This window comes from Magnolia sinica, chromosome 3 (genome assembly GCF_029962835.1).
Source record: "Magnolia sinica isolate HGM2019 chromosome 3, MsV1, whole genome shotgun sequence".
NCBI lineage: Eukaryota > Viridiplantae > Streptophyta > Magnoliopsida > Magnoliales > Magnoliaceae > Magnolia > Magnolia sinica.
In genome coordinates this window covers 80,480,854-80,625,032 of record NC_080575.1, presented here as the reverse complement: position 1 = coordinate 80,625,032, position 144,179 = coordinate 80,480,854, and the positions used below count along the sequence as shown (strand labels likewise).

Here is a 144,179-nt window from a genome sequence, read left to right as displayed (position 1 = left end):
CAGTTAAACCAAATCTAAACTTTTTATTGAATTAGTTCTCACATAAAGCACTAATGTGATGATTGTAGGGAATTCAACCATCCACCATGCCTAGGAGACAATGGTGGATCATGAATTTTACAGATCTCATAATTATGAAATAAGATAAGAAGATATCAAAAATCTTTTCAAGCATAAACTATAATTGAAGTCACAATAAACTATGGAAAACTGAAAATATTCCTTCATTCAAACCATAAATCAATAGTAGTTCAATATAAACATAAATCAAAGTAAGATAATCATCTAAACAAACTACAAGCTTCATCTCTTAGATCTATCTTAGAGATTAGCTAACCAAAGACATGATTGAAACTAAAACTCTTAAAGAAAACATAAAAACTAACTAGAAGAAAAATATTAGTGAAGAAAGAAGGACTCCTTGAAGTTCTTCAACACTTTGCTCACCTCTTCTAACCTTAATTCGTGCTTAAAAACAATTAAGAAACCCATATTTATAGTATTTGCTTGGACTGACTTTGAAATCGCCTCAAATTTGCACAAAAGGTTACGCTTTAGTTGGACCGAAGTTGGGTTCAGTCGGACCGAATTATGGCTGAAAATTGCACTTTTTCACTAGACAATTCTGCACGATTTCAATCGGACCGAATTAAGGCTAAAAATTTTGCTTCTCGCTGGACTGTTTTGTGCGATTTCAGTCGAACAAAAATTGCATTTTGGTCGGACCGAAGGTCTATTTCAGGACTTTTTTATTTTAAACTCAGAAATCCAGAATATGTTTTTTCAGGCCAATTTTCATGATTCTTTTTTTCACTTCAAATCTTTGATTCTCTTCATTCCTTACTTGATTTTCTTGGATCTTTGACATGTGAATTCTTCATTAATGACCTTCAAATCTCCAAATCTTCATTTAGTAATCTTTTGAGCATAAATTTTTCTTTTGGCATTAATTTCACTTTAAGCTCTCGAAATCACCTCGCACATGAAAATATGCATAATTAGATTTATTAAGCACTATCATGTTTATAAAACCAAGGCATAAATAAGGAAAAATATGCAATATTTCACACTCAACAACAACCATATCAATTTTAATCATAAGGCGGTATTTAGCAATTTATACCTTAACCTGGTAAATTAATTATAAAAGCTTACCAAAGTAATCTAGATGACCATTAGGCAACTTGTCACTGTTACATACATGCCCTAAAACCAAGAATTTTACTCATTCAAGCATTTCATCAGGCATGTTGACCACCAAAAGCAATAACATCAAGATTTGCAATAACAAAGTAAGGCTAATAATGATAGTATGAAACTCCCAATTACAACATAGATTCAATAATTGAGACCCTCAATAGTTGATAAAAGGAAACCTAGAAGAAATGGCCCATACCTGAGTAGGGTTTCACGTGAATTAATCACTCTTAGGGTTAGGATTTTTGGGGAAAAACTCCGATTCTTAATCCAAATCGAAGGAGAACTCAATAATAGCATGTATCTATCACTAGATTGCTTGAATCGAATGGTAAGGCATACAACCTACCTTCGATTCACAATAAGCTTTGATCAAACGAGGATATGGATAGAAACTAGGGTTTGCTGTAGAAATCGTACCCCTTGAGAAAATGGACACACAAATCCAAGCTCTCAACCTCACTTTCTCCATTTCCTTCTTTCTCTTCTTTCGCTCTTTCTTTATTTCTCTCTTTTTTCCCAAATTTATAGGGCAAATTTGTATGGGGAGAGGGGGCTCCCTAAATCTTGGTTTATATAGTGTCAGATGTAGTGCAAATGATCCTAGAGACAAGCTATTTACTATTATAACCCTATGGAAAGTTGATTCTAGCTTTTTAGGCCTACATAGAGGTGTACATGTCAATTTTTGTCGTAGGATAGCTGGCCTAGTAATGGTCTACACAAGGCTTCGATCACCCTGCAAATCGGACACACTTATTAATGGTTATAACAAGAAATAAGTTCAATGGTCACTGATCGTCGATCGGGGTTATGGTTATCCAGATATGTGTAAGATATTAATTCAGGTTAGTGTCTTTAATTTGGTCATGATCTAGCGGTCCGGAAGCCACAATTTCAGCAAAGATCGGATGTGGACATTTAACTTAAGTTCTTGATAAATGCTAAGGGTATTCACACATTTCATGCGCTCATCCTACGAGCCCAAGTTGAGTAATTCGATATGTGATCTCGGCTCGATATCCCATAATGGCCATCAGGCACACTAAGACAAACGTCTTTCTATAGTTTTGGATTTAGTGACCCACTAACGAGTGGTTTAGAGCATGTTTAGATAATCAGAGCATTTATGGAATGAATTGGGTAACGAAATTTCTTATGCACAATAATTAGGATTTATATTAGCCATGTTCATAATCCAACATATTTGTAATTAGCAGAAATGATGATTCAATCTTAGTCATCCTAAATTGTTGATTTTTTACTAAAAGAGTGACTAGATCAATTTAGTTTAAGTGTGTGAGATAATCAAGATCTAATCCATTAGTTATCTTGGTTTTAGATGAATCTTCATTAAACTATGGTGATGTTAATTACTTAGCAGTGGGTCATCCAGATCTGGGCCCTAGATGAATACATCATAAGGTTAGGCCTAGGATTTTGGTGATCGAGTAGAGTCTTTAACTTCCTACAGTTAATTAATTGAATTTGTGTGGTTATTTACTTATAACAACCATGCATAGGCTAAGATCAAGTGTTAAGGATCACTAAGTGATAAAATAAAATAAATATAGAGAGAAAATTTTCCCAAGGAATTTTCAAATTCATGTTAGCAAAAATTCAAGATGTTACAATCCAACCCCCTTAAAATTTGTCACTGAAATTTTCTAAGGTTTCTGTTATGTAAGTTGGTTAGGTTATTACAATCTATGGTGCTTGAGTTTCCCTGGAGTTTGTCGTAATAGGTTGTTGTGCAAGTAGGTGTATATATTAAACTTAAACAATTTGAGTTATTATGAAGATCTTCCCCCCTTAAAACAATTCACCCTCGAGATCCAAGAACACATGGCAAAGAAATCATTAACATCATAATAAATGTCAAATAACAAGATTTATTTAAAGGGCACATCGGTCCTCAAATGAGTTTATCTCAATTCTAGACTTAAGATTATTTCTTTACTCTACTCGATTCTAATAACTTTCAACCTTTAATGGATAGGTTCGCTTGCATGAATTAAGGCAAGGATTTTCATTTCTAGGATTTACTTTATACTTCATTCTAAGGATTGGTTCATAGCTCTAGGCTCCACCAAAGGTTAACGATTTGTTTCAACTACAATCAAAAGTCATAAATATTCTTCGAAAGTAAAAAATATTCTTCAAAAGTTAATGATAGTTCCCCACTATCTAGAGTAAATATTTCTATTTTTAGTGTTCAGGCTAACACAGAAAGACAGTTGTGGTAGGTCTAAACTCGATACATCAATCTTCTGCCTGATCAAGGCAGTGAGTTTGTTGGTATCCTTTCCTAGTCCCGGTGAATCCAAATCTTTTACTTGATCAGAGCATTTAGTTCACTGGCAATCGGTTAGGATTCAAAATTTGGATCAAACCGCGACTACTTCGCTTAATTCCAGTTCTATAAGTCCGTGGTCCCGATCATTAAAAACATTTAGGAAATATCATGCATTAGGAAGTTCAAGTTTCAAATTTCCAAAGTTGTCCCTTAGGTCAAGTTCAAAGAGCATTTTTGTTTAATCCTCATTTCAACTTGATGGGTAATGGATTTTCCATAATACCCAAGTTTCTATTTATGAGATCAACCGACTATCCTAGAAAGATATACCAAGGCCTAAATCTTATCTCTATATTCTCCATTTTTCGTAATTCCAAGGATTTTCACCTAAGTTCAACCCTTGAATTCCCAATCCTAACAACGAGTCGAGAAGGCCGATTTCCTTCATTTCAAATCCGCACTTGGTCATGAGTGGGATGACCAATGGGATTAAAGCGACAGATGATATCGTGGAGAGCACGACTTAGCTATAGGAACGGTAACCATAACTGACCTTTAGTGGGAATGTGAAGGGAGGATCTTTCTTAGCTTGTACTGTGATAGATCTGACATTACAATCTACCTTTCCTTTCATCAGTGATAGTCAATCCATGCCGATAAAAACATCGTAGTGATGTATATTTTCTACTATAAAATGAATGTGTATTTCTTCACCACCCAAAATAATGGGGCATTCAGGGCAAAACTTCTTGGACTCAAAACTTGTTCCTGCGACTGATACGATTGATCTATCAAGCATAGGTATCATGTGTAACTTCAATCGATTCACAACACCACTGGAAATGAATGAAGTCATAGCTCTAGTATCAACCAACAAACATACTGGCATACCATTAATGTATGTTGTACCTTCAAACGCTTCCAAAATGGGGTTGGTTGCATCTGGCTCATATACTATCACCGCGCGCACTCTAGCTTGTTGTACTCTGTTCACTACAGGGGCAGCCGACCTTTAGGCGGGACAATTTGGGTGTACAAGATGGTGGCCAGCTAGTTGCAAAGGGCGCACAACTTGCAATGAAGGGGTTGCGATGGCACGCTGAGGCAAACAGTTAGCTTGTTGAGGGGGCGTGATGCCGTTATTCCTCATCTTTTCGTAACAAAATTGAATACGGTGGCTTGGCCTTCCACAGTAAGCACAAGCCCAATCTGAAGTCACTAGACTTGGCCCTTGAGTGGGATGCGGTGGCGGAGCACGAATCGGCTATGGGTCTAATCATGACCTCTTATTGGTGAGTTGTGGTGATGGAAAATCAGGCTTGAGTCTAGGGCCCATCTGCAAGCAAGCCTAAGAGATATGTTTTCCATCCTGTTTCAAACACAATGACATATCCACCAGATCGGCATATGTGTGGATACTCGAGCAGTACATCTTGGTGCGAACTCCCGAATGGAGACCCTCCAAGAAGCATTACATCTTCATCATTTCATCTACCACAATCTTTGGAGCCTATTGCGACAATTTCGTAAAGCGGTTTTAATATTCCACTACCAACATCCCCCCCTGCTGGAGGTAGAGAAACTGGCTCTCCTTTTCATCCCTGTACATGAGGGGGGAATATTTCTTGAAGAAACGAGCCTCAAACTCATCCCATATCCAAAAAAAACGGTCGGGATGGTCTGAAGGATGTTATCCCACCATAATTCTACTTCTTTCTCAAGCATGTAGATCACAAGTTCTACATGTTCGGCCTCGAAATAGTAAAGAGGCCAAATCATCTTTAAGACCCGATTCATCCAATACTTGGCATCCTCCAATCGGTGAGAACTAGAAAAGTGGGTGGTGAAAGCTTTGGAAACGTTCAAATAAGCCATCCTTTGAGGCTTGTGTAGGTTACACCACTAGATGCACTAGTGGGGTTGTGTTCATATTCTAGGAAATCATGCCCATAAGCATGGTTAGGGTCTGTTGTTGTTATTGCACCGTTGCTTGGTACTATTGCCATTGTTGTTGCATCAGTAGTAACATGTACCCCCATCATGTCTTAGTGTGGCTTATGAAGCAGGTGGGTCAGATGAGGGTACGTGGTTTTGTCCAACAGCTAGCGGTGGGTCGGGCATAGCCACAGGATTCTCATTTGCATCCGGTTGCGAGTCCGATGTAGCCAAGTGACTTATTCCCAAAATAGGTTGTTGCTATTCAGGGACAATTGCGAAACCCAAACCAGTGTTATGGCCAACTTGGCCCTTAGAAGAAGCGAGTCCATCCTCAACTAGCCCACCATGTAGGAGTCTAATGAGAGGGTGTTTGCCTTTAGGAGTCATGTCTTGTATTTGGTTATAGGGCAATCATCAAAACTAGTATTAAAAGATACACATTTTTATATCGCATACTACACACTGATACTCAAGCCGAAATAAAAAAAGGAGATGATTTCATTCCTTAGCATATTTCCTAGATTACAAAGCTCCAAAATAATGAAACGGGACCCTACTCAATAGTCTTATCACAATTAAACTAGAATTTTCCTAAAATGGTAAAACTTACTAAAATTAGTAAGTCATAATCTAATTACACAGGATGATTCTTAGCATGATAAGAAGCAATTCCTAAGAAGACACAATATACAAAAATTCTAAAACGAAAAATATATGCCCAATTTAAAACTTACCAAAAGTAGTAAATTTTTTGAAAAATTGGAATTTTGAATAGGAAGGGATCATTTTCTCATGTAACGGAGCAATGTAACACATTTGTGGGTGTTGGTTTACGCGAAATGAAATTTCAGTCAAAATTTATAGGTCGTGCATCCCGTAACTCATCCCGAATAAAAAGTTATGGTTCATACTTCGAACAACTAATTTTTTTTATCCGGAGTGAATTTCTTCGATCCATATGTGACTAAGGTCCACTTTATATTTGAAAGAGATGTTAGAAACATGAAGAAATGCAAAGAGATGGCCCTAAGGATAGGTGTAAATGAGCGGAAGGGCATTAAAGGTCCTTCAAAAACACCCTACGCACAAAGCCCATTGGATTGGGCTTGGTTGACCGACCATTTATTCGGTCAACTGAAACCCCTGTCCTTATTTTAGAAACTAGCACAGAGTCTATAAGGCCCGTATCCTAGCCCGTACTGTTCCATAGGCTTCCGTGGTCTTCCTGATCGAATTCTAGTGACCTGCGACACATAGACTTCATTTGCGCGTAACCTTGAGTCGCCTCCTGTATTCCAGAGTCTGCTCGACCCGAGACTTATACCATCGCGACTGCACTGTCACTGCGGTTCCGATGCCTCATCTTGCATACCGATCTGATACCCTGGCTAGGAGATGTGGGCCCACGTTTAGTTTGAGGAAAACACCGCACGTTTGCAATCCCTAAAGAATCTCTACAACATATCCCATCAATCAATCAATCAATCACCTCATGTCAAGTACAAAAGCAATCCCAAAGTCAACTCTCTCCCTCTCTCTCTTACACACCCATACATGTTAAGTACACTTATCAACTCATATCCATCACTCACGTCCATCACCTCTCCCTCACAACCACCATTTCTCTCTCTTTCTTAACACATTTTTCTAAGCAACAAAGTGGTGGATGTCCAAGCAATTTTAAGAGAGAAAAGTGTGTTGTATGGCCCACTTTCTATCCCAAAATCCATCATCCTAGCCCTTCATTTCTCATCATCTTTCATCAAAGAGGGACACAAGGAGATTGGCATTTTATCGGACCAAGAAGATTAAACGGTAGGTGCTTTATTGGCTAGAGTTTCATGTTTTGATGATGGGCCAAGTGAGGCCTATTGATTGATGATATGGATCTCACTTTGGACCCTATATGTGGCCGATGGCCCACTATGATTCACATGATCATTCCATGATAGGACCATTCTTCATGGACCCCACTATGATGTTTACTTTCTAGTTTAATAAGCGTCATCTAGACCTTCCATTTTGGTGGAGAAGTAATCTCCACTGTTGATTTTTGATTTGGTAGGCCCACATGTATTGGGACCCACTTGATGTACAATTGAAAGCATGGAATGGAGGGCCCATAGTGTCGGGGTCCCTCCATCACACGTGTCTATTTCTCTCTCTCCCTCTCTCTTTTATTTTTGTGTGATGATGTGGTTGTGTGGCCGCCCGGATGGACCCCACCTTGATTTATGTCTTATCCACATCATCTGGCCATTTGGTGGCCCACTTGGGTAGGGCCCACCCCTCCTTAGCACGTTAGTAGGTGGGACCCACCTTATATATATGTGTATGCAAACTGTCCACCGTCCAGGGACGTTAGACGTGGCTGGGCGGTGAAGATGAACTAACAGCGTGGTGCACTGACGTGCAAACCACCAAAATGTTAGCTTGATTCAACGGGTTTTGGTTGGGCCGCTCATACAAGCCCCACCTCGATGTGAATGTAATCCATGCTGTCCATCCTATTTTCCAACTCATTTTAAGCGTTGAGCCGAAAAATGAAGTCAATCCGATTATTTGGCGGGCCATAGCATAGAAAATAGTAGTTTTTACCGTTAAAAATCACTTTGATGTTTCTGTACACCAAAATACATCGAATATTGGGCTCATTCAGGCTATCTTAAGCCATAGAACCCAACAGCTGGGTCGGATTCTCCTGATGCGGACCCCACATAAGAAAAACCGTGGAAAAATATTTTTATAATAATAATAATAATAATATACATGCAGCAGGGCTGCTGCTGCTGACGTCCAGGGGACGCTGCAGCAGCGTCCTCTGCTGCATGTTGGTGAGAGGCAGGGACCATTGGGTCCCAGCCATGGGCCCCACCATGATGTGTGTCGTACATCAACACCGTGCATTTGGTGGGCCCCTTTAGGACAGTGGGCCACCCCAATAATTAGCCATATGTGGGACTCAGGTGGCCCACGTCACAAGGAAATAGTGGAGAATTGAACTTCTACCATTGAAACCCTTCTTGGGTTAGAGAAGTTTTGGATCATTATGAAATTTGTTTTCCTCTTCAGCCGAGTCTGCATGACTTTACCAACAGATTGGGTGGAAAATAAACATTATGGTGGGCCCCACGTGGGACTGCACCTTAAAGTATATGTTTGGTCCACAACGTCCAGATGGCTGGATGGTGGGCCGTACCATGATATATGCGTTTATTCCACCATCCAGGTAGCTAGACGGTGGGCCTTGCTGTGATGTATATGTTTTATCCAACTGTCCTTCCATCTGGTGGGCCACACCATGTGGTATGTGATTTATCTATGTCGTCCATCCCTATGGGACCCACCATGATGCATGTGTTGCATCTAAACCGTCCAATCCTTTGGCAAGCTGATCTTAAGGCTTGAGGCTAAAAAAAGACAGATCTAAGATCAAGTGGACCACATTGTAGAAAACAGTGGGTTTAAACATCCACCATTAAAACCCTTAGGCTATAGGGTTTGGACCAATATGATATTTGTTTTTCCTCTAAATTCAGGTCTTCGTAACCTTATGAATAGACTAGATGGGAAATAAATCCTATGATGGGGCCCACTGAAATTTAACCGTGGAAATCATTATCACTACGGTTATATATGGTATGGTCCAGTTGATCTTTTGATATGATTCATTTTACACACACACACACACACACACACACACACACACATATATATTGATTTCTAAAAAAATAGATGAATTGTGTTCGGCCCATTCGACTTGGCCCATTTGATTCGGCCCACTGATTCGGCCCATTGGATTAGGCCGATGCGATATACGAGGCCCATTGTTGAGGCCCACCTTGATGTAATGTATGAGGCTCGTCTCTGTTGAGGCCCACCTTGACATATATGAGGCCCATGTGATGTGACCCATTTGTTATATTTAAGCCCATGGGTTAAGGCCCAGTGGGCTGTACATAAGGTCCATTGCAATGTATGATTCCACCATAGTTTTTGTGATGATGTTTATGGCGAGCTATGCCTTGGGAGCAATGATGGTTTGACGTCCACATTGTAAGAATAATGTTGGTTAAATATCTGTATTATGACTCTCCCTAGGGCCCATTGATAGGCCCATACTTGTTGTGTGTAGGCCATCTAGGCCCATCTTCGTTATGAGGATAGTTCATCACCATATAACATGCTTAGTATAGCTCCATGATTCATGCCCATACGCATCATATGTATGCTTGATATGAGTAGAGACAGATCATAGCATATGACATTGGGCAGACCATTCACGGAACTCCTTATAAGATAGAGTGCCCCACATTATCGCACAGTACGCACAGGATTGCTGCATGACTGGACGTTGTGACTCATGCATCTCGCATATGTGTGACATGATCATTGTACGCCCTAACGACAACAGGGTCGTAGCCTCCACAGGCATATCGTGAATGACCAGATGGGACACCAAAAATGATTGGTTGAGCATCTGGGCACGTTGGATGTCCGTGGGTGAATGTTCCTAAACCTCCGAGGCCAGGAGACACCCCAATGTCTAGACTAAGTGGATACATAAGTGCCCGAGTGTCGAATACCAGTAGGTCGCGTCTCCCATTGTGTCGTAGTCGGTTGGGAGGGGGTGCGGCCTTATCCGCTTGAGTGAGGGGGCTGTAAGCTAGGCTGAGTTTGACCAACTCACAAATGGGTCTGCTATTAACGAGTCATGTAGGTATTGGTAGACTACTGATCAGGCGGATGGTGTGGTCTATTCCGCTCACCGGGCTGTGCGGCTAGGGAGGCGGCAATCAGTGTGGAGTGTACTAGACCCCAGTGATGATCCCAGAGAGGAACCGTACTGATATGTGGACTTATTGAGCAAGAATTACATACTCATTCATTCATTCATTCACTATCCACTCGGGCTGGTGGTACATAACTATTTATTACGTGTACCTTCGCATGGCCCTGATTTCGGTTGGGCGCGCGACTAACCTGAGATCAGGAGTTTACCACATTGAGTCTGACTATCCAAATTTAGGTATGGGACTGGTTTAGATAGAAGTCCCCTGTGATGGATCTCGTAGCCTATGATACTACGTACCGTCATCCCGACCTCACACTCCAGCTTGGTCATTTCATTCGCATCGCAAATTACATCCGCAAGCATATGACATTTTGGGTTGTTATGTTTTTTATACTTATATGGCCTAGACAGACTTGGCAGGATCTGCATATTGCATTGTATCTGCAGTATATGATATTTGGCTCATTATGATCTGCATTGTGTACTCTGATATTATATGACTCATGGACATACTAGTATATTTCTGCTTACTCTGATATCATATGATTCATGATCTTGTCAGTATTTTCGCTTATTCCGATGATGTATGATTTATGGGCTTTATTGTATACTTGACACTTACCTTACACAAACTTTCACCACCCTTTAAGCTTTCTATAAGCTTGTGCACGATAGATGCATGCAGGTGGCATTAGGTTGCAGCAGTATTGAGCATGGAGTGTGCAGCGGTCTTCTGGAGCTCTGATTTTGATATATGTATTTCCCTTTCAGCACTGTATTCAAATGTTTATATTAGTAGATATGTGATGATGATGTTGTCTTTGTGATTTGGGTAAACTTGTGGTTATGCTTATTACGAAACAAATGTACATTAGAAAATTCTCCTTGTAGGATCCCAGGATCGGAATCTGGAATATGAGTGCCGAGATTCGAGAATGGGGCATTACGGAGGCTGTCGATGCCGGATTAGGCGATCGAAAATTTTGTTAGCCCGTTTTCCGAGTTTGGGGCGTGACAGAGTCTCTCGGTTGACCAAACATTTCTTAGGTTGAACGAGACTTGGTGGAAAAGCATACTGAAGGGGGACTTTTAACATTCCTCAATCAACCGGTGTTTTTCTCAGTCGACCGAACACCTCTGAACACATAACCATGGGAAACTCCATAGCTTTATTTTTCTCGGTTAGCCGAAGATTTTCTTGGCTGATTGAAACTCTTTGGACTAAGTTTCATGGGGCATTTCAATGCTCATCGGTCAATTGAAAATCCTCTCAGTTGACTGAAACTCTCTGAATTAAAGTTTCATTGGGCACTTTAATGCTCCTCTGTTGACCAAAAATTTTCTTGGTCGACTGAAACTCTCTGGACTAAATTCCTTAAGGACTTGTATTTTTTGGATTTTCAACTTGAAAATCCCTCACTTGGCACTTGGCATCCTTGTTTCACTCATTATTAGCTAAACCTATCATACACAACATTCCACACTCGACACCATGGACCAAGGTTGACCTAATGTTCAACATTTCTATGTTTAAGTTTGCAATCATCAAACAAAAGGGAAAGTTTGATCCTCGGGTTCATTGTCGCTATGTTATTAAGCCTAATTACGTCAGCGTGTAGCTTATGATGAGTCCCTAACCCACTAGGTCAGGTTATTTCTCAACTCATACTCTGATACTAACTTATAATGCCTCAAATTTCAAGGGTTGAACACGAACTCAATCCATCGATATTCCAAGTGTCACTTTTTCTTTGCAGAAGCATGATTTCTCTGTACGATTACTTTAGTATCCAAGAATTCATAAGGGCTAAGCTAAACACTATATATCATTTGAAGTTAAAGTGTAAACAAATGGAACTCCCTAAAATGTGCATCCATACAACCAACATAACACAAAGTCCACTCAACTAGGGACTCAATATACATGTCCAAAAGAATAATAAAATGAAATGTTCTAGTCCAAAATCATCCAAACGTCTCGGCGATGAAATACTCCTGTCAACTGTTATACGTCTGACGCCAGAAAATATGAGAACTCCATGGGTCCGCGTACTCAACAACCAAGGTGTCTGCCTCTAAGGTACATACATCTACAATAAAGTTTAGTTGGTGTTTTGAAATATCATCCCAGGTGGGAGTGAGTAATCAACTCAGTGATTCCATTTTTCTAAATTACACGTGTTATCAATACAATCAAGCGTAGGTAATGATAGCATAATAAAACATCGCAAGCAATTTCTTAGTCTAGTTAATTTATGCATTAATGTTATGTAATGCAAATACATTACCCAGGTATAAAATAATGGTCATTCAGATAGCACATTGGCCTTTAACAGTCAACTAGGTGCCCTAATAAATAGTGCCCTAGCCTTTAACAGTCAGTCGGGTACCTAATAAACACTACCCTGGCCTTTAACAGTCAGCTAGGTGCCCTGATAAATAGTGCCCTAGCCTTTAACAGTCAATCAGGTACCTAATAAACATTACCCTAGCCTTTAACAGTCAGCTAGGTGCATAGTAAACACCCATTCAAGAATGAGGGTGTACTGGCCTTTAACAGTTAGTTAGGCCCTTATGAATGAGGATGCACTAGCCTTTAACACTCAGCTAAACACCCTATGAAGGAGGATACAATGGCCTTTAACAGTCAATTAGGCACCCCATGAAAGAGGATGCATTGGCATTTGATAATCAACTAGGCACCCTATATGCCTATGTATGTTTGTATACTTACCCTAGCCTTTGTTAATCCATTTTCATTAAACAATATCGGTGAGGCTATAATACCGCCATCATATAACTAGTCCCTACCCTGATTACACAGCTCGTTGCAGCCTAAGGTAGCTTCTTAGTGTCCCTTGGTCTAATTTAGGGTTTGTCACCCAATAGTTTAAATTACACGATTAAACAACAGTAAGGGCTTGTCAACCAACATAAATTAAGGTGAAAATGACTCATAACCCAACTCTCATAATAACATGGTAGGTCATTATTGAAATCACCAACAACTAAATATCCTAATGTAATATGGCACGCCACCTCCATTAGTACTCAAAGGACATTACAGGGAGGCTCATCACCCCAGCATAGGCCGATAACTCGGACACGGAGTCCCATACCACCATGCCCGGCTAATTAGTCTTTGTAGGATCATAACGCACTCACATTTATTAATGGACTTATTTCTTTAATAACAGTGGTATTCCAATTTTTTTTGATTATTATACAATCACCAAGCATAAAAATGATCGGGTCTAAATTAGACTAATATGATCGACTACGGTGAACCCTGGGCAAATCCAACATTGGGTGCAAGCATCCCTCCTAGTTTCAACTACTGTTGGTCATCCATGTTCAACCCTGGACAATCGAACAAGCTTGGGGTGGTTGACCCAATGCGGGCCACCATCTAACTTAGACATTTTACAGAACTGACTTCACAACCATAACAATTCTAATCGTAAGGCGGCATTTAGCAACTTATACAATAACAAGGCAAGTCAATCATAAAAACTTACAAATAAAAGTAATCTAGATGATCATTAAGCAACTTGTCAATGCTATGTACAAGCCCAAAAATCAGGAATTTTATTCATTCAAGCATTTCACCAAGCATGTTGACCACCAAAAGCAAGTAACATCAAGATTTGCAATAATGAAGTAAGTTTAGTAATGATAACACACGAAATCATAATTACAACATAAATTCACTAATTAAGACCCTCAAAAGTTGATAAAAGGAAACATTGAAGGAATTATCCGCACCTTAGTAGGGCTTCACGTGACTTAATCGCACTTAAGGTTAGAGTTTTTTAGGAAAAACTCTGATTCCTAATACAAATTGAAGGAAAACTCTATAAGAACATGGATTATTGCTATATCGCTTGAATCGAAGAGTAGAGAGTAGAACTTACCTCTGATTCGCAATAGGTTTTGATCGAATGATGATATAGGTAGATCTTAGGGTTTGTTGTAAAGGTAGTACCACTTGAGAATAAGGACACACAAATCCAAGTTCCCAACCTCAATTTCTCCCTTTTCTTCTTTCTCTTCTTTCTCTCTTTCTCCCCAAATTTCTAGGAAAAATTCATATGGGGAAAGGGGACCCCAAAATCTTGGTTTATATAGTGCCAAAAGTGGTGCAAATGGCCCTAAAGACAAGCTATATAGTATTATAACTCTTATAAAACTTGATTCTGAAAGTGCCCTAGTTTGTCAAATTACGTGAGTGTTGAGTCAGTCTTCAAGTGAGCCCCAAGATGAAGATTACAAGATTAAGACCTCAACCAGGAAGAAGCCTGAGTGCTCCAAACAGGTAAATGAAGCCTCACTTCCCTAACCAAACCCTTGAGGTAAATTACCCCATTTAACTTAGTCTTACTTCCAATTCATTGTAAATCATCTTTCGTAAGCTTAAGTGTTGAAAACTTAGAATGTTAGAGGAGTAAAACATGAACTATACAGGAAAAATTGATTGCATCGATTTGTAATAGAAGACATTTTTTTATTCTATCGAACATGGTTCGATTACATCGAAGAATAGGCCCATTCTGTCCAGCAACAAAATGACCATATGCTGAGAAAAATCGATTATATCAAATGGTGTTCGATGATATCGAAATTCAGATTTTGATAGAATCGAACCATATTTGATGGAATTGACTTAAGGCACTCTCTTTACACAGAAAACATTCCCTAATGTTCATCGATATAATCGAGTCACCTTCGATCACATCAAGTAAGTTCTCGATAGAATCAAAGGCTGCTCGACTACATAAAAAATCAGGAACATTTTGTCCAGCAAACCATCCAAGAATATATATCTCTTCAATTATATCGAATACCATTCGATGTCATCGAACTTCAAAATTCAATAGTATCGAATGATGATCGATAGCATCGAATATTAAGATAAAATCTTCCAGCAACCAAATGTAATTTTCTGAAAAGAATTCAATGAGATCGAACTACCTCTTGATTATATTAAAGTGCATGTCGATAGAATTGAAGGGTCCTCAATAAAATCAAAGCAGAATCTGTTTTACACAAAAATGAATATATGTGTAGAAAATCGATGTAATCGAAGTAGGCTCGATAACATCGAATTTCAAGTTTTGATGGAATCGGAGACTACTCGATAGCATTGATAATGACAGATTTCTGCACGTTTTTTTCCATTGGGATTCTTCCTTTATAAATACCATAGATTGTTTCTTAGAAAAATGAGCTAAAATTTAAAAGAGTTTGAGAGAGTTTCTTCAAAGAATTAACACCCTCTTCCTCATTCCCTCTTTCCCATTAGAGTTCATCATTCAATTATTGGCATAAGCATTTACTCACATCTTCATTGCTTGGATTGAATTATGAACTCTATCATTCAATGAGTTTTCAATTGCCCTCATCATAGGAAAATCCTTGTGTTGGAACCCTTGAATGCATAGCTCATGGGAATCTTCTCTATACATTTAAATTATATCATTTAAATAGAGAAGAACAACAAAACTCTAAACCTCACAACTTCGGAGCGTTGATCGAAGCATCAGAAACGGTTGTGGTTTAAGAGAGCTGAAAAATCTTCGTCAACATGGAAGATCTTCAGATTGTGCGAGAAAGGGGCTCACTCACTTATCTATAAGTATAAAGAGTCCATTGAGTCTAAAGCACTTTCCTTGTGTAGGATTGAGATTCAGAGTTTGAGTGACAAACTCACCAAAACCTAGTTGTAAGCCTCCGCGGGAGAATACGTGGTCCTTGTATCGGACGTGTTGTCCTTGTATAGGATGTGTTGTCCTTGTGAAGGGCGTGTTGCCTTATGTAGGCTTCTAGTTTATGTCCTTGTGTATGACTCGTCACCTTGTGTAAGCACCTAAGGCAACCTTGTGTAGGTCCCTTAGTTAACCTTGTATAGGTTGTGAAGGTTCATGGTTAACCTGATTTAAAACCATTGGATAGTGAAATTCGGTACACTCTAGGAGAGTGCGTCTGCTAAGAGTAGAGTGGGCAAGTAGCCGAACCACTATATATGATTGTGTTTGGAATTGCTTTGTGTGCATTAATCTAGTTACACTTATGTCTATCAAATGATTATTATGATGCATGATTTAGTAAATGTATATGTATTGATAGGAATCACATCCCACACACTATCACATACTCTATCCTTATAGGCTTGTTCTTTACATGTAAATTTTGTGTAAGCCTATGTGTTTTGGACTCTCTATTGCCTGAAAGCCATAGAGTTACTTTGCCTTACTCATCTTGATTAAAGTTAGGCATTGGTTGTTCTTATAGGTAAAGAATTTTTGAAAAGTCCTATTCACCCCCCCTTTAGGACATTTGGACATACTTCCATACTTCAGAAATAGCTATTCTATCATAATTTCAGATTCTAGCTGTTTATTTCAGATTCTAGCTGTTAAGACCTACATGGAAGTGTACAGGTCAATCTTTGTCATAGGATAGCTGGCCCTAATGATGATCTATGCAAGGCTTCGATTGCTCGTAAATCGAATACACCAATTAATGGTTATGACAAGAGATCAGTTTAATGGTCAACGATCATTGATAAGGGTTCTGGCTATACAGATACATATATGATATTAATTTAGGTTGGTGTCCCTAATTTGATTATGAACTAACAGTCCGAAAGCCACAAATTTGGCAAAGATCGGATAGGGACATTTAAGTTCCTAATAGATCCTAAAGGTATTCGCACATTTCATGCACTCACCTTGCGAGTTATGTGATTCAAGATGCGATCTCGGCTCGATGTCTCTCGATGGTCATAAGCCTGGTAAGATGAACATCTTTCTATAGTTTCAAGTTTAGTGGCCCACTAACAAGTAGTTTAAAACTTGTTTGGATAATTAGGGCATTTCTGGAATGAATTGGGTAGTGAGATTTCCTGTGCTCGATCATTAAAATTTGGATTAGCTAAGTTCATAGTGGGGCCTATTTGCATTTAGCAGAAATAGTGATTCGGTTTTAATCATCCTAAATCGTTGATTTTTTTACTAAAAGAATGATTAGTCAATTTAGTTTAGGTGTGTGGGATAATCAAGATCTAATCCATTCTATTATTTGTCTTGGTTTTAGGTGGATTTCATTAAACTCTTTTATGCTGATTAATCAGTTGTGGGTTGTCCAGGTCTGGGCCCTAGATGAATAGATTATAAGGTTAGGCCTGGGATTTTGGTGATTGGGTGTAGTCTTTAGCTTCCTACGGTTAACTAATCAAATTTATCTAGTTCTTTATTGATAACAATTACATATATGCTAGGATCGAATGTTAAGGATCACTAAGTGATAAAATAAAATAATTCTAGCAAAAAAAATTTCGAGGATTTTTTAAATCTAGGTTTGTGAAAATCCCAGACATTATAAAAACACGTCCATCATAATGGGCCACACAAAGCTTGGGCCATGTTGTGCCTACGAGGATATCCCTGGTGGTAGGTAGCCTAACCCAAGGGTCTGTGGATTGTGTAGTATAGAACACACCGCCCAAGTGAGTCATATTTATACATGGTAAAACTCTGTAGGCTCCACCATGATATTTGTGTTTTATCCATACCGTCCACTCATTTTGCTAGATCATTTAAGGGTACGAGGCAAAAAAATTAGACAAGAATGAAGCTCATGTGGACCACAACACACAAAATAGTGGGGATAATGACACCCACCCTTGAAACCTTCTTAGAGCCCACCATGATGTTTATTTGTCATCCAACCTGTTCATAAGGTCACATAAACATGGATAAAAGGAAGACATAAATATCAGCTTGATCCAAAACTTCCATGGCCCCTAAGAAAATTTTAATAGTATGTGTTCAATCCTCACTATTTTCCGTAGTGTGGTCCGCGCGTTACGACTTCCGAGAGAATCTCTACAACATGTCACATCAAATCAAGTCAAGTACACCACCCTTTAAGCTTTATATAAGCTTATGCACGATTGATGCGTGCAGGTGACGCTAGGACGTAGCCTTAACTTCACGCAGTAGGAGCGTGTAGTCGAGCTTCAGGAGTTTCCGTTATCATTATCTTGTATTTCCCTTTATACACATTGTACTCAAAGTTTTTGATCATAGTGGATTTTGTGATGGTGTTTTTGTGGTTATTATTTATGGGTTATGCTTATAGTTATGCTTATACTAAATCAAAATCATGTTTAAAATCCTCCTTATAGTATCTCAGGATCGGACCTGGTGTATGGGTGCCGAGAGCCAAGAATGGGGTACTATGGAGGCTGTCAGCGCCGGATTCGACAATCAAAAATTTTGTGAGCCCGATTTCCAAGTTTGGGGCATGACAACATGTCATTGCATGAGAAGTATAGAGCATGCATAAGATCTACAAGTATATTTTGAGCACATATTATGAAAATAATAGTTGGCGCTGATTGAATAATACACGTCGTCCGAAGATGGAGCATGGTCGAGTAGTGAAAGACGGAATGTGATCGAGAAAAACAGTACTAAAGTAATTACCAGGACGTGTCAAAAAGAGTCTGGAAGGCCAGAGTGGTGCTGAAGTGGTTGTTGTAACAAATTGAACGTGGGAAGAAGTATCTACATGGTTATCTCAGAGAAATCTGTGAATAACAAAGAAATTCAACGAAGCAAAGGTTCTCTTACCAACCTAATTAAGCAAATCAAATCCATTAATTATCCTTTATATTCCTTAGCATAAGCTGTCTTTTATTTACTTTCCTTAACATAACTAGTAGCTTAATCTTACTTTAGGAGTAGTAGTAATCTATTAGTTGTAATCCTAGCAGTAATCCAAGTCTATGCACATACGTTGGACAATTTCTATTGTAATACAAGCAATTCTTCTTGTAAAAAAGTGCTTTACAATTACTCCATGTGGTTGACTGTAAGTATTTTCTTTTTGTTCACTTTTGTATTTGAAAGTCCTTTCGTACGGAAGGCAAGGTGCAACCCATTTTTGGAGGACGAACACTACCCTTTGATTATCGCTTGATTATCTTAAACAATATCTTAAGAGTGGCTGAATAGGCAACCGATCTTCTCATATCTCAGTCATATATAGTTAAACCTGACATATCTGACTATCTTGGTGCTTGGGGTCAAAGTTGTTCAATTGGAATCGAGCCTACACAGTCGATTCTGACATGCCCACACTTATCACATGTGACTTAATTTTGAAACCGAGAGGCAATAACTACTATAAATATTGTTGATTGAACGCACCATTAAACGCTTCCTAAGGCCCACTATAATGTTTATGATTAGGTCACCGAAGCCTAAACAAGGGAAACACAAATATCAACTTGATTAAAAAAATCTTTTGATAGCCCCTAAGAAGTTTTTAATGATAAACTTTCAATCATCACTATTTCCTGTAATGTGGTCCACCTAAAATTTAGATGTGCCTCATTTTTGGGCTTCTACATGTTGTCCCCTTGAATCCATAATTCTGTAACATGTAGTATTTGTGGGCTTGCCAAACTGATTGTGCAGCTTAATTCCAACCGAACAACTTTGACCCCAAACACCAAGATAAGTGGATATGTTAAAACTGACAATATATGACCAAGATATGAGAAGATCAGTCTCCTATTCAGCCACTTGCAAGATATTGTTTAAAATGATCAGGCGATTACCAGGGGATAGGCTTCATCCTATAAGAATGGGACGCACCTTACCTTTTATACAAAAGGACTTTAAAAATACAAACACAAACAAAAAGGAAACACTTATAGTCGATCGCAGGGAGTAATTGCAAAAGCACCTTTCTGATAGATAAACTTGTACTTCAGTGAAGATCGTCCAACGTATGAGTGTAAACTTGAATTATAGCTAAGGAATACAGCTACTAAATTACTACTACTCGTAATGTAAGATTAGGCTACTGGTTACTCTAAGAAACATAAAGGAATGATTATGTTAAGGAACATAAAGGATAATTGAAAGATAGATTTGATTTATTTGTTTGATTGGGTTGGTATGAGACATTTTGATTCATTGAAATCCTTTGTTATTAATAAATCTCCTTGCGGTAGTCATTTATAGGCTTCTTCCCCATGTTCAGTCGATAGCAATAGCATCGGCACCACTCTAGCCTTCCAAAATCTTCTTAGACACCTGTCCCGATAACCGCCTCAGCACTGCTTTTCTCTCAACCATGTTCTACATTCGAGCTTCTCGGTCATGCTTCGTGTATTGATGTCATGTAGCACTTTGATTGGCGCTAGTTGTAATGCAACAACACGCACTCAAAACATCCTTAAAGATCTTAGATGTGCTTTATACTTCTTGTGTAATGACGCATGTTCCTTCCTAATTGACTATTCTAGGAACAATAAAAAATAGGGTACAACATTACCCCTGTGTCTCTTCGCCTTTGGGTAAAAAGGTGAAAGCGACGGTGGTCCATTGTTCAATGCAATAAATGTGATTGACCTTTCTTCAACGTCTTAACTCCCTATTGAATCTGTTCAACCGAGACAAAAATCAAGCAACGGTTTTGCTCCTTTTTCATGGTCGTCATTATGACACATTGCACACAATCAAATCGTATGAGGAGTCATGATTATCCTCTCATTAATGCACATGTTCCTAACCGATATATATATATATATATATATGTGTGTGTGTGTGTGTGTGTGTGTGTGTGTGTGTGTGTGTGTGTGCATTTTCGAATCAGTTTGAAATTTTTCATTTTCCACAACTCTTACTCTTCACGTCACTTCTTCTTCCCAAACTCTCTAAGCTTACCTATGTCATTGGCATGGCTACTTCTTCGTCTTCCGGTCCTACAACCTTTCATCAGGAAGACTTCATAAGAGAGCGAGATGCGTTTTCTTCTGGGATCATGAATGACATCATCTTCACCACCCCTATTGACATAAATAAAGCATATATTACACTCAGACTAGCCTTTCATCCTGAGGTTATCCACGAGTAGATTCAGCTAGTTGAACAACTATTTCCAAGCTACCCAGGTGAAAAACTTCTTATCCAAGATCCTGGCCGAGACCCATAGAAGGATGGTCAGAATGGTGTGACTGTGTATTCGACATGTTGGCATCTATGAATGCATCGGTCTCTCCCTGCATGAATATATAACAAACACTTCCTTTATTCCTGCAGCTTTAACCTTCTAAAGTCAATTGACCGACACCTTCCACTTCAGATGTGGTCCTATGAGCCCAACGATCATGGATATCTGCGCTTTCACTCATCTTCTCCCTTTCGGCGATCCAACTATCCCAGCTTCGCCTAGGATGATGAGCACTACTTCGTCCTTCCAGACAGGAATGACAAAGTTTATTCCAACTTTATGCAAATTCAGCATAAAACTCATGCTACTGTTAACAATCAGGAACACACAACATTTCTATTAATGTAGATTTGCTGTTATTTATTCTGCATGAATGTTATATAGACCATAAAAGAATATGTTCATTTGGCTGAGGTACTATCTTAAGGACGACAACTAGCTCTCACTCCATTTATGCTCAGCCATCTATATATATCACGGCATGTATGAAGCAACCACTAAAGGTTTTTACCACAACGGAGGGCCTATATGGCTTCTTCAGATATGTCTTAAATATGTTCGTTCTACTTTTCTAAATCACATCCCTTCCTCTGATTCTTATACTTTCTTTGGCCAGCACAACATCTTTTATCCTAAGTCTAACCATTTGTTTGTAGACTATATGAACTTCTTCACTCTTGACCTAAATAAACCTAATCGTTCATTTATCCTTTTATCAATAAAGAGTTCGGTTCGGCTTGGTTCACAAAAGAGTATGAGACAACCAATGTGGATATGGCCGAGCTCAGAGACAAAACTTGGGAGAGTTATCTCATTTCTAGATATCTTCCCCATGGTAGCACCTCGGAGACAGGTGTCAATGCTAAAGTTGGGGTTGAGCAATACTGTCCCAATCTTCTCGCTCGCCAATTCGGCCTAGCTCAATGCATGACGTACCCATTTACCCACAGAACTTGCAATCAACCTCCACACCATCACTTGCTCATGGATTCGATAAGCACTTTCCAAATTCTCCAAAAAAATTTTAAGATAATAGCTCTATATTCCAACCTCCCGTCTTCCTCATCTATCCTCGCCGGATACTCAATTTCTATAAATGGTGGAAGGATTACTATGAGAGGTTGGTCGTTGAACCCAAGGAACTCATCATCGCCCGACTCTTCCCTTCTATAATAAGGATAGAAAAACCTGTGGTCGAGAAGAAGAAACCATCGACCGAGGGCAATAAGAAGACCACAACATCGAAACCAACCGTCTCTCTAAGTCAGAGAACAACATGGTCACGAAGAATGACATCAGCCACCTCGACCATACCCCCTTCCACAACAATAAGGATGGTTGATCTCGTGTCTCCCCAACCAAAGCGTCAAAAGGTTACAGTTGTAGGCCATGTCAAGACGGTATTACCAGCTCAACCAGGCTTAGCATCTACAGCTCCGCTCATTCTTAGGAGAATTTCATATATAAGACCTCTTCTAGGTCCTATTCTTGTTATTTCTACAGTTCCTGCCACATCAGTCATGCCAATAAGCTCTTCTGCAACAACAAAGATTGACTAAACTACAAAGAAACTTTTAAGTATTTCTCCTGCAGTAAAAGTTGTTTACGCCTTCAAAATATATTATAAATTCAAGTATTGGCTATGAATAATCCTTCCAAAAACTCTTGGAAAATGAAACAAACTCGTAAAAGACATGAAAAAGCTCAATTTAAATGAGCTTTTAATAAATGGATGAAAGATGATGAAAGGCTGAATGATCACAACCTTCCTCTCGATCGCTATCTCAAACCTTACAAACCTATTCCACCCCCTTTCCCTACTCTTACTCATCTTCTTGCGATAGCTATCAACGATCCTATTAAAATTCAATCAATGATCAACCGATACTCCGCTCTTAATGTTCGCTTTGATTTAGATGGATATTTTCTTTTTCTTTTCTGTCTATTTGCTTTACATTCTCCGCTTCTCCTAACATCTTTTATCTATACAATGATAAGAGAACTCTTAGTGGTTGAGAAACAAATTGTTCATGTAGTATCACAACATCAACAACCCGAAATAGTCACCGTTGTTGCTGTAGCCGAGTCTATCATTCCAACAGAATAACTCAATGTCTCTGATTCCGAGGCAATTATGAGTGATATCCTTGGACCTGATGATCAAGCTTCAAGGGACATAAAAATAGCTTAGTCGATGGAGCCTTTCCATGTTTCCATCCATTCTGGGGTTCCATCAATTGTTCTCGATCAAGAAAATGACGAGCCCATTGCAGTAATACCACAAAGTTCATGGAAAAGTGCATCTTCTCATTCTACTCCTACATTAGTTGGTCACTCTGTGCCATCCATTGATCAGCCTGCTTTAGTCAAAATCGTTGGGCATCTAGTAATTGTAGATGAGGAAGAAGAAGAGACCTCTTGGCCATCTACTCTATTAGACACAACTCCTAGCCGAGCAACAACGACTAAAGTTGTTATGATCAATGACACTGATACTTCATTACCTCCTCCAGCAATTGAAATGTCAACTAAATCCCCTCCAGCTCCTGAGACAACTTTTCTTGTTAATGAAGTGTTCTCCTCACTCAGCCAAGCTCTTAATAGTAAAATCATTGTGGTTGAGTCTCCACTGCCTTCCTCAGAACTTCAGCAATTGAAATGTCACGACACCAAGGTGGGTATTGTTTATACATGGTAAAACCTTGTAGGCCCCACCATGATATGTGTGTTTTATCCATATTATCCATTCATTTTTCTAAATCATTTTAAGGTATGAGGCCAAAATGAGGTAGATCCAAATCTCAAGTGGATCACACCACATGAAATAGTGGGAATAATGATGCCCACAAATGAAACTTCATTGAGCCCACCATGATGTTTATTTGCCATCTAACCTGTTCATAAAGTCACTTTCAATGGTAGGCATTCAATCCTCACTATTTCCTAGTGTGTGGTCCACTTAAATTTTAAATTTCCCTCATCTTTAAGCTCATGCCTTAAAATGATCCGACAAAATGGATGGACAACATAGATAAAACACATACATCATGGTTGGGTGCACAAGGTTTTGCCACATATACACAGTACCATCGCTGGTGGTATGTTATACCCCACACAATTCGAGTTGGACCCATTAGGGTTTGAATTGCATAGTACTCAAGCACATGATAGAGCGCACCATGATGTATGTGTCTTATATATCCACGTGGTCTATCCATTTTGCTGATCATTTTAAGGCAGATCCAAATCAGACATGAGCCACGCTACTAAAAATAATTGTTGATGCAGAAATCTGGTTAGCCCCTTTCTGGACCTATTTACCTGCACAAGGAATGAACAAGGAAGACCCTGGCTAGAGTAGGGGACCCTCTGATGCCTAAGTTAAGGACATGATCTGGGTCTAGTTGAATATCGAGGGTTTAAGGCTAAAGATAGTGCATACCTTTTATCATTGGAGGTACCTTATTTATAGGTGAGGAGAGGCAGTGTCATAGAGGGTTCTCATCTCCATTTAGTAGTAATTTGAATATAGAGGACTTGGATTCCTTGTGCAGCAGATCTTTTTAGATCCTTGGCTAGAATTTTGGGATGATCCGTGTGGAAGTCGGTTTCCGTGATCTTCTGTCGAGAATGCGGACAGAGCTGATTGAGGTCAGGTCAGACCTCCCTGAGGGCGGGTTCAGCTGTCCCGACATCATCTTAGCTAGGTCACAGCAGAAGTCGGTGCTGTGTTCGTCTAAGGATGGGTCTCGCCGACCTGAGGTGAGATAGCTTACTTCGCATTGTAGCTAACTAGCGAAGACCTCGTCTTTGTGTTTAGAGGACGAGATCGGCCTTTCCCCATACTTAGTCGAGGAGGTTGAGCTCAGCCTTTCCTTGTACTTAGTTGAGGAGGTCGAGCTCAGCCTTTCCCTGTACTTAGTCGAGGAGACTAAGATTTAACCATTGGATCATAAACTGTCGCTTATTTGAATTGTTGATCTGACCCATCAATAGTTGGTCGATCTATTTCCCCCATAACAGTAAGTCCCCCCTACTTACAAGTTCGCGTAATGGACTTGGTAAGTATTGAGTTTGGTCAAGTCAGATAATCTTAAATCAACCTTGAAATCTAGCTGAGCTAGGCTACTGAGCAGGCCGAAAAGTCAAGGAGGACAGATTGTCTATTTTCCGCCATGGATGATAAGGGGAGGAGGATGCAGAGCTCGAGGTGAGGGTAATGATGATGGTGTATCTTCGGATGACAGCGTCATTTGATCTTCAGGCGTGTGGTTGAGCGCCAGCTGTTTGAGGCTCGGCGCCCTAGGTCGCTACATGTCACGTGGCTTATAGGGAGGGCATTTTCGTGACGCTACAGCTCCTCGTGCTTAAGCATTGATTAAGTCCCATTAATGCACTGGGCTATATGTATATAAGAGGGGGTGGGATGCTTAGAACTCCTCACTTCTCTTCCTTTCTTTTGCTCTTCACCGGACCAGGCGATTTTCGGTAAGTCGAAAATCCTCTCTATTTCCCTCTTTTCGGTAGTTTTCCTTTCTCCGGCTTCTATTTTCCTCTTTCCATCTAGCTTTTTCATCCAAATGTCAGATTGGTCTAAATTTAGGTCAGTGTCGGGAGCCTTCCACAACAATTTATACTACTCCCTTGAAGACACTCGTCCAAATAGATTCGTCCCTTCTTCTTCAAACATGGGGGATGAAGAGGTCAGATTTCGGGGTTTGAGTGACGAGGGAGTCTGGCCAGGACTAAGGGGTCTTGATGCTGAAATTGTGGAGGTCACGACTTTTAGCTCCACAATGACTGAGGCTGACCTAATTCAGGTCTGGGGGGGTTATCAGATCCCCGAGTCGATCTTACTCCGAGCTCCAAAGTTGGGAGAGGTGCCTGGTCAACCTCACGCGGGTGAGTTAGTCATCTATGTTGTGGCTTTGCAATGCGGCCTTCATTTGCCCCTGCATCCCACGATCCAAAGGCTCCTTGTTCATGTGAAGCTGGCCCCTATTCAGTTTATCCCAAATGCCTAGAGGGCTTTAGTCGGGACCCATATTCTTTGGCAGCAGCTCGGCTTTCCTAAGTTGTCTATAGCCAAAATTTTGTATTTGTATGAAGTTAAGGTCAATCATGTGAACTTAGGGTGGTACTACTTATCTGCCTGGGCCAATCAAGGTAAGGTGTTCATCACATTCAACCCTTCATCTAACAAGAGGTGGAAAGACAAGTGGTTCTTTATGTCCGGGGAGTGGGCAGACCTGGCGATCGGAGTTCCCACCAAGTTCATAACTCTAGGTCGGGGACTATCAAGTTGTAATTAAGTTTGAGTAGAGTTTGGATTTGTCGTTGATCATTCTCCTTTGTGTAGTAGGTTCTTCTCGTGTTTAACCTGAGCTCTCCTCTTCTCAACTTCTGATCGAAGTTGGAAGGTGTTGATCACCCCTCTCACTTTATTTCAGTCTAGGATTGCCAAGTCACTCACAAGCTGCAAAGTATGTTGTTACGTCTTCACCCCTCTTTTCTTTTGTGTCGAGCTCTGGTTTATCTGTTTGTTGACATTTTCATTTTTACAAGCATGTTGACTAATCCTGCCCCTTCTAAGAAAATGAAGCTTCCTCCTCCGGCAGAGGTAGATCGGCTCAGGAAGAGGTTAAAGGAGGGCGTAGTTCCTCGCAGGACTAAGGGGCCCGCCCAGGCGATAGTTCAACCTCCGCCTGACATTCCTTTGCCAGCTAACAGGCCCAAGGAGGAAGTCGCCTCTGCTGCTATTGCTGCTCCAGAACTGGTGCACGTGTTGGTGGAGGAAGCCCCTACTCAGGGTCCTGAGGGGGCAGTCCCAGTTGCCCCTAAGGAGGGAGCTTGATCTGCTCCTGATGATGTAACTCCTGTCATCGGGGCAGAGGAGGGAGCCCAGTTTGCCACTGGTGCAGCGGTTCTAGCTCACGAGGCGGAGGGGAGTGGCTCAACCTCCGAGCTGGGTCCCTTGACAAAGCTTACTAGGTGGGCTTCTTACCATGTTAACAAGTAGGAGATCCTCACAGCTTCCGCCCTTCATCCGATGGACATTCTGTGGGAGGCGGTCGTCTCCCTCCTGAAGGTATGATTCGAGATCGTTAGCCAAACTCTATTCATGGTCTTCTTCGTTTTTCTGACTTCATTTTTGTTTTCAGATTACTCCAACTCTCTTAAGGGCACGACTAATCTTTAAAGAGGTCAGATTCGATTATGAGAAGCTAAAGGCCAATCTTCAGGCGAAGTCCGCCGAGCTTCAGATCGTGACAATTGACAGGGATGCTGCTCTGGCCCAGGTGGATATCCTACAGGAGGTCCTGCACATGCTAGGGGACGACCGGAGGGTCTTGAAGGCTCAGGTTGATGACACCCTTCTAGAGAGTGCCTCAAAGTACTCTGCTCTAGAGGACTTGAAGGCTAAGAAGTTGCATTCGGATGCAATTCTAGGTCGAGAAGCTGAAGTTGGAGATCGCCCTTGCAGAGGCAATCTTTAAGTTGGCCGAAGTCGAAGCCTCTATCCCCAACATCAAGTCGGAGGTGGTGGAAACCTTCAAGGCTTTTGAAGAGTGCATCGATGAGCTCAAAGACTACTTTAGTCTGGATTTTACTCGGTGCGAGGAGTTAGTCAAGCTGAGGTATCCAAGTATAAATCTAGACGGCTTGGCCGAGGTTGCTCCCGTGGCTCCTGCCGAAGTCCCCCCTCCTAGCGAAGCTCTCACACCCACTCCCGCTGAAGCTCCTGCTCTTGTTAAAGCTCTTGCTCCCGCGAAGCCCAGAACTGAGGATGCTCTTTAAGCCCCACTTACTTTTAATTTTTTAAAATATATTAATGAAAAGGGAACTTTTTGCTGCAGTGGCTTGTCGTGTGAATTTTCTAAGTGTGTTTGTCGATTCGAGTTGTCATTTGTGGACTACTTGCCGAAGTAGTGTCAAGAGTTGAATGCCAGGCCTCTTTGAGGGTCGGATCATGGGTGAAGGCATTTTTTCCCTTGTTCGAGGGAAGCCCTCAATAGATTTCTGTAGGTCGAACGCTTAGTAAATCGAGAAATAAAAATGAAAAAAAAAAGTCCCTTGACTTGGGGTTTTTATTGCAATTTCTCAAAGTAGATTTCCACATTATAGATTCAGTGTAGTAGAAAATTATAGACCCTGATCTGGGGCTCAGTTGGTCATGCGTGGTAGATTTTCAGGTGTTCGGCATGCCAAGGATGTGGTAGGGGTCGTCCCTCCATGTATTCAAGTCAATAGGTCCCTGGTCGGCTCGTGCTCGTCACCGTGTAGGGGCCTTCCCAATTCGGGCCTAGAGTTCCTAAACCAGGTTCCTTGGTATTTTGGAAGGTCCTTCGGAGGACTAGGTCTCCCGCTCGGAATCTCCGTATTTTCACTCTGGAATTATAGAAAGGAGCTACTTGTCGTTGCCGAGCAGCGACTTTAAGTTAGGCCAGCCCCCTTCTTTCTTCGATTAAGTCCAGCTTTAAAGTCATCTGCTCGTTGTTCTGTTCTTCATTATAACAGCGGGTCTAAGCAGTTGGGAGTCCGATCTCGACTGGGACAGCGGCTTTCACGCTGAAGGCGAATGAAAAAGGTGTTTCTCACGTGGTTGTTCGAGCAGTGGTTCAATATGCCCAGAGGACGAGAGGGAGTTCTTCCACCCAGGCCCCTTTAGCCTTTTCGAGCTTGGTTCGGAGGTGGCCCTTGATGATTTTATTGACCGCCTCCACCTGATCGTTGGCTTAGGGGTGCCGAGATGATAAGTAGACATTTCAGATTTTGAGGTTTTCGCACATGCCTCAGAATCAGTTATTGTCGAATTATTTCCCATTGTCCGAGATGATCCTATAAGGGATCCCGTATCGGCATATGATATTTTTATAGATGAAGTCGGTGATCTTTTGCTTAGTAATGCCATGGGCTCAGCCTCGGCCCATTTAGTGAAATAATCAACTGCGACGACTATGAATTTGGTCTTCCCTTTGCTAGTTGGCAGAAGATCGATGATATCAATCCCCCACTGGGCGAAGGGCTAAGGTCCGATCATGATTTAGTTGCTCGAGGGGTTGATAGGGTATTGTCGTGAATTGCTAACACTTGTCACATTTCTAAGTATACTGTCCTGCATTTACCTGGATGGTTGGCCAGAAATATCCTTATCGAATGATTTTGTGGAGAGCGCCCGACTGCCGGAGTGGTTACCACAGATGCCTTCATGGTTTCTCTCAGAACATAGTCGGCCTCCTCAGGTCGAAGGCATCTGAGGTATGACAGGGAGTATCCTTTCTTGTAGAAGACGTTTTCAACCATGGTATACCGAGTTGCCCTAGATCAAAGTCTTCGTGCTTCTAGTCGACCTTTAGGAAATTTCCCTTCTTTAAGATAGTCTATTATTGCATCCATCCAAATTGGTCCTGAACTTATGGGGAAGACTGTGTTTGAGTAAGCCTCGTAGATGCTTGGCTTTGTCAGGAACTCGATTGAGGTGGACTTTGGGATATCATCCTCCGACGATGAGGCTAGTTTTGTGAGTACGATTGTCTTGCATTTTTTCGATCTAAGGATTAGGCTAATCTTACACTTCAAAAATTTATCAATCATTTCTCGAGCTTTTTGTAGGTAGGCTTTCATCCTTTCCTTTTTAGCCTGATATTCATTGGTTATTTAGCTGATGATGAGCTGCGAGTCGCTGCGGATTTCCAGATGTTGAGCTCTCATTAGTGCTGCCAGCCTGAGTCCATCCAACAAGGCTTTATACTATGCTGCATTGTTTAACGCTTGGAATCCAAATCTCAAGGCATATTTTATGTAGGTCTGGTTGGGTGCTTTTGGCACTATCCTGGCCCACGTTGACTTTAGAGTTGGATGAACCTTCTACGTGCAGTGTCCATGTTTGCCCATCTGGCCTGACTAGTTGGTCGTTGGTTTATTCGATTTGGTCGTCAGAGCTGGTTACCTGATGGTCATTAGTCATGACCTCGACGATGAAGTCGGCCACTGCTTGGCCTTTGATGGTTGTTTGGGGCTGATAGCGGATGTCAAACTCGCTGAGTTCGACTGCCCATTTCCTTAACCTTCCTGAAACTTCAGGTTTCTGGAGTACTTGGCAGAGAGGTTGGTCAGTTAGGACCACGATGGTGTGAGCTTGGAAGTATAGCCAAAGACGTTTGGTTAAAACAACCAAGGCTAGGGCGAGCTTCTCGATGTCTGGTACTTGACCAAGGCCTTACTGACGTAGTATACTGGCAATTGCTTTCCTCCCTGTTCTCTGATGAGGGTCGAACTAACGGCGGCTGAAGAGACTATTAGATATAGTAGAAGCGGTTCACCCTGCTCAGGTTTCGAAAGTAGTGGTGGAGACCCCATGTATTTTTTGAGTTCTTAGAAGGTGAGCTCGCATTCCTCTGTCCATTTTGCTTTTTTATTTCCCTTCAATTGTTTGAAAAAAGGAAGGCATTTGTCTGTAGCTCGGGATACGAAGCGACTGAGTGCAATTATTCTCCCTGTGAGGCACTGGATTTCTCTCGTTGTTCTTGGTGAGTTCATGTCGAGCAAAGCTTGAATTTTTTTGGGGTTGGCCTCTATCCCCCTTTCGCTGATCAAGAACCCGAAGAATTTTTCTTAAATGACTTCAAAAGCACATTTGCTCAAATTTAACTTCATTTGATATTTTTTGAGGATTGTGAACATTTCCTCCAGATCGGAGAGGTGATCCTTAGCTTTGATGCTCTTGACTAGCATGCCATCAACGTAGACTTCCATAATGCGCCTGATATGCTGGGTAAACATCTTATTGACAAGTCGCTGGTATGTGGCTTCAATATTCTTTAGTCCGAAGGGTATGACTTTATAGCAATAGAGGCCCTTATTGGTGATGAAGGTTGTCTTCTATTTGTCATGAGGGTGCATTGCAATTTGGTTATAGCCTAAGTAGGCGTCCATAAAGCTCAAGAGCTCGTGCTCGGTCATGCTGTCGACGAGTTGATCGATCCTTGGGAGGGGAAAGCTATCTTTAGGGCAGGCTTTGTTCAGGTCAGTGTAATCCACATAGACCTGCCACTTCTCATTAGCTTTTTTCACCAGGACGACGTTAGTTATCCAGTCTAGATAGTAAATTTCTTCTATGAATCCTGCTTCGAGGAGCTTTCTGAATTCTTCTCCAATAATGGCATATCGTTCGGCTTCGAATACTCTCCTTTTTTGCCTAACCGGCCAATGGTCTGGATCGACATTTAGCTTATGAGCCATTACCCTTGGATCAATTTCGGGCATGTCTTGGTGTGACCAAGTGAACACATCAGAATATCATCGGAGTAGGTTCATTATCTCTTCTTGTTGTGTTGGAGCTGAGATGACCCGACCTGGATAGTGCGGGTCGGGGCGGATTCAGCAAGCGGGATTGATATTCCACAGGTCGTCCTCTCTTGATAGAATTTTCTTGGGGGTCGAGAGAAGTTATGGTCATTGCTTGTTGATTTCTCAATGCCAATGAGTAGCATTGTCGAGCTTCTTATTGATATCCTTTGATTAGCCTAGTGTTGTGGTCAGTTGGGAACTTCATCGCAAGATGATATGTTGACACGACTACTCGGAAAGTGTTTAGGGAAGGTCATCCGAGGATGACGTTGTAGACAGAGGGGTAGTCGACTACCAGGAAGTTGATCATGGTTGTTGATTGATTTTTCCCTTCTCCTGTGATGATTGGGAGCTAGATTGACCCTTCCGAGGTGATTTTATTCCATGCAAACCTAAGCAATGGGGTATTAATAGGTTAGAGTCGAGACCCCTAGATACCCATTTTGTCGAACGCTTTAACGAAAAGGATATCTGTCGAGCTGCCGGTGTCTGCCAAAATTCGAAACACCCTGTGGTTGGCTATGGTCATAGCCACTACTAGTGCGTCGTCATGGAGGTGGTGGATACCTCGGGCGTCATTTTCGGTAAAGGCTAGATCGTAAGGTATCATTCTCTGCTCCTTTGGAGGTCTGCTAGTAACATAGATCTGTTGTTCTGAGCCGCAGCAACTAATACTTTGAGCATGGGCTCTCCAAGCTCTGTTTGAGTCACCTCCCCCGACGAGTTCGCCGAAGATAGTGCGAATTTCTCTAATGGACTCGTTGTTGATGGGCTGCTCGTTCTTTGGGTTAGATTAGTTTTCCTTCCTGTTAACATATTCGTGCAGGTGCCTATTGCGGATGAGAGCTTCAATTTCCTCTTTCAAGTCGAAATAGTCACTAGTTGAGTGACTATGGTCTTGATGAAAGTGACAGTACTTTCGCTTGTCCCGCTTATCCACATCAAACTTCATCTTATTCGGCCATGTGAAGATACATTTATCTCTGACTTCTATAAGGACTTGCTCGGTCGTAGTGTTGAGAGGGGTGTACGAACTAAACCTACTGTTAGGGCGTCTGCCCAAGCGTTGGCTTTTAGGGGCTTCATAGTCTTTCCTCCTTTTGTTGTTGTTGGATGAACTTAGCTCCTCCTTGGGTCGCTTCTCCTTGGTCGAGCTTTCCTTATGCTGAGCTACTCTCTATAGGCTAGCTGCTTCCTAAGCGTTGGAGTATTTCTGAGCTCTATTGAGGAGGTCGACCATCATCGTAGGAGGACTCTTGTCAAGCGAGAAGAGAAACCTCCCTTCTCTTAGTCCTCTCATCATGGCCGTTAGAGCAATTTTCTTTGAATGTGCTTGTACTTGCATCTTTTCTAGGTTAAAGCACTTGATGTAGTCCTTGAGCAACTCGCCTTCCTTCTGAATGATATGGAGGAGGTGGGAAGCCGATTTGAGGCTTTCTTTCCTCCCGATGAAGGTGGTGATAAAGGCTTTACTAAGCTGTGTGAAAGAACTAATTGATTGTTGCTTCAGTTATTAGAACCGCTTCCGAGCTGCTCCCGTCAGAGTTAGCAGGAATGCACGACACATGACTGTGGTGGATGCACTTTGCAATTCCATCCAAGCCCTAAAAGATTTTAAGTGTTCTGCAGGGTCGGTGGTCCTAGAGTATGGGGCGATCTGCGACATATGGAACCTTGGTGGGAGTTGTGCTTGCATTATTTTGGTAGTGAACGGAGGCTCGGTTTCTTCCAGTATTGCCTCCATTGAGGTTGGCTTCCCGGGGATCGGTAAGCTTGCCTTATGTTATTGATCTGACCTCACAGGTCCTTGAGCTTGGCTTCCCAAGGGTCGCTGCTTTCAGCTATGGCCTTGGCTGCTGCCTCGGGTGCCTTATCGCGCTTTTTTTTATATCCAACTCATGACACAGAACGGAAGCTACTAGAGCGACAGAGCCAGATGCGTGAGAAGGTACCGGCCTTGATGTTCTGAGCTGCCGGCTTTTGCAGGAGGCAGTAGGCACCTTAGATGGCTCGGGGAGTTCTTGAATCGTCAGTCCCACCACTAGCTTGTCCCCTTGTGTAGGGTGGGGTTATAGTTGCTCTAATAGCTGTTTCATGGAATTTGTGTTGTTGTTCAACATCTCAACTTGTTGCACGAGGGAGACAAGTCATCCTCGACTCCAAAACCACTGCACCGGTCCCACAGGCGCAACATCAACCTGCAGTTGAGAAGAGGAATCTTGGTGGTTGGTGGACTAGTCTAGCGGCGCGAGATCGGGCGCAACAGAGGAGGTGAGAGCCTTCTTCTTCTCTTTCGCCATTGTTGAGATATGATGGAATGAGAATGACTTTCAATGTCATTCTCACAGACAACACCGAACTGTTGATGTAGAAATTTGGCTAGCCCCTTTCTGGACTTGTTTACTTGCACAAGGAACGAACAATGAAGACCCTATCTAGAGCAGGGGACCCTCCGATGCCTAAGTCAAGGACAGGATCTGGGTCTAGTTGAATATCTAGGGTTAGGGCTAAAGATAATGCGTACCTTTCACCATTGGAGGTACCTTATTTATAGGTGAGGAGAGGCGATGTCATAGAGGACTCTCATCCCCATTTAACAGCAATTTGATTATAACAGGACTTGAATTCCTTGTATAGCAGATCTTTCTAGATCCTTGGCTAGAATTTTGGGATGATCTGTGTGGAAGTCGGTTTCCGTGATCTTCGATCGAGAACGCGGACAGAGCTGATTGTAGTCAGGTCGAACCTCCCAGAGGGTGGGTTCAACCGTCTCGACATAGTTCGAGGTAGGTTATAGCCGAAGTTGGTGATCGTCTAAGGATGGGTCTCGTCGACCTGAGGTGAGATAGCTTGCTTCACATTGCAGCTGACTAGCGTAGGCCTCGTCCTTATGTTCAGAGGTCGAGATCGGCCTTTCCCCTTACTTAGTCGAGGATGTCGAGATCGACATTTTCCCATACTTAGTCGAGGAGGTTGAGCTTGGCCTTTTCCCGTACTTAGTTGAGGAGACTGAGATTTAGCGACTGGATCATAAATTGTCGCTTGTTTGAATTATTGATCTGGCCCATCAATAGTTGGTTGGCCTATTTCCCCATAACAATAGTTTTGATGGAACACACCATTAAAAACTTCCTAAAAAATAGTATAATGTTTATCTGCCATCCAACTTTTTAACAGAAATTGGATGAAGGGAAAACACAAATATCAGTGTGATCCAAATGTCTTTTGATAGCCCCCGAGGAAGTTTTCAACTATATACTTTCAATTATCACTATGGTTTGTGGTATGGTTTACTTAAGATTTGAACGTGCTTCATTTTTTAGCTCATGCCTAGAAATGATCCGGCTGCATGGATGAACACTGAAGATAAAATATATACTCCAACCCACCGGTCTCTCTCTAATCTCATTTTAGCAAGAAGAACCGCGTGATATGTCTCTCTCTCTCTCTCTGCGACGCATTTTAGCAAGAAGAAGCATGCGATGTCAAAAGGTCCAAAATAATCCACATTAAAATAATTCGCCTTTAATAAGAAACTACACTTTGGTCGCCCACATGCACCACTTTCCACACACACCTTTATACGTGGATCGCGTGCCAACATGTCACCCGTGTAGGACGGTAAGGGACGCGGATTTCCTGCAAAAACCTTATTGGGCTGGGATGGCAGGTGAGGCCCACTGTTAAATCCTCCCCGTCCATCCATTTTGTGAGGTCATTTTAGGACATGGAATTGAAAATAAGGTGGATCGAAAACTTGAGTGAGCCACGTGAGAGGAAACAGTAGATATTCAGTGACCACCGTTCAAATTTTTTCATGGCCACAAAAGTTACTCATCAGGATAAATTTTCATTATTTTCACTTCATCCCGATGAGAATGACCTCATGAATGGTTTAGATGGTATATAAACATCAATATGGAGACCAGAAAGATTTCAACCGTAGGAAACTCTTATCTCGACCCACTTAGTTTTCTATGTGAAAATAGGGGGGAAATCCGCGTCGACAGGTGAGCTGGCAAGCCTCGCGGTGAATATGATGTATCCCAAAAAAAATATACGAGTCTACTTATGATCGGTCAACACGTTTAAGATTAAATACATACCGTTGGCAAGTTTTTCTAAGCCTTTGACGGTTCTCTTTTATCGGAGGGCATCCTGACGTGCATACATGCCATCCTGATTCTTCATTGATTCGACTGGACTGCGCGGTCCGGATGAACGACACGCTTATGTGCTGCGTGTAAAGGTGCGTGTGGGGCTAGCGGACCGCTCGGCTACAGAATCACCCTCCAGGAGGAATTATACCATACATGGCTTACGTTGCTACATCCCTGCATTTTGACAACTGGGGCCATGGATTGGCAATCCCCACCATTAACCTGTTCAATCCCATCGTTTATGAGCCATGGCCCAAATTTCACTCATAGTACTCGGTCAAACCAATCAATACAACCGTCTTTTTTTTTTAGTTTCTTGTGAACCGTTGTTGTATTTCACTTCTCAACTGCCTATCCCTACGACACAAATAAAACAATTTTAAAATTTATATAAAAAGTAACTTTATTTACCTATACTCACATTGTTTAAAAATAAATCAATGGTCTAGATTATAGGAAAGTGGGCCCCATTTGTCAAAACTGAAAGGCGTGCATAGTTTGAAAAGCGCAGGCTACCGAATCAGATAATTCCTCCTCCAAAGGCGATTTATTTGATACTCTGTAAATGTACGACGCTCGATGCTCAGGCAGTCAGAAATTGTGAACATGGAATACATTAAATACAGTTAAACCGACTAAATAGCGTAAGCCATTGTTTCTAAATCACATTCCTAAAAAATCAGATTGTTTAAAAAATTCTAACCACTGAATCGTGGACACTTCTTTGTTGAAAATGGACCATTGGATGCATTTCATTCTCCAATTGTCCGATAATCAAATAAATTTAATTTTTAGTTAACATACATCTAAATAGGTCCGATAACTTAAAGGTTTAAATTAAATTAATTACTGGTATTCCAAGCGTGAAATTTCATAGTAATTTCTAAGTGCCTGCGTATCATCATCTACCGGAGTATCAAAGAGTTTCTCCTGCTAAAAATTCCTCCCGCGTGTCCATAAATAAAGAAAATACCCCTTACTTCCTTCCCCTTTCATCATCTCCCTCTCTCTCTCTCTCCTTCTGCCATGGTCTCTGCTAACAAGCACCACCCTCTTCCTCCACCACCCCAAAACCCTAAAAACCCTAACTTCCCCACCACCGGCGACAGCGATGGCAAAGACCCACCGTCGCTCCCCACCCACATCAGCCAATCGTCATCGTCCAAAACCCCCCTCACCATCGACGGCTCCGAAGAAGACACGGCCCTCCGCCTCTCCGGTTCGCTGACTCGGGAAGAAGTCCTGCGACGCCGCTCCCGCCGAGTCAAGCAACTCGCCAGGTACTACAAGAGCCAGTACTGGGCCCTGATGGACGAGGTCAGGGCCCAGTACCGAGGGTATTATTGGAAATACGGGAAAAGCCCTTTCAAGGAAGAAGGAGATAGCGCTGCCGCCGCTGCTGAAGGGAGCGGCGAGAATAACGGTGATTTCAGGAATGGTTGCGGTGGCAGTGGCGACAGCATGAAGAAATGCGCTTTTGGGGGGTGTAAGTCGAAGGCAATGGCGCTGACGAACTATTGCCATTCTCACATACTTTCAGATAGCAAGCAAAAGCTATACAAGGCTTGCAGCTATGTTATCAAGAGGTTTGGGTTTTTTTTTTTTTTTTTTTTTTTTTGTTTTTCTTCTATTTCGGTGGATGTTAGGGTTTTGATTGTTGGGTGAATCTTCTTTTATTATTATTATTATTATTATTATTATTATTATTATTATTATTATTATGTAAACTAATGCTTATATTAATGTTTTCTCAAGATTTGTTAGTTGATTAAGAAATATTTTGATGATTTTCTTATTAGTTACCAATCTCAATGTTTCTTCATTTTGTTCTCTATTTGCTTTTAATATCTTGTCTGTGGATTGGACTCCGCAGTGATGCGTTCGTCAGGAAGTATTGAATAGTTTCGACTCATCCAGGATATATGTGGTGCTTCATTCAGTCTGATCCTGACCGTCTGAACCCTGGGCCTATTGTGGTCGGAGGACCTCCCAATCATTATGCCAATCTGACAATCTTAACCATTTGATTCATCTCGATGAAATTGGACTTTGGGCGAGACGTTTTTCTTTGAAACTGCCAAATGGTGGCCATCCAACAGGCAGTTAGGATAGTCTGATGAGTGTGAAATTTTGCTCATACTCAATTGTTGGTAGGACTGTTGATCGGCTGAGCCTGGGTCAAGCAAACTCAAGGATTTGAAATGGGCCCATTGACAGACCTGTTAATGATGGGGCCCATGATTATATGGGGTCGATTGGCAAGCATGTGTATGCCACATGTGCCATTGATGTGTTGCCAGCCATGGTAGGTGACTCAATTTGAAATGGGCCCATTGACAGACCTGTTAATGATGGGGCCTATGATTATATGGGCTTGATTGGCAAGCATGTGTATGCCATATGTACCATTGATGTGTTGCCACCCATGGTAGGTGACTCATTGTGTTGATATGATGGGCTCCACTATGAATGTATCATGTTCCATACATACCTCATGGGGCAATCCTAACCTTTCAATTGGTGGCCTGCAATAAGGAGTTAAGAACAAAAGCAGCAATGTCCACATTCAATGAAGAAGAGGTTGAAATTGGATGGCTGGATCTGTGAGGTTTTGGGGGCATGGTCTGTTCTATCTGAGCTCAGGACCAGCTGGTGCATTACTTTTTGACAGAGCTTTTTAATGTTCTTTAATGATTTCTTTATTTAGTTGCAATATTTTGTCTTGTTTTTTTATGGTTAGTGTTGTGTTCTTGATTCTGATGGTTTTACTAATGTTATTTTTTATTTTAATGTATACAAATTTGGTTTTTGTAGTTAACAAATGTATAGTTTTCATAAGCAATCTGTGTGGGAGAAAAAAAAAGGTCTCATTTGCTTGTAAGGTTTACAAATTGACTTTGTATGATGTAGTCTTGAAAATGAATGGGTATGCTGTAAACTGGAGTTCGTAGGGTTGGTCATTTTCCTCAATGATGGGGATATTTGTATGTGGGAACTATAACCAAAATTGCATCTTTACATGTTGGTATTTATGGACCTACATAAATGGAAAATTTGCTTCAAGAATTTTGGTTTCTTGTGTGATTCATGAGAAATACAAAGAATAGAATGCACTAGTGTCTATTTTGTAACATGTTGTAATGGGTACTTGCAAGCTTTGATGCTTTTAGATATATATTTTTTAATTTATGATAAATGCTAATAACAAATGGTATTTTATTCTCATTTTCATAATATGGTTCTTAGTGAGAATTTGCTGAGTTTTGACGCTCTCTTGAGAAATGGATCTTCTTTCCTGTTTTACCAAAGAAGTGAGTAAAAAGATCTCTCTCTCTCTCTCTCTCTCTCTCTCTCTCATGGTTTAAATTGCTTGGTTACCATCAGGGGGGCTTTTTATGTAAATTTTCTTTTTAATCAGTTTTATATGACATGTTAACTGTTGGGCCTCGATTTACCAAAATCATTGATTGTTTCTCAAGCATTGAAAATTGAAATTGTGCCTTTTCCATTAAAAAAAAAAACAGCTTATTTAATAACTTATGCATTTTGTTTCAGTGCGCAAACTGGACAAGTTATTTGTGGGAAGCCAGTGCTGAGAGCTGCTGTGCCCTCCCTTTGTACCGTTCACTTCCAAAAGGCTCAAAGACACGTCTCACAGGCTTTGAAGAAGGCAGGCCTTAGTGGTTCCTCATCCAACAAGCCAGCTCCAAAATTTCACGTCATAGTTGCAGAATATGTTCACCAAATCCAAAACAGAAGAAGAGAAGCACGGAATGCAGCCATTGAGAATGATGCAATTAGAGATGAAAATGGTGGTTGACTGTTTTAGGCTTGTGGATGCAATTTCAATCTGGAATATATCTAATCATTTAGCAGAAGTTCATATCCTTGGATACGAAGTCTCTCCACCAATCTGAGCTGAGCGTAACATGAATGCAGCAGAGGTCTCTCGGTTGAGGAGCTTTAGAGCCAATTTAAGGTCACCTAAAAGTCTCTCTTTCAGTCTCCAGTTGTTTTTGCTTCCAGGCTTAAGATTTGTGCTACTACTAATTCTATGGTTCTTATCCTCCATCCACATTTATCATTTTTTTTTTTTGTTTTTTCCACATTATGGAGTATCTATCGGTTGTTTCCTAGTTAAATTGATTTTAAGTTACATTGTTGCAGGTGGCATAAACAGAAAGGAGATCCCGAAGCAGTAATATTGACATGCAATGTTATGACTATATTGTTGCGGTCATTGACATGAATGGAGATATTTCTTGCACAATCAATTTGGCTGTTCCAATGGTGATGGGTGCTGGTATTTTCTTCTATGATGGTGACTTTTGTGAAGTGCAGATGTGAATAGGAAGTACAGAGGCTATTGTAGTTGTGGAAATGTGAGTTCGTGTTGTACTTGTAGCAAATTCTTTGTAAGGCTGATTCTTGTGGAAATTTAAAGTGTCATGTGAATGCAAAAGTGTAGAGGTTTGTTCTGTACTTACTACATGATAAAGGATTCCATGTTTGTTTTGATAATTCTCAAGGTTGTATCATTGTATTCATCTATAACATTTTCAATAACAGTGATTCCTAATTGTAGAATGAGAAATGGCATCCTTGAACTTTATTCGCTCCTTTATGTAGGCTTCCTTCCTGATTGGGACATGGACTAGTAAGGAAATATTGCATGTACTGCTATGTTTCTGACTGGGAAATGTTTTGCTGATGCTGGAATATGCTCCGTCTTTGATGCTCACATCCACATCCTAATCGTCCCTCCCCTTCCCTCTCCCTCCCTCCCTCCCAGGGTATCCCAAATCGGTTACGTATCGGCCCTCCCTCCCTCCCAGGGTATCCCAAATCGGTTACGTATCGGCTGTAACGGCCGATACGTAACGGTAACGGTGGGACCCGTTACGCGATACGGGGTCGAAACGGCCGTTACGGAATTCTGTGATCGTAACGGCCGTTACGGGCCATAACAAACAAAAAACAAAAAAAAAAAACTCACCTTTTTTTCCTTTCTTTTCTTCTTCTTCTTCTCTTTCTTCTTCTTCTTCTTCTTCTTCTTCTTCTTCTCGAGCAGCTGCGGCTGCGCCCGGCTGCGGCTGCACCCTGCTGCGGCTGCGCCCTGCTGCGGCTGCTTCTTCCTCTTCTTCTTCCTCTCTCTCTCTCTCTCTCTCTCTCTCTCTCTCTCTCAATCTCTTCGGTCCCCCTTTCCCTCTTTTTTTCTTTTCTCTTCTTTCCCTCTTTTTTTCTTTTCGTTTCTAGGTACGTGTCACGTAAAGACGAGCGCTGACACTCCTCGAGCTCCGAGTTGTACGAACGGTTCAAAGGAGATCAAAGTTATATGGGCTCCACAGTGATGTATTTATTACATCTACACCGTTCGTCTATTTTCAGAGATCATTTTAGAGCACCACCCAAAAAATGACTTATATCCAAAGATCATCTGGACCACACCAAAAATAGAAACAAAGATAATGATTTTCACGTTAAATAATTCGTAGGCGCACGGTAACGTTTATTTTCCATCCAATGTGATCAAACTCGAGTGGGCCCACTATGATATATATTTTCTATCCATATCGTCCATCCATTTTGCCACATCATTTTAGGTCAGATTCAAAAAATTAGTAATATCCAAATCTTAGGTGGACCACACCATAGGAAAAAATGGTTATAGAATGCTTACTATTAAAATTTTCTTAAATCCACTGTAATATTTATTTTCAATCTAACCTATTAATTCGGTCACATTGACGTGGATGAAGGGAAAACACACATGTCAGCTTGATCTAAAACTTTTCTAGCCCCCAATAAATTTTTAACGGTGAACATTTAATTATTGTTATTTTTTATGGTGCAATCCACCTGAGCTTTGGATGTGCCTCATTTTTGGGCTCATGCCCTAAAATTATTTGGCAAAATGAATGGACGTTATGGATATAACACATTCATCACGGGTGGGGCCCAAAAAACTTTGACACATGTGTTACACTTTACATCTGAGTCCCTCCTAATTCAAGCCTTAAAAAATTGTACACGAGACATATATTAACTTAAAATTTGACAATTAAATTATGGACTGCAATTGCTAACTCACAATGCCAAAATCAAATTACTTAAATAGTTTTAATTATTAATTTGTGAGTTTTTATTTTTTAAAATAGGGCCTTTTGAATTTTTTTTTTTTTTTTATGATTCACTATCCAATAAATGTCCACCAATTTATAAGTGGGATAATGACAATAAATGACATGAATTTGAGGCTGATTTGGAGAATAGATTGGTCCTCCAAGTCAGCCCCAAATTGGTAACGCCATCTACCTGAATTTAATTTCATTTTTTTTTAAAGAACTATTGGGAGAAATGATATCAAGTTGTTAAGTATATAAATTACATATTTAAAAAAAATTAAATATATGAATTTTGCAGTCAAATTCAAGTTACCTGGTTAAAAAATTAATCAGACAGTCCGATACAACTTCTCACCAAAGAGTGGACCGTTACACCACCATAAACATGTTCCAATTTATAAATGAATGCATATTTGGAATGCTTAGAATATTCCGGATTTAATCAATATTTTTTCATATTTTTTTGGCAGAAAAAAAAAATTGCGCCGTTACGGGCCGTTACGCCTCCGTATCGCCGTTACGCCCTCGTATCCGTATCAGTTTCGGAGGGCACCGTTACGCCAACCGATACCGATACGGGACACCTTGCTCCCTCCACATACACTGATTTATCAGACATGCATAAATTTAAGGGTACATCATTCATTTCTCTATCATTTTATTGATACATTAACTTCATTGAATCAGTTCGGGTGCAGTTAGCGGTTGCTTGTGCTCTGGAACAGGTGTATTTATGATATATGCAGGTCGTTGGTTGCTATGCTGGTTCTAGAGGATGTTAGATGTGGTGGACCTAACAAGGAGATCAGGCTGGTCCGAAAATGTCTTGTATCTACAATAATGAACATGGGGATGTTTTATGGTTCTTTGTCCTAGAATATTGGTGATTGTTTGTGACTATCTTAATGTCCCTTTGTTAGATGAAGTGGTAGAAATCCCCATTCTGATTTGGGAGAGCTCTTTTTCTTTCTTTCTCTTATGTTCTTTCCATTACTTATGTTTCAGATTATTTCAATTTTCCCTATTCTCAGGAGCCAAAGTTGGTGTGAACTTCACAGTTAGTGCATGGGCCAGTATGGTGGTTTTTATGATTCAGTATGCTCATTTACCACCCCGAGCTGTCTTAGATTTTTGCAATCAACATCTTGGTAAGTACAGTGATCTTTGGATATGTTTTTCTTTTCATAGATGAGTGTCTTTTATTATGAATGTGATACCTTTTGGTAATTTACATCTGCATCCACCTTAATATATTTAATTGCTCATGATGGTACACTTCCAAATCCGAAGAAAATGGGTTTGAGCAAATTAATTCGGGTAGCTCTAAATAGTAGCTCCCTAGCTTTAACATCATATATGTTATGGGTCTCTCTTATTTTTTTGCCCTTTGCATGCCATGGTATTCTATAATGTTAACAGTAACAGTGGCTGTAATGGTCACTGTCGTTACCATTATGGCCCCTGTAATGGCCCTTAGTTTAAAAAAATAATAATAATAAATAAATCTAGAAAAAAAAGTCCTGTATAGACTCCGTAATGGACCGTTATGCCTGTTACCAGGCTGTCGTGGGTCCTTTACAGGCTGTTTTTTCTGTAACAGCCATTACAACCCCGTAACACGTAACGCTGACCACCGTTACCTTTACTTAAACGGCCGTTACGTAACCATTTTTGCATACCTTGTCGCATACCCACCTTGTAACGCACCTTGTAACTATATTTTGAGTTGATTCATGTTACTCATACCATGTTGCATTGTTGTAGCAATACCCTTGCAACATAATATACCATCCATTCGAGCAAGGTGGCATAATGTACCATAATTGTTTCAGAAGCCTGTTTACAAAGCATTTCAAAATCAATCGTGGATCACAAGAATTTATACCAAGGTTCTGGAGTTGAGTATGAGCTTTCTAACTTATTGATGCATCGTCATAAAGCACGCATTTCAAAAGCAATCATGGATCACAAGAATTTATACCAAGGTTCTGGAGTTGAGTATGAGCTTTCTAACTTATTGATGCATTGCCATGAAGCACGCATTTCAAAATCAATCATGGATCACAAGAATTTATACCAAGGTTTTGGAGTTGAGTATGAGCTTTCTAACTTATCGATGCATCGTCATAAAGCACAAATATGTTACATCAAACACGGCAACCACAAGATTCCAAACATATTGACTCCTACATACTTGGACATGGACTCGTATATCAGTTTCGGGTAGGATGGTTTTTAAAGGTCACGCTCTTCGACAAGTTTAAATTATATTTTACTAGTGTGTAATTATTTATAAGGAAACAAATCCCAAAAGGCAACATAAGAATTGCAATAAACCTACAATACATATATTTATATGTAAAAGAAAGCATTCCAAAAGATGACAATCATTGTAAAAAATGAGAAACGGTTCATTGCTCCCAAAGTGGGGAAACTATGGAAACTATGGCACTTCAGAAGGGTTGGTATCTCATGAGAGGTGCAGCTTGGATTGGGTCAGGCTGAAAATCCTGGGTTGGGCTTGGATTGAAGCCTTGGACAACCTTATCCATACACATGAGTTATGACAAACATACATGATATAATCGTGTAAAATCACGACTTGCATGTCAAATAGGGTTCATGATTGGAACTGTCCATGCTATGGACTTTATGCTATATAGGGTTCGTGATCGGAAAAGTCCATGCATTTAAAATACGGATTATGATCGAAAGTTACCCGGCCCACATGCTTAGTGGTCCAATGTCTTTTGATCAGTCTCTTTAATTTTATTTTTTATTGAGTGTTATTTCGCTAATTTTATTTTGCGGTGTTTTAAATAGCGCGTGGTGTATAACGTAACGTTCACCCCTCTATATGTGCTTAATGGAGGGAGATTATTGAAAGAAACTACTACGTTTGCAAATGTCTAGAAAAAGGAGAAACTATGACCCTTTGGAAGGGTTCGCATCGCAATAGAGGTGCAGCTTGGGTTGGGTTAGGTTGAAAATCCTCCAACCGACACTAAGTTGGGTTGGGCTTGGATTGAGGCCTCGGACAACCCAAACCATAAACATGAGTTATGACGAACATACATGATATAAACGTAAAAGTCTATGCATTTAAAATGCGGTTTATGATCAAAAGTTACCCAGGCCCACATGCTTAGTGGTCCAATGTCTTTTGAATGGTCTCTTTAATTTTATTTTTTAATGAGTGTTATTTTGCTAATTTTATGTTGGAGTGTTTTAAATAGTGTGTAGTTTATAACGGAGCATTCACCCCTCTATATGCATCGGATAAGCTACACGATACTTCTATTTTTAATTAAAATAGTGGGAAAAATATGGTAAATGGTAAAATTAATATATATATATATATATATATATATATATATATATAATTCCTAGAAAATATATGCTTCATTTTTCAAGTAAAAGCATGTGCAAAACGAGTTATCCAAAGCCAATCCACCTATATTTAATCCGAAAGAAATCACATTTAAAAAGCAAACAAATAATATAAACAAATATGTATAATTTTTTTTTTTTTTTTTTTTTTTATGCATCATTTTTCAAGTAAAAGCATGTGCAAAACAAGTTATCAAAGGCCAACCCACTTATATTCAATATAAAAGAAATCGCATTTAAAAAGCAAACAATTAGTATAAACAAATATGTGCAATTTTTCTTTTTCTTTTTTTTCTTTTTTTTTTTTCCTTTTTTTTTTTTTTTTTTTTTTTTGCATCTTTAGTAAAAAAAATGACAAATAATCAAAGTGTCACTAAACACATAGAAGTTGTCTAATCTCTCTCTCAAAAGAATGTAGAAGCCGTGTAATTTCTCTCCAAAAATATGTAGTTGTATAAATTCTCTCAAAAAAAAATGTAAAAGTTGTGTAATTTATCTCCAAATTAAAAAAAAAAAAAAAATTTTAAAATGTAGAAGTTGTGTAACTAACCATGAGATTGGACGGGTTGGGTGGTAGACCACAAAATAGAAAATAATGGATAGCAACTGCGGAGAAAAAAATTTAGGTGTATCCAACCATCACATGGGTCACAACTCACAACATAAAAGACAATGCTCAAGCACTCAAAATCTACCCCTAGCATGGTGGCTTTCATGATGGGCTAGACAAGTTGGATGGCATGCCATACACACAACAGTAGGCGCCACATAAAATGGTTTTAGAACAAGGTTATTCTAGATGTTGCATAGCATCCGACCACTCAAAAAAAAGGGAAAAAAAAAAAAAGGCTCGAAAATACCTGAAATCTACTTCAAAAATGAAATAAAATTCATTACTAAAGATTAAGGGAAGAACTTAACTTTTTTACGCTTTAAATCAATTAAAAAGAGCTCCACAAATTTAATTTAATTTTTTGGTCGATCTTTCCTTTGTTTGGGCTCCAATGCTTCGCAAAATTTAGTCAAGAGATCAAGTGATATTATTCTGATGGGGTTGATTGATTCTTTAAATTTTTGTCTTTAATCATTGTGTGGATTAAGAGTACTAAATGAGGCTTTTGAAAGAGGGAATATGGCTTTCGATGAAAGAGGAATAGTGCTTTAGAGGGAAATCGAAAAATCTTTGCTTTTATGAGTTAAGCATACTGTGTTAGTCTGACACCATTTAAAACTGGTCGTAACTCTTCAACTGTACACATGGTGGAGTTATTAAAGTTGATTGATACTTATAAGTCTAGAGATATATTCCATTCCCCGATAGGGACCCCGGTTTGGATGGTCTGGATGGCTAGTTGTACATCAATGCAACATGTGAGGAGAATAAGTCACCACCATTTTTCAAATTATGCTTTGATGGGGACATCACGCGCATGCACGTTGCCCCCCTACGCACGTACGCTAGGAGGGCCCCACCGTAGATCTGGATCGATGAAGACGTGCAGGGAGGGCTTCCTTGTTAGAAGACAGAGTTTTGGTTCAAGAGAGTGGACCTGATAGCCAAGTAAAGCCCGTCATGGGATCTCATGATCGTGGTCCACTGGTCGGATTGATTTCATATTTTAGGTTTTGATTATTTATGTTATTTAGAATATCATGAACGCTTTAGATTTCTTTGATTAGTTTTTATTTTGGTTTACTTAATCGCTAAGTAATAGGTTGCGCACACGGCACGAGTTTTGGGGTATAAGGTTTTCCTATAAATAGGCATCCCTTGTAGTTCTTTTGATTCATTGAAGTTTAATAAAAAAAATCCTGCAAGTTTTTTCCTATTCTCTGAGTTTCTGAGTTGTGAAAATTTTCAAGTGGGTGCGAAGCCCTCCCTTTTCGAAGGGCTAACTACCATGGTGCGAAGCCACATCTATCCACATCTGCCCCTACCCTCTTCCATCCATATCTCTTACTTTCTACAATCATCCTTGTTTCGAATCCACCAGTTTTTGTGGCTGTTCTTCTTCATACAACCAGTTTTCAGAATTTGTCCCTGCAAGAGGGCCGAAACTTCGACGGAGCACTGCACACAGACCGTACGTCGGATCGCCATGAAGCTTGGAGGGTTTGAAGACCCCCCTGGCCGACCAAAGCCAAGGAGTCTGTTTCGAAAATCGGGCCCCTCTCGCACGTGCGGCCAGGCTCGTGCGCATGTGCGCCTGGCCCTACCGCTGTCCGCACGCGTGGACTTTCTTCGATTCAGGTTTTTTCTCCTTATTTTTCCTCTTTTCATACCTATTTTCATAAACTCTAACCCTAGATTGCATTATCCTTAATTTATTTGCCCATTTTCTCACCCTAGGGTTCGTTGAGTTGACATTAGTGAATCCATTGGATTAGGGACTGATTACTATGCATGTGTGGATGATTATTTCTTATCTTTGAGTATCGTTTGGTTCATAATTTTTATTGATCCAGCCCTAACATGTGTAGGCCTGGACCCGCATAGATTCCCTAAATTGAATGTTTGGACTTTCATGTGGGATATGAAATTTGTGTAATTGTTTCTGAACTAACGTGATCTTAGGCCTGAAATCTCGTACATCATATTTGAATTTCATGTCCTGCATCATGCTCAACTAACATAGAATATTACAACATATTTTTTTAAACTTTTAAGCTTTAAAATGCATACCTATGTCATATGCTACACCCAAAATAGCATATGGTTCATGGGAGTTATGCTAGTTTGGTGCACTATGTAGCGTTGTAGCTATGCTATGGACGCTATCGAAAACACTATTATTTTGTTAGATACAAGTATTACTTTAACAATGTTTTTTTGATAGTTACATATTTGATTTTTTATTTGTTAGATTACTAGTTGCAGGTGTTAACCTGACCTAACCTCACCCAAGCTAAATTGTATTAAGGTTTGAGTATTCAAGACTTTAGGATGGGCTTGGGTTGGGTTTGGGTTGCTCTAGGGTTGGGCCTCAGGCCGACTCCTCTTGAGGTTGAGTTAGGTTGCTCTAGGGTTGGGCCTCAGGCCGACTCCTCTGGAGGTTGAGTTGGGTTGCTCTAGGGTTGGGCCTCAGGCCAACTCCTCTTGAGGTTGGGTTGGGCTGGGCTTGGGTTGACCCTCAACCCAACCTAACCTACCCAAGCTACGCCCTATATCTCGGAGATGGCTCGTTGGGTGGAAGGCTCTGAGGTTGGGAAGAAGTGAGTGAGGTGTGGAGTATGTTGAGAAATGGAACAAGATTCAAATTGACTTTGGGAAGAAAGTGTAGTTTTGAAAGAAAGGGCTGGTAGAAACGATCTAATTGGTGGCTTTGAAGTTGATACGCTCATATCCAGATATCAAATTTGCAATTTGTCAATGATACTCTTTTGTTTTGCAAGACAAACTTGGGCCAAATCAACAATCTTCATAATATTTTGTTGTGTTTTGAAGTGGTGTATTGGGGCTAAAAATTGGCATCTGAATAAATGAATTACTGGGTGTTTGTTTGAGTGGCAAGGAGGTGGATTCTTTTGGTTGATCTTCCAAGCGCAAGCTAGGCAGCCGTCTGTCTACATTCCTGGGTGGCCCCTTGTGGATTGAGAAGTCAACCAAACACTTATGGGATGCGGTGGTGGAAAGGGTGAAACAGAAATGATTGGGGCGGAAAAGCAAGCATATCTCCTTAAGAGGGAGAATATCCTTGATTTAATTTGTGTTCATAAGCATTCCTTTTGTGTTATATGTCGCTATTTTAATGTCCAGTTAGTGTGATTGGGTAGACCGGAAGAAATTCAAAGGGACTTTCTTTGACAAGGTTTCAAACATAAACATAAATTCCATTTGGTCAGTTGGGCCAAGGTGTGTAAGCCCAACATAGAGCGGGGGATTGGAAATCAGGAATCTCAGGCACGTGAATTCAGTGCTATTGCGAAAATAGATATTGGGGTTCGGCGAGGAGGACATTAGTTTATCATCTGGGCTCTGTGAAGAGGAGGACAATTGTTTTGCCTTTCTGCATCATTCAGTCTATTGTAGGGCATCTGGGCCATGTGAAGAGGAGGATAGTTGCTTTCCGTGTCATTCGGTCTATTATAGGGCATCCGGTTGTGTGTGGTAGTGCTTAAAGTGTTAAGTTCATTTAAAGGAGAAATCCCCTTCATCTTGAGGGAAGGCTCCAGAGGCAGCTTCTGTTTGGACAGGTGTTGTGATGATATGCCTCTTTTTCAAGTATTCCCTCGATTATTCAGGGTGTCATAAAAAGGAAGAAGGCCTGGTTTCATAATTTGTCTATAATGGGTGAAATGTAGTGTCATCTGAACCTCTCTGAAGAAGAGATTGATCAATTTTCTAACCTTATGGGGTTGATCCAACATGGAGCTGATTTTTCCAAGCTAGATAAATGTCTTTCGAAAGCTGATAGATTGAGCAAATTCTCAGTTAAGTCTCTCTACATGAGATTGGTTGGGCATTCTAGCACCGTTGTGTCGGATCCTCTTTATTGAATTTGGAGATGCAAAGGTCTCTCTCACCCTTTTGAAAAAACCCCATCCATTATAAAAGAAAAGAATCCCCAAATCAAAGCCCTAGGAAAGAAGGGAGGAAGATAGAGAGGGAAGAGGGAGAATATGAAGTAGGGACGCACCTAGATCTCTGTTCTTCTTCTTTTTTTTGAAAGATGATATATTAAAAAAGGCCAAGGCCAAATGAATCAAAAATACAAATACACAAATATACAAAAGTACAACAACACCCAACGAGATGCCCTCAATATGAAAAAAGAAGAAAAAACTAACTACACTTTCGTCGAAACCTTCATATTAAGATTTACCCTATTGAATACTTGCACCGGCATGCTCAATTTGCTCTTGAAACAAAGTTGATTCCTTTTCCACCATAAGGACCATAGAGTCGCTAGTAGGCTAAACTGCCACCGCCTTTCCCCTTCTTTCCTTATCCCCCTGCCATGCCAAGCTATGAGAAACTCCCCAATAGTCTTCGGGAACACCCAAAGAACCCCGAAAAATTGTAGAACAATATCCCAAACCTCTTTGGCAAAAACACAACGAAGGAATAAGTGATTCGTTGATTCCGCCTCTTTGAAACACAAGCAGCAAGCATTTGGGAGATACATATTCCGCTTGCAAGGATTATCTATTATTAGCACTTTGTTACTGCCTACTAACCAACCAAATGCTGCCACCTTCAATGGAGCAACATAATGCCATAGATATGTCGTTGCCGCAATCTCAGAATGATCCTCTCCCGCACAAAAACAGTTAGAAAGATCTAACTGAGAAAGAGCTTATCTTCGATTTGCAACTGAGAAAGATCTCTTGCTTCTCTCTCCCTTCAATAAAAGTAAAAAAGCAATATTTTTTTGCTCAAGGCCATAAGCCATCTTAAAGTGTTCAACAATGATTCAATTGTGTTTTAACAAACTAACTTTTGTCAAATAAGCTATTGATTTGTTGTTTTTGGCGAAATAAGCAGCTTATCAACATGTATCCAAATGGGCCCTAAAATACATGTTTACACATGTAGGAACTAGGAATCAAAATATTGCAAGAAACAACTATACATTATAAGTTTCCATTTTATAGGGGCCTAACCATATGTTGATGAAAAATCGATATAAAATAAATATATAAAATTTGTAGCCAATCAATAATTCGGCCAACACTTGTTAATATGTAAAATTTCCACATTAATTAACACTAAAAAATACATTTTCCAATATAAAATGGAAAAATTAGGATTTCACTAATTTCTCCCATTTTTTCACTTGAATGTTAATTTTCTTTGCCACAAATCCATGTCAATGCATGAGAATCATGCACAGATGTGGATTTTCAATGCAATCTATGCTAACATTTAAAAAGAAGAAGTTTCTATGGATTTTTCCTCACCTTTGAGTTCTTGCCTGCTTTCGTTCCAAGCTGAGATTTCTCCCCAAATCCAAACTTTGATTCAATAAAAACCAAGAGTGGTCAAACCAGGGTGTGCCGAATCGGTTACGTATCGGCCGTATCGGCCGATACGTAACGGTAACGGTGCGAACCGTTACCCGTTTCGGGGCCGTATCGGCCGATACGATTTTTTGTACCCGTATCGGCCGATACGGGCGTAACGGGCCGTTACGGGCCCGTATCGGGCCCGAAACGGTAACTTTTTTTTTTTTTCATTTTTAGCTCGTTTTTTGCTGTTTTTTTGAAACCTTTTGCTTCCAAACTGTTTTTCACTCCTTCTACTACTAATTTCGACCAACCTTAGCTAGGTATTTGAGATAAAAACACATTATATCACAAATTTTTTTGAATCAAAGCTCGGTGGGCCATTTTTCAGAAATTCGTCAAAAATAGGTATTTATACTTTTTTTAATATGTTTTGCTGTTTTAATCATGTCATATGATGTGTTAATCATAGTAGAACATGTTAATGTACATTTACAGATTTGGGGTGCCATTTAATAATTTTTTAATATTTTTTCTATTTACGCATGAATTTTGGCCCCTTTTTTTAAAATTCGAAAAATCAAATTTTAATGGTTGTTTTGCTGTTTTAATCATGCCATTTGATGTGTTAATCATAGTAGAACATGTTAATGTGCATTTTACAGATTTGGGGTGCCATTTTATATTTTTTTAATATTTTTTTCTATTTACGCATTTATTTTGCCCATTTTTTTTAAAATTGGAAAATTCAATTTTTAATGATTCTTTTGCTGTTTTAATGACATCATATGATGTGTTAATCATAGTAGAACATGTTAATGTGCATTTTACAGATTTGGGGTGCCATTTTATATTTTTTTAATATTTTTTTCTATTTACGCATTTATTTTGGCCCTTTTTTTGAAAATTCGAAAAATCATTTTTAATGATTCTTTTGCTGTTTTAATGACATCATATGATGTGTTAATCATAGTAGAACATGTTAATGTGCATTTTACAGATTTGGGGTGCCATTTTATATATTTGTATATTTTTTTCTATGTACGCATTTATTTTGGCCCTTTTTTTGAAAATTCGAAAAATCATTTTTTAATGATTCTTTTGCTGTTTTAATGACATCATATGATGTGTTAATCATAGTAGAACATGTTAATGTGCATTTTACAGATTTGGGGTGCCATTTTATATTTTTTTAATATTTTTTCTATTTACGCATTTATTTCGGCCCTTTTTTGAAAATTCAAAAAATCATTTTTAATGATTCTTTTGCTGTTTTAATGATGTCATATGATGTGTTAATCATAGTAGAACATGTTAATGTGCAATTTACATATTTGGGGTGCCATATTATATTTTTTAAATATTTTTTTCTATTTACGCATTTATTTGGCCCGTTTTTTGAAAATTCAAAAAATCATTTTTAATGATTCTTTTGCTGTTTTAATGATGTCATATGATGTGTTAATCATAGTAGAACATGTTAATGTGCAATTTACATATTTGGGGTGCCATTTTATATTTTTTTAATATTTTTTTCTATTTACGCATTTATTTCGGCCCTTTTTTTGAAAATTCGAAAAATCGTTTTTTAATGATTCTTTTGCTGTTTTAATGATGTCATATGATGTGTTAATCATAGTAGAACATGTTAATGTGCATTTTACATATTTGGGGTGCCATTTTATATTTTTTTTATATATTTTTTTCTATTTACGCATGAATTTTGGCCCTCAAAAATAATTGCAAACACCTAAATGTAAGATATTTTCATATTACATTCATTCTAATATATCTATCATTGATAGTAGATAGTTAGAAAATTAAATATATGAATTTTGTAGTCAAATTCAGGTTATCTAGTTCATAAATTCATCAGATAGTCCGATACAACTTCTCACCAAAGAGTGGACCGTTACACCACCATAAACATGTTCCAATTTATAAATGAATGCATATTTGGAATGCTTAGAATATTCCGGATTTAATCCATATTTTTTCATATTTTTTTGACAAAAAAAAAATTTTGCACCGTTACGGGCCGTTACGCCCCCGTATCACCGTTACGCCCCCGTATCCGTATCGGTTTTGGAGGTCACCGTTACGCCAACCGATACCGATACGGGATACCTTGGGTCAAATTAACCCAAGGAACAAAACTATATATATATATATATATATATATATATATATATATATATATATCAAGAAAATGGAGAATTTTTATTTTTATTTTTATTTATTTATTTATTTATTTTTTTTTTGAGTTTTTGGAAATATTCCTATTTTGTCAAATTTTGTTTCCCTTGTATTGGGAATATTGTCCTTGGTATCAAGGATATTATCAATGGTTTCACCGATACTAGGGAACTTATATAAATGATATTAATCAAAATATCTATAACATCACCAAATATCAGTGATATTTGGAAATTTCTAAACTATTGGCAATTTCATTATCACTGATCCGGTGATACCAATAATACTGTTGATATTTAGAACGTTGCTTGTACGTTATGGGGATTAGCACTTGCAAAGACTAGTGTTTTAAGTAGCGGTATCGTGTTGCGTAGCGTTCAACCTTCTATAGCATATGTAGCGTAAGTAGCGTAGCATGTTGCATAAGCTACACTATACTTGTATTTTTTTAATTTAAAAATAGGAAAAATATGATAAATGGTAAGAAAAGGCACATATATATATGCCTAAAAGATGGATTTATTTATTAAGAATTAGCATGTTCAAACAAGTTATTAATTACCATTTATCAAAAGCCAATCCACATGTATAAACCCAATCAAATCATTATCACATCAACAACTATGCAAACCACTTTAATTAATAATGTCTAATTGAAACCACTAGTCATAAGTATGAAAAGAAATTAAAATCCCATATTAAGGACAAAATATAAAATAAAATTATATATATATATATACAAAAAAAAAAAACATAACGTACACTACGACCCTTGTAGCATACACTATAGGAGATTTACGCTATTTGCTAATGCTACGTAGCGTTGTAGCTACGCTTTCAAAACATTGACGAAGACATTAAGTTTTCCAGACACTGTATATGATTTCTATTGAGGATTTGGTGGATGGGTATGAAAGATGGAGAAGCTTATTTTAGAACTGATTAAGGGCCTGTTTCGTAACACTCCCATAAATAGTTTTTTTTTTTAAAAAAGAAAAAACTTATCTCAACAAATAAGTTGACTTTTTTAAAATTAAAAGTTAGTTTGATAAGCATCATTTTAGAAGTAGCTCCTTAGGTTGAAGTGACTTTTAACCATTAAAAAAAAGTTCTTTTAACTTTTTGAGAAGTAGCTGAAGAAAAGAGAGGGCTTAAACATCCTTTACAACAGCCCACAACTCCAGAAGAACTCCAACGAGTTGTGATTTGAACAAGGTGGTTCCTCCATTCTTTCTTCCCTCTTTCTCCTTCCACGTTCCCCATTCTGTTTTTTCTTGAAGGGTTAGGGGTTTGATTTGGGGCTTCTGTAGGTTGTAGGAAGAGAGTAAGGGAACAGAGAAAGAAGGCTTGAGAGGAGAGAGAGATGAGAGACACCACTGTTGCATTTTGGCTGCTGCCGCAGCTGGGCAATTAAGAAAGAGAGAGGGCTTGAGAGAGGACAGAAATGAGGAAGAGGGGGAGTTCACTGAGAGAGGATCTTCCAAATCTATAATTGTTTTGGATCATCCCCATCTTTGGAGCCACATGAATAGACCACACTTCATGAAAATTCACTAATGTATCTGAATTTATAATTCCACTCTACCCAATTTTCATACCAGTATACCACTTGTGTTCATTCTATGCACGTCAGGGGGAGGCTGGACCGGGATTCACCATCTATTGGCCCCTGCAGTGCAAAACCATACTGAGCCAACATCCTAGGGCTGTCAATGGGCGGGGTTGACCCACAGGTTTTCAGGCCTAGCATGCTCAAGCAGAGCTCATATTTGTTTCATGGCCTATATGAACCACCTAAGAAACACTTGTGCTCGGGCCTAGATCCAGCATAAACAAATCGGGATGGGCTCGAGTTGGGCTATTTTAGATCGTCACAGGCCCAGGTTTGGAATAATTTGCTTTCATTTCTTAGTTAGTTTTCTTCATTCAAGCCGTATACTTATTCATAGTGGCTCTTAGTTCCGGACTATTTTGGCTTGTCAAAGGCTCTTTCTTGATTCAGGCATCTCCATGTGTATGATTTGACATATGGCATATGATTTGGCGCCCCCATGCATTTTTCCAGGGGGCATTCATTGCTTCCACTCAATGAGCTTGATTTTTGGACTTTGAGTGAAGTGAGGTGCATTCTTACAGATGCATTCAGTGCTTCCAAGTACGAATGTATCAACAAACAAGTGTCAATAAATAGGAAGTTTGGATTGTTCAATGAGTTTGATTTTCGGACCTTCAATTTGTGAAGTGAGTTGCATTTTTCCAAATGCATCTAGTGCTTGTACAAATGTGCCAACAAACAATCGTCAATAAATAGGAAGTTAGGATTGTTCAATGAGCTTGATTTTTGAACTTTGAATTAGTGAAGTAATGGGGACATCACACGCGCACGCACACGCACACCGCCCCCTACGCACGTACACGAGAGGGCCCCACCGCCGATCTGGATCGATGACGACATCCAGGAGGGCCTCCTAATTAGAGACGAAGTTTTGATTCAAAAGAGTGGGCCCGACAATCAAGAAAAGCCCACTATGGGATCTCATGATCGTAGCCCACTAGTCGGATTGATTTCATATTTTAGGTTTTGTTTATTGTTATTATTTAGAACATCATGAACGCTTTAGATTTCTTTGTTTGGTTTTTATTTTAGTTTACTTCATCGCCAAGTAATAGGTTGCACACATGGCGCGAGTTTTGGGGTATACGGTTTTCCTATAAATAGGCACCCCTTATAGTTCTTTTGATTTATTGAAGATTAATAAAAATTTTACATTTTCCTACTCTCTGAGTTGCGAAGCCTAATTGGGTGCGAAGCCCTCCCTTCTTCGAAGGGTTAACTACCCTGGTGCGAAGCCACATCTATCCCAATTCACCTCCATCCATCGCCATCTCTATTAACCGTCTTATACCATCCACCCTTCTCATCTCTCATAATCATCTGCGCTACAAATCTGTCCCTTATTGCATCAAATTCCCTCTCTTCAACAGATTTGCAGAATCTGGCCCTGCAGGAAGGCTGAAACTTCGACGAAGCACTACGCCTAGGCCGTATCTCGGATCGACGTGAAATTTGGGGGTTTTGAAGCCCAAGCCTGGCTGACCAACCCTAAGGAGACGATTTTTGGGTACGTGGACCCGACACATGTGCAGCCGATCACCAACGCAGGTGCGTCAGGTCCCACTCGTGGTCCGCACATGACAACTGTCTTCTGGTTTAAGGTTCCCTCTCCTTTACTCTCTCATATTTGTTTTTTTCATAAACCCTAACCCTAGATGGTCCTAAATCCCCAGATTTTATCCCTATTCTCACCATAGGATTCCCTAAATTGAAATTGGTAAATCCCTTGGATTAGGTGCTGATTACTATGCATGTGTGGATGATTATTTCTTATCTTTGAGCATCGTTTCGTTCATAAATTTTATTGATCCAGCCCTATCATGTGTAGGCCTAGACCAGCATAGATTCTTCTTAATTGCATGTTTGGACTTTTGTGTAGGATGTGGAATTTTTCTGTGATTGTTTCTGAACTTGGTATGATCTAACGCCTGAAATATTGCATAACATGTTTATTTTCCATGTCCTGCATCAAATTTGGTGTCAGAGCTTAGGGTTCTTATAGGGGAATGCATTTCATGTTTAGGGTTTGGTTGTTTATGTCCATTACGCATCAATTCTCATCATATATGGCTATTTAGAGGTCCATAAACCCTGACATAAGCTGCTGAAATTTTCTGTTTTCCCCTTATTTGAATTATTTTAGAAATTAACTTAGCTTTCTATTTCTAGGTTTAGAAACTTTCCTTTTTTGTTTTTAGAAACTTTCTTAATTTGTTTTTAGAAACTAATTTCCTTTCCTTTTTCTTTTTAGAAACTAGTATACTTTCCTTTTTCTTTTTTAGAAACTAACTTACTTTCTATTTTTAGAAACTTTCCTTTTTCTTTTTTTTCTTTTTTTTAGAAACTAGGTTGTTTTTTTTTTTATATAGAAACTTTCCTAATTTGTTTTTTTTAGAAACTTTCCTAATTTGTTTTTAGAAAAAATTCCTTTTTTCGTTTTTAGAAACTAGGTTGCTTTTTGAGAAACTTTCTTAATTCGTTTTTAGAAACTAGGTTGCTTTTTTAGAAACTTTCCTAATTTGTTTTCAGAAACGTTCATTTTTCTTTTTTAGAATCCGGGTTGTTTCTTATATATATATATATATATATATATATATATATATATATATATAAAATCTTATATTTTGACAACTATATTGCTGAATTTTGGTTTGCACCCTACACTAAACATGGAACAACTGCTAGAGTCACTGTATAAGCTGTCCTAGCAGATTGAGTCTTTAGATAAGCGTTTGGAAATGGACCAATGCTTTGAACAACTTGATGTGCTCATTACCTGACTAAAGACCATCGCCAGGACAAACCCCACCATCGGGGTAGATGTCCAATCTCAGGCAGGTGGCCTGGAGGATAGACCAATGATTGGAGTTGGTCAAGGAATCAGTTATGGGCGTGCACCCGTGCACCCACCCTATGAGGGACATCAAGACCACTATTTTGAGAGGTACAACATGTGTGGCCTTGTGGCTGGAGAGAGTGCACCAGAGGCTAGTGTAGAGTTACCCACTGAGGCCATTCCGGTAGTGGATGAGTTACGTGATGTTTTTTCTGATGATCTACTGGATGAATTTCCCCCTTGGAGGGATATAGAGCACACCAGAACATGGGACACTGTAATACCTACAGCCGAGTTTGCATTTAATAGTTTTGTCGATAGGTCCATAGGTCTCAGTCCTTATGAAGTCGTTACTGTTTATAAACCTAGGAAACCTATTGATCTTGTCCCTATGTCACTGTCCCATAGGGCGTCAGAGCTTGCAGAGTCTTTTGCGCTTCACATTCATTCATGGCATTAAGAAATCAGACAGAAGATTATTACTAGTAATGAACATTACAAATTTTCTGCAAACCAGCATAAACGTTTCAAAGAATTCAATATTGGGGACTCTGTGATGGTCCGCATCAGGCCCGAGCGGTACCCTCCGGGAGCCGTTTGTAAGTTACACGCACGTAGCGCTGGACCTTTCAAAATTATAAAATGAAACGGTCTCAATGTATATAAGGTATATCTTCTACCTTCCATGGGAATTAGTTCCACGTTCGATGTGGAGGATCTACTTACTTTTCAGGGGACCACTGATACTTTGTCCAGCCCTTCGCCCACCCATCCTGATTCTCCAGATTTATCCCTTGATCCATGGCCCCCTCCTGACCCATTTTTCCAGCCTCTACCTCCCATACCTACCCTTCCCGACCCATTTTTCCAGTCTCTATGTCCCATACCTACCCGTCCCGACTCATTTTCCCAGCCTCTACCTCTCATACCTACTCTTCCTGACCTTTCTTCTCAGCCTTTGCCTCCCATACCTAACCCTCACACATCCAAAGAGGAAATAGAGGATATCCTAGACTATCAGATAGTTTCAACATTGGACGGCGGGTTTCAGAAGTACCTAGTTAAATGGAAGTAACGCCCAGCTTCAGACAGTACGTGGTTCACTGAGGAGTTTCAGAGACTTGAGCTTGACATCTTGGAGCGGTTCATGAGTCTTATTTCACCGGTGGCGAAATCTTCGCAGCCGGGGAGAATTGATGAGGACATCACACACGCACGCCGCCCCCCCTACGCACATACGCGAGAGGAGAGCCCCACCGTCGATATGGATCGATGTCGACATCCAAGGCGGGCCTCCTAGTTAGGAGACAAAGTTTTGATTCAAAAGAGTGGGCCCGACAATCAAGAAAAGCCCACCATGGGATCTCATGATCGTAGCCCACTAGTCAGATTGATTTCATATTTTAGGTTTTGCTTATTGTTATTATTTGGAACATGAAGAATGCTTTAGATTTCTTTATTTGGTTTTTATTTTAGTTTACGTCATCGCCAAGTAATAGGTTGCGCACATGGCGTGAGTTTTGGGGTATAGGGTTTTCCTATAAATAGGCACCCCTTGTAGTTCTTTTGATTAATTGAAGATTAATAAAAATTCTGCATTTTCCTACTCTCTGAGTTGCGAAGCCTAATTGGGTGCGAAGCCCTCCCTTCTTCGAAGGGTTAACTGCTATGGTGCGAAGCCACATCTATCCCGATTCACCTCCATCCATCGTCATATCTATTACCTGTCTTATACCATCCACCATTCTCATCTCCCATAATCACCTGCGCCAAGGTATCCCGTATCGGTATCGGTTGGCGTAACGGTGCCCTCCAAAACCGATACGGATATGAGGGCATAACGGCGATACAGGGGCGTAACGGCCCGTAACGGCACAATTTTTTTTTTTTTTTGCTAAAAAAATATGGATTAAATCCGGAATATTCTAAGCATTCAAAATATGCATTTATTTATAAATTGGAACATGTTTATGGTGGTGTAACGGTCCACTCTTTGGTGAGAAGTTGTATCGGACTGTCTGATTAATTTTTGAACCAGGCAACTTGAATTTGACTACAAAATTTATATGTTTAATTTTCTAAATATCTAATTTATATAATTAACAATTTAATATCTTTCTCCCAATAGTTCTTTAAAAAAATGAAATTAAATTCAGATAGATCGCGTTGCCAATTTGGGGCTGACTTGGAGGACCAATTCATGCCCCAAATCAGCCTCAAATTCATGCAATTTATTGGCATTATCCCACTTGTGAATTGGTGGACATTTATTGGATAGTGAATCATGAAAAAAATCAAAAGGCCCTGTTTTAAAAAATAAGCGTCCACAAATTAACAATTAAAACTATTCAAACAATTTGATTTTGGCATTTTGAGTTAGCAACTACAGTCCATAATTTAATTGGTAAATTTTAAGTTAATACATGTCTAGTGTACAATTTTTTAAGGGCCTGAATTAGGTAGGACTCGGATTGTGAAGTGTAGCACACAAGTGTCAAAGTTTTTTGGACCCCACTCGTGATGAATGTGTTATATCCACACCGTCCATCCATTTTGGCAAATAATTTTAGGGCATGAGCCCAAAAATGAGGCAGATACAAAGCTCAGGTGGACCGTACCATAAGAAACAACAATAATTAAACGACTATCATTAAAAATTTATTGGGGCTACAAAAGTTTTAGATCAAGCTGACATGTGTGTTTTCCCTTCACCATGTCAGTGTGACCCTATTAACAGGTTAGATGGAAAATAAACATTATAGTGGACCCTAAGAAATTTTTAATGGTGAGCATTCTATAACCACTGTTTCCTATGCTGTGGTCCACCTGAGATTTGGATCTTACTAATTTTTTGAATCATAACCTAAAATGATGTGGCAAAATGGATGGACAGCATGGATAAAATATATACATCATGGTGGGGCCCATGTGGCATGTGTACAATTTAATAAAATGTGCAGCGTGCTGCGTAACTCGCACGCAGTCCATTCATTTCACGCAAGCAGGTCCTGTGGGTCTGATCATGAGGTATGTGTTATATCTAAACCGTCCATTCATTTGACGAGCTCGTCTTAAGGCTTAACATGAAAAATAATACAAATCTAATTATCAAGTGGACCACACTGCAAAAAGCAGTGGGGGATTGAACGTCTACCATTGAAACCCTTTTAGGGATCACAGAACTTTTGGATCAATATGAAATTTGTTTTTCCTCTTCATTCAAGTCTTTTTGACCTTATGAATAGATTGGATGGAAAATAAATGTTATGGTGGGCCTACGAATTGTTTAACGGTGAAAATCATCATCTCCGCTGCTATTTTTGGTGTGGTCTAGACGATCTTTGGATACAATTCATTTTTTGGGTAATGCTCTAAAATGATATGTAAAAATAGATGAACGGTGTAGATATAATAAATACATCACTGTGGAGCCCATATAACTTTTATCTCCTTTGAACCGTTCGTACAACTCGGAGCTCGAGGAGCGTCAGCGCTCGTCTTAGCGTGACACGTTCCTATAGTAGCTAAGCTGGTGTGGTAGACCTGGAAAAAAAAAAGGTGAGGGAGATCGAAAAGAAAAAAAAGGGAAAGGAAAGAAGAAAAAAGAGGGAAAGAGGGAAAGAACAGAGAGAGAGAGAGAGAGAGAGAGAGAGAGAGAGAGAGAGAGAAGAAGAAGAAGAAGACGACGACGAAGGCTACAGCCGCAGCTGTCCGAGAAGAAGAAGAAGAAGAAAGAGAAGAAGAAGAAGAAAAGAATGGAAAAAGGTAAAAAAAAAATTTCCAGGCCCGTAACAGCTGTTACGGGTCAGTAACGACCATTGCGGGTACAAAATCGGGACATCGGCCGATACAGCCCCGTATCGCGTAACTGGTCCCACCGTTACCGTTATGTATCGGCCATTACGGCCGATACGTAACCGATTTGGGACACCCTGACCTGCGCTACAAATCTGTCTCTTATTGCATCAAATTCCCTCTCTTCAACAGATTTGTAGAATCTGGCTCTGCAGGAAGGCTGAAACTTCGACGAAGCACCATGCCCAGGTCGTAGCTCGGATCGACGTGAAATTTGGGGGTTTTGAAGCCCAAGCCTGGCCGACCAACCCCAAGGAGACGATTTTTGGGCACGTGGGCTCCACACACGTGCGGCCGATCACCAGCACACGTGCGTCAGGTCCCACTCATGGTCCACACGTGACAGCCGTCTTCTGGTTCAGGGTTTCCTCTCCTTTACTCTCTCATATTTGTTTTTTTCATAAACCCTAACCCTAGATAGTCCTAAATCCCCAAATTCTATCCCTATTCTCACCATAGGATTCCCTGAATTGAAATTGGTAAATCCCTTGGATTAGGTGCTGATTATTATGCATGTGTGGATGATTATTTCTTATCTTTGAGCATTGTTTGGTTCATAAATTTTATTGATCCAGCCCTATCATGTGTAGGCCTGGACCTGCATAGATTCCCCTTAATTGCATGTTTGGACTTTTGTATAGGGTGTGGAATTTTTCTATGATTGTTTCTGAACTTAGTATAATCTAACGCCTGAAATCTTGCATAACGTGTTTATTTTCCATGTCCTACATCATGAAGTGAGTTGCACTATTATTTGAGCAAATATTATTCCGATTGTATATTTTCTGAAAGCCTACGAATCAAGCGTCATACACGACCAAAGTATCAAATAAACTCCCTCAAGCTAATTTATTTCCATATTCTAGCTGTTGATGTTTACTTATCTTGATTCTTCTTATATATGCCTTTGTTTGTGATTTTTCTGATATTAATTTCAATGGGCCAAGCCTGGGGTTAGCTTCAGCCCAGATTTTGAACTGTCTGGGCCTGGCTTGACTGGCCCGGCTTCTTCAAAATTTTGATTTTGCCTAGCCTGAGGCCTGACCCATTAACAGCCCTAATTGTAACATGGTCTGGTCAATAGTCTACTGCTGGATGCTATCCATATGTTGTAAGCCTATAATAATTAACGAACAATATTGTTAATTTGCCACCATTTGAAAAAGTAACATATTATTAATAAAATATTTCTTTCCATGAATATAGATGATGAACAACATTGTTAATTTGCCACCGTTCCAAGAAGCAATAAATTGCGCAAATGCAGTTTGCACTCACTTGTAGGAGACTTTCTTTATAGAGCTGATGATCCCAAAGATAAGAGAAAATCCAAATAGGCAAACATTGGACTTTATTAAAGAAGAGTGGAAAGAAATGTGGGTAGACTTTTACTATCGATTTGGGAGGAAGTACAATAACAAATAGATTAAGAACAAACACCATCTATATTATGTGATTCGAAGGGATTTTGGGTGGACAATTCAAAATTTCAAGTCACGTATCTTCAATTTGTAGACAATACACTTATTTTGTGAGGATGATGATCAAAAGGTGTCCAATCTTCAATCGATTATAATTAGTCCTGAGGTGGTACCGGGGCTCAAAGTCAATATCAGTAAAACCAAAATATTGGGGGTGGGCATTTCTAAGGAGGAGGTAGATCAGTTTGCGAGAAAATTTGGATGTAGGGTGGCATCTTTTCCAACCACATAACTCAGTCTTCCTCTATACATTGGAAAACTGGCCAAACATCTTTGGGACAAAATGGTGGAGAGGTTCGAAAGAAAATTATCGCAATGGAAGACTAGATATCTATTGATGGGGGGAAGGTTAACTGTGATTAAGGCAATGATGTCAAATCTTTCGATGTATTTCAATTCCTTATTCAAATGTCCAAAAGCAGTGGTGAATAGGTTGGAAAATTTTGGGAGAGATTTTTTTTTTGGAGTGGAACGGAAGATAATAGGAAATTTCATCTCATCAAATGGGAGGAAGTATGTAAACTTTGGGATCAAGGGGGGACATGATTACGAAACCTAGAGCTTATGAATTTAACATTGCTTGGTAAATGGGTTTGGTGAGTTGGAGTGGAGGAGGTTTCCATATGGAGAAAGGTAATAGCTAGGAAATACAGTTTGAATGAAGGGGGTATGTGGATGAGGTCATCATCTTTGTACGGTTTGGATGAGGGGGGTATATGGATAAGGTCGTCATCTTTGTACAGGCATCATATTTATGGAAAGTGGCAGTGTCAATTAAAAGCAGGGGTAGGCCTCCATTTGGGGGATGGGAAGACCATTAGGTTTTGGGAGGATATTTGGGTGGGGGAGCAAAAACTGAGCGAAATATTTCCCCACTTAACGGGCTTGCTCTAGAGTTAGATTTGAGGGTGGATAGATGCTATTTAAGTCAAGGAGAGGCTGTCACCTGGGCACCACCATGCCGTAGGAATTTGATTGATTCGGAGATAAAAGAATTTATTCGGTTGATAGATATGCTCTAAAGTATCCCGGTGCTTGCGGAAGCAAAGTAAATGATATGGCTTAAGGACTAGTCAGGTAAATTCTTGGTTAAATATTTTTACAAGCATACAAGTGAGGCCAACACCAATGAAGACATTTGCCCAACATCTTTTGTTCGGTAGTACGGTGCTCCTCCAAAGGTAGCATTGCATGCTTGGCTAGTGGGAAGAAAGAAGGTGCTAATAGTGGACAATCATTGTATAAGAAGGATGATCATCCTGAATGTTTGTTTAATATGTAATCAAGACGAGGAATTGGTGAATCACATCTTCATACATTGTTCCTTTGCACAAAGGTTTTGGGATTGCTTCTTTGATTTGTTCGGGGTTGCATGGGTGTCACCAAGCTCTATTGTATGGTTCATGTTGGCGTGGCATGGTGGAGGCAATGGGAACATAGGGAAGAAAGTGTGGCATTTATGTTTAGTCACGGGGTTGTGGTTCATATGGCTAGAAAGTAAGGATCATTGTTTCAGGAATCGGATGGGGGAGGTGTTAGAGGTCTTCGGAATGGCTAAATCTCATGCAATGGATTGGGCGATTATATCCAAAGTTATTTCCCAATTCCCGATCAGTTGGATTGAGTTGTAATTTTAATTTTCTTTCTTAGTTTTCTGTATATTTGGCTCCAACCTTCTATGAATAAATGTATCATCTTTTTTTTTTTTTAAAGACTTTTACCATCGATTTGGGAAGAAGTACAATAACAAATAGTTTAAGAACAAACATCATCATCTGAAGCAAAGGTGAAGTTGCTTCAAGGAACTTTCGAAAGAATCATCTGGACTAGGGTAGGATCCGGTCTTGCAAATTGTGGCTGCAAAGGATCGATGGTGGTTTGTACATTTAAAGATTATTTTCTTCATCCCCTACATTGTTGTTAAGTTTTTATTCCTTTCTTGTGTGGTACCAACTTAAACTTTCTTACATACTGCAGATAGACCCACGGGCATCTAAATTTCGTAAGGTCGAATGTCCTCAGTATGACCAACTTTGTGCAATATTTGGAGACAACTACAAGAGGACACCTCCAAGCTTCACACAAACATACTTTTGATTTCACCAATGATGAGCATGAGGAAGAAGCAATTGTTGTTGAAGAAAATGTGGAAGAAAGTTTTCCCTCATCTCATCCTTACAATCCTTTGCCATCAAATCTTGTGAATGAACCCTTTCCTAGAAACGCGGGCATGGATAATGATGGTGAAGTTAGAATACACCCCTCTAGAAGTCGCTCGCGTGCGACATCTAATAACAGCCGAGTGCCATCTATAATAACAGCCCTGGTTGATAGTGGGAGAGCAAGACTAATGATCTATCCAATGTGATTAGGTACGTGGCTCAAGCTACTCATAGGAGGGAAGACCAGAAGGACAAGTACAATATAGAAACTATCATGCAAATCTTGGTGGAAATGACTTATGAGTTGGACGATCATGCCTACCTCAAAGTCATTGAGTTGCTCCAACCACGAGGGTGGAGGGAGACCTTCATTCTTATGCTAGATCAACAGAGGAGAGCCCCTTGTTGAGGATATAGGAAGATTAAAGTTAGAAACATTTTTTTTCATCATTTTCTGCTTCTTAGGCATAGACCCATGTCATTTTGAATATTTTGACAAGGGATGGATGGGATGGATTCTATTAATACTCAATGCAGAGCTTAACACTTGATAGTTTTCATTTTGTTTGTATTGAATTTGATGTTAGTTTTTATAAATGGTTTGGATGTTTTAAATGTTACATGTGCATGGATAAGAATGTTTAAAATTTTAATTTGGAATGGGTTGGATTGTTTTAATGTTATATGTGGGTGGGTATGAATGGTTTTAATATTTTAATTTTTAAATGTTTTTTATAGAGATAACAACTATTTATTTAAAAATAAAAAAAATAAAACTCACTAATCGAAGAAAGAATACAAAGAACAGGAAAATAAAAAAGAAACATAAAGATTGGCAGCAAAGCTGCATTTACATCCTCCACACCCTGGTTTTCATTACGGAAGCACTGCCCATTTCCAGCTCCCCATATAGACCAAAAAATTGCCATGATAATCAGCCTCCACTTAGCTTTCTCAACTTTTCCCACCCACCCCCATGCCACGCCCAAAGGAGCCCATCCACAACTTCAGCATCACCCAGGCTGTCGTAAACACCCCCAGAAAATACTCCCACACTTTGTGCACAAACGAGCAATGCACGAAGAGGTAGTCAATCGATTCAACATCCTCCAAGCACATGAGATAAATATTAGGGAGAACTAAAGATCTCCTTGAAAATTATCGATAGCGAAGATCCTCTTGTGAACAACCTCACAAACGCTGCAACCAGGGGGGTTAACTCCATAAAACTACTGGCGGAAAGGGTAAGGCTCATCAAGAGAGCAAATCGGAGCACTAATCAAGGTGAAGAGCAAACTAGCTGAGAACCTTCCTGAGGAATGTCACCCAATACATTGAATCCCCTTGAGAAGGATAAGGGCATCCCTTTTGGAGAAGATTTGATAGACCAGCGAACTTGACCAATTCTTCATCCAATAAATCCCTGCGGCAAGGGGGATTCCAAACTGCCACTCCATAGAAAGTGAAGTAATCCGCCACTTTAATTAACAGGTTCGAAACAAGAGAAAACACTCTTGGAAAAGATCTTGAAGAGGCCTATCACTGCACCAAGTATCAATCCAAAAATGAATGCGACAACCATTCCCAAGGACAAAAGCCATGCCTTTGAACACTAGATGTTCAATTGCTGTGACTGCCTTCTAAATACTTGAGGTTCTATATAAGGAGGACCTTCTAACAAACCAGTTCCCCTCTTGCACGTCGTACTTGCAAACCACAATCCCCCTCCAGAGCTTTCCTTCTTTGGTACTGAATCTCCAAATCCACCTCCTAAGAAGAGCCTGATTCATTTCTCCCATATCTTGAAGGCTAGCCCCATTCTTCTCATACAGCTTACACACCTTATCCCATTTTAGGAGATGGAACTTTTTATCATCTTTGGCTCCTTTCAAAAAAAAACCAAAAAATCTCTTCGCAACTTTTTGAGCCTCTTCAACACTGATTTGGGATACTTGAACAAAGACAAGAAGTAAATATGCATATTGGAGAAGGCCGCCTTAATAAGAGTCAAGCAACCTCCCAGAGATGAGTATTTGCACTTCAAATTTGCTAACTTCTCTCAACTCTTTTGATAATCTTGTCCCAAAGGTGTTTCACCGGCTTCCCTATACATAAAAGCATCCCATAGAATGTTCTTAAGTGTAACAATGTCATTTTCTGTGAATTGATTAATGAGGATTATTATGTACCTTACAAGATTTCATGTCGTGTGAATGGTTTGAACACAAGATGAACCCCTAGAATACTAACCATGCTGACTTAATATTTATCTGATGATGAACTTATGAGAGCTAATGAATTGTTATGTTCTATGGTTATTGAGCATTATTATAAATTACATTTATGTAAGCAACCTTATCAAGTTGACATACTGACCGGAACAATGTCATGAACGTAGTTTTAAGAAACTTTGAAAGGTGTTCCAATGTTCCGTATGGAATCATGTCTTCGTAAATTTTTGCTCTTCTTTCAGGCAGCTAGGTCTATTGTGGGACACAAGACATGTCTCCATTGAGGAACATGTTGGAATTTTCTTGATGACACAATCAGCCACCATGAGTCGAATCGATACGTTGTTGATCAATTATAGCACTCTTAAGGAGTATCTCATCATTTTGAAAATTGTTTGAAAGTTGTTACTAGGTTTACGAATGAATTAATTGCAGACCCTGATTTCATGACTTCACACCATCAACTTATAAACGAGAAGAATTGGCCTTTTTTTTTTATGTAAACACTATACTTGATAATGAAGTGCTTAATGTAATTGATATTTTTTATTTAGAAAATCTAAATTTAATATATAACTTTTTGGTCCATAGAATTGTGTAGGAGCAATTAATGGCATGCATACAAGCACTTTCGTGCCAGCGCGTAAACAACAAATACCATATTGAGAGGGAAAATCAATACAACCTAGAATATCATGTGTGCATGTGACTTTGACATGTATTTCACATTTGTCTTAGCTAGGTGGGAAGGATCAGCTAATTACGTACGAGTCGTTGTGGAAGTTATTACAAATCTAGTGTTGGACTTTCCATGCCTTTTTGAAGGTAAGCATCACCTTGATTTATATTATTTCTATATGTTACAATGAGTTTTAAAATGAATCATTTATTTATAATTTGTTTCAGAAAAGTATTATGTCATCGACTCTTGGTACACAAATATGCTCGGGTTTCTAGCATCATATAAACGAGAGCGTCGTCATCTAAACGAGTGCATCGAACAACAAGAGAGCTTTTCAATTACGTTCACCCATCACTTTATAATATAATTGAGAGATGCTTCAGAGTACTGAAAACATGCTTCCCCATCCTAAAATTGATGCCTTCTTATCACTACGAAAGTAAAAGGCGTACTATAATAGCTTCATGCGCAGTGCATAATTTCACAAGGCATCATGCTCTACAAGACTTAATATTTGAGATGTACCAAAGAGAGGATAGAGTGATTCTAGATGAAAGTGTTGACCCTTCTACTTCAAATGTGGATTCAACTCAACAGCGACGACGTAATATGGGAATACTTCGAGATAACATATGTAGATAAATGGCACAACTCTATGGATTGCCTTTTTAAATCCATCCATGCTTATGGCGTTTTATTAAACTCTTAAATATTGACATTTTATGAATTTCGAATTGTTTTTTAATTGAGGACTTTGTTGTTGTATAAGAGTACTGAGAAGGATGAGTAACAATATTAAACCAGTTTCGTTGTGTGTGTTTTTTTAATCTTTACAATTAATCTTTGCCCTATTTTTCCTAATATTTTATATTGTGTTTGATTGCACCAGATATCACGAAATTTCATTATTAGTTAGTCTAATTTGGTGCAAAATATCATGAAATTTCATGAATAGCAAAAGTTGGCCTCACATGATGGATGGTGGATGTTAAAGATGGACTCCACATGAGTAAGAAAAAATTGGAAGAGATTTTTTTTTTTTTTTTAAACAACGGAAGAGAGGAGAAAGAGGAGAGAGATTAATGGTAGAGATTTAAAAATTACTAGTGTGATATTGGAAACCAAAGAAACTTTTCTACTTTTTAGTTGACAAGTATGTTGTTTACCAAACATACGTATCCACTGAATAAGTAGAAACCAAGATAAGTTGCTTGAGAGATAAGTAACTTAAGCAAAATGACTTTGAGAGCATAGGGATAAAAGGAACCATAAACTCAAATGGCATCAAAGACTATGGTATAGATGCTTAGGATTAAGATATCTAAAGTGAAAGTAGCTTTGAGAAAAATGAAAATAGGAAAGGTGCTCAGACTGAATGGTATAACAATGGAGGTTTGGAAGTGTATGGAAGATATTGGGTTATTTTGATTGGCAGTTTCTCTCGATTGTAAGATCAAAGAAAATGCTAAATGAACAGAGGAAAAATACTGTGGTGCCTATTTATAAGAATAAAGGAGATATAAAGATCTGCACTAACTATTGTGGTCTTAAACTTATTGTCCATGTTATGGAACTCTGGGAGAGTGATTGAGCAAAGACTGAGGCATGCGACAAATGTATAAGAACATCAGTTTGGTTCCATGCCTAGGAGGTCACCACTGAGGCCATTTTCTGACTTATACTATTGATTGAGAAATATAGGGAGAGGTGGAAGGATCTCCACATGGTCTTTATAGAATTAGAGAAAGTATACAATAGTGCCCCTAGGGTGTTAATCTTGTGGGTGTTGGAAAGGAAAGGAATTTCAAGAGGATATATTGGCATGATTAAGGATATGTATGAGGGAGCAGTAACAAATGTGAGGATACCTAGTGAAGAGAAGTGAGTTCCCAATTACAATAGGCTTGCACTATGAGACAACATTGAGCCGGTACTTTTTTTTTTTGGTTTACATTGGTTATGGAGGAGTTGACAAGGTATTTGTAGGAATAGATCCTTGCAAATGACATAGTTTTAGGTAACAAGACAAGGGAGGATGTAATTCGTAAACACTAAGCTAGATTTATGGAGGGGTGCTAGATTTAGAATTAGTCGGACTAAAACAGAGTATATGGAGTGCAATTCGGTAATAATAGGAGTAAGAACAAGGAATTAGTTGAGATTGTTGACCGAGAAGTTTCCCAAAATGACCACTTTCGAAACCTTGGATCAATAATTCATTGAGAGTGGAGAGACTGAGAAGGATGTTGCCTATAGGTTCAAGTTGGATGGAAGAATGAAGATGTGCCTTAGGAGTTTTATGCGATCTTTGTGTACCACTCAATTTGAAAGGAAGTTTTATTGGATAACTATAAGACTAGCGATGATTTATGGGATAGAATATTGGGCAGTGAATGAGCAACTTGTTGATAGGATGTGTATTTGAAACGAGGATGTTGAGATGGATGAGTGGCAAGACAAGGAAGATCTTTGTGTACCACTCAATTTGAAAGGAAGTTTTATAGGATAACTATAAGACTAACAATGCTTTATGGGAGAGCATATTAGGCAGTGAAGGAACAACTATAGTTAGAAATGAATGCATTCGAGGGAACTTAGGGAGTAGCACCAATATGTAATAAGATGAAGTAGACTTGAGATGGTTTGGTCGTGTGCAATGGAGACCAAGAATTGTGCCAATTTGGGATGAGTTGATATGAGTTGAAGGCTCTAAAGGGGCAAGGGGAAGGCCCAAAAGGATTGGCTGGAGGTTGTAAGAAAAGACTTGATGGCTTGTGGTCTAATTGAAGCTATGGCCCTTGGAAGAGTGGAATGGCGGAATAGGATTCATGTTAGCCGACCCAAGTAGTTGGGTTAAGGCTTAGATGATGATGATATGGACTGGGTCATCTCAATAAAAGACCAGAAAATTGATAGGCATGGTTTTAAGACTCGAACAAGTCCCATGATACTTGTCCGACTCATTTGGGACTCAGTCGGACCAAATCCAATTCAATACAACAAGTCACATCCAACTTGGATGAATCAGGCCATCAACCTAGTGTGACTCAACCCAAGACTGGGCAAGTCGGTCCAAGTTGCTGAGTCTCAAATCCATGCTGACATGGGATAGCATCATAATGCTCTTCTTCATATATAGTTGGGCCCTCCCGAATCGTTATTGTATACTTGTCCATATCAATATATAGCTCTTTCCCCAAAAAAAAAAAAAAATCTTCTCAAAGATCACAAGGTGCTGAAGTGGCAGCAGAGGGGAAAGAAAAGTTGAACCTGCACCACTAGTCACCTGCCTCCAAATCAACATCTTAGAGATCGGCCTACCTCTCCCACGACACAGCTGATCTGTTTATTTGTCTGAACAAAAGCTTCTTCGTTATACCAATAAAATAGAGGGAAAAAAATCTTGATTGGAACCATCCATATCACCATATTTTATAGTAATCCTTCACTCTTCATGGATAGATTGTATGAGATAAAACCTGTTTTCCAACTAATTGATTAAAGCTCCTTAATTTCACCAATGCCAACTTCCTATACATTGGAACAATACAGGAGTGGTCAAAGAATCAAACACAAGCGTAGGCCACTAGGAAACCTCATTCATGGATACATCCAGTGATCGAAATATCGATACTATCGGCCGATATTATCGGTATCGGGCCCTAGCGAGACGAAACTCCTCCGATAACCCCCGGAAGATACTGAAAATCCAAAACTTCAGATATCGGCCGATATTATCGTCGATATCACACCTGGTAGAGCACATTATTCGAAAAAATGAAAAAAAAAATGAAAAAAGAAAAAAGAAAAACTTTCAACAGTAGATTTCGGTACTTGTAAAGAAGATCGCCTTGATTGGAAGCTGTGTTTGATGGGCCATTCGAATCGAAGCCTCTGATTTGGAGAGATTTGGCCGAAATCCGTCGAAAACCTCGAAATCATCGGCAGTTGGGAGAGATTTTAGGGTTTCGGCGTTCTAGAACCTTCTCTGCTTCGAAAAAAAAGGGCCCCAAGCCCTTATTCAGAGGAGGCAGACGGACTGGTGCATCGCACGTCACCGACTGTGTTGACATCACCAAGTTATGTGGGTCCCATCATGAGGTATATATTATATCCAAACTGTTCGTCCATTTGGCGAGCTCGTCGTAAGGCTTTATCCGGAAAAAAAAAAACAGATCCAAAGATCAAGTGGACCACACTGGAAAAAAGCGGCGGGATATTGAACGTCCACCATTGAAACCCTTTTGGGGTCGCAAAAGTTTTGGATCGTATGATGTTTGTTTTTCCTATTCATCAAGGTCTTTGTGACCTCATGAACAGATTGGATGGAAAACAAACGTTATGGTGGACCCTACGAATGTTATAACAGTGAGAATCATTGTCCTCACTGCTATTTGTGGTGTGGTCCAATTGAGGTTTGGATGTCACTCATTTTTGGGTTCATGATCTCAAATGATCTCTCCAAATGGATGAACGGTGTGGATATAATAAATACATTATTGGTGGGGCCATGTAACTCTAATCTCCTTTGAACTGTTTGTACAACTCAGATGTGGACGATTGCAGCGCTTGTCTGGGCTTCGCATAAAGTTCATGTGCTGGAAACTTAGGTGGGGTTCACCGTGATGTTTGTGAGAAATCCACTTTGTCCATCCATTTTTTTGAGCACATTTTAAGACATAGGGCCAAAAATGAGCCGGATCCAAGACTCAAGTAGGCTGAAAACGTGAGGATTGAAGGTCCACAGTTGAAATATTCGTGGGGCCATAGGTTTTGAATCAGTCTAATATTTGGGTTTTCAATTCATTCCTGTAGTAATGACGTAATGAACGATATGGATGGAATGTCAACATCACTGTCGACCCAGGAAGGTTTCAACGGTAGGAATTTCCCTACCCACCTTTTTCTTTAGTGCAGCCCACTTGAGTCTTGGATCCTGCTCAATTTTTGCCTCAAGTCTTCAAATAAGCTCACAAAATTGATGGATGGAGTAGATTTCTCACAAACATCACGGTGTGCCCCACTCCTGCGAAAGGATTTAGTAGGAAATCCGCGTCCCATCTTCGCACGACACACGCCCATACCTTGTGTGGTACACCAGCGAATCCACACCCTCCATCCATTTTCATTAGTAATTTTCAGGCATGAGCCCAAAAAGGAGATGGATGAAAGATCAAGTGTACCATACTACAATAAAATGTGGTGGCAATGATGTCCACCATTGAAGCTTTTTAGGGCCCACCGTAATGTTTATTTGTCATCCAATCTATCCATGAGGTTTGACAAACCTGGATGGGAAAACATGAATATTAGCTTTATCCAAAAAATTTATAGCCCCAAAATAGTTTAATGGTGATCATTCAATGAACACTATTTTGTGTGGTGTGGTCCACCTCAGATTTGGATCTGCCTTATTTTTTGGCCCATGCCCTAAAATGACATGTTAAAATGAATTCCAATTGATGTTTGGATGTGATTCATTTTCATACATATCTTTATACATTTATAAATGGTATGCATCATATTTAAACATATTTACCTTAGTTTAATTAGATAACGCATAACTTAGTACCTTATACAAAGGAAATTTATTATACGCACTTCTTTTTTGATATTTTATGATTTAAAAGTGTGCTTTAAGGTCTTTTTAAATAATCTCTGAAGTTTCATAAAAAAATTCAACCATTTTGCTAATGTTTCCCCATGTTTCCCAAAAAGTGCGATAAACTATGTGATACAAACGATATATCCCGTGCGATAACCGATACGTATCTGTATCCCAAGGGTGCGATACATTGTGCGATACCGATATTTCGAACACTGGATGCATCAGAACAGAATGGAGTAGTCAGGCTGTTGGACCAAGTGTACACTATCTCAATATCCTATTCCCTCGATGCAAACTGTCAATGTTCAGAGTTTTTATTGTGGAAGTCTTCAATGCAGCCATTTTACAGTTCTTCCTTCTTAAATTGTTGGAGTGTAATCTATGGATGCTCGTCTCTTCAATTTGGGCCACCACTCCTGCTTACAGACATATGATTCGTAGATGCAACTTATTTCCTGCTTATTTAGGCTGTCCTCTCCAGCTCTCCTCCTTCCTGCTGCTTTTGGGAGCTAAGGGAGTATCACCCTTCAACTGCTATCATCATCCAGTTGGAAGACTAGCTATTCTCCCATATCTGTTTGCCCCATTACCTTCTCCTCGCTGGTAACATAAATTTGCTTTTAGAGGAGTTAGATGATGCTCAGGTTGCATATGATGCTTGATATATATTATGCACATGGCATGTATTAACTCTCAAATAAAACTGATTAGAATTAGCAGCCCACTGTTGCCAAGTCACAATACCAAGATCAGGTTGGTTGAACAATCATAACCTCTGATTCGTGGACACTTGTTTCTGGAAATAGGACTGGTGGATTTTTTATTTTATTTTATTTTCATTTTTAACTGTCCAATGAATGTCCACCAATCCGATAGTTGGATAATCCAAATAAGCTTAATTGTTGGTTCATGACACGTCTATACCGTTTAGCATAACTTGGTCTGTTTAATTTGAATACTTGTATGCCATATGTGCAGTTTGTAAGTAATTTCTAAGTGCCTGCTTATCATCCATCACACTCTGCCTTTGTATTGAAGTTTTTCTCTTGTTCTTATCCCAATTTATTTTGCAACATTTTGTGCGGGTATTGATAGTATATATAGTAGTCGTATGACCACAGTGATTCATGTGATCAGCTTTGCCAAACCAACGCTCACCTCTAAATGTTTCCATACACGACAACTTGGAACGTGTTGGACCTTAAGACTGCATCAGGCAGGTCCAGTATAAATGACTTTGGCCAAAGAAACAGCTGGTCCACTCATCAAGTGGGTCACACATTGGTGTAGGATGGGGATTGTCGGCAATTCAGTGTGAAACCACCATATGAGTTGACTGGTATGATTCTCAGTCCAGGTTAATACATGGTAGGCCTACATGTGAAAGGTTGGCACATTTGGCTGAATGTGGAGTTACATGTGACCTTAGCAAAGCTCCAGAAATGATTTGATCCTGGACTTCGAACAATGTGTGATGAGTTGCCTTAAAATCTTCTTCTCCTTTTGATGATAGGGCAGATTTTTTTTTTTTTTTTTTTTTTTTCTTTCAACTGCTAGATGGGGGGCACTGGTAAGATGCTAATGCCAATGAAATTTTGATGACGAAGATGCCATTCCTCTCTTTGAGTTGCACCTGTGGATTTCCTCTCTATTCAGTTTTTGTATGAAATTGTATTTTTCTATTTCCAGGTAATCCTGGATTCAGAAGGCTAGGCTGACAGACAAGTGTAGTTAGCATGGCTGGCAGTTGAGTTGATGCCTGGGGCAGTTATATTCATTTGTCTCTCTTTCACCATGCGTGATAGAAAAGTTTGATGCTAAGATGCCATTTGCGCTCTAACCAACACTGGAAAAGGAGAAGTGCATGCTCTCAATGCATTGAATTGCTGGTGCCTGTGTTATGACAGCTTGCAGTCAAGTGGAATTTATCTGATATTCAGAGGCCTCAGCCTGTTTAAGTTTGAGATGGTTTTAGTTTTGTGTGGTAAGAAGACTGCAATTTAATGTGGAAGATGTTAATGAGGATTTTATTTTCATTAAAGGCTTACCTATGATGTAGAGTGACTAATTCCAGCAGGCATGGTGGCAAATCTCCTTCTCACCAAGTTCTCAGACTGCATATTTCTGGGGAGATTTTCTGATTTTGAGGTTTTACTCCAGATATTATTGGGAAAATCTCACATAAGTTTTAAAAGAATAATAATTAAAATTAGAAATATTTCTTGTATATGTTTGTTAGAACTCCCTTGATATACATTGATACACGATCCTTTAATAGCTCGAGCTTTTAGAGAGATTATTTGACATGGTATCAGAAAGGAAGATTTGTCTCCGTAATATATTCTCTCATGGGAGGCCATTGTTTATTGTTTATGGTGGGAGTTCCATCTCCAGGTGAAAGGGAGTGTTAAAGTCCCTCGTTATACATTGATGCACCATTCTTTAACAGCTCAAGCTTTCATAGCAAGTGATTATTTGACAATGTTCATTTAATGAGTTGTTTAATTTTTTAATATTTTTGGGGAAAATATCTCAATAATAGTGCTTCAAACGCAATCACTATAACTGGTGATATTTTGAAATTGATCCCAGGGATGAAGCAGTTCCTTCCGGAATCTAGGCTCAGGATCCTGGGTTCGGACCAGACCTCTGATGGATGGAAAGGGTCTCAAACAAAAACAGGTCCAGACCAGCACGTGGACCAAAAACAAAGACCCTAGCATGACCCACGGCAGGCTGTGAACGTTAGTCCCGGACAGCAACAGCTGTAATTGGAATCATTCAAGCACTTTTTGAAGTGGGCGAGTTTTCGTCACCAAAAAAAAAAAACACCCTTTTACAGGGTGGGGATCACCATGCCTTTTGCCCACAAATAGTGGGATTAAAGCCAGCATTGTTAGATGAGCAGATCTACAATAGGGCCAGCGTTGTGAGATGAGGATATCTACAACACTCACATGCAGCGGTTAGCTGAATGAGTAAAAAAAAAAAAAAAAAGAATTGGGCAATGGAACGTGCCAGTCTTAGATCCAAATGTTCTAAATCCAGTGGCTATATTTTACAAAAAATTCATCAATCTCCAAGGAATGTTTTGGCAGATAATATCGGACGTTCAAATTATTTAGAAAAGGACCTTCCACATTTTTGTATAATGCAATTATAATGTGCTGGATGTCAAGGCCTCGTACTACACAGAACCATGCATTAACCAACTACAGTTCATCAGTCAGAACTTCGTTCTCTACTTGAAGACCGCCTCCTCTCATGCCGATGGGAATGCTTGCTATGCCGTCTATGGTGCTTGTGAGAGCGCTCTTCCCGTTCTGCTGCTGGGCTTCTTCTCCGTCTTGGAGGAGAAGGAACCTGTACCAATCAGGAGAGGTGAAGTAAGAAAAATGTAGATATTAACCAACAGTTTTTAGTATCATTTTAAGAAGAGTTGGGATATTGAACCCAACTGGGAAACAAACATAATTCATTTGAAAGGTCTTTCACATGAGGGGGGAGATTTGCGGCCATTGATCATTAGGTACGGGCCAGCCCAAAGTCTGTCCAAGACCGGTCTGAGTCCAGACTGGGCCTGTGAGAGGCCAAAAGAAACAGGTCCATCCCAATCCATGATGATGAATTACGGCTCGGGCCTGAGTCCAGCCTGAGCCTGACCACCCTCTTTTTGTGCAAGATCTAGGCTGTTCATTTGGCATGCCAATTCATCAATGACATTGACAAAAATATCCTCAGCCTTAAATGGGCTGCATTGGACGATGGGCATCCCAAGCCAAACCTGATTAATAAATGAGCTTAGATTTAGGCACTGATCCAGATGTTGGCCCTAGTATTTCGGCCCAAAGTGGGCCAAGCCCGAAATCTCAACAGGCCAGACTGGCCCATTGACAGCCATATTGATTCTACCGAATAGAAACCGGTGGTGACCACCATGGCAAATAATTATAGTCAAGTTAAATCATAGTCACGAGTTTTCGCTCAACCAAGTGAGATGCCTCGAATCATGTTTCAGAAAAGGCAGTCCATTAGTACCGCACAAAAGAAGAAAAAGAAGAGAAGAAAGTACAGAAGGATGCATCACGGTTAGCACCTTTTCATAGGAGCCCCCTGTGCATGACCTCAGCTGTTTTCCCCCTTCTGAGGGGACCTATTGATATGATTCAATCACCACATCTGATTTTAGTGCATCTGACCACATCACTCTCTTTACCAAGGATAAATTAGGGCAAAGGGAAAGGATCCCAAATGGAGGGCACCCATCTTGCCTTCAACTGCTTTAGCAATACGATCGACTAACTCATTGGCTACCCACGTAAGCAACTGCAATGTTTTAAGCCCTAGAGGCCAACAGATTAAATCTCATCATAAACAAAAGAGAAGCTTCAAGATTTCAACTATGCTTTGAAACCCCACAAGATAGCATTTCTAGATTCTCATTCCACCACCAGCCCCCCATAATAGCCTGAATAGACTTTCTATGTAGACATCCAAGCAGCACCTTATGAAACTACATGGTTTGAGAGAGCCCACTTGAAGATGCTACATTACATGTTATCTACCATTTTTATATTGGTGAGCTGATAATATTATTAATATCATTTTTTAATTGCTATCTATCAGTTTTTTCTTCCAATAAGCGACTATGCCGTTGACAATGTCAGTGATCCTCTGATCATTTCCCTCCAACTGTTCACATCAAAGCAAAATGGAAGCATCCTCCTGAGGATCTTACCTCTGCCCAGGAAATATCCACCAACCCAACTATTGGTGTTCTTGGATGATGTGGCACTGAAGACCCAAGAAATTCCACATTAGTTTGAGAACATTCTAATCTCCACCTGCCTACAATGGAGAGACTAATCGTCAACCATCTCCTCCCTTTCATACATAAAACACATATTTGGAAGCCTATGGTAAAAGTGGCACGTGGTGACCTTAAACCAAAGAGCAAGGATGGCCTCCCCTCCCTCTGAAGTGTGCGCCTAGAACTAGAAGAACAGTCCAGAAGTGAAGTTCCCAAGAGGCATCCATTCCCAAATTCTTCCTTCCCTTCTATCCTAGGAACAGAATTCCTTAGTATATTGGTTTCCTACTTATATTTATAATCAAATTCATAACGTTTGGTTTTATTTATTAGATACACTTTATACTAATAGGCAAAGCCATAGGAGAGGTAATTTATAGGAAATATAGAGAGGCAGGTGGAGGTGGGTGGTTTCCTAATAGAACGGAAAACCTAGGGTGATCCTCTGAGGAGGTGATGCAGCTTTGATACCAAATGATGACGATCCAACAGGTAAGAAAGTAGAAAAATGCTCAAGCAAGTGGTAGAGAGAAGAAATGGAGATGATTGTTTTGATTGAAAAAAGAGAGATGACAATACACTATATATGACTTGGGGATTCACTCACCCAAATACAAGAGGATTCACTCACTCTCAAAGATGATCAAAGATCTCACAAAAAGGGAGGGAAATACTCTTTAAGGATATTTCTTTACTTACAAAGCTCCTCTTATAGGGGTAAAGGGAGAGATTGGTGGGGAGAGAGATAAATGGGGGTGGGGCCCAAGGTAGTCATTGGGGCCCCACGTTGAGTTCTACACCATTGTGCAAGCCTTGCAGTTTTTGCATCACTACTAAATACACAAGGAGTTTACATTATACTCCAATCATAAGGTCTCTGTTTCCTCAATGCAAAAAAAAAAAAAAAAAAACCTTTATTCTCGACATGCTAAGTGGGTCTCCTATTTACAAGAGTATACCTTTGTGATTAATCACAAGGCTAGTACCATGAAAAAAGTTGTGGATACACTTAGTCGGAAACCTTGTCTCATCAAGACTCTGTCTTTTGAAGTAATTGGATTTAATTTACTACTGGAAAGTTATAAAACCGACCCACATTTTAGAAATGATTGTGAAGAGTGTAAAAATGGACAAAATGAAAACTATGCCATTGTGGATGTGTACCTTTTTAAGGGCAACCAACTATGCCTTCCTAAAGGATCCCTACGACACCAAGTCATAGCCAAGTTACATGATGGTGGCTTGGGCGATCACTTTGGTTGAGATAAGACAATCGTCCACGAACGTTACTTTTAGCCTAAGTTGAACCGAGACGTAAAACGATTCGTTCATAGATGCATGACATGCCAAAGAGCTAAGGGTAAGCAACAAAATTGTGAACCATACCAACCTTTGCCTATACCATCTCATCCATGGGAAGATACTAGTATTGATTCTATGCTCCGGTTGCCAAGAACACGAGGCTATGATTTTATCTTTGTGGTAGTTGATCGATTCTTTAAAATGTCAAATTTTATTCCATGCAGGAATTCTAATGATGCCTCTCACATTGCTCACATCTTTTTTAAAGAGATCGTCCGGCTCCATGGTGTTCCAATAACCATCACCTCTAACCAAGACACGGTTCGTGAGCCACTTTTGGCGAACTTTGTGAAAATATATGGATACTCCAATTTTCAAGTGCCTATCATCCACAAACCGACAACCAAACCAAAGTTGTCAACCGATCTCTTGGTGATCTACTCCAATATTTGACAAGTGACCACCCACGACAATAGGATCTTGTCTTGCCTCAAGCCGAATTTGCATACAACAATTTTAAGCGTCGATCTACTCAAAAGGCTCCATTTGAGGTGGTTTATGGAAGAAACCCGAACCATATCTTAGACCGGGTACCAACTCCTAAACCAGAAAAAAGTAGTATGGAAGCCAAAAAACTTGTTAACCACGTCCAAGAAGTCCAAGAACAAGTTTGAGCTAACATTAAAAGTGTTAATGAACAATACAAAGAAGTCGTTGATGTTCACTGCCGCCATTTGGAATTTAAAGAAGATGATTGACATACTTGTGAAAAAGAGTGACTTCCAGCGAGTACTTACAACAAATTGAAGAACAAGAAGATTGGCCCATGCTGCATTCTTAAGAAGATCGGCCAGATGCATATAGACTTAAACTGTCCAATGGAATAGGGATCAGTCATATTTTCAACATTACCGACCCTTATCTATATCATAGAGATTAAAAGCAATCTCTGCCAAGTCTTGAAAATTTTGGCATGCATTCTTCAATTGACTCATCCAAAATTATTGACATTCTTGATATACGGTCTATGAGTGCAAGGCGAGGTACCTACACTCGATATCTTCTCCGATGGAAGAACAAGCCCCAATCTGAAAATACTTGGATCAATGAAGAGTTACAAAATTTTGACAAAGAGTTGTGGAAAAGGATCTCAAGCCAGACTCGAGGACGAGTTCTTTTGATGAGGGAGAGACTGATGTAGCATTGGAAGTGAGTCCTTGAGTCCCCCCTCCCTCGAGGTGTAAGGCCCGTATCCTAGTCCGTACCGTTCCATAGGCTTCCGTGGTCCTCCCGGTCGAATTCCGGTGACCCACGACACGTAGATAGCATTTGCATGCAACCCTAAGTCGTATCTCGTATATCAGAGTCGGCTCAACTCGAAACTTGTACCCTAGCGACCGCACCGTCGCCGCGGTAACAACGTCAGGTCTCGCTCACCGATGCGATACCCAGGCCAGGAGTTGTGGGCCCGTGTTTATTTCTAGGAAAACGCCGCGCATTGCGAATTCCAAGAGAATCTCTACAATCTATCACATCAATCAATCAATCACAAGTCAAGTACACAACCCATCCCTCTCTTACCAACAAGGCATGACACCCATCTCTCTCCCATCCCCAAAGTCAACTCTCATGTCCCCTCTCTTACACCACTCATCCCTTCCTTACACACCCATTCCTCCCATTCCATCTCTCTTACAACACCCTCTCCTCTCTCATTCTCTCCACCATTTCCAAGCTTACATGAGAGAAAAATTCTAAGGAGAGAAAAGAAGCCAAGAGAGGCCCACTTCCCTACCCCAAAAACTCTCATCTCCACCATCCAACCTTCATCATCCACCCTTAAAGAGCTAGCTTAGGAGCCAAGGAGTCCAAGGAGCTAAAGGAGAGGTGGGTGATTTTAGGATATCCACCATTGATTTCCATTTAAGGGCCCACTTATGATGGGACCCACTTTAATGTAGGTGTTGTGATCAAAGAGGGGCCCATAGTAGCGGGGTCCCTCCACTATACCGATCTCTCTCTCTCTCTCTCTCTCTCTCTCTCTCTCTCTCTCTCTTGGTGATGGAATGTGGCCCACCTGATCCAGACCGTCCATGTGTTGGGCCCCACCTCGCTGTCTATCCATTCGGACAGGCCTGGATGAAGTAAAAACACAAATATCAGCTTTATCCCGAAGCTGTGGTGGGCCACACGTGTGGACCCACTAATCACGCATGCGTTTCATTCATGCTGTATGGGGCCAACAATGATCCAACTGTCCATCTGCTGGCTGGCCCACCAGCAGTTACATAGTTGTTGTTTGACGCATCAAGTTCTGACAGTCTGGACGTGAGGTATGTGTTATATCCAAACCGTCCATCCTCACTTCCATGTGGGACCACCTGATGATGTGTTATATATCCAGGCCGTCCACCTCAAGATGTGGGGCCCACCGAGATGTACTATCCACACCGTCCGTGGGATCCTAGACGGTGGGGTCTGCTGCACGTGTGGTAGTCCACACCATCCAGTCCACTGGACGGTGATTGCTAGGATATGCAAAAAAAAAAAAGGAGGAATAATAATAATAGTAATAATAATAATAAAATAAATAAAAATAATATAATATAATATATAATGTGTTATGGTGGGCCCACGTGGGACCCACCTGCTGTAGCAGCGCTGATGCATCCCACATCAGCTATATAGCTGCTGTAGTGACGTCGCAAGTTCTGTGGAACCTACCTTTGCTGTAATCCCAGTCATCCATCATCTGGACGGTGGGCCAGCATCCCACGCACCAACTATATAGCTACTGCACTTTGTCAGCAAGTTCTGTGGGCCTCCACCGTGATATATGGATCTAATCCACACTGTCCAGATGGCTAGATGGTGGGACCCACCGCAAATGTATGTGTTACATCCAAACCGTCTATCCAAATGGTGAGCTCGTCTTAAGGCTTGAGACTAAAAATGAGGCAAATCCGTATATCAGGTGGACCACACTGCAGAAAACAATGAAGGATTGAACGGCTACCATTAAAATCCTTTTGGTATCCTAAAAGTTTTAGATCAGTATGAAATTTGTTTTTCCACTTAATTCAGGTACTTGTGTATGAACAGATTAGATGGAAATAAACATGACGGCGGGCCCTGGCTCGGTGAATTGTTTAACAGCGGAAATCATTATCTCCACTGTTATTTATGGCATGGTCCAGATGATCTTCCGATATGATTCATTTTTTTGGGTAACGCTCTAAAATGATCTGTAAAATAGATGAATGGTATAGATGGTGCGGCCCATGTGATGCGGCCCACTTGATGTATATGAGGCCCGTTGGTGCGGCCCATGTGATGCGGCCCACTTGATGTAAATGAGGCTCATTTGTGCGGCCCATGTGATGCAGCCCACTTGATGTATATGAGGCCCATTGTTGTGGCCCAGTGCGTTATATGTGAAGCCCATATGATGAGGCCCATTGTGATGTATTTGAAGCCCATGGGTTGAGGCCCAATGTGACGTATATAAGGACCATGAGTGAGGCCCAATGAAATGTATGTAAGACCTTTGTGTGAGGCCTACTGTGATGTATATGAGGTCCATTGCGATGTGTGATTCCACCATGATGTATGTAATGATGTTTATGGCGGGTCATGTCTTGGGAGCAATGATGGTTTGACGTCCACATTGTAAAGCAATGATGGTTCAATGGCCATATTGTAACTCTCCCTAGGGCCCATTGTTAGGCCCATACTTGTGTGTATGCCGTCTAGGCCCATCTTTGTTATGAAGAGAATTCATTACCATATAACATGCTTAGTATAGCTCCATGCCCATACGCATCATATGCATACTTGATATGAGGAATGACTGATCATACCATATGTTATTGGACAGATTGTTTATGGGGATCCCTGATAGGCGGAGTTGCCCCACATGAGCGCGCGGTACGCACAAGATTGCTGTATGACTGATAGTGTGATTCATGCACCTCGCATTTGTGTGACATGATTATTGTGCGCCCTAACAACATCAGGATTGTGGCCTCCATAGGCATATTGTAGATGGTCGGATTGGATATCAGAAATACTGTTATTAACATTGGAGCGCCATAGATGTCCCTGGGTGAAAATTCCTAAGCCCGATGGTACCAGAGGATGACTCCAACGTCGAGACTGAGTGAATACATGAGCGCACGAGAGCCATATACCAGTAGGCCGCGTCTTCAACTGTGTCGTAGTCGGTTGGAAAAAGGTGTGACCTTACCCGCCTGAGTGAGGGGGTAATATCTAGGTTAAGTTTGACCAACTTGAGGAATGGGTTCGCTATCGACGAGTCGGGCCCGATATTGGCAGGTGGATAGTGAGGTCTCTTCCACTTACCCAGTTGTGTGCTCGGATAGGGGTGGCAAGCTGGTGTAGAGTATACTAGACCCCGGTAATTATCCAGAGTGAGAACTATACCGATATTTGATGCTCTAGTGATGAGCTGCATTGATATGTGGATTCGGATGAGGACTGGGATGCTTGAGTTGCATCTCGCATCGCATGGCCTTGATATGGCCGATAGCATTCATGCCTTGTATCGCATAGCCTTGGTATGACTAATAGTATTCATGGATTCGCCAGCATATTCCTCATTACTCTGATATTGCATTCTGAGCACGCTTATATTGCGCACACACTCTCACCACCCTCTAAGCTTTCTATAAGCTTATGCACAATTAATGCATGCAGGTAACGCCAGGACGCAGCCGTAGCTTAGTAGGAGCAGGAGCGTGCAGTCGAGCTTCAGGAGTTTCCGTTATTATTATCATTGTATTTCCCTTTATGAGCATTGTACCTTAAATTTTTTTATCATAGTAGATTTTGTGATGGTGTCTCGGTTATTGTTTGTGGGTTATGCTTATTATGAAATAAATTCATGCTGAAAAACCCTCCTTGTAGGATCCTAGGATTGGAACCTGATATATGGGTGTCGAGAGCTAAGAATGGGGTACTGTGGAGGCTGTTGGCGTCAGATTCGACGATCGAGAATTTTGTAAGCCCGGTTTCCGAGTTTGGGGCGTGACAAGAGGAGCTTTGTAAGTAAAGAAATATCGCTAGAGTATTTTTTTCCCTTTCTATGAGATCTTTGATCATCCTTGAGAGTGAGTAAATCCCCAAGCTATCTATAGTGTATTGTCAATTTGTCATCTCTCTTTTTTTCAATTAAAGCAATCACCCTCTCTTTTTCTTCTCTCTACCACTTGCTTGAGCATTTTTCTATTTTCTTGCCCGTTGGATCGGCATCAGGAGGTTAATTAGTCGGATAGTCAAGAGGTTTGATCAAGCTAATATAAGTGTCCCCGAAAAAGGTACTTTGAAAGGTGAAGGTTGCAGATTATTGATGGACAAGGGATCCAGAATTAGATTTTGAAAGGACATTTTGGTAGGGCACATGCATCTGGCTACGATTTTCCCATCATTTTTGCCCTCGCAACAAACAAGAAGGCGAAAGTGAGGGAGTGCTACGAGTATTTGGGGGAATCAATGATATGGAATGCCCCCCTCATCAGAATGAGGAACCAAGAAATTTCATTGATCTCTTGGGTATCCTTCATGAAGCTCGCCAGTCCCATTTCAGACAGTGGAAGACGCTTATGACATCTATTTCCCTTTGCTATCATTTGGGGGTTACGAAAGGAACACGGCATTCTTTAAAGGCAAGTGTCCTAACCACAGCTCTATCCTATTCTATTGTCTCTTTGGTTCTGGGAAGGGTCATTAGCCTCCCAGAATTTTTCAGGAATCTTGGTTGCCGCCTTAAGAAGTAACTGGGAGTCAATTGTTTTTGGGTGATCTAGCCGGGGTTCTGGCAGTTGTTTTTGTTTTGTTTTGTTTTTTTTTTTTCCTTTTTTGTTCCTCTCGTTTCTGCTGTCCTTTTTTTTTCGCAGTGGAATAACGAAAGACCGTCTTCTGCGTTTTCTTGTTTCTTGCTCTTGGTTTTAGTGAAATTGTCACCTTCTCGAAGGGGGGGAAAAAGATAGTTTACAAATACATTGCAGATTTATTATTAGAAAAAAAGAACTGTCCAGGTCTTCTTTTTTTTTTTAAACACACGCGCACACACACGCTTACACACGCACACATACCCCACACATGCACACCGTGGGATTTCACCACTGGTGGGTACTTGAACCCTTGACCCGGTGTTGAAACTCCTAGGAGTCTACCACCCGGGTAAGAGTAAGGACCCAGAACTGTCCAGGTCTGAACATCAAGTTCAATGTGGTCTTAACTCAGTGAGTTGGGACAACGGGAAAATGAGATGAGTGAGCCAATAGACCTAGTTGTGCCCAAAACATGTACTGAAGGCCTGAAAATTAACTCAGGCTTGACTTCAGGGTAAATATCCACATTGTTTAAATTTTAGCATGGAACCCTTATGTTGACAAAAGCTACATGATTGAGTTTACAAGACAGCTGTGTCAGTAAGCTGGGTCGTACTCTAACTTGGCAACGTATCAGATCTCCTTTCTTTTGTTGGATTACAGAAATAGGTTCAGGGAGCTGAAACCGGAAAATAACTGGCATTCAAGGCCAGATATCGCGTCTTGGTAGAAGAGGGGTAACCTAACCAACTCAACTAGTGAGTGATAGGCAACAAGGTCGTAGTTGAAATCCAGATTCCCGAGTTCAGGTTTTTTAACCTTGATAACAGCAAAAACAATGATAATAGCAAGGAAGAGACTAATACCTGAAAGCGCGTCATATATCGACCTTCTGGTGGTGGTGGAATACCTAGCCTTTTCAGATCATCCCAAGGAATAGGGCGCCTGCTTACAGTAAGTAGAATCAGTGTTTATACATATATCAACCTATCTATCTATCTATCCACAACACGCGCGCATGGGTGCGTGTGTGTGTCATTGGAAAAGAAAACAACTACTTTACACCACAATTCTCTAAAAGAAAAACATACACCATAATATGCATTTACCGTGATTTTAACTAATAAATCAACATAAGTAGAAACATGGCATCTAACAAGGGATTTCATTTTGCACCTTACAGATCAGGCCCTCCATGCTTCTCCATGAAAAACCATCACTAGTTAGAATTGTTCATCGTCATCTAAGCCTATCCCGACTAATTGGGTCAGCACCAGTTAGAATTGTTCTACTTGTATAGTAAATTTGCCAACCATTTCATGCTATTCAAACCTGAATTGTATCGGTGGAGAAGCAAGTCAACCAGTGCGAGCTCATTTTCTTTTCTTTTCATCTCCTACTTGTAAGAAATGAGAGGTTCTCCAATAATCTATTGAAATATATAGAGAAATGACTGGGTAGAGCAACCAGGTCCTATGTTTAAGCTGTCTAAACAGGGCAGATGGGGTATAGGCTAGAAAGAAAAGGCTGAAAAGGCATAAGTGGTGGAGCAGGAAAAACAAGACCCCATGTGAGCCACTAGCATGACCAGCTCCAAAGCCTTGGGTAAAAGAGGAAGATTGATGTCCAATAGGAAGAGATTGTAAAACTTTTGTCAATCTACTGTTTAAAAGCCAACCCCAAATTGCTGGGAGGCAGACTAAGATGATGATGTGTAAGTTTCTGTTCACAACTTAAAAATTGTCTTGACGTCACTGGTTGGCTACCACAACTTTGGAGTAAAACTGATTTTTGTTCAGAATGTCATAGGAGTAAAGGCTACCGCAACTTATGCTGCAGGCCCGGGGCCTGGGGTTGCAGCTTGGCAAGGATTTATACACGTGTATTTCTGGTGCATTTGGCTAGTTTAAAGGAATTGGAAATAGTGATGCAGTATCCGTTATGAGGACTTGGAAGGTCCTTCTCAAGGTCTGTAAGGCTTCCTTCGTGGTGTTTACATTTGGTTGTAGATTCTTCTATTGCCTGTACAAAACTACGAACGAACTCCACATTGTAGTGACATGCCCACCAGTCCTGAGCACAGGTAAAGGTGGGGAGGGTTGATGTTAAGTGGGCAGGCATCTGGCAAACCTTTGCCAAGCAGATCCCAAATCCTGATTGCTGAAACAGGCTTCATAAAGCCAACCCCACATAGGTGGGGCAAGGCTATTATATGATATGATGAATGCCATAGGAGTCTACATCTTTTAGAAAGGAAAAAAGTTTGGAGTGAATAGTCGAGGTGATTTACATAAGAGATTGAAGAGGCAATTTGTGGCACACATGCTAGAGCAGGGCCACTCATTAGACAGGTTCCACCATGAGCATCCAGTAAACCATCCACAAAAGTCAAGCCAAACCATTTATTTGATGGCCCATATGTGTACATTGATTATAAACAGTTGGTCATATTTTTTTCTAACTGTCAATTTTTCACATACACATGCGAGCCATCTGATGACTGGGCCAGGGCGTATTCATAATTGGACCCCATGATTAGTGGCCTGGATCTCACACACATGGCATATTGGTGCGTGTGCTGCAAATCACATCTTGAATCCCTCCTTGTGTGAACCACCCTAGAACTTCTCACAAATTAAAGAATAAGAAAAAGTTGTTTTTCCTGTTCAATTGAAGTTCAGACAGAATTTCTTATTTTAGTTTGGAAGCTTGATTTGAACTTAGCATCTTAGTAACTTAGTGATTGCTCTTTAATAAACTACAAAAATTCATTATCTATACTTATTTACATATATAAATACAAAACCATCATGCATAAGTCATAACTTGAGAAAGTCGAATTTATACAATTGACATTTGATCTCTAAAAACTAACAATGACTCGCCCGAGTCCGAGTATGGAAAGGATTGCACAGCCAAACTAAGAGCACAAATAACGCAGATGCTATTATATTAAAAAATGAGTATTCATACAGGGGAGCTCGGAATGGCCTTTCTCGTCCTCCAAAGCGAAGCTGACCTGATTCCTTCTTACCACCAAGTCCCCCTCCTGTTGAAGTAAAATAATCTAATTAGTTCATATGCACCTGCCTGAGTTTCAAAAGGGATTAAGATGCAACTTACCTAACCTTCGGGGGATCCATCCAGGCATCAGTTGCTGCCTGTTATAATCTACAATTATTTCACTGTCATCAATGATGGAATGGTGAGCATCCTGCACATAAGAGGAATATAAATTCAAGAACAATTGCATGCACTGCTAACACAATATACTACACCCTAAGCCAAAAGAATAAGAAAGATCAATTTTTTCAAATAATAATAATAATAATAATAAAAGTGTTTGCTTGTGTCCTAATCTAATTTGATATCATCACTGTCATACCCACAACCAATGGAGAATCCAATCAATTTTTCATGCTAAAGCTTTGTGCCAGTTTCTCTTCAACTGTGCAAGCAGATACATGATGCAAACGCTTGAAATGGGAAGAGAAACTAAATAGGCAAATGGGCATGTTGTTGAATAGGTAAAATGCCATTATTACATATTCTTGCCAAAACTTGATGTTGTAACGGAGGATGCAACATGGATTCACAAGCAAATGATAAAATCTTTCTTCTTCAGATAACCTATCCAGCAAGATACATTTAAAATATTTTGCTACAGCCTACAGTACATTGCAGTGATTCTTCTCAAACAAATTTTGGTTAAAAAGCAAAAAAGAAAAAGTAGAAGCATATACCAAAGGTTGGGATAGGGCAAAAAAAAAATATTCAAACTTCATGTTGGACACCAGCCAACTTATAGAGCAAAATGGCAAATAATAAAAAGGGAAACTTACAAATGGACGCAAGCTAGCAAAAAGAAAAAACAATTAAAAATGTAATATAACAACTTGAAACAATCAAATGAGAGCTTACTGAAATAAGAACAGACTATCCACAAGAGACTTAACCATGTACATCAATATTCAATTAGCAGAAATAGTCTGATTTTGGCTAGATTTAAGTCTGTGTGCATTGAGCTTTGTGGGTTGTGGTCTTCTTTCCTTCATCAACTTCACTAGAAATCCATTGCTTGGCTCTTTCTTGGCCCAAATCCTAGACTCTTCTTTTCTTTATTTTTATCAGTAAAAAGGACAAAAGATATAGGCCCCCATAGAGCACTACAGAAAGACCCGCAGGAGTTAGATTAGCACATCTAACTCCCTATTAAAATTGTCCTTCCAACACCCCCACAAACTCTTTTAAATATCAGACCCAAAAGTCAATCTTGCACCTTTCCATCGACCACCTGGTTGGTATTTTCACATTTATTGGTAAATGTTATATTGTTTCTTTCCTTCCAAACGGACCAAAGTACCACTAAGAATATAATTTCCTAAGAATCCTGCCCTTGCCCCCCCTATGATGGCAGCTGAGCACACCTCCAAGAGGCCAGCAATTGTTCCCAGTAGGAGCCACCTCAAGACCCATTTTCCAGGTGAGGAAATTCTGTTTTTAGAAAGCATTGAAGAAGAAAGTATGGTTGATCATGGATTATGCTCTTCGATGGGGCCAAAAATAGCAATGGTAGAGGTGTAGGAGCAGTTCTGATTTCTCCTGACAATGTTCCTGTTCCTGTGTTGAGGAAAATGGCATTTAAATGTACCAATAATGTAGCAGGATATGAAGCCTGCATTGTGGGACTGAAGGAAGCTATTCCGCTGGGTGTGAAAAAAATGAAAGCGTTTGGGGATTCTTTGTTGATCATTAGCCAAATCAACAGACAACATGGTATTTATAATTTATTTATTTATTATTATTATTTTTTTTAAAGTTACGTATCGATTAGAACCATTGAGCGTTACGGGGCTGTAATGGCTGTTATGGAAAAAATGGCCCATAACAGTCCAGTACGGGGCCGGGGCTGATTTAAAAAAGTGACCGTAACAGCTGATGCAGGGGGTTATGGCCCATATCGTAACGGTAATTACGGTGGCTGTTACGGCCATCATTGCATTATTGAATACCTTGACAGAGAATGGCAAACTAAACAAGTGAAACTCATCCCCTATCATGTATACTTGGAGAACCTAACGGATGAATCAGAATTTGTTAAAAGCACCACAACTGGAGACAAACATGTGATGAAGTAAAAGGTGATTCACATTTTTAGCTCTCCCCAAATGCATATAGTGTCAGTCTATTTATCACAACCCAGTAGCCACCCAAAAGCAATGACTTGAGGACCCCCTCCCAATTTTGGAGAAAGATGTAACAGAAAAGTCTCTTGAGGCATCTCACTTCTAAACTCATCCCATTTTTGTTAAGCATTACACACTCCCAACTTCAAATAATCCAAATTCCCTTATCATCTGCCTTGTCTCTAAGATTCCTCCTAAAGATCAAAGACCACACCACATGTGCACCCTACCGATGGGTGTGGATATAAAGATGGATGGGTGATGGTCACAATGTAAAGGTTTATTTGGAACATAAAGTTGTAGATCTGTTGTTGGGAAAGAGACATGTTGAGATTTGGCTTGAGGGTAAGGGCTGGATTTTGTGTTTAGGTTCTGGATCTAAAGATTTTGGGTTCGTACAGTTTACATCTAAATCTACTAGATCTAAGGGTTTGGTGTAGATTGTAGAGGTAACATGGATCTAGGTTAGATCTAGCATTTTGGGTGGAATGTGAGGATGTGGGATTAGGAGAAGGGTTGAGTTGGATGCAAAAAGCTAGATTGGGGCTGATTGTTGTGGACATTTAAGACTAGATATGTATCTATGTGATGCAGGACAATTAACCACTTGTTCTAAAAGTTCGAACTGATAGAGCATGGTGAATCAATCCTTTTATCTCATAGCCCAGGCCCCACATCGCATGGGTTAGGACATGTTCGAATCCCCCTCGTGGGCCCCACTTCACATGGGTTCCGCTTCACATGAGCCACCCGCCTCACACGAGCCGCCCACCCCGAGTGTGCCCCTGCATCACACAGGCCACCTCACTCGAGCCCAGTGTGATAATGCCCCTGCATTAATCACCCCTGGTGAGGAGTCTCGAACACGAGACCTCCCGCTCTGATACCACTTTGATGTAGAACAATTAACCACTTGCTCTAAAAGCTCAAACTGATAGAGCAGGGCAAATTAATCCCTTTATCTCATAGCCTAGACCCTACATCCCATGGGTTCGGACCTCGGCCGAACCCCCCTCATAGGCCCCACTTCACATAGGTTCCGCTTCACACAAGTCACCCACCTCACACGCGTGAGGCTCGCCTCACATAAGTCGCCCACCCCGAGTGTGCCTCTGCATCCCACATGCCACCCTAGTCGAGCCCGGTGTGAAAATGTCCCTGCATTAATCACCCTCGGTGAGGAGTCTCGAACACGGGACCTCCTGCTCTGATACCACTTTGATGCAGGACAATTAACCACTTACTCTAAAAGCTCAAACTGATAGAGCATGGTGAATCAATCCCTTTATCTCATAGCTCAGGCCCCACATCGCATGGGTTAGGACCTCGGCCGAACCTCCCTCGTGGGCCCCACTTCACATGGGTTCCACTTCACACGAGTCACCCGCCTCACACAGGCCGCCCAACCCGAGTGTGCCCCTGCATCTCACAGGCCACCCCACTCAAGCCTGGTGTGAAAATGCCCCTGCATTACTATGGTTTTAAGTTGCGGTGGCTAGGGCTTGTGGTAGGGGGTGATGGTTAGGGTTTTTTGGGAAAAAAAAAAGAGAGAGAGAGAGAGAAGAAGAAGAGAAGAAGAAGAAGAAGAAAAAGAGGAGGAGAAGAGAAAAGTGAAAAATGAAACTCTTGAGTTCCTAAGGATGTAACTTGCTATAATGCCAATTAATGCAACTGGATGTGTTGGATTACGTCAATGGGTATGGGATGAACGATAATATTCCTCTAGTTGAAGAGATCACAAGCCCCATCTTCACTTCTTCCAAACACAAGCACAAAAGGGGGGAAACTCAATTTTAGTCTCAATGCAAAGTGATATCACACATCGAAGTACGAGACCTTATAAGTTACAACCATAAGAAGGAACACTAAATTGCATGGTCAATCACGTGAGTGATCTAAGGTTTTGGATATCGGTATCAGAGAGCGTATCGGTCTCGCCCAAAAATGATACGGTAAGGGGCAAATCATACTCATATCAGACAAAATGAGCCCATATTAGCTGAAATCGTTTTTTGGCCCAAACTTCTTTGAAAAACTAACAAGAAAATAGGAAAACTATAAAACACCAAATCTATCATCTTTTATGTTTTAACATGTATTCTATGGTGCATCGGACCATTCTTTTGATAAATTATTGTTTGTCAACTTGACTTGCTAAAGTCAACTAAAATAGGCCATTGAAACACAACAACGAAGATCAAAAACAGAATTTTATTTTTTATTTTTTTATTTTTTAATGATAGTATTGCAACCAACCAAAAATCTTCATCCCCTGGCAGAATTGGAGCCCCCAAAATTTAGCATGTAGAGCAACCACTGCATTACTCACATGAAAAGTCTAATGAATGACTTCAACGACTTTATAGCAATTCCAAAACATTCTTGTCTTCGGTATTGGAATCAATGAAAGTCTCATTCAGTTTGTTCATAAGCAATGACGTCACTGTTTCTTCAAAGTGTAATATTCCACACAACTAAATGACCCAACATTTTGTAACAATCTTTCACTTTCCTTCCTTGCAAGGAGAAAGAGAATACGATGACAAAGATGATTCGGTTAAAAGCACATCATCAACCCAAGCATCTTCCCAATATTTCACCTTGTGCCCTTTCCTAACGATATAGCAATGCATCTAGCAAAAAGGACCCCCACCCTGCTTAGAAGTCTCGGACATTCTACCCACCTAGCTAATTGATTTCCAAGCATCTGATCCCCCGTTCCTTGACGGCCTGCCCAGGAATCAACCCCCTTCCCACACACCATATTTTATAAAGATGACTTCTCTACACAAGATTTTTAAATAAAACAAATTTGTGTACATTGCATATCATAACTCCCCATATTACTCACACCCAAATCATAGTGCAATAGTTCCTCATCGGCAAGTTACTACAACGCATGGTCCACACAAGAGTCATGACACTACCGAATGTATTTAAACCTGACAAATGCTAATTGCACTTCCCATGGGCTGGGTGGAAGAAGTGAACAAGACCTGGATCACTCATCCAATGGGATCACACAACATATGGGTCATGGTCCAAAAGTAAGGCCAATAGAATGATCCTAATTGCTTGATTGGAGCAGCACACAAAATGGTTTGTGTGACTTTATCCCTCAAAAGTAATGTTGTGTCATCCAACGGGATCACACAACATATGGGTCATGGTCCAAAAGTAAGGCCAATAGTGATGGGGACATCAAGCGCGCGCACGCCACCCCCTACGCACGTACGCACGAAGAAGAAGGGCCCCACCGTCGATCTGGATCGATGACGATGTCCAAAGAGGGCCCCCATGCTAAAAGACGGAGTTTTGGTTCAAAAGAGTGGGCCCGATAACCAAGAAAAGCCCATCATGGGATCTCATGATCATGGCCCGCTAGTCGGATTGATTTCATATTTTAGGTTTTACTTATTGTTATTATTTAGAACATCATGAACGCTTTAGATTTCTTTGTTTGATTTTTATTTTAGTTTACTTCATCGCCAAGTAATAGGTTGCACACATGGCGCGAGTTTTGGAGTATAGTGTTTTCCCTATAAATAGGCACCCTTTGTAATTCTTTTGATTCATTGAAGATTAATAAAAATTCTGCGTTTTCCTACTCTCTGAGTTGTGAAGCCTAATTGGGTGTGAAGCCCTCCCTTCATCGAAGGGTTAACTACCGTGGTGTGAAGATACATCTATCCCGATTTGCCCCCATCCATCGCCATCTCTACTACCCATCTTCTACCATCCCTTCTTCTCATCTCACCCTATCATCTACATTTCGAATCAATCATCTATTGCAGCAATTCTCCTCCCCATAGCAGAATTTCAGAATCTGGCCCTAGAGGAGGGCTAAAACTTCGGCGAAGCACCACGCACAAACCGTACATTGGATCAAGCTAAGATTTGGCGGTTTTAGAGTCCATCCCTAGCTAACCAGGGCCAAGGTGGCCTTTTTCTGAATAGTGGGCCCCACACACGTGCGGCCGGGATCACACGCACGTGCGTCTGGGTCATTGTTGTTGTCCACACGTGCGGTACCTCTCTGGTTCGTCTCTCTCCTCTCTTTCACTCCGCTTTCACCCAAAATCCCTAAACCTAACCCTAAATTACTCAAATCTCCAATTTTATGCCCGTTTTCTTACCCTAGGGTTCCCCGAATTGGAATTTTTGAATCCCTTGGATTACGGACTGATTACTATGCATGTGTGGATGATTATTTCTTATCTTTGAGTATCGTTTGGTTCATAATTTTTATTGATCCAGCCCTATCATGTGTAGGCTTGGACCCACATAGATTCCCCTTAATTGAATGTTTGGACTTTCATGTGGGATATGGAATTTGTGTAATTGTTTCTGAACTAACTGGATCTTAAGCCTGAAATCTCACATATCATATTTAATTTTCATGTCCTGCATCAAACAGAATGATCCTAACTGCTTGATTGGAGCAGCACACAAAATGATTTGTGTGACTTTATCCCTCAAATTGAGCGAGCGCTTAGGATCATCCAACCAGCCTATTTTCAGGAAATGGCACATATATAGTGCAATTACAAGATGCATAGTCTAGATCTTGTACACACTAGCGAGTGTCATCACAGGAACATGTATGAAAAAGTCGTGTGCAATTAGCATTTCTCTACGATATTTTCATTTCAAACATACAAGTGTTGGACCCAAGAAATCATAGATATGCAAAAATGACTAGGGTGATAAATGCATGGGTTGGGAAACTCTCCAAATTGACATGTGACCGGTGTTTTCAGTAGCGATATGATGCATGTATCGCACCCTTGAAATACGGATACGGAAGCATTTAGGGTATTGCATGGGAAATATTGCATGTATCACGTAATGTATTGTTGTTTTGGGAAACATTGGGAAATTGGTTGAATTTTTCAATGAAACTTCATGGGATATTAAAGAAGACATCATTATACGCTTTAAACTCAAAAGATCAAAGAAACCACTTACACATAGTAAGTTCTTTACCTAAACTATGCGCTATCTAATAGAAGTTATGCAATTATATTCAAAATCAGTTCATGTATAATTTATAGATCATAGAAGACATGTATAAAAGTCGAAAATCGAAAGCCAAAATTAAAGATTGGATTTTCTCAAATTTCCCCCATTTCTCCAAATTTGAAAATCGAAGGCCAAAATTCATGATTAAGCATGCGAAACATGCAAAATTATGGATTATGAACTTTATTTGCTGATTCGAAGTGGTTTAAACAAGAAAAACTGTTCAAATTTTAAAGAACTCACCAATTTCATTCCCAGTACCACACGCAAAAAAAAAAAAAAAAAAAAAAAAAAAAAAAAACTTGGGAAAACTAGAAAGACAGACAAGACCTGGTTAAAAATTGCATTCGCTGGGCTACTTTGATTCCGAAAAACATGATTACTCCTTTCCAACCAGATCGTCTAGATGATAGGCAATAGTGGGGACAACCAACCCCCAAAAATAAATAAATAAATAAATAAATTAATTAATTAATTAAAAAATGCCAAGCACGGAAGAGATTGTTGATCAAACAAGGCATCACCTAAGAAATACTCGTAGACCAACTGCAAGATGTCGGACCACACTGCCCTGATGAAGGAACAATGTCTTAAGTGGTGATCCACGAACTCAGCATCCAAACACAGCAGAAAAGCATTAGGGAGCACCATATTTCTTTACGATGATTGTCGACAGTCAACATCATATTCCTCCCAGCGAGCCATGCGAATGCAACAGTCTTAGGAGCCTTGTAGGACCATACATGAGCCATGTGATAATAATCCCCCCTTTGCTCGAGCTGTGATAAACACAGGTACAAGGAACAAACCAAAAATCTACTTGACTTCCTGAGACACCACACAAGAGTCTTTTTCACCCAAAGAGATTAAAAGGCCATGCAAACAAGACAATAGACAGCAATTCATCGAATTCAGAGTCACAAAGATGCATATGGCAAGGAGGAACCTAATCCCCCCAAACACTATAGGGGCCACCTTGGTAATCGCTTTCCAAAGAAAAGAAGCACGATACGGGGAGGAATCGTTAATCCACCATACTATGAGAGACGAACCACACTTAGTAATGATGATTTTCCTCCATAGATTGGTATCTTCCACCAAAAACCTGCACACCCACTTCAGCTTGGTTTCGTATTGCCCACATGAAATACTAATAGCATCAGCCGATACTATTGAAACTACAATCACTGCTTGTGAGTCAACCGAGTTGACCCTTGAACAAACTCATGCCAAGAAGTCAAAATAGCTACCAATAGAAAACAAAAATAAAAGGATGATCAAGTTTTTTTAGTTTTTATGTGAATTGGTAACTCTCCCAAGTAAAAAAGAAACTCATCCAATATGTCATTTTAACTCTATTCGAGAAACCAGCACAATCTGGTCAACTTTGTCAAATTGTTGCTTGTCAATTTACGAATTCAAAAGATTCTTAGTTTATCACTAATCAACTAAAATAAGGTATTTTGAACTTTTCAACTAAACATCTTACATAGTTTTGAGGCTTGAATCTTTCTACTACAAGAGGTTGCTTGGATGTATAAGAACTCAAGTTGCATGGAACTCGAAGGTTGCAGCATTTGAATGCCGCAAGTATGTCATGGAACTCTTCACTTATGAATCCAAGTTCCACCAAAAAAAAAAAAAATGCCCAATAAAATAGAAGCTGAGTTCTTTAAGAGAAGTGAAGATTCCTCCTTACATGGAAGTTTATTCAATAGAAATTTAATGGAGATTTCATACAACCAAGTGACCATTGAGAGCGTGTTTTGGTTTTATACTATACCTTTGAAAGGAAAATGATACTTGCAAAATCCTACTTTGACACCATTTGTGAAACAAAAAAAAAATGCGGTATGATCCGATTTCTCTTTCCAAGCTAATCCACAAAAATGAGGAAATAAATCTCCCAAGGAAATCAATGAAACGATTTCCAACTGATGTGAAAGGAAATAAAGCAACTACTTGCCAGTTTACTTTTTTCAGATTTCTACATGAATCCATGGAAAACTCAACTGTGAACCAAAAAGACAAATATCCCTATGGAATAAACGATTTCCCATTTCATGCGGATTCCATGTCCATTTTCCATATCCACAAAATGGTTTCGACAAAAGCAAACAAGCGCAGGGAGTATTTTTTGAGTTTCAGTCTCAGCTCTAGAAGTTAGGGTTTCAATGGCTAGGGTGTAAGGATTAGAAAACTTTGGCTAGGATCAACAAAATGAAAATTTCTGCAGCTATGGCAATGATCTACATCGCATGTAAACTCTAGCATTAACAAGTAACCACCAACAAGTTCTATTGGCTTTTGCATAAATAACGAATGGGTTTATCTTAGATTACAAAAGCCTCGGATACTTTTGGCTTCTTGATTGGATATTTCTAGATTTTAGGATTTTGTCCATTGTCAATGTAGGGCATCTGTTGGCAGTGACAAAAGAGAAAGGAGATGGGAAAAAGGGGAAATAAATAAGGCTCTTGGGGGTAATTTTCAGTTTTGTCATGAAAGGGAAAGAGGAGGAAAATTGAATAAAACTTCTCTAATTTTTATCTTCTAAATGTTTTATTTTCTATGAATTTCATTTTTATCTTCTAAATCTTTCATTTTCTATGAATTTAACTCACAATACATATTCAAAAGAATGATATACATATTCTTATTTATCAACTATTTAAAAAAAAATTCTATCAACTTGATTCACTAATTCAACTCACCAAATTCGAATCACACAAGGTCAAGGCAAAGTCCGAGTCTCAAGTTTTCCAAACATGATAAATACACGGCATTCAAACTACTCCCCATTGATGGACACACTACATTAAGATCAGATTAGGACTAGATTAAAGAAAACTGTTGGGAGTACTAAGAAGCCATGCCCAATTTATCCAAAATCCAAACACAGAGAGTGATGAAATTTCTCAATAACAAATGAAATAAACTTGATAGAAACATAAGATAATGGATTAACCCAATATTCAACATGATAGTACCTCATATGCATGCCGCATCTCCCTCTCAGTTTCATATTCAACGAAAGCATAACCACGTGAAGCACCAGTTACTGAAATGGTAGTAAACACTCAAGAGTCAATTTACTAAATCTTATATGCAGAAATCTTCTCGTAAAACAAAAAAAAAAAAAAAAGACTTGGGCACAAACTAATAGGTTAGGTACTGTTTGGATGTAAATCCAAATCAACCTTTTCTGTCAAATCATTATGTTGGGTTAATAATTTTGAACTGACCATGCAAGTGGAGGGGTGCCAAAAACAAACCAGAATGGGTTGGTTGTTCGTGGAGAAGCATTCTGCCCACCCCACATTCCAAGTAGCCTCCAAGCATTCCTTCAAGTCTTGATTTTTTTTGATAGAGAGAAAGAGAGAGAGAGAGAGAGAGAGGGTGGCCAGCTAATCAGGTTGGCCGCATGCATATGAGATGGTTAAGAAAAATATGCAGAATGGCATATGTGCAACAAATAAACACGGCCCGCTAGATGAGTGGAGAATCAGCTTGATTTTAGGCCATGGAATGTTCACCAGGTGCCCCACCTGATGAATGGCCTGGTATCTCACCCCTGTGAGGCGCGTTGCAGTGAATCTTTCAGAGTTTCTCCTCTTAGAAATTCAACAAATAAAATTTTACAAATACAACAGGAAACACTGAAATTCAAAATACCCAATTTAGACCACAATAAAAGAAATGTGTTTTCCACTGCACAAATGGCAAATGAAACTCTGGAAATGTAACACAGACTGCGAAATTTCCAAACACCCATTTCAAAAGAAAAGGCAATAGCGGAAAGAAGAGAAAAAAAAAAGAGAAAAACGAAGAGAAGAAATTACCAATGTGTCTCACCAATCGCAAGTTCTTCACCCTTCCATACCTACTCATAGCCTAAACTAACAGGAAAAAAAAAAAGATCAGTATATTCCTCAATGAAAAGAAATAGAGAGAGAGAGGGAAAAACACCTTTCGGAGCATTTCTTCGTTTGTGAGATGCGAAAGCCGGCCGACGAACAGAGTGCAGTGAGGGTCTCCAATAACCTTAGGATCCCCAAATGGGTCATCTGAAAAAACCAATCTTGAGTGAGGAAAGAACGAGAAAATATGGAAAAATGAGTAGAGAGAGAGAGAGAGAGAGAGAGAGAGAGAGAGAGAGAGTTACAAAGGCCAGCAGATGAGCAGAGGAGGGCTCTGTAGACCGCATTGTCGTGAGGGAGAATGTCAGTTCCGTCGATGCTTCCTGCTTGTATTGGATGGAAAGATTCTGCGTAGAAGACGGAGTTTATGTTGTTGCTGCTGCTGCCACTCATTTCTGCCGCTATTGCTGCTTCGATTTCCTTTTCTTCTCTATCAACGCATCTGGTTTCTTGGATTGGATTTCTTGGTTTTTCGTGGAAACTTCCAAGCGAAAATCTTTCGAGGTAATTCAGTCGTGGAGAAGAGGTAGAAGCCAAAGGACCATTCTGTCTGATTTATTGCGGGAGAGCTTGAATCCATCATCTTTTGCATAGAAGCTGTTCGTTTGCTACTGAAATAGCTGTGGGCCACTACATCCACGCCGTCAATTCATTTTTTTCAGCACATTTTTGGGCATGAGATCAAAAACAGGCAGCACTGAATCTCAGGTGGACCACACCATAGGCAAGAGTGGCGATTGAACGCCAACCATTAAAACCTACCTCAATGTATGCATAGTATATCCACCATATCCAGTTCATATGTTTTTTGTATCATGCTATGTTTACGTTGGGCATTGAAGTTCCTTAATAAGTGTGGAAGCAATTTCAAAACGAATCCAACTAAGTAGAGAAAGAAAAAGAATAAGCAAACACAAAGAATATAAATTTTACCTAAAAAACCCTTGTGACAAAAAATCACAGTACAAAGTGATGATTAATTCACTATTAAAAATGAATTACAAAAGATGAAACAACTTGTAAAATAGAAAACTTTAGCTTTTCGCTTTTAAAACTCTAAAAAATCATGTAGGCTCTCCTCTTTCTACCCTAATCAAGCTTAGATGTGTACTTATATATTCTCGTGCAAGATTAGAAATAAAACCCGCACTTTTAAAAAAACTTATGCATCTTGTCAGTTGCACATTCAGTCAATTGAGATATCAACAGAGTCTGTTGGTCAATCGAAACAGACCTTGGTTGACATCACAGTGGGCTTCAGTCGACCCAACTGCATTGCACCAGATTAAAGGTACTCGATCAACAACCACCATCGTAACTTTAATCCTTCGACTTCACTGCTCTAAGTTGGTATCACCATCTCTGATCATATTCAATAGTAACACCATCATCATCGCTTTTCGTGCACACTCCCTCTTCATTTCTTTTTTGCCAAGCCCAGAGAAGTCGAGCAAAATTTGAACTTCTCTGCAGGAACAACCTTATTATGCATGTTCGTTGAATTATCATTGGTGTGAATATTCTCAAGAGTGACACATCCTTCATCTAGCATCTATCAGATAAAATGATGACGCACATCAATGTGTTTAGTCTACGAGTGATACACCGAGTTCTTCACCAAATCGATCGCGCCCTCGCTATCACAATGCACAAGCACGACTTCCTGTTGAACCCCTAATTCATTCATCATCCATTTTAACCAAACAGCTTCTTTCAATGCTTCTGCTGCTGCTATATATTCAGCTTCAGTTGTGAAAAGTACAACCACCGATTGAAGCTTTGATCAACTGATAGCTCCACTAGCCAATACAAACGAGTAACCGGAAGTCGATATTATATTATCTACGTTCCCTGCATAATCCGCATCCACATATCCTACAAGTTTCTCTTCAGAATTTTCAAAAGCTAAGACGTAGTCCATCATATCTCTTATGTAACAAAGTAACTATTTCACTGCTTTCCAGTGTTGCTTGTCAAGGTTTGACATGTATCTATATACAACACCAACCGCGTATGAAATATCCGGTCTAGCATAGACCAGGGCGTACATAAGACTGTCAACTATGCTCGAGTAGGGCACACAAGACATATATCATTTTTCTTTATCTGATGTAGGACATTGCACTAAAGAAAACCAAAAGTGAGCAGCGTGGGGTGTGCAATCAATTTAGCTTTTTTCCGGTCCAAACTTGACCAAGACCTTCTCAAGTTATTCCTCCTGAGACAACCACAACCTGCTCATTTCTCTATCTTTATGTATATCAATGCTGAGAATCTTCTTTGCAACTCCTCAATCTTTCATATCAAATGTCCCGAATAATTGGGCCTTTAATACGTTGATTTCATACATGTAATGGTTGGCGATAAGTAAATCATCAATACACACCCCAAAATAATAAATTCATTGATCACTCGGTGCTTTAAAACAAACACGATAATCAAATTCACTTCTAATAAACCATTGACTTAATATGAAAGAATCAAATTTTTTGTACCACTGCCTAGGCGACTATTTCAAGGCATATAACGACCTCTTTAACCTCTAAATTTTATCCTCCTTTCCTTGCACCTCGAACCCTTAGGGTTACTTCATATAAATTTGCTCTTCTAGTTCCCTGTGTAGAAATGTAGTATTCACATTTAACTATTCTAGTTTTAGATTGTATTGGGCAACTAAAGCTAATACAAATCTGATAGATACTTACTTTACCACTGGTGTAAATATCTCACCGAATTTAACACCCTTCTTTTGAGCATAACCTTACACTATGAATCTAGCCTTATACTTATCCAGTTTCTTCCAATAAATGTACTTGTAATCGATCACTTTCTGCCCAACGGGCAGCTCTACTAGCTCTCACATGTCATTTTTGTACAAAAAGTCCATCTCATCATGTATCGTTGTTATCTACTTCTCAGCATCTCTATCTTCAAGTGCTTCCTGAAAGGTAGACGGATCATTATCATCTACAATGACAGCAAACGCACTGTTTGAGTCATCCTTATATCTCAACGATAACCTGCGATCCCTTGTTAGGTTTCTCCCAATAGGTGGTGTGGCCACCTCTTCTTATACCTCTATCTGCGGCTCAGCTTCTTCATGTGTTTTACCTTTGATTGTTTCAACATCAATTGTTGATTTTTCTATTTTCTTATGCCCATCTTTTCAAAACAATAAACCTTCATCAAACTTGACGTCCTTGATAAATGTGATTTTCCATGAAATATTGTCATACAATCTGTATCCTTTCTCCCCATCATCATATCCGACAAAAGTATACTCCTTAGCCCTTTGGTCTAACTTATCTCTCTCAATCGAAGGTACATGACAGTAAATATTACAACCAAATATCCGCAGCTCCGAGTAATCAACTCCCTGACTACTTCATACTTCTTCTGAAATTTTATAATCAATAAGTGTAGATGGAGATCAATTCACTAAATAATAAGCCGTAGAGACGACCTTAAACCATAGCTCCTTGCCCAACTTAGCATTACTCAACATACTTCAGGCCCTTTCCAAAAGAATCTGATTATTACGTTTCACCATACTATTATGCTCTAGTGTATGCCTTATTATGTTGTACCTCACTATCTCCTCATTCTTACAGCATTAATTAAACCTGTCGTGCCCCAGACTCGGAAATCGGGCTCACAAAATTTTTGATCACCGAATCTGGCGCCGACAGCCTCCGTAGTACCCCATTCTCGGCTCCTGGTGCCCATTCACCAGGTTCCGATCCTGAGATCCTACAAGGAGGATTTCTATAACATAAGTCATTAACCCAAGATCATGACATCATAACCATAGATAATAACTACAAGAACACCATTACAAAATTCACTAAGAATTTAAAACTTTTTACAATACAAGGTTTAAAAAGAGAAAGATATAAAGGCTATAAAGCAAAAACTGTAAGACCCATATCCTAGCTCGTACCGTTCCGTAAGCCTCTGCGGTCCTCCTAGTCGGATTCCGACAACCCGCGATCTTTTATCGACATTTGCGCACGATCTTGAGTTGTGTCCCGTATTTTAGAGTCGGCTCGACCCGAAACTTGTACCCTTACAACCACGCCGTCGCCGCGGTTCCAATGCCGCATCTCGCGTGCCAAGGCGATACCCGGGCAGGAGATGTGGACCCGCATTCAGTTGGAGAAAAATGCCGTGCATTTACAATCCCAAGAGAATCTCTACAGCATGTCCCATCAATCAATTAATCAATCAATCAATCACCTCATATCAAGTATACAGCCCATGCTTTCTTTCTCCACAAGTCAAGCAATCTACCGCAAAAGTCAATAAATCTCTCACCTCACCCATCACTCACCTCACATCCATCACCCATCACTCTCTCTCCTTACAACCCTCTCTCTCTCTCATTTCTCAAACACAAAATTCCAAGCAAAAGAGAAGTGCACATCCAAGCTATTCTAAGAGAGAAAGTGAGTTGTGTGTGGCCCACTTCCTACCCCAAAATCCTTCATCCTAGTCATTCATCTCTCATCATCTTCCATCAAAGTGAAGCACAAGGAGATCGACGTTCCATCGGACCAAGGAGATCAAAAGGTGGGTGTTTTATAGGCATAGATTTCATGTTTTTATGATGGGCTAAGTGGGGCCTACCGATTGATGGTTGTAATGACCCGAAAAATTTTGTACAAAGACCCGAGTACTACCTCAAATTCTTTAGAAGTTAAATGTGGGTTAACTAGCGCTAAACTCGATTACTTGTGAAATTAGTACCAATCACTTTAAATTTGATCTGCAAGACCCAAAACCTGTAGAATTGTTAGCGCTATGTTACCCTGAAATCTAGGATTCAACGCTAAATCCAGTTGCTCTCGGGAGTACTTAGAAACTTTGTATCGGACCTGGACCGCGCGTCGAAAGTCCGATAGCGATGATCTTAGACAATTATGATTACCTTGTTGGGCTTGACAATCACCTCAAAAATCAAGTCCAGATGATGTCCTGAGACGATTTGCTTGAGTCCGGAGTAAAGAGCGTGAGAAAGGTGAGAAATTAAATATGAATTTATAAAATCTGAGTCGTGTCGCTTGCGCGCCAATTTTAAGCATTCTGACCGTTGGATTCTGACCCAAATTCAGCCTCGGATCAGGAAAGATGGCTCACACATGTCAAAGTACCGTTGGACCTGATCAAGTTTCGGTGACCGTTGAATTGTAACTGGTCCGCCACAGCTGATCTGTAAATTCGATCGGTACAAAAACTCAGCCTGACCTAGATCCATGGTCAGTGAGCTTAAGTCCGACCGCACGTGGAAAAAGGACCTCCAGAAGTGCTCCGTTGGACCGATATAGACCCGAATTGGTTATAACCTAAGTATACCTTGGCCCTGGGGCTATTTTCATCAATATTAGGCCTATATAAAGACCTTAAAACCTTCACTCTCAACTCCATACGAATTTTATAAACCCTAGCTAAGAGAGAGAGAGAGAGAGAGGAAAAGAGAGAGAAAGTGAGAGAGAAGTTGGTGAATCATCTTGAGATTCTTCCTTGTTACTCTGCGTACCTAAACCATCGCATCTGAATCGTTATTCCGGCGATTCTAAGTTCATTCTTGGGTAAGTCAATCAAACCCTAGCCTGTTTTGGAGCTTAGAATAGTCTAAGTGTTGATGTAGCTCATTTCATTCATGCCTTAGGTTATCTAGTCGCCGTTGACGAAGACTTATCGTCTGAATCAGATATGTTGCGCACTTTCTGGTTTAAGGTGCGGACTATATTCATATAGGTTATGGTTTTTAAGGCTTTCAATGTCGGTTAACGGATTATTATTGTTGTGGGTGAAATTTCACATGCCAAATGCGATGTTTGTATTGTGTTCCTGATATATATGCGCTATATTGAGATTTGTGTATTCCTTGTATATGTAAAAAGTATCGTATACGTATGAAATACGAACATGTGTTTGCCATGATTAATTGTCGTATATTTGTGCTAGTTGTATGTGTATTAACTCCTTGGCGAAAGGAATTGTCCAAATGTGTGTTATCACCAACATACGTCATGTATGTTGGAATATGTAGTCTAAGTGTTTGTAGAAATGTCTGAATGATCAAGTGTGTAATATATTATCCTGTTTACGAGCGTTGAGAAAAGATTCTTAACTATCTTATTGGTGTGTATGATTTTTTACATGCAATTTACATTCTTTGTTGTTTAAATTCAGGCACTACTTATGTGTAAATCCATGTTAAGTTGATATTCATCAAATGCTCACATACTGTATGATTAGAATTGTTGATCCATTACTGTTCTGAATTGCTGGTATGAATATCTGTTATACTTGAATGTGTTTGGGACTATGAAATAGTCCAAGGAATCGGTAACAAACCTTGAGTTCGTGGCCGAGGTTGTTTTTGCCACGAAGGACGTGTTTGACGAACCCGAGTCGTATTAGGGTTGTCGACAGTGGTTTGGCCACACAGAGTGTTTGCGCACTCTATGTTGTTTAACTCAACGTGCGCTCGTGCTAGTCAAGCTCGTCAAGTAACCTGATTGTCCCGGTGAATGTGCACCATGTATGAATGCTATTGTTTGAATCTAGGGTACCAAACTTACCAATGCAATTCCGTTAACCATTGTACCTTAATCCGCTAAGACTCATGAGCCGGGCATGGTGGTATGGGACACCGTGGTCGAGCTGTTGGCCTACGCTAGGGTGACGAGCCTCCCCGTAGTGACCAGTGAGCACACCAGACTCGTGAGCCGATTATGGTGGTATGAGACACTATATTCGCGCGTCAGCCTACATTGATTGGTGACGAGCCCTTTGTAGTGACCTCGAGCATTCCTTGATACTACGTTGAGGCGACGAGCCTTAGGGTAGTAACTAAGGTATGACTAGGCATGCATTGATTGGTGACGAGCCCTTTGCAGCGACTTAGAACCTTATGATCGTATGAGATTGTCTAGGACTGACGACCCTAGAATGGATCACCATTTGAAAATTGAAATGAGGAAGGTACCTTAGCTTCTCAATCCTGCTGTATGAAAAAGACTAATAATAACTTGGTAATCATGTTCATGTACCGCATTGCATGTGCTTTGGCGTCGTGGAGCACTGCAGGAGGTTGTCATGTGTACTGTAAGATGAAGATACTGAGGGAGTGTAGGTGAGAGCATGCATCATTTCTACATACATCCTTGCATTAACAAGAGTAATTAGGACATGTTTGATTGTATTGCCTTATCATTACTGCTTGATTGATTTGATAATATGTTAACTTTTACTGTATAGTTCCACTGAGTTGATCACTCACTCCTACATTCTAGGACGGTGTTTTAACACCAACCAGACTCTGTCTTAGATGCAGATGATGATGCGACCCCCGAGGCAGAGCAGGAGTATGAGGATGACGAGGACGCGTTTTCTTTTATGCAGTTCTCAGGCGGGTTCATGTGAGCCGTGCCCTGAGCTACCGGAATTCTGGGTTTCTTTTGTAATGGATGATTTCATTTTGATACTTATATTTTGAAAACAAACACTTATAATTATGACCTGGCAGAGCATACATATCTCAGGGACTTATATAGATATACATATATGTTTCTTTAGTCTTCCGCTTGCAGATTTCACCTATCCCTGGATTATGTTTGCAGTTTGACTTTAATCTACTCCATGTTTTATGCACTCATACAGACAACATCCATCCATCATTGCATATGTTGCATAAGTGATGTTTTGAAACTCGGGAGCTGAGTTATGCTCGACCCCCGAATTTTAGGGCGTTACAGTATGAATCTCACTTTGGACCCGAAATGTGGCCGATGGCCCACCTTGATTCTCATGATCATTCCATGATGGGGCTATTCTTCATGGACCCCATCATGATGTTTATTTTCTTTGCATAAATAGGAGTTATCTAGACCTTTTATTTTGGTGGAGAAGGAATCTCCACCGTTGATTTTTAATTTTGTGCGCCCACATGTATTGGGACCCACTTGATGTATGATTGAATGCAGGAGCAGAGGGCCCATAGTGTCGGGGTCCCTCCATCATCATGTGTCTCTCTCTCTATCTCTCTCTGTCTCCTTCCTTTATTTTGTGGCTCACATGATGAATGTATGTGATATTTAGACCGTCCATCCAACGAACCACATGGCCGTCCAAAACATGGGGACCAACCTACCTTGCTACCTTTTTATTTGAAGGGTCTGGATGATGGGAAAACACACATATTAGATTGATATAAATCAAGTGGGGCCACATCTATGTGGGACCCACCTTGACAAATGCATTCACGTCGTCCGTCCAGACGTGGCTAGAGACAGTGGGATGCACTACAGCACGTCTGGACGTGCTCTGTTAAAAACGAAAATATTAGCTTGGTTCAAAGCTTATTGGGTGGGCCACTCATACAGGCCCCACCTTGATGTATAAGTTTAATCCACACCATCCATCCCATTCCTCAGCTCATATTAGGCGTTAAGCTGAAAAATGAAGCTAATTCGACTATCTGGTGGCCCATAGCATAGAAAACCGTATTTTCTACCGTTGAAATCTACCCTGATGTTTTTATACACCAAAACACATCGAATATTGGGCTTGTTTGGTCGTTCTTGAGCCATGGAATGCAATGGCCGGGTCAGATTCACCTGATGCGGGCCCCACATACGAAAAACCTCAGAAATTCTATTTTTTCCATATATATATAGCATAGCAGCGCCTGCTGCTGCTAACGCTGCAACAAGACGCTGCTACTATTGACGGTAGGGCCAGGGACCACAGGTCTAGCCATGGGTCCCATGTGATATGTGTTGAACATCACACTGTGCATATGGTGGGCCCCTTTTTGCTGTGTGCCTCACCCTAAATATCAGCCGTACTCAATGCTCAGGTGGCCCACACGAGAGGAAACAATGGATTAAACGTCTACCATTGAAACCCTTCTTGGGTCAGGAAGTTTTGGATCATTACGAAATTTGTTTTCCTCTTCAGCCGGGTCTACATGACCCTGCCAACAGATTGGGTGGAAAATAAACATTATGGTGGGCCCCACGTGGGACCCACAATGATGTATGTATTTTATTCACACCATCCAGCAGTGGACGGTGGAGCCTATGATGTATGTGTATTATATCCAACACCGTCCATCCTCAGCTAGCTGTTGTACTGAAGTCAGCAAGCTATGTGGGTCCCTGCATGAGATGGGTGTTATTTCCCATCTGACCTGGGGCGTGGGACCCACCCTTCACACGTGTGGCATCCACACCGTCTAGTAAGGGATGGTGGGATCCACCATGCCGTAAATGTTTTATCCATGCTGTCCAATGATCGTGGACCACTAATGTTTTATTTAAACCAATCTGATTTAAATGTTTTAAACTCGCAAGTATACGAATCAGATGTAGATACGGTACATATTACGAGATCGTTCCCACGAGGACTGGTTGTCACAATTCGAAATTTACGATTCTTCTTAACTAATTCAACAAATAGTTTAGCGAACTATTAAGTAAACTAACAAAAATCTATGAAAAATAACCGAAAGCAACAAAAAAAATTCAATCAAGGAGAATACTAGGACTTTTGAATCCACCCCTAATTATCCTGACTCTTGTTTTACCTCTTGATTCACCCTAATTCAGATTGATATAAATTTAATAAATAAAGCACACTCTATGTCCTTGGTCGGGCACACAGAATGTATAATTCCTTAAAGCATAAGGATCACATCTTTCCATCCATGGTCAGGCATGAAGAGATGCAGATTCCTATTTCTTTCTCTATAGGAAACCTATTCATGGTCAGACACAAGCAACTAGAATAAGATTCCAAACAATATCCACATCTAAACTTTGGTTAAGCTCATAGAATGGAGAAGTACGGAGTTTTCATTAAAGCACACTAGAGAAAGAAACAAATCAATCAAATCAAGATGAATTCAACAATAAACAAGAGTCATTCAAATTAGGGGCTTCATCTTAGCCCTAGTTAAAAGATTAGCAATCCATGGATTCAAATAAAAAGAAAGAAAAATAAAATTGATAAAAGGAGAACATCCTTCTCTCTTTCTTTCTTCCTCTCTCTCTTTCTCTTCTCTTTCTTCTCTCCAAACCAAGCTCTCCCTGGATCTTAGCTCCCCCCTGTTCTCTCCACGTCCTCCTCCTTTTATAGCTGCCAGGGGCGGAGGAACTTTCGCACAATAAAAATCAGATTCGTGTATAACTCTTGCGCGGTAAAAATCAGAGCCTCCCACGTCCCATGTTCCTTGCATTATGTCCGTAAAATCAATATCTCCTGGGACGTTTTTGACTGAGCTACATGATTGACGGATTAGATCTTCCATCTGATTAAAGATGGTGGGTCATAACCACCTGGAAATCCCTTTTTCCGGATGTGCGTAAGCTTACGCATGTGATTACACTGACGTGATTGGTGGGCCCCATAAGAGTGTTTTCGAGGAAATCCACCCCGTCCATTGGATTCAGGACGAAATTTTGATTAAGAATGGTTGGTTTTGAATGTCCATTGACACAGCCCAGAGAAGCAATCACGCTGAGATCTTTTTGAACGTCGCAGGGCAGTCCTCTCGTGACCTCTGTAGTGCACACGTGCATGTACATGGGCACAAAGTATCAGCTTAAGTTTGATTATTTCGAGGCCCTCTATAAGATGGATGGTTTGGATCATTCGTACAGGCCATGATGGTGGCCCACTGACATTCGCAAAACGGACAGTGTCCGTCCGTTACACGCTACAGGAAACGAAAGTTTCCTTTTTGAGAAGAAGGTCGGGTCAGTGCTTTTGAGAAGAAGGTCGGGTCAGCACCTGCTGACCTGTCTCTCGATTCCGGTGCGGCGCGGGCGTGTGCACGCTCTATGCACATGCTGCACGTACGTGATCCACTGTGATGTTCTTGCCAAATCCAATCCATTCATTCAATTATTATCCCTATTTAAGGCGTTGAGACCAGATTTGAGGCAGCTCCAGATATCAAGTGGGCTCAGAATCAACGGTTTATGGGCTGATCTATCAGTTGGGGCACTTATATAGTGATCCGAAGGCTGAAATTTGATATGTACGATTAATTTATGGCTTTCAGGCTATGTATGAAGTTTTGAGCCAATCAGATGGCGGGAACCGTGTGATCTTGCATTCTGTACCAATTTCGGGCCTCTTTAATGTGAACGGCTTAATTTTCTCGGATCCCTGGCATGTAAATTCTTTAGTCTTGGTTCTATGGAGTGCGTCCCTTGCTCTGGTGACTTCGGAGTGTCAAATCCACTCTTTTAGTACTCTTTTTCAGTCCACGCTCCTGATTACATCCTGCAATAAAAACACAATTAAAATATGACATTAAGCATTATCATGTACGTAAAATCAGGCAATAACTGGGGTCTGATATGCAATATTCCATGATATATGTGTTTATCCAACCGTTCAACCATTTAGCAAGCTTGTCTTACAGGCTCGAGACTAAGAATGAGTCAGATCTAAAGTTCAAGTGGACCCCACCATCAATGTAGATAGTGATATCCACAGTTCAAGCTTCTAAGGGCCATAATAGTTTTTTAATAAAGCTGATATTTGTTTTTCACTTCATCTATTACTATGTTAACTTATGAATAGGTTGGATCTAAAATACATCACGACGGGCCACTCTGTGATGTGTCCAGCCATCAATCAGGTGGACCACACCGCAAAAATAGTAAGTTTGAACGTCCACCATTAAAACCCTTGGGCTACAGCATTTGAACCTATATGATATTTGTTTTCCCATCTTAATCCAGGTCTTTATGACCTTATGATTAGATTGGTTGAGAAATAAACTTTATAGTGGACCCTATGATTTATTTAACCGTGAAAATTATTATCTCCATTGCTATTTGTGGTATGGTCCAAATGATCCTTCAAATATGATTCTTTTTGGGGATGTGATGCTGCCCATTCGATATATACATGAGGCCCATGTGATTAGGCCCATCTTGATGTATTTGTGACATGTTTTGAGGCCCACCTTGATGTGTATAAGGCCCATTGTTGAGGCCCACCTTGATATATATAAGGCCCATTATTGAGGCCCATCTGGATGTATTTGTGGCCCATCTGTTGAGGCCCATCTTGATATATATGAGGCCCATGTTATGAGGCCATTTGATGTATTGGAGGCCCATGGGTTGAGGCCCAATGGGATGTACACAAGGTCCATTGTAATGTGTGATTCCACCACGGTTTATGTAATGATGTTTATGACGGGCTATGCCTTGGGAGCAATGATGGTTTGACATCCACATTGTAAGAATAATGTTGGTTAAATGTTCGCATTATAACTCTCCCTAAGGCACATTGATAGGCCTATACTTATTGTGTGTAGGCCATTTAGGCCCATCTTCATTGTGAGGATAGTTCATCACCTTATAACATGCTTAGTATAATTCTATGACTCATGCCCATACGCATCATATGTATGCTTGATATGAGTAGTGACTGATCATAGCATATGCCATTGGGCAGACCATTCACTGGACTCCTTATGAGATGGAGTGCCCCACATTATCGCACGGTACGGGCAGGATTGCTGCATGATTGGACGGTGTGACTCATGCATCTCGTAAATGTGTGACATGATCATTGTATGCCCTAGCGACATCAGGGCTGTGGCCTACACAGGCACATCGTGGATGACTAGATGGGACACCGAAAATACTTAGTTCTAGCACTATGGGCACTTAGGATATCCTTAGGTGAAAGTCCCAGAACCTCCGAGGTCAAGAGACGCCCCAACGTCTAGACTGAGTGGAACATGAGCGCTCGAGTGTCGAATACCAGTGGGCCGTGTCTCCCACTTGTCCTGGTCGGTTGGGAGGAGGTGTGGCCTTATCCGCCTGAGTGAAGGGATTGTAAGCTAGGCTGAGTTTGACCAGCTCACAAATGGGTCCGCTATTGAAGAGCCAGGTAGGTATTGGTAGACTCCTGGTCAGGCGTATAGTGTAGTCTCTTCCACTTGCTGGGCTGTGAGGCTAAGGGGCGACAGTCAATGTGGAGTGTAATAGACCCCGGTGATTCCCCAGAGAGGAACAGTACTGATTTGTGGACTTGATATGAGGACTGACATGATATTATGACACCCCATCACTGTTGCACATGTGGGTGGGCGCATGTGGGCGGACGCTGATGTGGGCAGGGTTGAGGCCTAGGCGAGCTACTAGTGGTTGGAAAGCTACTGTGCTGGCAGGCTACTGAGCAGGAGTTGCATACTCATTTATTCATCCATTCACTATCCACTCGGGCTGGTGGTGCGCAACTATTTGTTACGTGTACCTTCGCAATGGTTAGGATTTCCGTTGGGCACGCGACTAACCTAAGATCAGGAGTTTACCACATTGTGTTTGACTATTCAAATTTAGGCATGGGACTGGTTTGGATAGAATTCCCTTATGATGGACCCCATAGCCTGTGATACTACGTACTATCATCCCGACTTCACTCCAGCTTGGTCATTTCATTTGCATCGCATATTGCATGTCATCCACAGCATATGGCATTTCAGATTGCTACGTTTCTGCACTTATATGGCTTAGACGGACTTGTCCGGATTTGTATATTGCATTGCGTCCACAGTATATGATATTTGGCTCATTATGATCTGCATTGCATACCCTGATATTATATGACTCATATATTTCCGCTTACTCTGATATTGTATGATTCATGATCTTGTCAGTATTTTCGCTTATCCCAATTATGTATGATTTATGGGCTTTATTGTATACTTGACACTTACCTTACACACACTTTCACCACTCTTTAAGCTTTCTATAAGCTTATGTATGATAGATGCATGCAGGTGGCGTTAGGTTGCAGCAGCGTTGAGCTTGGAGCGTGCAGCGGTTTTCTGGAGTTTTGATTTTTGACAGATGTATTTCTCTTTCAGCATTGTATTCAAATGTTTATATTAGTGAATATGTGATGATGATGTTGCCTTTATGATTTGGGTACACTTATGGTTATGCTTCTTATGAGACAAATATACATTGAAAAATCCTCCTTGTAGGATCTCAGGATCGAAACCTGGCATATGGATGCTAGGAGCTGAGAATGGGGTACTACGGAGGCTGTCGGCACTAGATTCAGCAATCGAAAATTTTGTGAGCCCAATTTTCGGGTTTGGGGAGTGACAAAAACTCCAAAAGATAACTCTATTACTCGCTCCTGCTCCTGCACTGCTACTGCCTAGCGTCACGTGCACGCATCAATCATGCATAAGCTTATAGAAAGCTTAGAGGACAGTGTAAGTGTGTGTAGGATAGGTGCCATGAATGTAATATCAAAGTATGTGAAATGTGCGGCAAGATCATGAATACCAACAGCCGTAACAAGACTATGCAAATACAAGGCAAGAATACCATCTGCCAACCCAAGGCTATGTAGCTCAATGCAAAATACCATCAGTCATCCCAAGTTTAAGCAATGCAGGCCTATATAGTCAAGTGTCATATGCAATGTGCAATGAAATCATGCCAATCCTCATATCAAGTCCACATATCAGTATAGTTACTCTCTGGGAAATCATCGGGGTCAAGTACACTCCACATAAACTGCCGCCTCCCTAGCTGCGCAGCCCAGCGAGTATAAGGGACCTCACTACCCGCCTGTGGACAATCAATCACCAACAAGGCTCGATGGTAGCGGACCCATTTACGAGCTGATCAAACTCAGCCTAGCTTAAATTCCCCCTCACTCAGGTAGATAAGGCCACATCCCTTTCCAACCGACCACGATATAGTGGGAGACGCAGCCTAATAGTAAAGGCACCGACGCTCATATTTTTCACTTAGTCTTGATGTTGGGGCACTCCCGGTACCATGAAGGTTCCGGGGCTTTCACCCAAGGACATCCTACGTGCCCACAGTGATCAAACTAATATTTTTGGTGTCCAAATTTGGTCATCCATGTTATGCCTGTGGAGGCTACGGCCCTGATGAAGCTAGGGCGAATATCAACCGTGCTATGCAATGCCAGATGCATGAATCACACAAATCAACCATGCATCAGTCCTACGCATACAACGCGCTCAAGAGGGGCTACTCCATCACTCAGGGAGTCTCATAATAGCTTACCCAATGACATAAACCATGACCAATCACATCTCAACCAAGCACAGAAATGATGCACATGGGAATGGGTCATGAAGATAACTAAGTATGCCATGCGATGATATTGTACTCTCCTCATGATAAGATCGGGTCTAAGTACACATGGGGATGACTCATGAAAAATAACTAATTACATCATGCGGTGGAGTTATACTCTCCTCTCAACAAGGTAGGATCTAGGTACTTAGACAATTTGACATGGAATAGAAAGAGCACAACTACTAGTGGGGGCCCAACAATTCGGGGTAGCCCACGAAGACTAAGAGAGCAATACTATGGGCCTAAAATAATAAGAATGGGCCTAACAAAGGGTCTAAGGTGGACATTCAACCACCAGTAGATGAGAATGAGCCTAACAAATGGGCCTAGAGGGGTCCACGATGGGGACATTTAACCACCATTGTCCCCTAGAAGGCGGCCCAAGAAAGATTCTACCTAAAGCAAGGCCTAAGGCCCAAGTACTACCTTTAAAATAAAATGGGTAGCAATACATTTATATCATATCACATAATGGGCCCCAAGAAAATGGCCCAAAGCCCTCACACAACATCATGGGCCCAAAAAGGCAAAGTATGGCCCAATAACAATGGCCACCGAATTCATGCATTATGTTGGACCTAGTGGGTAGCCCATAAGCCCAAGCACTTAGGCAAAAACATATCCAAGTTGGGTCAAATGTGTCACGCCCCAGACTCAGTGATCGAAACTCACAAGAATCATGATAGTCGATTCCGGCCGCAACAGCCTCCGTAGTACCCCATTCTCGGCTCTTGACACCCATTCACCAGGTTCTGATTCTGGGATCCCACAAGGAGGATTTCTATGAGATAATCCGATTCATGAAGAGCATACCTAAGATCATAACAAAGTAACCATAGAAAATAACCATGGGGACACATCACAAAATCCACTAAGAATAAAAACTTTATATAGGGTACAAGGCTCAAAAGGAAATACATAAACAGAGTAAGGAAAAATCTCCAAAAGGTCCTCGACACGCTCTGAAAGCTCCTCCTTAGCTACTGCGGCTGCCTAGAATCATCTGCACGCATCAATCATGCATAAGCTTATAGAAAGCTTAGAGGGCGGTATAAGTGTGTGTAATACCAATGCCGGAAAGAAATATCAGAGGATGCAGAAGCTCGACATGAACCATGAACACTATCAATGCCACTAGCCATACCAAGGCTAAGCTATGACAATCATGAATGCAACAAGCCGTACCAAGGCTATGCAAAGAAATACATGAGTGCTGGGCGCTATACCGAGACGATGCACAAAAGGCCTATATAGTCAATGCCAATGCAATGCAATACATGCCAGTCCTCATATCAAGTTCACATATCAGTATAGTTCCATGTAACATCCTAGATTTTCACTGTTTTGGATTTCTAAAAATCTTTAAATTTTTTTAAATGTAATTAACTTATATTATCACTTACTGACCATTGGCACTTAATGTTAGTTTATACACGAGTGATACCAGTAAAGAATCGCACAAGTCAGATTAATCAACCATATACTACCAAAAAAAGGGGCAAAGGCTACGGATAAAATCCGTAGCCATAGACCGATGGCTACAGACTAAAACCGTAGCTAGTCCATAACACGACCGTCGTCGTAGGTGCCATAACAATAGGTCCGGAACCTATGGCTACGGATTTAATCTGTAGCCATAGGCTAAATAGCTACAGATATAATCCGTAGCAATTATATCTGTAGCAAAAACTTCAAACAGCTACAGATATTATTTGTAGCTGAAAGTCCATAGCAATAGGCCAAAATTGAAAAGGCTACACCTGCCTGACTAGTGGCTACGGATTTAATCCGTAGCTATAGGTTAAATAGCTACAGATATAATCTGTAGCAAGTATATCTGTAGCAAAAACTTCAATCAGCTACGGATCTTATTTGTAGCTTGAAAAGGTGACACCTATCTGATTAGTGGCTACGGTCAATATTCGTAGCTATTTTGTACATTAAAAAATTAAATCATTTGTTCATTCAATTACCACCTGTACAATCATTCATTCATTCAATTACAATCATTCATTCATTCAATTACAATCCTTTATTCAATCAATTACATCATTCATTCATTCAATTATAATCCTTCATTCAATCAATTACAATTACAATCCTTCATTCAATCAATTACAATTACAATCAATTACAATTACAATTACAATAATGCTGAAAATACAAATCTTTGGCTTCATTAGAGAAATGTGCTCGACTTTACCCTGAAATTTCAACAGCTACTAAAATTACATCATCCTACAAACAATCATATCATTCATAAATTAGAATGCCTATTGGGGAAAAGAAAGACAGTGAAAGAAGTGCATCACGTATAACAACTTTTTTTCTTCTTAATGAATTAAAAAAAAATTCAAAGAGGAATGAAATTGACACAAAAGAAATGGTCTCACCATATGATTATAAGTTTTGGTTTAGGTTTAGGTTATAGGTTTAGGTTAAGGTTAGGCTATAGGTTATAATTAAGTTTAGGTTATAGGTTAAGGTTTAGGTTATAGGTTTTGGTTTATGTTTTGGTTAAGGTTTAGGTTTAGGTTATAGGTTTAGGTTTAGGTTATAGGTTATAGCTTTTGGGAACTTGATTATAGGTTAAGGTTTAGGTTTAGAAAATCGGGTTTGGGTTCGGGATCGGGTTTAGGTTTGGGTTTTCAAATTTAGGTTTAGGTTAAGTAGTTCAGATTAGGATTAGGTGTAGGTATGGGTTTAAGGATTTGAGAATACATTTAGGTTTTAAGTTTAGGTTTAAGTTAAAGGTTTAGGGAAAGGTTATAAGTTTAGGTTAGGTTTAGGTTTAGGTTATAGGTTATAGCTTTAGGGAATTGAGAATGGGTTATGGTTTAGGTTCAGGAAATCGGGTTCAGGTTCGGGATTGGGTTTAAGTTTGGATTTTTAATTTAAGTTTAGGTTTAGGTTAGGGAGTTGAGATTAGGATTAGGTGTAGGTTTAGGTTTAGGGAATTGAGTTTAGGTTATAGGTTTAGGGAGAGGTTAGGTTTAGGTTATAGGTTTTGGGATTTGAGAATAGTTTTAGGTTATAAGTATAGGTTTAGGTTAGGTTATAGGTTAAGGTTTAGAGATTTAATTTTAGGTTATAGGATTAGGTTACGGTTACGGTTTAGGTTATAAGTTTTGAGATTTGAGAATGGGTTCGGGTTTAGGTTATAGGTTTTGGTTTTGGTTTAGGTTATAGGTTTTTGGATTTGAGAATGGGTTCGGGTTTAGGTTATAGGTTTTGGTTTAGGTTTAGGTTATAGGTTATAGGTTTATGTTAAGTTTAGGTTTTGGTTAAAGGTTTTGGGATTTGAGAATGAGTTCAGGTTTAGGTTATAGGTTTTTGTTTTGGTTTAGGTTATAGGTTTTGGTTTAGGTTATAGGTTTTGGGATTTGAGAATGGGTTCGGGCTTAGGTTATAGGTTTTGGTTTAGGTTATAGGTTATAGGTTTAGGTTAAGGTTTTGGTTTAGGTTATAGGTTTTGGGATTTGAGAATGGGTTCGGGTTTAGGTTATAGGTTTTGGTTTTGGTTTAGGTTATAGGTTTTGGGATTTGAGAATGGGTTCGGGTTTAGGTTATAAGTTTTGGTTTTGATTTAGGTTTATGTTATAGGTTTTTGGATTTGAGAATGGGTTATAGTTTAGGTTTAGGAAATCGGGTTCAGGTTCGGGATTGGGTTTAAGTTTGGGTTTTCAAGTTTAGGTTTAGGTTTAGGTTAGGGAGTTGAGATTAGGATTAGGTATAGGTTTAGCTTTAGGGAATTGAGTTTAGGTTATAGGTTTAGGGAAAGGTTAGGTTTAGGTTATAGGTTTTGGGATTTGGGAATAGTTTTAGGTTATAAGTATAGGTTTAGGTTAGGTTATAGGTTAAGGTTTAGGGATTTGAGTTTAGGCTATAGGTTTAGGTTTAGGTCTAGGTTTAGGTTTAGGGAATTGAGTTTAGGTTATAGGTTTAGGGAAAGGTTAGGTTTAGGTTATAGGTTTTGGGATTTGGGAATAGTTTTAGGTTATAAGTATAGGTTTAGGTTAGGTTATAAGTTAAGGTTTAGGGATTTGAGTTTAGGTTATAGGATTAGGTTTAGGTTTAGGTTTAGGGATTTGAGTTTAGGTTATAGGTTTAGGTTTTAGGTTTAGGTTTAGGTTTAGGTTTGGATTTTGGGATTTGAGAATGGGTTCGGGTTTAGGTTATAGGTTTTGGTTTCGGTTTAGGTTATAGGTTTTGAGATTTGATAATGGGTTCGGGTTTAGGTTATAGGTTATAGGTTTTGGTTTTGGTTTAGGTTATAGGTTTTGATTTAGGTTATAGGCTAATGGTTTAGGTTAAGGTTTAGGTTGAGGTTATAGGTTTTTTGGATTTGAGAATGGGTTCGGGTTTAGGCTATAGGTTTTGGTTTTGGTTTAGGTTATAGGTTTTGGTTTAGGTTATAGGTTTTAGGTTTAGGTTATAGGTTATAGGATTTGAGAATGTGTTCGGGTTTAGGATACAGGTTTTGGTTTTGATTTGGATTATATGTTTTGATTTAGGTTATAGGTTATAGGTTTAGGTTTTAGGTTTTGGTTTTGGTTTTGATTTAGTTATCGGTTATAGGTTTAGGTTATAGGTTTTTGGATTTGAGAATGGGTTCGGGTTTAGGTTATAGGTTTTGATTTTGGTTTAGGTTATAGGTTATAGGTTTATGTTAAGGTTTAGGTTTATGTTAAAGGTTTTGGGATTTGAGAATGAGTTCAAGTTTAGGTTATAGGTTTTGGTTTTGGTTTAGGTTATAGGTTTTTGGATTTGAGAATGGGTTCGGGTTTAGGTTATAGGTTTTGGTTTTGGTTTAAGTTATAGGTTTTGATTTAGGTTATAGGTTAACGGTTTAGGTTAATGTTTAGGTTTAGGTTATAGGTTTTTGGATTTGAGAATGGGTTCGGGTTTAGGTTATAAGTTTTGGTTTTAGTTTTGGTTTAGGTTATAGGTTTTGGTTTAGGTTATAGGTTTTTGGATTTGAGAATGGGTTCGGGTTTAGGTTATAGGTTTTGGTTTTGGTTTAGGTTATAGGTTATAGGTTTATGTTAAGGTTTAGGTTTAGGTTAAAGGTTTTGGGATTTGAGAATGAGTTCAAGTTTAGGTTATAGGTTTTGGCTTTGATTTTGGTTATAGGTTTTGGTTTAGGTTATAGGTTTAGGTTTAGGTTAAAGGTTTTGGGATTTGAGAATGGGTTCGGGCTTAGGTTATAGGTTTAGGTTTTGGTTTAGGTTATAGGTTTTGGTTTAGGTTATAGGTTTTTGGTTTAGGTTATAGGTTATAGGATTTGAGAATGTGTTCGGGTTTACGATATAGGTTTTGGTTTTGGTTTTGATTATATGTTTTGATTTAGGTTATAGGTTATAGGTTTAGGTTTTAGGTTTTGGTTTTGGTTTTGATTTAGGTTATAGGTTATAGGTTTAGGGAAAGGTAATAGGTTTTGATTTAGGTTATATGTTATAGGTTTAGGTTTAGGTTTTGATTTATGTTATAGGTTATAGCTTTAGGTTAAGGTTTAGGTTTAGGTTTAGGTTTAGGTTATAGGTTTTGGGATTTGAGAATGGGTTCGGGTTTAAGTTATAGGTTATATGTTTAGGTTATAGGTTTTGAGATTTAAGAATGGGTTCGGGTTTAGGTTATAAGTTTTGGTTTTGGTTTAGGTTATAGGTTTTGTGATTTGAGAATGGTTTCGGGTTTAGGTTATAAGTTTTGGTTTTGGTTTAGGTTTAGGTTATAGGTTTTTGGATTTGAGAATGGGTTATGGTTTAGGTTTACAAAATTGGGTTCAGGTTCGGGATTGGGTTTACGTTTGAGTTTTCAAGTTTAGGTTTAGTTTAGGTTAGGGAGTTGAGATTTGGATTAGGTGTAGGTTTAGCTTTAGGGAATTAAGTTTAGCTTATAGGTTTAGGGAAAGCTTAGGTTTAGGTTATAGGTTTTGAGATTTGAGAATGGGTTCGGGTTTAGGTTATAGGTTTTGGTTTTGGTTTAAGTTATAGGTTTTGGTTTAGGTTATAGGTTTTTGGATTTGAGAATGGGTTCGGGTTTAGGTTATAGGTTTTGGTTTTGGTTTAAGTTTTAGGTTATAGGTTTATGTTAAGGTTTAGGTTTAGGTTAAAGGTTTTGGGATTTGAGAATGAGTTCAAGTTTAGGTTATAGGTTTTGGTTTTGGTTTAGGTTATAGGTTTTGGTTTTGGTTATAGGTTTTGGGATTTGAGAATGGGTTCGGGCTTAGGTTATAGGTTTTGGTTTTGGTTATAGGTTTTGGTTTAGGTTATAGGTTATATGTTTAGGTTAAGGTTTAGGTTTAGGTTATAGGTTTTGGGATTTGAGAATGGGTTCGGGTTTAGGTTATAGGTTTTGGTTTTGGTTTAGGTTATAGGTTTTGGGATTTGAGAATGGATTCGGGTTTAGGTTATAAGTTTTGGTTTTGGTTTAGGTTTATGTTATAGGTTTTTGGATTTGAGAATGGGTTATGGTTTAGGTTTAGGAAATCGGGTTCAGGTTCGGGATTGGGTTTAAGTTTGGGTTTTCAAGTTTAGGTTTAGGTTTAGGTTAGGGAGTTGCGATTAGGATTAGGTGTAGGTTTAACGTTAGGGAATTGAGTTTAGGTTATAGGTTTAGGGAAAGGTTAGGTTTAGGTTATAGGTTTTGGGATTTGGGAATAGTTTTAGGTTATAAGTATAAGTTTAGGTTAGGTTATAGGTTAAGGTTTAGGGATTTGAGTTTAGGCTATAGGTTTAGGTGTAGGTCTAGGTTTAGGTTTAGGGAATTGAGTTTAGGTTATAGGTTTAGGGGAAGGTTAGGTTTAGGTTATAGGTTTTGGGATTTGGGAATATTTTAGGTTATAAGTATAGGTTTAGGTTAGGTTATAAGTTAAGGTTTAGGGATTTGAGTTTAGGTTATAGGATTAGGTTTAGGTTTAGGTTTAGGGATTTGAGTTTAGGTTATAGGTTTAGGTTTTAGGTTTAGGTTTAGGTTTAGGTTTGGGTTTTGGGATTTGAGAATGGGTTTGGGTTTAGGTTATAGGTTTTGGTTTCGGTTTAGGTTATAGGTTTTGGGATTTGATAATGGGTTCGGGTTTAGGTTGTAGGTAATAGGTTTTGGTTTTGGTTTAGGTTATAGGTTTTGATTTAGGTTATAGGTTAACGGTTTAGGTTAAGGTTTAGGTTGACGTTATAGATTTTTTGGATTTGAGAATGGGTTCGGGTTTAGGCTATAGGTTTTGGTTTTGGTTTAGGTTATAGGTTTTGGTTTAGGTTATAGGTTATAGGATTTGAGAATGTGTTCGGGTTTAGGATATAGGTTTTGGTTTTGGTTTTGATTATATGTTTTGATTTAGGTTATAGGTTATAGGTTTAGGTTTTAGGTTTTGGTTTTGGTTTTGATTTAGGTTATAGGTTATAGGTTTAGGTTAAGGTTTAAGGAAAGGTAATAGGTTTTGATTTAGGTTATAGGTTATAGGTTTATGTTTTAGGTTTAGGTTTAGGTTTTGATTTATGTTATAGGTTATAGGTTTAGGTTTAGGTTTAGGTTTAGGTTTAGGTTATAGGTTTTGGGATTTGAGAATGGGTTCGGGTTTAGGTTATAGGTTTTGGTTATAGGTTATAGGTTTAGGTTAAGGTTATAGGTTTTGGAATTTGAGAATGGGTTCGGGTTTAGGTTATAGGTTTTGGTTTTGGTTTAGGTTATAGGTTTTGATTTAGGTTATAGGTTAACGGTTTAGATTAAGGTTTAGGTTTAGGTTATAGGTTTTTGGTTTTGAGAATGGGTTCGGGTTTAGGTTATAAGTTTTGGTTTTAGTTTAGGTTTAGGTTTAGGTTATAGGTTTTTGGATTTGAGAATGGGTTATGGTTTAGGTTTAGGAAATCGGATTCAGGTTCGGGATTGGGTTTAAGTTTGGGTTTTCAAGTTTAGGTTTAGGTTTAGGTTAGGGAGTTGAGATTAGGATTATGTGTAGGTTTAGCTTTAGGGAATTGAGTTTAGGTTATAGGTTTAGGGAAAGGTTAGGTTTAGGTTATAGGTTTTGGGATTTGAGAATAGTTTTAGGTTATAAGTATAGGTTTAGGTTAGGTTATAGGTTAAGGTTTAGGGATTTGAGTTTAGGTTATAGGATTAGGTTACGGTTTAGGTTTAGGTTATAGGTTTTGGGATTTGAGAATGGGTTCGGGTTTAGGTTATAAGTTTTGGTTTTGGTTTAGGTTATAGGTTTTTTGATTTGAGAATGGGTTCGGGTTTAGGTTATAGGTTTTAGTTTTGGTTTAGGTTATAGGTTCTGATTTAGGTTATAGGTTAACGGTTTAGGTTAAGGTTTAGGTTTAGGTTATAGGTTTTTGGATTTGAGAATGGGTTTGGGTTTAGGTTATAAGTTTTGGTTTTAGTTTAGGTTTAGGTTTAGGTTATAGGTTTTTGGATTTGAGAATGGGTTATGGTTTAGGTTTAGGAAATCGGGTTCAGGTTCGGGATTGGGTTTAAGTTTGTGTTTTCAAGTTTAGGTTTAGGTTTAGGTTAGGGAGTTAAGATTAGGATTAGGTGTAGGTTTAGGTTTAGGAATTTGAGAATACATTTAGGTTTTAGGTTTATGTTTAGGTTTTAGGTTTTAGGTTAAGGTTATATGTTTAGGTTAAGGTTTATGTTTAAGTTAAGGTTGAAGTTTAGGTTATAGGTTAAGGTTTTAGGTCATAGGTTTTGGTTTAGGTTAAGGTTATAAGTATAGGTTAAGGTTTAGGTTTAGGTTTATGTAAGCCCCGTATCCTAGACCGTACTGTTCCATAGGCTTCCGCGGTCTTTCCGGTCGAATTTCGGCAACCTTCGACCCTTAACCGATATTTGCGCGTGACCTAAATTCTCGTGCCGTCAACCTGAGTCGACTTAACCCAAGACTTATACCTTAGCGACCGCATCGTCACCGCGGTTCCGATGCCGCGACTTGCGCGCCGAGGTGATACCCTGGTTGGGATATGTGGGCCAGCGTTCAGTGCGAGGAAAACACCTCGCGTGCGAATTCCGAGGGAATCTCTACAAGGTGTCACATCAATCAATCAACTCATCAATCTCATCATGGCAAGTACACATCGCCTTTCACCCTTTCCCAAGCAAGCCCTAAAGTCAAAAAGTTCTTACACAAACCCATACCTCTCTTACAACTTTTGCCAAAAAAGTCAAAAAAGCTTCTTACACCCATCCCTCTCTCTCCCATCCATCACTCCATCACCCATCACTCCCTCTCTCTCTCCCTTACAAGTCTCTCTCAATTTCAAACTCTCCCATAAGCAAAAATCCATACGTATGAGCCCTCCCATGGTAAAAAAATGCTCATGTGTGGCCCACCTTTCCATCCTTAGATCTCTCATCTCAACCATCCATTTCTCATCTTCCTCCATCAAAGAGAAGCACAAGGAGCTAAGGAAGCCAAAGGAGCAAGAAGATCAAGCGGTGGGTGTCTTGATAGGGTAGTTTTTGATGTTTTTTAGATGGGCCAAGTGAGGCCAACCGATCAATGGTTTGGATCTCACTTTGGACCCTAAGATGTGGCCGATGGCCCACTTGGATCATCATGATCATTCCATGATGGGGCCATTCTCCATGGACCCCATCATGATGTTTATTTCCTTGCATGCTTAGGGTCATCTAGACCGTCTATTTTAAGTGGAGAAGGGATCTCCACCGTTGGATTTCGATTTCATGGACCCACATGTAATGGGACCCACTTGATGTATGATTTAGTGCAAGGGAGGGCCCATAGTGCCGGGGTCCCTCCATCACGCGGGTCTCACTCTCTATCTCTCTCCCTTTTATTTTTTTTTATTTTTTTTTATGATAATGAGGTTGTGTGGCCCACTTGAATGGACCCCACTATGAGGTATGTATTTTGTCTAAGTCGCCTAAGTGGGACCCACTTCATGTTGTAGTACCCACACTACCCATCATTGGTGGCCCACCTGAGCAGCCCCCTTGCATGGCCAGACCGTCCAGCGTCCCTGGACGCTGGACGTTGGTTGGAAACCACAAATATCACCTTGTTTCAAAGGATATGGGTGGCCCACTCATATGGGTCCCACCTTGATGTATGTATTAAATCCATGCCGTCCATTCCTTTCCCAAGACTGTTTTAGGCGTTGAGCCGAAAGATGGGACCAATCAGACTTCCAGGCGGGCCATAACATGGCAAACAGTGGGCTTACCATTGAAACATCCCCTATTGCTTCTATACACTGAAACAGGCCCAATATTGGGCTAGTTTTGCCTGTCGTGAGGCATGGAGAGCCATTGGACGGAGTGGATTTGTAAGATGTGGACCTCAACTGTAAAATCCATGAAAAAACTAAAAATTAAAAAAAAACCATAACACAGCAGCAACGCTGCTGTGTCAGGGACGGCAGCAGGCGCTGCCTGCGCCCAGCGTCCAGCGGACGGACGGTCGAGCAGCCACCCACGGCTGTAGCTGTGGGCCCCACCTTAATGTTTATCTACCATCTAAACCGTTCACAGGGTGGGCCACTACCTGACGTGGGCCCACCCCAAAAATCAGCCTGATCCAAGACTCAGGTGGCCCACACCGTAGGAAATAGTGGGATTGAACCTCTACCTTTGAAACCCTTTTGGGGTCCACAGAAGTTTTGGATCAGGGTGAAATTTGTTCCCACCCTCCACCTAGGTCCACTTGACCTTACCAACGGGTTGGATGGAATATAAACATTATGGTGGGCCCCACATGGAGCCCACAGTGATGTATGTGTTGTATGGCCACCGTCCAGGCGGACGGTGGGGCCCGCTGTGGTGTTTGTGTTACATCCCCACCGTCCAGGGACGGTGGGCCTGTTGCATGCGTGTGTGGTGCGTGCGTGTGTGTATGTACATTTATATATATATATATATATATATACATAATATTATATTATGTGTAATATTGTATATATATATATATATTTTTTTTTTATATATATAAATTGCTGGTGTGGGAGGCCCACCTCAATTTTCTTGTGGCCTGTGATTGAGGCCCACCTTGATATATATGTAAGGCCCACCTCAGTTTGCTTGTGGCCTGTGATGGAGGCCCACCTTGATATATATGTAAGGCCCACCTCAGTTTGCTTGTGGCCTGTGATGGAGGCCCACCTTGATATATATGTAAGGCCCATGGGTCGAGGCCCATTTAATGTATTAGAAGCCCATGGGTCAAGGCCCATTTGATGTGTTATGGGCCCATGGGTCGAGGCCCATTTGATGTGTTAGGGGCCCATGGGTTAAGGCCCATTAAGATGCATTGGGACCTATGGGTTGAGGCCCATTTGATGCACGTATGGGGCCCAATTGGCGAGGCCCATTTGATACACATAAGGCCCATGTGAGTAGGCCCATTTGATTCACCCTAAGGCCCACGGGTTATAGCCCATTGCAATGTACGTAAGGCCCATTGGTGCGGCCCATTGATGTGGCCCACTTAATGAATATAAGGCCCATGTGATTTAGCCCATTTAATGTATTTACGACCCAATGGGATGTACCTAAGGTCCATTGCAATGTGTGATCCCAACATGGGTTATGTAATGAGGTTTACGTCGGGCTATGCCTTGGGAGCAATGGTGGTTTGACGTCCCCATTGCAAGTATAGTGTTGGTTAAATGTCCGCATTATGACTTTCCCTAGGGCCCATTGTTAGGCTCGTACGTCTAATGTGTAGGCCGTCTAGGCCCATCTTTGTTATGATTATCATCCATCCCATATAACATGTTTAGTTCCATTGATTCATGATCATATGCATCATACGTATGCTTGATATGAGAAATGACTGATCATAGCATATGCCTTTGGGCAGATTGTTTAGGGGCTCCCGTACAGGGGGTGTTGCCCTACATGAGCGACTATACGCGCAGGATTGCTGCATGACTGGATAGTGTGATTCATGCATTCGCATTGTGTGATATGGTTACTGTATGCTCTAGTGACATCAGGGCCGTAGCCTCTACAAACGTATCGTGGTTGGCAGGATTGGATACCGGAAATACTGTTCTACATGGGGTGCGATAGATATCCCTAGGTGAAAGTCCCTAAACCCTTATGGTACCAGGAGGTTGCTCCAACGTCTAGGCCGAGTGGGTGCATGAGCGCTGAGTGCCGATTACCAGACGGTTGCGCTTTCCACTGTGTCGTGGTCGGTTGGAAGGGGTGCGGCCTTACCCGCCCGAGAGTAGGGGGCAATGCTAGGCTGAGTCTGACCAGCTCGAGGAATGGGTCCGCTATTGACGAGCCAGCCCGATATTGGTAGGCGGATAGTGAGGTCTTTTCCACTCACCTTATTGCGCACGATGGGGCGGCAATCTGGCTTGGAGTGTACTAGACCCTGGTGATATTCCAGATTTTGAGCTGTATTGATATGTGGACTTAGATGAGGATTTGTATGCTTGAGTTGCATTTCGCATTGCATGACCTTGGTATGGCCGACATCATTCTTTGCACCGCATGGCCTTGGTACGACTAATGGTATTCTTGGCATTCATCAGCATGTTCCGCATTACTCTGATACTGCATAACTGCATTACCACCTTGAGCATACACTTTCACCACCCTCTAAGCTTTCTATAAGCTTATGCACGACTGTTGCATGCAGGTGACGTTAGATCGCAGCAACGCTGAGGCTTAGGCACGTGGCAGATCATTTTTGGAGTTTTGTTCATCTTCATTGTATTTCTCTTATGCTCATTGTACTTATAAAGTTTTTGATTATAGTGGAAATGTGATGGAGTTTTTGGTTGTTGTTTGTGGGTTATGCCTTTGGTTATGCTTCTTACGAATCAAACTGATGTTGAAAATCCTCCTTGTAGCATCCCAGGATCGGAACCTGGCGAATGGGCGTTGGGAGCCGAGAATGGGGTTCTACGGAGGCTGTCGGCGCCGGATTGGGCGATTGGAAATTTTGTGAGCCCGGTTCCCGAGTTTGGGGCATGACAGTTTATGTTTAGGTTATAAGATATAGGTTTAGGGAATTGAGAATAGGTTAAGGTTTAGGTTTAGGAAATCGGGTTCGGGTTTATGTTTGGGTTTTCAAGTTTAGGTATAGGTTTAGGTTAGGGAGTTAAGATTAGGATTAGGTGTAGGTTTAGGTTTAGGGATTTGAGAATACATTTAGGTTCTAGGTTTAGGTCTAGGTTTAGGTTTTAGGTTTTAGGTTAAGGTTATATGTTTAGGTTAAGGTTTAGGTTTAAGTTAAGTTTGAGGTTTAGGTTATAGGTTAAGGTTTTAAGTCATAGGTTTTGGTTTAGGTTAATGTTATAGGTATAGGTTAAGGTTTAGGTTTAGGTTTAGGTTTAGGTTTAGGTTATAAGACATAGGTTTAGGGAATTGAGAATAGGTTAAGGTTTAGGTTTAGGAAATCGGGTTCGGGTTTATGTTTGGGTTTTCAAGTTTAGGTATAGGTTTAGGTTAGGGAGTTAAGATTAGGATTAGGTGTAGGTTTAGGTTTAGGGATTTGAGAATACATTTAGGTTTTAGGTTTAGGTTTAGGTTTTAGGTTTTAGGTTTTAGGTTAAGGTTATATGTTTAGGTTAAGGTTTAGGTTTAAGTTAAGGTTGATGTTTAGGTTATAGGTTAAGGTTTTAGGTCATAGGTTTTGGTTTAGGTTAAGGTTATAGGTATAGGTTAAGGTTTAGGTTTAGGTTTAGGTTTAGGTTATAAGATATAAGTTTAGGGAATTGAGAATAGGTTAAGGTTTAGGTTTAGGAAATCGGGTTCGGGTTCGGGATCGGGTTTATGTTTGGGTTTTCAAGTATAGGTATAGGTTTAGGTTGGGGAGTTAAGATTAGGATTAGGTGTAGGTTTAGGTTTAGGGATTTGAGAATACATTTAGGTTCTAGGTTTAGGTTTAGGTTTTAGGTTTTAGGTTAAGGTTATATGTTTAGGTTTAAGTTAAGTTTAAGGTTTAGGTTATAGGTTAAGGTTTTAGGTCATAGGTTTTGGTTTAGGTTAAGGTTTAGGTTTAGGTTATAAGATATAGGTTTAGGGAATTGAGAATAGGTTAAGGTTTAGGTTTAGGAAATTGGGTTCGGGATCGGGTTTATATTTGGGTTTTTAAGTTTAGGTATAGGTTTAGGTTAGGGAGTTAAGATTAGGATTAGGTGTAGGTTTAGGTTTAGGGATTTGAGAATACATTTAGGTTCTAGGTTTAGGTTTAGGTTTTAGGTTTTAGGTTAAGGTTATATGTTTAGGTTAAGGTTTAGGTTTAAGTTAAGGTTGAGGTTTAGGTTATAGGTTAAGGTTTTGGTTTAGGTTAAGGTTTAGGTTTAGGTTTAGGTTATAAGATATAGGTTTAGGAAATTGAGAATAGGTTAAGGTTTAGGTTCAGGAAATCGGGTTCGGGTTCGGGATTGGGTTTATGTTTGGGTTTTCAAGTTTAGGTATAGGTTTAGGTTAGGGAGTTAAGATTAGGATTAGGTGTAGGTTTAGGGATTTGAGAATACATTTAGGTTTTAGGTTTAGGTTTAGGTTTTAGGTTTTAGGTTAAGGTTTAGGTTTAGGTTAAGGTTTTAGGTCATAGGTTTTGGTTTAGGTTAAGGGTATGGTCCTTGCAAATACAGATATAAACATGGCCATCTGGCGCAAATAGCCAGGCCCTTCTAATGCTGTCCAAAAAAAATGGACAGCTTCATCATGGTCATAATAGCGGTTCCCTCTTTCCAGGAACTCCGCTCTTCCGAATAGCTCCGACGCACATCCGGGTCTGCTCCATTAATTTCGATCAAATATATAAACACGACCTGTCTAAATGGTCAGGCCCCTCCAATGCTGTCCATAGGAAATGGACAGCTTCATCATGGTCATAACAGCGGTTCCCACCTTCCAGGGATCCCCGCTCATCCGGATAGCTCCAACGCACATCCGGGTCTGCTCCATTAATTTTGAGCAAATTTAATGGAGCAAATACATAACCACTTGGTCCCAAATACTTACTTTATAAAAGAAAATCTCCCATGTTTTCTCAAATTTTCTATTTCAATCTTTTTTAGCCCAAATCCATGTCAATGCATGAGAATCATGCATAAACATGGATTTTAAGCAAAATACATGAGGGAAATTATAACATAGATATCATGCACACGATATCACATAATGTATTGTTTAATGAACTACACATGTGCATTCTTGACAAGAGACGTACCAGATGCTTGAATCTGAAATATGCAGCTCCAACCCTCCCTCATGCAACATCCACCTGAAAGAATGCGCATAACCGTCATGCTTGAGTAATCATTACAGGAATGTACAAGTAAAACCATAAAACCAAAGATACTCACTGCATTTTCAGGATCTCCTCCATAGTTGACGATTCATTCTAAAGCCCTTCTCCCTCCTCCTTTACCCGGGCTTGGGACCGGCAATGCAAGGAGTTACATTGGCGGAGTTAAAAAAGGACTTAGGCTCCATTTGGTTTTAAAAAAAAATGTTTTCATAAATATTAATGTGATGACCAAATGGAGCGTAAGACTATAAATACATTCAAATATAGAGTACAAAATTCATTCAATATTAAAAAAGTTAAAAAAATAAGTGCTAAATTAGTTCAAAATTAGTTCAAAATGCACACAACAAGTTCAAAATTTGTTCAAAATGTACACAACACATGTTCAATTATACAGTACCAAATTTGTTCAAATTATTGAATTCTCAAAGCCTCTTTCCCCCATTGTACAAATGATCCTGGACCGGCCTCTCCAAGTCTAGATGCGAACCCATTTTCTTTCCACAAAGGAGCGTGAGGTTGTATAACCTCAGTTAGGACAACAACAAAAGCTCCATCCTCCAACGACTCATAATGGACAGTTGCATTTGGATTAACTTCGTGTACTTCACCACAAGCAACTACACCACGTTTTCCAAAACCAAGTAAGTCGTATCTTTTACCAATATATATAATATTTGGCTACATTTACACATAAAATGGCATTGGTATTGTAGCGTTTATAATATAATTGTAAGCTCATTATAGTAAAAAATTTATTCTTGCATACCGACGATGCCTGAGTAGATTTAGCGACTGTTGGTGATGAGAGATTTTAAGTATACTGTCTATCTTTCTACATATCCACCAATGTTTTCTTCATTTCAACTATATCTTGAGTCATACCATCCAATTTTTTCTTCACCTAAGATAACTCTTGAGTTACGCTCTCTTTTTCTTTTATCACATTCTCTACCTTTGAACGAGCAGAGGCTGACTTCTTTAGTCCTACCTTGCTTATTGAGCAACCTAGACCCCGCATTCGCCCTCTATTGTCAGAACCAACCAACTGTAAAACATTGTAAATCAAGTTATTAGGATATTCATAATTACCATAAAACTTAAATAATTTTTAAATTTTATTAGTACCTCTGTAAGGGCATCATCCATGCCGGTCATCCTAGAAGCAGGATTGCTACTATAGAGCTCATCTAGTTTTTCCTGTGAAAAAATACAAATGAATGCAATATAATTCAAAGTTATACATAGGCTTTTCATAAGGGTATTAGTTAGTGGTACGAGGGATGCACTTACAGCAAGGTTAGGATATTGGACAACTTTGTCCTTTCTTGTATGGGCTCTTAAGAAGACTTCACATCTACCTATCTCGACATCAGAGGTAAGATTCTTCTCCATCGCCTTTGGCACATTACATATCATTCAAATACACATCATTAATAGATTTAGATAAATGATAATTCAAATTTAAATTCAATTTTAAACTATAATATCTATTATTAAATACATACCATCTTATGGCGAGTAACAGCCATGCTGTGCCTCCCAAGACACGCAGGTCCTTTTATCTTGGCTCGATTGACTTTATTCCTTGCGCTTATCCTCTTGAATTCCTCGGTGGTACGTTGATCCACGAAGGCCCTCCAATCCTCCATAGGGATACCTGGGGGGCAGGACCATCTCTTACAGCAATAGGATCCTTGTTTGTAATATATTTTGCAGTCAATCTTCTCTTGTAATTCCTCCATGCTTCATTGATGCGTTTTGTAACGTGATCAAGACTTGCAGCCCAACTTTGACCCTCAAACTCATAAAACTGTGACAATCTTTCTGTGACCATATGAATTTGTTCATGAGGCACTTGGTGAAAGTCCAGGTATATGATCGGGATATGAGAACGGGTGAGGACACCGACATGCGATGCAAAGTCTCTGTGATTGGAACAGTCCAATTCGGTTGCCCGAATTCATTCGTCTTTAGGACTTTTTTTCCTATCAGGTGGCACAAGTAAAGAGACACCCCTAGTAATGCCTCTTTTTTTAGATGAAGAAGAAGCTGACACAATTACATAAAAAGAATAATAGTTATATATACACATCATTGATTACTGCCAATATATAAGGAAAATGAAATTTACATATATAATTAAGGAGAAGTATCTTATTACCTTTGGTGTTGCTTGAATCTGTACTCCCAAGCACCTGCGCACCCAATACCTCTGGTTGTGAATCCATGTGCCTATTTCTTCCCTAATATGAAAATATAAGAAAAGAAAAAAAAAGCTAATGGTTAAGAAATAATTTAGATCATAGATAAAGTACAAAAAATTCACTATATTATCCAAACCTTGTTTAGATTTCCTCCAATAAATATCATTCTGTTACATGCTTAGAAAATACAAACAAATCAGTAGATTCTCTTCGATCGTTTTCTTTTCTTTGTTTTCTCGACCACAACACTGACATCTTCAGATTCATTGAATATCAACTCATCAACCATTGCTAATGAGGTGAGATCAGGTCCTGCATCGGCATTACTTACAGCCTTTAATCCTTCCGATAGAACGCACGTCTCTTCTTAGACAAAATTTTTTTTGGGAACCTCCAAGACCACATGCCAGTCAGGATTTTTTGGATCTCTGGAGTAGAAAACTTGCGTGGCATGCTCTGCAAGAATTAAGGGCTCATCACCGACTTTATCTGAACTGTAAAGACTAGCCAAATTTACTAATCTCAAATTCGCTTCTGCATCAAAAGAAACACCATGATGTGTCACTTTCACCCAATCACACTTAAATAGGACGGGCTTGTACCCTGTTCGGTACTCTAATTGGATAATTCTACGAAGGACTCCATAATAAGGTTGATTTTCATCCACTGTATTGATATCCTTAGCACTTGATCGAAAGGTTGTCATACCCTCTGTCCTAACCCCACTGTTTTGGTTCGTTTTATTCTCCTCATAGTCCTTAGTGACAAAGAGGAAACCATTAATACAATATTTATTGTATTGCATAGAAAAAGCTAGAGGTCCTCTCACAACATCTTTAAATTCATTATCGTCAGATTTAATGAACTCTGGTTGCCTCTTCAACCAAGATATGAATTCGTCCTCGCTAGGCACCCTGTTGATCCTCTTATAGCATCGCTGCAAGAAATCATTGTGCTTCCTACGCGATATTCGATAACATTGTTATATTGAAATCGCATAAAGTAAGGAAGATATATATATATATATACATATATATATGAGCTTATTATACATACCATTCCCACTCGTCGTAGCTGGGATGACTCTTCAGTACCCAGCTGCGAGCTTGTTCGTATTCGATACCCGCTAGGATAACACTTTGACCCGAACCTACTGGACCAACATCGTCGTCATTAGGGTCATCATCAACGATATCTTCCAACTTACGTAGTCCTAGAATGACTCTGTTAAACTGTTTTTCCAGCTTTTCCAGTAGGCTTGTTTTCTGTTTTCCTTTATATTGGTTGCAGAATATAACTGTCTCCTCTTGGATGTACTGCTCTGCAATACAACCCTCAGATCATGTCTTGTTATGGACATAGGCCTTGAATGTCTTCATGAACCTGATAAAGTTAATGATACATTATATATACATGCAAATGTAGATGTTAAGCCGATTTATTCTTATTAAGCTCACAACGTACCTTTCGAATGGATACATCCATCGATAGTATACAAGACCACATATGCGAGCCTCGTAAGCCAAATGGATCGACAAATGCATCATAATGACAAATATCGATGGCGGGCATATAGTCTCAAGCTGACATAACGTCCTAGCCATGCCTCTCTCGAGAGTAAGGAGTGTTTGAAGGTCTACGGTTGTCGAGCACAAGGCATTAAAGAAGGTGCAAAAGCTTATAATTATAGGACGAATGACCTTTCTATCCCTGAATGCATACTGGATGAGAACTGGGAGCAGATGTTGCATCAACAGATGGTACGAATGAGACTTCATTCCCTTTAAATCCACGCAATCTTCCTTTACAATGGTCCTCCAATTCGCACTAAAACCTATCGGAATACGCAGCTCATGCAAAGTCTAGATGAAAAGTTTTTTCTTTTCTTTTCTTAGACAGAAATGACTTTGTTTCTGAATCACCTTGCCATTGTTCTTTTTCAGCCATAGAAGCTTCTTCATTCCCAATTGTTTCAAGTCCCTGCGTGCATTAGCATCATCCTTGGTTTTGCCAGGCATGTTCAACATCAAGGCAACAAGGATTTCACATATATTTTTCTCAATATGCATGACATCAAGGTTGTGACGCACGGGAATATCTTTCCAATACTCCAGATCAAATAATATAGACCGTTTGAAGAACCACGGTGATTCAACATCATCCGCTAGCTCTTGTCAGCCTCCATCAATACCCCTTATATTACTCTTCCCGGTCTTCCCTCACTGCATATTCAAGTTTGCGGTTTGTCTTTTGACCTTAATCCCATCCAGACAGATCGGCTGACGTCGTATCTCCACCTTTTTATTGAACGTGCTAGCACTTGTGTCCTTCCTAGCCTGTTCTGACATTGGCAACCATCACCTGTGGCCCATATAAACATGTTTCTTTCCATATTGGAGTCGCAAAGAATCTGTGTTAGGACCACATACAGGACAACCATACTTACCCTTTGTCCTACAACCAGAAACGTTACCATATGCTGGAAAGTCATGGATTGTCCAAAGCAGAACGACACGCATGTTGAATTTATTTTCATGGTATGCATCGAACGTCGTGACCCCTTCTCACATAACTTTTGCAGTTCATCAATCAATGGCTGTAAATAAACATCAATATCCTTTTCAGGTTGTCGCAGTCCCTCAATGAGCAAAGTCAACATAGTAAACTGAGGTTTCATGCAAAGCTTTGGTGGAAGGTTGTACGTCACACACATAACGGGCCATGAACTATGCGACATACTAAAAGTGCCGAATGGGTTAAACCCATCTGTAGCCAAACCCAATCGAACATTGCGAGGCTCAGCTGAAAAATCTGTATACTTGTCATCAAGATTCTTCCATGCAATAGAATCAGCTGGATGCTCCATCTTTTCATATTGAAATTTCCTGGTTGAGTGTCAAGACATTTCTTTCACCAACTATGGCACACTAAATATTCTTTGTAGCCTTAGTGTTAATGGAAAATACCTTAACACCTTCCTAGGTATTGTAGATTGTTTTTTCTCAGAATCCATTTCAGTCTTGTACCTAGAAGTTTTATAATTTGGACAAATGGTTTTCATCTCGTTCTCTCTCCAGCATAAGATGCAGTCATTTGGACAAGCATGAATTTTCACATAATCAAGACCCAAATTTGTAATGATCTTCTTCGCTTGGTAGGTATTAGTTGGGGCCTTGTTACCGGAAGGTAAAACCTTCTTTAGTAGTTGAAGGAGCTCTATAAAGCTTTTTTCACTCCATCCATGATTCACCTTTAATTTGAAAAGCTATACAATGAAAGTCAGCACGGTGAAATCTTGGGCCCTAGGGTATAGCTCAGCCATTGCGTCTCGTAGATTTGCTTTAAACTCATTAGTTTTATTTTCTCCAAAGACGCCTTCAACTATAGGGGTCACGTTGGGCTCATCCTATACAACTTTATCTAGGTTATTACCACCAAGTTCTTGAATGATCGCGTTGTGAACCTCATTTAAGTTCGAGACACTATGGTATTGTTGGGAACTTGATTCACGTACAGTACACTTAGGTGATACATGCTCCCCATGCATGTTCGAAACCCTATAGCTTGGGTCGAACCCATTTTTCATTAGATGTATTTCCATATCATCATAAGAAATCGGAAAACGTGCACATCTACAAGTGGTGCATGGACAAGGAATGAATTCTCTACCAGGAAGGTTTTCTTGTGTAAACTTTGAAAAACTTCTGATTCCAGAAAGAAAACGTGGGTCTGGAAAACTTAGTGTCATCCACTCCCTATTCATTACAGCCAAATCTCGATTAACCAACGGGTCCATTTTCAACCTGCACCTTACCAACAATTAAAGTTGGAAATTAACCTAATGCACCATCCTCCTCAAAAGTTGGAAATGAAGGAAGTGTTATCAGATGATTGGACCCATACAGATATTATCTACTAAATACAATGTATTAAGGAGTTTGCAATCATTGTATTTTTATAATAAATTAATAATGTAATTTATAAGTAAAATCTTAAACCACTTGCATAGATGAAAAGTCTCGCATGCAATTCTAATATATCAAGCTAAATGATGGATCGTACCAGTTAAAGACTTCACCACACAAAGGCAATGGAATGCTTACAAAGACCTAGGATGAAGAAACCAGACAAATATCAGCTCTATCCAACATTTCTTCAACCCACATTAAGTTTTAATGGTGAATTACCACTATTTCCTGTGCATCCAATCCATTCATATAGTATTGGCTCATCATGATGAAAAACCTACCCAAAAATTGTATTATTCCGAGACTGAAGTGGACCATACGATGTATATTTAGAATTTTTAGGTATAATTTTATAAGTGGCCAGACTAGGAGTTGAAACAGCCTGATTTTTTGAATAAAAGCCAAAAATGTTTACCCCCAAGCTTGATTCCTGATGAATGCAATGCAGTGGATTAACATGTTTTATGACACGTGTGGTGGATGAGTCACCAACATTTTAAAAAATGGTGTAAATGCACATGCTAGTCTAGCACTTCAATCATATTTCTCAATATATATATGAATGCCTATGCCAGTAACATAAAAGATATTGTAAAAAAAAAAAAACATAGAAATTCAAATTGATGTCACAATGCCAAACAGACACAGGATCCTGATCTCAGGATATAGCAATCCCATGGATCTTAAGACAATCCACTGACATCACCATCATTACCTTTAAATCCCATCCAATCCACCCTAATCCCTTTAAAATTGCTTGGGACGTGTTTGGTTCAAGGGATTAAAAGGGATTGGAAGGTTTAATCCCGGGATTGGCCAGGCGTCCCAAACAGACCAGAAATAGCAATCCCGGGATATAGCAATCCCATAGATCTTGCACCAATCCATTGACACAACTATCATTACCTTGAAATCTGTACAATCTACTCTAATACCATCCAAATCCATCCAATCTGCCGGGCCAAATAGGCCCTAATGGTGGGCATTCAATCACCACAGTTTCCTATGGTGTGGTCCACCTGAGATTTGGCCCTAAAATGAAGTTGAAAAAATGAATGGCCTGCATACACATATTATGGTGGAGCCCACAAAGCATATTTAGGGCCTGTTTGGCTGGGTGGATTGAAAGGGATTGAATGGTATTATGGTGGATGGCTTGGATTTCTAGGTATTGATGGTGTTATCAGTGGATTGTCTTCAGATACATGGGATTCCTATATCCTTGGATTGATATATCCAGTCTGTTTGGCACACTTGGCCAATACTGGGATTAAAGCTTCCCATCCCTTCCAATCCCTCGAGCCAAACATGTCTCAGGGTTTGGGATCAGATCACCGACTCTGTTTGGCACGCCCGACCAATCCCAGGATTTAACTTCCAATCCCTTCCAATCCGATCGGCCAAATGGCCCTTAGATTTCAGAAACAGAGAGAGGGGAATGCAGATTGAAGGATTGAAAGATTTGAGAAAGAGATAAGGAGGGAGAAAGAAAGAAACTAACCGTACGTGCTTCTTCTTCTTCTCCTTCTTGCAGCGAAATGGGTTTTTGAAAACAGAGTGGGGAATGTGGCCTTGAGACAGGGAGAGAGGGTGAGGGAGATCGGGAGATCAAGAGAGGGCAAGGGAATGAGAGAGACTGAGTGCGAGAGAGAGAGAGAGAGAGAGAGAGAGAGAGAGAGAGAGATGGAGAGAGAGATGGAGAGATGGGTTCGTCAGTGGGCGGGAGAAAATGGGGGATGGGGTTTCAGTTTTGGAGGGATTTGGGGTTTTGGAGGGGCGCGTGATGGACAGCCCCTGAGAGGTTTTATGGTTTTAGGACCGTGGGGCCCACTGTGATGTATTTCATATATCCACTCCATCTAATAATTTTAAATTATTATTTTACGTGTGATAAAAAAATGAGTTAGATCAAATCTGTAAGGTGACCACACAACATATTAACAGTAAAAATTTAATTTATATTATTTCTTATGGTGTGGTCCACTTAAACATTTAATCTACATAATTTTTGGGCTTATGCACTAAAATTATATATCCGAATTTTTGGACGGCTTAGATCAAACACATATATTCCAATGAACCTCATGGATCCCCCTAAGCACCATCTATATTTAATATGCTTTAGGTGGAGAGTTACGCTTTAGCTACAGAGCACTTAGGCTATAGCTACGGATTAAATCCGTAGCTATTTTGCTACGGATTTAATCCGTAGCTAAAAGTTTTCAACCTCCATAGCCATTGCTCAATTTTTTGGTAGTATAGGAAGCCAACGAATCTGCCTGATCACTTGAACATCAAGTTTAGCCCCATGATTTACTCACATAGGGCCCAAATCTAACCGACCTATCGCTAACTAATCAAGACAATCTTAACTAAAATTAAAGATCTAACCGAAGCCGAGTCAGATAAGGCCCAGATCTTGACTAATAGACCAAATTAACCCCATTACTCTTTTAGCCTAAAATCGAAGGTTTAGAATAATCATCACCAAATCTCCACTTTCACCAGTTGTAAATAGCCACACTATGAACATAGTTAATCTAAATCCAAATCATTGCCCATGAGAAATCTCAATACTTAATTCATTCCAGAAATGCCCCGATTTTCCGAACAAGCTCTATACCACTCGTTGGCGGGCCATTAGTTCCAAAACTATAGAGAAATGTCCGTCTTATTGGGCTTGATGTCCATCACGGGGGTCGGACCTGGGTACTGTCCAGAAATGCTCAACTTGAGCCAAAGGACGAGTGTATAAGAAGTGCAAATACCCTAAAGGAAGAAGCTGAGACTTAAGTGAATTAGGTCGTTAACTCTTATGCAAAGTTGAGAATTTCGGACCGTCGGTTTGCGACCAAACTTCACACGTGGAGTAAGGATATTTCCCTACTCATATCCGTATAGCCGCGGCCCCGATCGACTATCGGTGACCGTTAAATAGACTTCTAATCATATCTGTTGATTGACGCATCCAAATGGCGGGCCGATCATATCCATACGTAGATCATAACTAGGGACAACTATCCAATAGTGGGTGTTGACTCCTACATCCCATAGTGGGCCCTAGAGGCTAGAAAAACTATCCCATAGGGTTAGTATAATAAAAACCCAACACTTAGGGCCATTTGCACCAAATCTGGCATTATAAAAAGGGCTTCTTTGGGGCACCCCTCTCCCCATACGAATTTACCGTAGAGAAAGGAAAGAGAGAAGAGAGAAAAGAGAAAGGGAGAAAGGAGGAGAAAGAGAGAGGAAGAAGGAAGGAAAGGAGTGTGTGGTAGGAGGTGGGGCCCAAGGAAGCTTGGAACCTTAGAGAAATACCTTCCCCTTCCCATATCCACAACTACAAGCTACTTTCATTCGAATGGGGAGGTAAGCACCCATCCTTTTTGGTAATCTTTGGGGTTGAGGTAGGAAATGCATGTAATCCTAACATGCAAGTTCATTTGTCTTAGGATCTTTACGAATCGACCGGCAAGTTTGACAACCCTAGATCGCTTCCGAACGCCTCCAACAATCACTAGGTGCGGACTATTATCCTTAGGTAGCCTAGCACCAATTATACCATGGGTCTAATGATTTTGAATGCTTGGATAATATATTTGGAGAATCTAGAGAAAACCTAGGATTTGGGTGTTTGTTTTGGAATGTATGGAATTGTATGTTTTGTCTAGTTCTCACATGATGTTGTTCGTGCCTCTCACATGATTAGGTTATAATGGATGATTACATGTTCATGTCTCGCGTGATTTTTCCCATATGGTGTTGCTTTATGACATGTATGATTCATTAGCCCTTATGCATTTTGATGCTTTGAGATTATAGGAAGTGCTTCACTTCCTCACTAACCTACATGACTCACATGCACCTTGCTCATAATAATGTAGCTTGCTTGTTAGGAGTATCTGAATCATATGTTGAGTTGTATGCAAGCATGATGCTGTTATGCTAGTGATAACCTTGATAGTTGGCATGTTATGGATCACCATCAAACCCTTGGATTGGTCAGGAACATGAGGAGAGACGGTAGCCCCATTAGTAGGACTATCCTAAGACTAAACCCATAGATTGGGCGAGTGCGTATGGGTGGCAGTAGTCCCACTACCTAGGTCTCTTGCACCCGAGGTCATTTGTCACGTGCTCGCCTAACTCGTACGGTCTAGCCTACTTACTGACCAATCTTGATTGCTAATCCTGTTTGCTCACATATGTATAGAACATGGAACACCCTACAACCGTTGTAGCTCATCGATAACCACCTGAAGCCAATCCACCGACTCGTGAGCCGGACATGGTGGAATGGGACACTGTGGCCGAGCTGTCGGCCTACGCTAGGGTGATGCGCCTCCCCATAGTGACCGCGAGCGATCCCTTTCTTAGCACTCCCTATGTGCTTGAAGTCGAGGATGGGGAACCCAACGGGATCAAGGATCGCAGTGCCTTGGCCTCGCACGTTGAGGGGCCTAGGCATCGCAACCAGTTGAGGGCATTGATACGTGGGATGTATCAGATTTCCCAACCTGCTGGATGAATGGACTTAACTAAGAAGTCGGCTAACATTATCACCGCATCACACTAGCTAGGCAGACAACTCGGTAATCGAGGTCACTCCGAGGGAGTGTTGGTCATACGCGATCGTTAGATGAAGTCGCTCGAGGGAGTGTTGTGGCGAGGGCATGCATCATATCATCTATCATGCATGTCCATTAATAAGATTAGTTAGGTATTTATGAATAATTTTTTTATTAAATTCATAATATAACTGATGCTTGTTACAACTTAAGACTAATAACACCTACTGAGTTAATCACTCACTCTCACTCTAGGACGGTATTTTAAAACATCAACCAGACTCTTCAATAGCTGAAGGTAACGATGAGTTCGAGGAGCCTGATGGCGCGAGCCTTGACGAGGAGGATAAGCTGTCTTACTTCCAGCTGATGGGCGGCTCTCCATCGGCTTGACAGGCGGAATTTGGATCGCTGAGTTGTAGACTCAACTTTATTCTTTTGGACATATCATTTTTTTGAGATTTTGATAGGCAATGCCTTGTACGACCCATCCATATTCTTTTGGACTTGTATATGTATTTAAACTTTTTTATTTTCAGTAAATCAGTCATGATTATGTTTCATGTTCCAAGAAATTTCATGCTGCGCATTTAAACCCGATTAAATGTAAATTAGTAAAAATTAGCATAAGTGACACCCAAGAACTTGGGAGTCGAGTTTATGCACAACTCCCGATTTTCAGGGTGTTACAAGATGGTATTAGAGCAAGAGTTTGGAATCCATTAGGCCATGGGTCATGAACTCACTAACGCATCCGCTGACTTGAGAGGATATGCAATAGAAAACATAACAGGGACTTAGAACGCTAGGAACCGTCCCAGACCCTGAACCAACAATTGTAGACAGAGGGTAGGACTTCCAAGGAGTTAGGAATGGGTAGCGAGAGAGGGAATAGTAATGCTAGAGAAGGGGATCTGAAAGACATACAATACCTTAGCCCAATGATAGGAACGAACCAGAACTGAATGATTAGATGGTCGAGACCACCATCCAAGTTTAAATGAGCTAATACTGGACCAAATTTGATAGTTTCGACCCATTCGGGGATAAAGGCATAGAGGTGAATGACAATTTACTGAAATTAGTGAAACTATAGAAAAATCAAATTTTGACCACTAACTAGGAGGAATCTTGCGAAACCACTAGGCTCATTGCATAGATCGGCTTCTCCTACCCCAAATTCATATATGGCACATCGAATAACTCATTCCAGTTTGCGAGATAAGGGCATTGAAAAACCTCGATTTCCTAAGAAGTCAGAGACCCACAAGGCCCCCGCCCGGGAAGCCAGAGGCCCGCGTTGCCCCCGCCGACCCGCATTGCCCCACCAGAATTTTTTGTGAATTTGGGTCCACTTCAAAAATTCATATCTCCTTCGTTATAACTCTGATTTAGGTGATTCAAAAGCTAAATTGAACCTTGATGAGTACAGTTTTATATAAAAATAATAAAAAAATAAAATAAAAATTATAATATAGTAGTTTAAATTAATATGTTTTACCAACTATTAAAAAATTATTAATTTCAAATAACTGTTACTCCTAGAATTTTAATAATTTACCTACAACTCCTATTAATATAAAATTTTGTAGGATGACTTAAAAATTGATGGTAAATCATCATAAAAATTTTAAAAATAATCCAGTTACTAAAAGTATAAGAAACGTTACAAGATGTGTCCCCTACTCCCTTTCAATGTACACACGAGTGGGGCTCATTTCCCTTGCTATTTAGAACTATCTAGAGTCCACAAAACCAATCTCTACTATTCCCATTACCATCCACCATCTCTTCTAAACCTTAGAGAAAACTCTCCCTCTCCCACTCTCAAAACCCAATCCCCAACCCCACCATCTTCTTCTTCACTCTAACCCATCTCAATCCTCATTCTCTCAAGCCCTTTCCAAACTTTTCTAAATCTCATTTCTTTAACTCATTTCTAATCACTTCTCAACTTTCATCCCTCAAATCTATTTTCTTAAACTCATCTCTAAATTCATCTCACTCAACATCTCCAAACCTATCTTCTCCTCCTTCACAAACCCATCACCAAATCCATTCTCAACACTTCCCTTTCAACACCCTCATTTTAAAAAAAAACCCCATTCTCATCACCTTCCCCTTCAACAAAACCCATTCAAAACTATCCACTCATTCACTCCCATAAGCTTATTTCCAAAACCCAATGATTTGTAAAAAAATTGATTTTTATATACTTTGGCATAGATTGATCAATAGATTGTTGCAATTGGAAATTTTTATATAAGGTTTGATAATAATCAAGAGGCAACAACTTACTGACCATTTTCAACTTCATTTTAGCCTAATTATTAATATTTTCCATTCCCTTCCTCTCATAGGCCAATTGGTGTTATTGTCACCACATGAGCACACCCTTTGAGGTTTGTTGCCACAGACCTTAATTTCTTTCCATTCTCCAAAGCTTTCCAGATAAAGAAAGCTACTAAGGATGCTATGTAGTCCACATAATCAATGGGATTTAAGTTACCTCTAGGATCCAAAACATCAACCTGGATAGAGTGATCTGACCCTTCAATAGCTTGGGCTAGGTATTCCATCCGATAAGTTGCCCTTATTGTCTTGTTGGAGCTATAGCAGAAGTTGAGTCTCGATTGACTCCATTAACTCTCTCCAAATCACCCTCATCACTTCCTAAGCCTTAATTTGCTGCGGCAAAGGGGAGGGGGCACCTCCGTCCTTGTCCACCTAGAAGAATAGTGGCTTAACTTTACGGATAAGTAGTAGTTTGTTTGAGTCAGTTGAATTACTTTCGAGTATTGAATGATAGTTGTAACCTTTCCTGCTTTGATTGGACCATATTCCCCTTATGTTTGCAATATCTAGTGATACTTGAAATCCTTAATGTAAGATGTAACTGGCCATATGGATGACATTTTGAAATCAATGTGAATGTATGGATTGCCTTGAAAATTTCCTCTTGTTTGTGTATGCTTCATATGTATAGTTACTTATAAATTATGGATGGAACCCATAGGTTTTGTATATATGTATGTGTGACCTTTGTATAACGAGGCT

General features: G+C 40.0%; 2 protein-coding genes and 1 long non-coding RNA gene across 14 annotated transcripts; 2 read left to right on the top strand and 1 right to left on the bottom strand.

Annotated features, from left to right (window-relative positions):
- The first annotated feature begins 36,686 nt into the window (after nucleotides 1-36,686).
- Nucleotides 36,687-76,118, top strand: LOC131240072 (uncharacterized). Of its 11 annotated transcripts, none has more exons than XM_058238099.1 (7): nucleotides 36,687-37,350; nucleotides 39,320-39,743; nucleotides 39,932-40,146; nucleotides 42,615-42,702; nucleotides 42,921-43,037; nucleotides 68,203-68,426; nucleotides 75,581-76,118. In XM_058238099.1, exons 1-2 carry the CDS (start codon nucleotides 36,791-36,793, stop codon nucleotides 39,582-39,584), a joined length of 825 nt encoding a protein of 274 aa, XP_058094082.1. In that variant the 5' UTR covers nucleotides 36,687-36,790; the 3' UTR covers nucleotides 39,585-39,743; nucleotides 39,932-40,146; nucleotides 42,615-42,702; nucleotides 42,921-43,037; nucleotides 68,203-68,426; nucleotides 75,581-76,118. The 11 variants fall into 11 exon arrangements, with proteins under 11 accessions (XP_058094082.1, XP_058094080.1, XP_058094081.1 ...); XM_058238097.1 differs by having other exon boundaries at nucleotides 42,615-42,772; XM_058238098.1 differs by having other exon boundaries at nucleotides 42,577-42,702.
- A 773-nt stretch (nucleotides 76,119-76,891) lies between these two features.
- LOC131240071 (U11/U12 small nuclear ribonucleoprotein 35 kDa protein) lies at nucleotides 76,892-100,566 on the bottom strand. 2 transcript variants are annotated; one of them, XM_058238092.1, is made up of 8 exons: nucleotides 100,229-100,566; nucleotides 100,033-100,107; nucleotides 99,906-99,957; nucleotides 99,054-99,124; nucleotides 88,979-89,069; nucleotides 88,829-88,904; nucleotides 86,722-86,800; nucleotides 76,892-77,254 (listed from the first exon to the last, which is right to left on the bottom strand). In XM_058238092.1, exons 1-8 carry the CDS (start codon nucleotides 100,268-100,270, stop codon nucleotides 77,114-77,116), a joined length of 627 nt encoding a protein of 208 aa, XP_058094075.1. In that variant the 5' UTR covers nucleotides 100,271-100,566; the 3' UTR covers nucleotides 76,892-77,113. The 2 variants fall into 2 exon arrangements, with proteins under 2 accessions (XP_058094075.1, XP_058094074.1); XM_058238091.1 differs by having other exon boundaries at nucleotides 100,033-100,130; nucleotides 100,229-100,564.
- A 19,534-nt stretch (nucleotides 100,567-120,100) lies between these two features.
- On the top strand, nucleotides 120,101-121,208 carry LOC131238581 (uncharacterized). Its single transcript, XR_009167946.1, has 3 exons — nucleotides 120,101-120,181; nucleotides 120,655-120,730; nucleotides 121,080-121,208. It is a non-coding gene; the product is annotated as an uncharacterized LOC131238581 (long non-coding RNA).
- The last annotated feature ends 22,971 nt before the right edge of the window (nucleotides 121,209-144,179 follow it).

Excerpts from the sequence above, each read along its gene's own strand:
- LOC131240072 (XM_058238104.1), top strand. The coding sequence starts at position 36,791 with ATGGTCTCTGCTAACAAGCACCACCCTCTTCCTCCACCACCCCAAAAC. Across the intron at positions 37,351-39,319 it reads TGCAGCTATGTTATCAAGAG|TGCGCAAACTGGACAAGTTA; the intron begins GTTTGGGTTTTT and ends ATTTTGTTTCAG.
- LOC131240071 (XM_058238091.1), bottom strand. The coding sequence starts at position 100,376 with ATGAGTGGCAGCAGCAGCAACAACATAAACTCCGTCTTCTACGCAGAA. Across the intron at positions 100,131-100,228 it reads CTGCTCATCTGCTGGCCTTT|ATGACCCATTTGGGGATCCT; the intron begins GTAACTCTCTCT and ends TGGTTTTTTCAG. Across the intron at positions 77,255-86,721 it reads GATATATGACGCGCTTTCAG|GTTCCTTCTCCTCCAAGACG; the intron begins GTATTAGTCTCT and ends TGATTGGTACAG.